The following is a 144179-nucleotide window of genomic DNA, read 5'->3' on the forward strand; positions in this document are numbered from 1 at the left end:
GGCGTAGTCGAACGGGTCCTCACAACGCGACGTTAACGGAACCAACCCGAAGAAGCAACACCGGAAAGAAGCACACAACATAGTAAACAACCACGACATGAACATGGCAGGATGCACAATCAAGTATGATGCATGTCCGGTTTAATGAAGCATGGCATGGCAAAGTGCACAAGCAACCCTACAAATTAAGTGGAGCTCAATATGCAACAAGTTGCATATTGAAGAAACACCACGACAAGTTATTTAGTTTGATCTCATTTATGTACGCAACAATATTAAATGTTGTTAAACATGGCAAGAGGGTGATGCAAAGAAAAACTACCTATCTAGTCAAGGTTAAATGAGGCCGGAAGCATCGAACAACAATTCCGGTAAATCCCCATTATGCATATATTAGGTTCGGTACTGTTCTGCCCTAAACAATATTTTAGAGTTGTTAAACATGCAAAGTAAAGCCACCATGTTAAACTAGGCATTTTTCTACCCCATTTACATATAAAGATTATTTAATTCGGAGCTACCGTTATTTAGTTATGAAATAAAGCATTTTAGCATGAAATAGGAGCAAATTTAATCAAACAACATTTTAAGCATTTTAAACATAGATGAAAGTTGGATATTATTAAACTAGACAAAATTTTAGACAAGTTTCATATATAAAGTTTTTACATGTGATGCTTAGTTTGTGAGTAATGAAATGCATGAAGACTAGGGTGTTTTCTGCAAAATAGGCACTCTCTGGAAAAATAGCTAAATTCGCAGTAGCAGGAAAAAAACAGAACGGGCTACATCTGAAACAGCCCACTTGGCGGCTTGCAGCTCACCTCGCTGGGCTCAGCCCAGGTCGGTGGAAGCGGCCCAGGGGGTGCTGGAGCAGGCCGCTGGAAAGAGGTGGTGCTGGGCCTAGCAGCTCTGGGCCACGGCGGGCCTACGAGTGGAGCGAGCAGCTCGTGCCCGTCATCCTCGTGCCCCCGCGCGAGCCAGGAGGAGGAATGACAGTCATGGCGGCGGATGACGGCGGGTCACCGACGGGGAGGCGCAGAGGAGGATCTGGGGCGCGGGTCCGGGCATGGAACAGCGGGAAAAGGATGGATCCACCTCGGATCCGATGAGGCAGGGCGTTCATGGCGTGGATGGGGCTCCTCCTGTGAAGATGATAGAGAGAGTTCATGAGGGAGAGAGGGCAAAGTGGAAAAATGAGAAGAGGAGAGGGAGCTGGATCAGCCTAGGACGTCCTCCGGTGGAGCTTGACGGCGACAGGATCTCCGGTGGCCGCCGGCGACGCTGACGGGGTGCGGCGCAGAAGCGAGGTGGCGCTCGGGGCGGAGGCCGTTGCCTCAATCCATATTGGATCGAGCGCTACGGGAGGAGCAGCGGAGCGCTTCGGGCGAAGATGGGCTTCCAGGGCCCCGATCCGGATCCTGGCGGGCCCGTGGGCTTCGCGGCGGCGCGGAGAGACCAAGGGCGACGTGGAGGCGCAGGAGCGGCCCTGAGCGGCGGCGCAGGTGGCGGCCGGCCCTGTGGGGCGGCGCCAAGTGGAGAGGAGGGGCTGGAGCGGCGTGGAAATTGATGGGGGAGGGGGCTAGAGGTAGGTGGAAGGCTAGGGATGTCCAAAATGGCAAGGGGACTATTTAAATAGGGTAGGGGTTAGGGTTTGGTGGATTTGAGGCCGTTTTCGGACCTTCGGATCGCGATCGTGCGGCTCCGGGCAGAGGGGGACTAGATGGACTGCAGGTGGGCTGGGCAGAGTTTGATGAGCTGAGAGGAGAGAAGAGAAAGCAGCCCGACAACTGTTTCCGGAGACCGAAAACGTCCGACGTAAAGACCGACTATAAAGTCGCTATAGTTATCCGGTTGGGCTATCAAACGAGCTCCGAATGCGATGAAACTTGGCAGGTGACCTACTAACAACATAACAACACCACATGCCAACTTTCATCCCATTCCAAGAACATTTTCCGGCCACTTATAAAATAATATTTCGGATATGCCGCGGGCGCGTGCAAGTGTGTCTGGGCTCAGAACGGACAATAGAGAGAACGAGGAGGCCGGGACGAATGCAAGTTTTGAAAAAATGATGATGCAATGCACATGATGACATGATAAGATGCAACACGCAAGCAAATGACATGGCAACGACGGCGAATAACTGGACGACAACTGGCACATCGGTCTTGGGGCGTTACAACATTCCACCACTATGAGAGGATCTCGTCCCGAGATCTAGAATGGCACCGGAGGGAAAATGGAAGAGAAAGAGAAGAGGTAAAACTAAGTTGCTCCTTTGACAAACGAGTGAGACCAAAGAACCTTGCGAGGTTGAACAATTTCAAGAAAAAAATACAACTGAGATGAACGAAGTTGAAAACACTCCGTTATCAAAGAGGAACAAGGAAGAACAACTTTGAGCAGCACTCCGAATGAAAAGAGATGCAAGAAAAGATAAGTAGAAAGAACTTTAAAAGGGGCACGACACTCCGGTTAAACGGATAAACCAAGAAAAGAACACGATCCTGACAAAACAAGAAGATGGGTTGAAGAGAGAAACATCGCAATGCCTCAGGAAGAAAGAAATAGAAGATAGATAATTGAAAGAAATAATGGAGAAGAAAATGCCAGTTTCTGCCACAAAAGAGCTTGAAAAAGCATCCTTAGGAGAAGGTTCAAACGGAGTTGTTAGGACACCAACAACGATAAGGAATAAGCTTGATATGGTCTTATGGAGTACATCTCAAATTATGAGGTGACAACCCACCACTCACGGGAAAAAGAATTGGATTGATAAGAACAAGGAGACGAGAAACTATTTCACCGGGAGGATAAATGAAAATCTTGGATCATATATTATCACCATTAATAGCATTACTCCTTAGGGAAAGCTTTAGGTGAAATATAACCCAAGATAACTCCAATGACGAGATTGATGGATTTAAAATATCTCATTCATGACAACATGTGAATCATGAAGCATGAATTCCAAATTATCAAGAATGACATAATACCACCTCCAATAATATGGTAGAAAGAATTTGCACTCCGGATTACAAGATGAAGAAACTTGAGCTCCTTTGAAAAGAATCTTGATGAACACTTCGAGAAGGAATTAATTCGTTGCTGAAGCATCATGTAGAGCCTCCATGAAGAACTCTGGTAAACAAAAAGGATGATCACACGAGAGGAAAGAGAAGTTGATAATATAAGGTGAAGCCTTGGAATGATTAAATGGAGCTTTGGGACGATCTAATGAGGAAACTTTGAACTCCGGAAAGAAAGATGAGCAAAAGAAACCAAGAATTTTTCAATGAACCTCCGGAATAAGGAATTGAATTTATTTGATGAAACAAAAATAAGAATTACATTATGCTTATCCTTCACCAATTAAATTGATGACAATCAACGGATTTGGCATATTACTTATTCTGGTAGAAAAGATTAAGAGAGATATGGCGCCAACTTGAGAAGGTCTTCAATGAACCACCGGTAGGATTTGGACAAAATGAATGAATTGATACAATAACAAAGGAAGAGAAATCTTGAACGAACCACCGTAGGAATTGGAAATTAATGAAATAAAGGGGTGAATCACCGAGTAAGAATTGGCGAATGAACGAAGATACATGAGAGAGTTTAGATGCAAGTGAACGAAGAGATCGCGAGCTGATTAGAGGATATTTGAATGATGCACTCGTAAGATTTACAGAACTAGAGCTGAAAGCTGAGAAATGAATAATTCTGAGAAGATGGGCTCCGGATAAACAAACTGAGAAGACTCTTGAACTGCTCCGGATAGGTGAAAAGAATTCTCACAATCCAAAAACAACTATGAGAGGATGGCAACAAGCTAGAATGACGAATCTTGAAGAGAATGGATCAAGAATGAGAGAAACTCTTCTTTGGTCTTCAAATGTTGAGAATGACGAGGAGAAACACCACCATGAATTATTGAGGCACACCGGAATGAAGAATGGAAAAGTTAAGCCAACGATGAAAAGAATTTGAAAGATCTTGGAGAAATACATATGACTGATGCTGAATCATTCTTACGTCAAACTTTGAAAAGAATTTGATTATAACTCTAGAAAAATAAGAAGAGTCAGGTAAGATCCTGGGAAAAGACCTGTGGGTTAGGGCCCACTCAAAAGAAACACTGTTGAAATGATTTAAAAGAGAGGTTGCACCGGTTGAATTAAATGACTTGAATGAGATAACAACCTGGAGAGATCTTGAACGAATGCAGAGTGGAAAACACGAATCTTCGAGATATCTTGAGCACTCCGGAACAAATGAATAGCGAGAAATGAATGGTTATGAGGTGCACCGGCACGAGAAAAGCATTTGAAACGATGAAAAAGGATATGATCAACACCAAAGCTTGATTTAAATCCACCGGAGAAGAAAAGAATGAAGAATGATGAACTTGAGGCCCGTTAGAATCTTCATGAGAATCACCGGGTAAGAACGTTAACGGAAAGGAATGGAGAGACTTCACATGAATAAAATGGATACTTGATAAAGAAATCTGATTCCTTGAAGAAAAACAAGGGAGGGAGGGCAGTAAAAACAAAAGCAACTTGGAGATGGATGAAACAAACACCGTTGAGAAGAACTGATAATTGATCTTGCGAATGTTGAAGTGATCGGATCCACTTGAAGAGAGACACACCGGTTGAAAAGGATTGACATGACAGACTCGATGATCGAGAAGGATTAGTATTCACATAGGAATATGAGAACACCACTTAGAAAAAGGTATGGAATCAACATTAGACTTCGAAGCAACTCGAATACCACAACTCAAAAACAAAAAAGGATTGGCTTGCAAAATAAGCCGGAACAAACATATGATAGAGATTTCGTCCGAAGTTTTCGTGGTGGGGCCTACACAGGCTCGATCGTACAGCACCATCATGTACAAGGCAGTGCACATGACATACGAAGCGTCCCCGAGTCGGCATAGCCAAGGACTCTTTAAGACACAACGAGACCACTATAAAACCAACCATGAATAGGCGGACCACTAGACGTCGAACCCCAATTTCACATCATACATCTGTCGGAAAGATATCCTAAGAGTACTTGAATTCCCACTTATAAACTCCCGAGATTTTCCGGTTATGCAATCAGGTGTTGGGGATACGGGGGAAGCATAATATCTCACCCAAAACTAGCAATTCATACATCCAACTGTATCCATCCTTCAACACATAACCAAGAAACCTTCGGAAATCGTCTACCTCAACCTTCGAAAAGCATCCATTATACGAGTTATGGCAATACTCCCGAACTCCCGCCCCAGTACTGGGTGGCATCGAGGTTATCTCACCAACAACTGCATAAAAGAGATTTTTGATGTCGGCGTACTAAACTCAGGTATTCCAGAACTGCAACGATAAAATTGTGACGACAACACCTCGGAGCTCAACTCCCCGGGACACTGCCACAACCCCTAAATGTCAGGAGGCACCAAGAACAATGTTCTCGTCACAAAACCATCAGAATGATTCCAAGATACCCGCGTGATCCTAAATTTTTTTTTGTAAAAATTTGAGAAGAGAAGAGTCAAAACTCTACGTCAGGATGCCTTACCAGAGCGATGAAGGGACTGGGGAGTAAAAAGAATTCCTAAACTCTCCGATATATAATTCCTAAAAGACTCAAAACATTTTTCTAGACTCAACAACGGCTGCTAATAAAGATCAAGCAATGGGGGCTCCTAAGGTCGAGGAAGGCTCTGATTACCAACTTGTAACGCCCTCGATGCGGCTATATCTCCTACGTGTCGAAGCACGACTTAGAGGCATAACCGCATTGAAAGCAATGTCGCAAGTAAGGTAATCTTCACACAACCCATGTAATACATAAGGGAAAGAGATACATAGTTAGCTTACAATCGCCACTTCACACAATTACAAGAATAAAGCATTACAACATGCAAATACAATCAAGGTCCGACTACGGAACCCAAAATAAAAGAAGACTACCCCAAATGCTACACAGATCCCCGATCGTACCCAACTAGGCTCCACTACTGATCAACTAGAACGAAACAACACAAAGGACAAGATCTTCATTGAGCTCCTCCTTGAGCTGGGTTGCGTCATCTGCACGGACTCATCAGCACCTGCAAGCTGGTTTTGGAAGTATCTGTGAGTCATGGGGACTCAGCAATCTCGCACCCTCGCGATCAAGACTATTTAAGCTTATGGGTAAGGTAAAGGCATGAGGTGGAGCTGCAGCAAGCGACTAGCATATATGGCGGCTAACATACGCAAATGAGAGCGAGAAGAGAAGGCAAAGCACGGTCGATAAAATTATGATCAAGAAGTGATCCTAGAACAACCTACGTCAAGCATAACTCCAACACCGTGTTCACTTCCCGGACTGCGCCGGAAAGAGATCATCACGGTTACACACGCGGTTGATGTATTTTAATTAAGGTCAACTTCAGGTTTTCTACAACCGGACATTAACAAATTCCCATCTGCCCATAACCGCGGCCACGGCTTTCGAAAGTTCAAATCCCTGCAGGGGTGTCCCAACTTAGCCCATCACAAGCTCTCACCGTCAACGAAGGATATTCCTTCTAGCGGGAAGACCCGATCAGACTCGGAATCCCGGTTACAAGACATTTCGACAATGGTAAAACAAGACCAGCAAAGCCGCCCGATGCGCCGACAAATCCCGATAGGAGCTGCACATATCTCGTTCTCAGGGCACACCGGATAGGTCAAGCTACAAGTAAAACCAACCCTCGAGTTGCCCTGAGGTGACCCCGCAGGCTGCCCGTTTCGGACCAACATTCAATGGAGCAATGGCCCGGGGGGTTAAAATAAAGATGACCCTTGAGTCTGCAGAACCCAAGGGAAGGTGGTAGGTTGTTAGTGCAAATGGTAAAACCAAGGTTGGGCATTGCTGGAGGAGTTTTATTCAAGGCGAACTGTCAAGGGGTTCCCATTACCCAACCGCGTAAGGAACGCAAAATCCGGGAACATAACACCGATATGACGGAAACTAGGGCGGCAAGAGTGGAACAAAACACCAGGCATAAGGCCGAGCCTTCCACCCTTTACCAAGTATATAGATGCATTAATTAAATAAGAGATATTGTGATATCCCAACAAGTAAACATGTTCCAACAAGGAACAACATCTCCATGTTCCAACAAGGAACAAACTTCAATCTTCACCTGCAACTAACAACGGTATAAGAGGGGCTGAGCAAAGCGGTAACATAGCCAAACAACGGTTTGCTAGGACAAGGTGGGTTAGAGGTTTGGCTCAACAATATGGGAGGCATGATAAGCAAGTGGTAGGTATCGCAGCATAGGTGGAGGTGCCACGGTGAACAAGCTCCCCAATGCTTTTTGGCCCAAAGGCTCTTTCACAAAAGTTTCCGACCTATGGCAGCAGGAGTGGTTTTACATCACCGAGCCTTGTGGTACAAAGTGGGCAGCCATAGCTGCGTTCCGACCTGGCCCTCCATTACAGCTCACATCATGGATTAATAAGGGGCTGGACTGGGGATCCATTGATGAAGTGCAGACGCTACAAAGCCGCATCCGGAGCCTCCTTGAAAAGGACACCGGTGTCATCAACGTAATCCAGGTAATGCTAGTCCGTCGGGTCCTGCCGTGCCAGCGACGACCCCTCCGCATGTGGGAGTTCAATCCAGAAGGACCACAGACCCTTCAGCACTTCTTCGGCATGACGCACAAAGGAATGTGGAAGTTATTCTTCGGGACACGAAGGTAGTGGCCGGATACCACCGAAGACATCGGCCTCGACTGCAATCATCCGGATACCTCGGTAAGCACTCGACTCCCAAACACAGCTTAGTTAAACATCCCGTAATACTAAGAAAACCATGTTTGCACAGGGCTGGGTAAAGAAGGCCGAATGAATTAGGTGTTCGGCCCCTCTTCCCGAAGACTCAGCCGATCCTATGTTAACAAGGATGCTGGATCCGGCGCCATATCAAGTGCCGGCAAAGGAGGACAAGGAGGAGAACAAGAAGGCCAAAGATGACCTCCATTCTAAAGGTACACTAGACATTATGTCCGGGGGGATTAGGGCTCCCTCTTCCGAAGACAAAAGAGAAGGGGAAGCCGACATCTCTTCCCCATATGCGAAGAAGTGGACCGCCTCTGAACGTTTGGAGGAAGGAGCTCCTAAGGGAGGGAAGATATCCTTGCCAAGCGGTTCGGGTTCGGAAGATGATGTCGACGTGCAGTTCCTCCGTAAGGACAAGCCTTTAGCCGAATCGTAAGTGAACACAGGTGTCCTAAACATATCATGTTCCTTTCCGCTTACAAGGGAAACATTTGAAAATATATGTTTGCAGTCCGGCGCGCGGTCTTCCTCAATAGTCCTCCTCGGGGGATCTTATTCCGGAGATGATGGAAAGCGAGACACCTCCCCAGACCCTCTCGCCCGATAGGGCGGACGACTTCGAGGTGTTGTCCCGGAGGATTTCTCCTGATCAACAAGTGGTGCGAGGGACAATGAAGACCGCGCCCGAAGGTGATACTTTGGTGGCCCAGGGTTCGGGGCACGCAGCCCCTTTGGGGACCAACAATAAAGGCCCCGAACTATCCAGTTTATAGCTGGAGACAATTCTAGAGTCGAGCAAACACATCCCTTCGAAGGGAGTCCGTACTCCCATCACCGCTTCAAGGAATTAGGAGGCGCTGGATACCTTGATGGATGTGTTGCAACATGCGTCCATCTTAGAGGAACATCGTACCTTGATGGGTATGGTAGCCGAGAGGATTCTGTCCGCGAGAAGCGGATTGAATGAAGCCTTCATGGGCCTGCTAAGAGGCTTCAAGGTATGCAATGTAATATCTTCAATTGTACTTTACATGCAAGGAGTGCACCCATGTATAGATAGTAGCCCCTGAGACTCTGGTTGTCATCCGATAGGAGGCAATCAGAGGATGAAAAAAGATATACCCAGGAAATAATCTAACTAAGTGGAACACAGGCTGTATCCATGGCGACTGCCCGTGCTATAGAGGTTGCCGATCTAAAGCGGAAACTTGATGTGGCAGATGACGACATCACGCTTATTAACAGGCGGCTTGACGAGGCGTAAGGTATGTTTTGGGGCAGTCAGTATATGTATGTATAATAATATGAGCACGAAGCCGGGAACTATATACTGAAATATGCATAACTGCGGATGGTGCTGCCGCGGTTGAGGCCCTGCGGGCTAAGCTCGTGCGGGCCAAGGAGCAAGTCAGGATGAGTAATGTGGTTGCCAAGAAGGCAGCTGAGGAGTTAAAGGCCGAACAGGCTACTCGGCGCCAGTGCGAAGAGAGAATATCTTGCATAGAGCAAGATCTAAAGGATTCCACTAGCAAAGGCTGAGCACTCGAGGAGGAGAACAAAGCCAAAGTAGCCGAAATCTAGAAGGCCTTACGAGAGGCGAGAGAGGCATGATCCGAGTCGAGAGCGGCTCGGGAGGAGATCCGGCAAGCCGGGGAGATAGCGGCCGGTAAGTCCTTTCTATTATAGATTAAATTCGGCTATCTGAAGTATGCCCTACTTAATAAAATATGGAGCTCTCCAGACGCATTCTTGGACTTGCCGAGGAGTACCTTCAATGCAGCGCAGTTTTACCAAGCGCAAGAAGAGTGTGTGATATGTCTCCAACGTATCTATATTTTTTGATTGTTCCGTGCGATTATATTATCTATTTTGGATGTTTAATGGGCTTTGTTATGCACTTTTCTATTATTTTTGGGACTAACCTACTAACCAAAGGCCCAGTGAAAATTGCATTTTTTTGCCTATTTTAGCGTTTTGCAGAAAAGGAATACCAAATGGAATGAAACCTCCGGGAGAGTTATTTTTGGAACAAACGCAATCCAGGAGACTTGGAGTGGACGTCAAGGAAGCAACGAGACGGCCATGAGGTAGGATGGCGCGCCAAGGGGGTAGGCGCGCCCCCCACCCTCGTGTGCCCCTCATGGCTCCATTGACCTACTTCTTTCACCTATATATACTCATATACTGAAAGTGCAACTATCCCTAGGTGGTTTTGGTAATTCATAACAACATATAGCTCATTGAGCTAATGCTATTCCAAGATGACTATTTCAGGAAAGCTCAATGATTGGCATGGCATGGATGTGAAAGTGGAACCCTCAAAATGATAAGGACAAAGGATTGGCTCAAGCTCAAAAGCTCAAGACTCTTCATTTTATATTTTAGTGATCCAAGATCACATTGAGTCTTTAGGAAAAGCCAACACTATCAAGGAGGGATGAGGTGTTGCTTAATGAGCCTCTTGCTTCATGTGCTTAATGATATGCTCCAAAATCCTCAGCTACTTTCCCACTTCCACATATGACCTAAACCCAAAGCCAAACTCGGTCCTACCGATTCTTTCTATCCGGCGCCACCGAGTTTCAGTTGTCATAAGCCACTGACAAACCCTAGCAATTCGGTTCTACCGATAGGGATCTCGGTCTCACCGAGATGGGATTGCAAACTCTCCGTTTCCCTTTCGTAACTTTTCGGTCTCACCGAGTTTGTGTAATCGGTCTCACCGAGATTACGTTATGCCCAAACCCTAACCATATCGGTCCTACCGAGTTGCATGTCAGTCCCACCGAAAATCTCTAACGGTCACTAGGTTTACCTTTTCGGTCCGACCGAGTTTGTTGATTCGGTCCCACCGAGATTGGAAAACTGTGTGTAACGGTTGGATTTTGTGTGGAGGTTATATATACCCCTCCACCTCCTCTTCATTCGTGGAGAGAGCCATCAGACTAAGCCTACACTTCCAGCATCCTATTTCTGAGAGAGAACTACCTACTCATGTGTTGAGGCCAAGATATTCCATTCCTACCATATGAATCTTGATCTCTAGCTTTCCCCAAGTTGCTTTCCACTCAAACCTTCTTTCCACCAGATCCAAATCCTATGAGAGAGAGTTGAGTGTTGGGGAGACTATCATTTGAAGCACAAGAGCAAGGAGTTCATTACCTACACACCATTTGTTACTTCTTGGAGAGTGGTGTCTCCTAGATTGGCTAGGTGTTACTTGGGAGCCTCCGACAAGATTTGTGGAGTTGAACCAAGGAGTTTGTAAGAACAAGGAGATCGCCTACTTTGTGAAGATCTACCGCTAGTGAGGCAAGTCCTTCGTGGGCGATGGCCATGGTGGGATAGACAAGGTTGCTTCTTTGTGGACCCTTCGTGGGTGGTTGCTTCTTCGTGGACCCTTCGTGGTGGAGCCCTCCGTGGACTCGCGCAACCATTACCCTTCGTGGGTGGAGCCCTCCGTGGACTCGCGCAACCGTTACCCTTTGTGGGTTGAAGTCTCCATCAACGTGGATGTAGGATAGCACCACCTTTCCGAACCACGGGAAAAACATCCGTGTCTCCAATTGCGTTTGAATTCTCCAAACCCTTCCCTTTACATTCTTGCAAGTTGCATGCTTTACTTTCCGCTGCCAATATACTCTTTGCATGCTTGCTTGAATTGTGTGATGATTGCTTGACTTGTCCTACAATAGCTAAAATCTTCCAAGAACTAAAATTGGTAAAAGGTTAAGTTTTTATTTGGTCAAGTAGTCTAATCACCCCCCCCTCTAGACATACTTTCGATCCTACATATACCCTGAAAACATCTGAGGGCACCACGAAACCCTATCTCCACCGTCGCAACCTTCTGCACCCGTGAGATCCCATCTTGGGGCCTTTTCCGGTGCGCCGCCGGAGGGGGAATCGATCACGGAGGGCTTCTACACCAACACCATAGCCTCTCCGATGATGTGTGAGTAGTTTATCACAGACCTTCGGGTCCATATTTATTAGCTAGATGGCTTCTTCTCTCTCTTCGGATCTCAATATAAAGTTCTCCTCGATTCTCTTGGAGATCTATTCGATGTAATTCTTTTTGCGGCGTGTTTGTCGAGATCCGATGAATTGTGGGTTTATGATCAAGATTATCTATGAACAATATTTGATTCTTCTCTGAATTCATTTATGCATGATTTAATATCTGTGCAAGTCTCTTCGAATTATCAGTTTGGTTTTCCCTACTAGATTGATCTTTCTTGCAATGGGAGAAGTACTTAGCTTTGGCTTCAATCTTGCGGTGTCCTTTCCTAGTGACAGCAGGAGCAGCAAGGCACGTATTGTATTGTTTCCATCGAGGATAAAAAGATGGGGTTTATATCATATTGCTTGAGGTTATCCCTCTACATCATGTCATCTGAAGGAAATATGCCCTAGAGGAAATAATAAAGTTATTATTTATTTCCTTATAATCATGATAAATGTTTATTATTCATGCTAGAATTGTATTTACCGGAAACATAATACATGTGTGAATACATAGACAAACAAAGTGTCACTAGTATGCCTCTACTTGACTAGCTCGTTAATCAAAGATGGTTATGTTTCCTAACCATGAACAATGAGTTGTTATTTGATTAACGAGGTCACATCATTAGTTGAATGATCTGATTGACATGACCCATTCCATTACCTTAGCACCCGATCGTTTAGTATGTTGCTATTGCTTTCTTCATGACTTATACATGTTCCTATGACTATGAGATTATGCAACTCCCATTTGCCAGAGGAACACTTTGGGTGCTACCAAACGTCACAACGTAACTGGGTGATTATAAAGGAGCATTACAGGTGTATCCGAAGGTAGATGTTGGGTTGGCGTATATCGAGATTAGGATTTGTCACTCCGATTGTCGGAGAGGTATCTCTGGGCCTTCTCGGTAATGCACATCACATAAAGCCTTGCAAGCATTACAACTAATATGTTAGTTGTGAGATGATGTATTACGGAACGAGTAAAGAGACTTGCCGGTAACGAGATTGAACTAGGTATTGGATACCGACGATCGAATCTCGGGCAAGTAACATACCGATGACAAAGGGAACAACGTATGTTGTTATGCGGTCTGACCGATAAAGATCTTCGTAGAATATGTAGGAGCCAATATGGGCATCCAGGTCCCGCTATTGGTTATTGACCAGAGTCATGTCTCGGTCATGTCTACATTGTTCTCGAACCCGTAGGGTCCGCACGCTTAAGGTTACGATGACAGTTATATTATGAGTTTATGCATTTTGATGTACCGAAGGTTGTTTGGAGTCCCGGATGTGATCACGGACATGACGAGGAGTCTCGAAATGGTCGAGACGTAAAGATTGATATATTGGAAGCCTATGTTTGGATATCGGATGTGTTCCGGGTGAAATCAGGATTTTACCGGAATACCGGGAGGGTTACCGGAACCCCCCGGGAGATATATGGGCCATAGTGGGCCTTGGTGGAAAAGAGAAGAGGCTGCCCTAGATGGGTTGTGCGCCTCCCCCTTCCCCTAGTCCTATTAGGACTAGGAGAGGTGGCCGGCCCCCTCCTCCTCTTTTCCCCCTCCGCGAATCCTATTCCGACTAGGATTGGGGGGGGGGGAATCCTACTCCTAGAGGGAGTAGGACTCTCTTGCGCCTCCCTCCTTGGCCGGCCAGCCTCCCCCCTCTACTCCTTTATATACGGAGGCAGGGGGCACCTCTAGACACACAAGTTGATCCACGTGATCTATTCCTTAGCCGTGTGCGGTGCCCCCTGCCACCATATACCTCAATAATACTGTAGCAGACTTTAGGCGAAGCCCTGCTGCTGTAGTACATCAAGATCGTCACCACGCCGTCGTGCTGACGGAACTCTTCCCCGACACTTTGCTGGATCGGAGTCCGGGGATCGTCATCGAGCTGAACGTGTGCTCGAACTCGGAGGTGCCGTAGTTTCGGTGCTTGATCGGTTGGATCGTGAAGACGTACGACTACTTCCTCTACATCGTGTCATCGCTTCCGCAGTCGGTCTGCGTTGGGTACGTAGACAAACACTCTCCCCCTCGTTGCTATGCATCAGATGATCTTGCGTGTGCGTAGGAAATTTTTTGAAATTACTACGAAACCCAACAGTGGCATCCGAGCCTAGGTTATTTATGTTGATGTTATATGCACGAGTAGAACACAAGTGAGTTGTGGACGATACAAGTGATACTGCCTACCAGCATGTCATACTTTGGTTTGGCGGTATTGTTGGACGAGACGACCCGGACCAACCTTACGCGTACGCTTACGCGAGACTGGTTCCCTCGACGTGCTTTGTACATAGATGGCTTGCGGGCGACTGTCTCTCCAACTTTAGTTGAACCGAGTGTGGCTACGCCCGGTCCTTGCGAAGGTTAAAACGGAGTCTATTTGACAAACTATCGTTGTGGTTTTGATGCGTAGGTGAGATTGGTTCTTACTTAAGCCCGTAGCAGCCACGTAAAACATGCAACAACAAAGTAGAGGACGTCTAACTTGTTTTTGCAGGGCATGTTGTGATGTGATATGGTCAAGGCATGATGCTGAATTTTATTGTATGAGATGATCATGTTTTGTAACCGAGTTATCGGCAACTGGCAGGAGCCATATGGTTGTCGCTTCATTGTATGCAATGCAATCGCGATGTAATGCTTTACCTTATTACTAAATGGTAGTGATAGTCGTGGAAGCATAAGATTGGCGAGACGACAACGATGCTACGATGGAGATCAAGGTGTCGCGCCGGTGACGATGGTGATCATGACGGTGCTTCGGAGATGGAGATCACAGGCACAAGATGATGATGGCCATATCATATCACTTATATTGATTGCATGTGATGTTTATCTTTTATGCATCTTATCTTGATTTGATTGACGGTAGCATTATAAGATGATCTCTCACTAAATTATCAAGAAGTGTTCTCCCTGAGTAAGCACCGTTGCGAAAGTTCTTCGTGCTGAGACACCACGTGATGATCGGGTGTGATAGGCTCTACGTTCAAATACAACGGGTGCAAAACAGTTGCGCACGCAGAATACTCAGGTTATACTTGACGAGCCAAGCATATACAGATATGGCCTCGGAACACGGAGACCGAAAGGTCGAGCGTGAATCATATAGTAGATATGATCAACATAATGATGTTCACCGATGAAACTACTCCATCTCACGTGATGATCGGACATGGTTTACTTGATTTGGATCACGTGATCACTTAGAGGATTAGAGGGATATCTATCTAAGTGGGAGTTCTTAAGTAATATGATTAATTGAACTTAAATTTATCATGAACTTAGTACCTGATAGTATCTTGCTTGTTTATGTTGATTGTAGATAGATGGCTCGTGCTGTTGTTCCGTTGAATTTTAATGCGTTCCTTGAGAAAGCAAAGTTGAAAGATGATGGTAGCAATTACACGGACTGGGTCCGTAACTTGAGGATTATCCTCATTGCTGCACAGAAGAATTACATCCTGGAAGCACCGCTACGTGCCAGGCCTGCTGTTGGAGCAACACCAGATGTTATGAACGTCTGGCAGAGCAAAGCTGATGACTAATCGATAGTTCAGTGTGCGATGCTTTACGGCTTAGAATCGGGACTTCAACGATGTTTTGAACATCATGGAGCATATGAGATGTTCCAGGAGTTGAAGTTGATATTTCAAGCAAATGCCCGGATTGAGAGATATGAAGTCTCTAATAAGTTCTATAGCTGCAAGATGGAGGAGAACAGTTCTGTCAGTGAGCATATACTCAAAATGTCTGGGTATAATAATCACTTAATTCAATTGGGAGTTAATCTTCCAGATGTTTGCGTCATTGACAGAATTCTCCAATCACTGCCACCAAGCTACAAGAGCTTCGTGATGAACTATAATATGCAAGGGATGAACAAGACTATTCCCGAGCTCTTCGCAATGCTGAAAGCTGCGGAGGTAGAAATCAAGAAAGAGCATCAAGTGTTGATGGTCAACAAGACCACTAGTTTCAAGAAAAAGGGCAAAGGAAAGAAGAAGGGGAACTTCAAGAAGAACAGCAAGCCAGTTGCTGCTCAAGAGAAGAAACCCAAGTCTGGACCTAAGCCTGAAACTGAGTGCTTCTACTGCAAGCAGACTGGCCACTGGAAGCGGAACTGCCCCAAGTATTTGGCGGATAAGAAGGATGGCAAAGTGAACAAAGGTATATGTGATATACATGTTATTGATGTGTACCTTACTAATGCTCCAAGTAGCACCTGGGTATTTGATACTGGTTCTGTTGCTAATATTTGCAACTCGAAACAGGGGCTACGGATTAAGCGAAGATTGGCTAAGGACGAGGTGACGATGCACGTGGGAAACGGTTCCAAAGTCGATGTGATCGCGGTCGGCACGCTACCTCTACATCTACCTTCGGGATTAATATTAGACCTAAATAATTGTTATTTGGTGCCAGCGTTGAGCATGAACATTATATCTGGATCTTGTTTAATGTGAGACGGTTATTCATTTAAATCAGAGAATAATGGTTGTTCTATTTATATGAGTAATATCTTTTATGGTCATGCACCCTTGAAGAGTGGTCTATTCTTATTGAATCTCGATAGTAGTAATACACATATTCATAATGTTGAAGCCAAAAGATGCAGAGTTGATAATGAAAGTGCAACTTATTTGTGGCACTGTCGTTTAGGTCATATCGGTATAAAGCGCATGAAGAAACTCCATACTGATGGACTTTTGGAACCACTTGATTATGAATCACTTGGTACTTGCGAACCGTGCCTCATGGGCAAGATGACTAAAACACCGTTCTCCGGCACTATGGAGAGAGCAACAAATTTGTTGGAAATCATACATACCGATGTATGTGGTCCGATGAATATTGAGGCTCGTGGCGGATATCGTTATTTTCTCACCTTCACAGATGATTTAAGCAGATATGGGTATATCTACTTAATGAAACATAAGTCTGAAACATTTGAAAAGTTCAAAGAATTTCAGAGTGAAGTTGAAAATCATCGTAACAAGAAAATAAAGTTTCTACGATCTGATCGTGGAGGAGAATATCTGAGTTACGAGTTTGGTGTACATTTGAAAAACTGTGGAATAGTTTCGCAACTCACGCCACCCGGAACACCACAGCGTAATGGTGTGTCCGAATGTCGTAATCGTACTTTACTGGATATGGTACGATCTATGATGTCTCTTACTGATTTACCGCTATCGTTTTGGGGTTATGCTCTAGAGACGGCCGCATTCACGTTAAATAGGGCACCATCAAAATCCGTTGAGACGACGCCTTATGAACTGTGGTTTGGCAAGAAACCAAAGTTGTCATTTCTTAAAGTTTGGGGCTGCGATGCTTATGTGAAGAAGCTTCAACCTGATAAGCTCGAACCCAAATCGGAGAAATGTGTCTTCATAGGATATCCAAAGGAAACTATTGGATACACCTTCTATCACAGATCCGAAGGCAAGACTTTTGTTGCTAAATTCGGAAACTTTCTTGAGAAGGAGTTTCTCTCGAAAGAAGTGAGTGGGAGGAAAGTAGAACTTGACGAGGTAACTGTACCTACTCCCTTGTTGGAAAGTAGTACATCACAGAAAATTGTTTCTGCGACACCTACACCAATAAGTGAGGAAGTTAATGATAATGATCATGAAACTTCAGAACAAGATACTACTGAACCTCGTAGATCAACCAGAGTAAGATCCGCACCAGAGTGGTACGGAAATCCAGTTCTGGAAGTCATGCTACTAGATCATGATGAACCTACGAACTATGAAGAAGCGATGGTGAGCCCAGATTCCGCAAAGTGGCTTGAAGCCAGGAAATCTGAGATGGGATCCATGTATGAGAACAAAGTATGGACTTTGGTTGACTTGCCCGATGATCGGCAAGCAATTGAGAATAAATGGATCTTCAAGAAGAAGACTGACGCTGATGGTAATGTTACTGTCTACAAAGCTCGACTTGTCGCGAAAGGTTTTCGACAAGTTCAAGGGATTGACTACGATGAGACCTTCTCACCCGTAGCGATGCTTAAGTCCGTCCGAATCATGTTAGTGATTGCCACATTTTATGATTATGAAATTTGGCAGATGGATGTCAAAACTGCATTCCTGAATGGATTTCTGGAAGAAGAGTTGTATATGATGCAACCGGAAGGTTTTGTCGATCCAAAGGGAACTAACAAAGTGTGCAAGCTCCAGCGATCCATTTATGGACTGGTGCAAGCCTCTCGGAGTTGGAATAAACGTTTTGATAGTGTGATCAAAGCATTTGGTTTTATACAGACTTTCGGAGAAGCCTGTATTTACAAGAAAGTGAGTGGGAGCTCTGTAGCATTTCTGATATTATATGTGGATGACATATTGCTAATTGGAAATGATATAGAATTTCTGGATAGCATAAAGGGATACTTGAATAAAAGTTTTTCAATGAAAGACCTCGGTGAAGCTGCTTACATATTAGGCATTAAGATCTATAGAGATAGATCAAGACGCATAATTGGACTTTCACAAAGCACATACCTTGACAAAATTTTGAAGAAGTTCAAAATGGATCAAGCAAAGAAAGGGTTCTTGCCTGTGTTACAAGGTGTGAAATTGAGTAAGACTCAATGCCCGACCACTGCAGAAGGTAGAGAGAATATGAAAGATGTTCCCTATGCATCAGCCATAGGATCTATCATGTATGCAATGCTGTGTACCAGACTTGATGTGTGCCTTGCTATAAGTTTAGCAGGGAGGTACCAAAGTAATCCAGGAATGGATCACTGGACAGCGGTCAAGAACATCCTGAAATACCTGAAAAGGACTAAGGATATGTTTCTCGTATATGGAGGTGACAAAGAGCTCACCGTAAAAGGTTACGTTGATGCAAGCTTTGACACTGATCCGGACGATTCAAAATCGCAAACCGGATACGTTTTTACATTAAACGGTGGAGCTGTCAGTTGGTGCAGTTCTAAACAAAGCGTCGTAGCGGGATCTACATGTGAAGCGGAGTACATAGCTGCTTCGGAAGCAGCGAACGAAGGAGTCTGGATGAAGGAGTTCATATCCGATCTAGGTGTCATACCTAATGCATCGAGTCCAATGAAAATCTTTTGTGACAATACTGGTGCAATTGCCTTGGCAAAGGAATCAAGATTTCACAAAAGGACCAAACACATCAAGAGATGCTTCAACTCCATCCGGGATCTAGTCCAGGTGGGAAACATAGAGATTTGCAAGATACATACGGATCTGAATGTTGCAGACCCGTTGACTAAGCCTCTTCCACGAGCAAAACATGATCAGCACCAAAGCTCCATGGGTGTTAGAATCATTACCGTGTAATCTAGATTATTGACTCTAGTGCAAGTGGGAGACTGAAGGAAATATGCCCTAGAGGCAATAATAAAGTTATTATTTATTTCCTTATAATCATGATAAATGTTTATTATTCATACTAGAATTGTATTAACCGGAAACATAATACATGTGTGAATACATAGACAAACAAAGTGTCACTAGTATGCCTCTACTTCACTAGCTCATTAATCAAAGATGGTTATGTTTCCTAACCATGAACAATGAGTTGTTATTTGATTAACGAGGTCACATCATTAGTTGAATGATCTGATTGACATGACCCATTCCATTAGCTTAGCACCCGATCGTTTAGTATGTTGCTATTGCTTTCTTCATGACTTATACATGTTCCTATGACTATGAGATTATGCAACTCCCTTTTGCCGGAGGAACACTTTGGGTGCTACCAAACGTCACAACGTAACTGGGTGATTATAAAGGAGCATTACAGGTGTATCCGAAGGTAGATGTTGGGTTGGCGTATATCGAGATTAGGATTTGTCACTCCGATTGTCGGAGAGGTATCTCTGGGCCCTCTCGGTAATGCACATCACATAAAGCCTTGCAAGCATTACAACTAATATGTTAGTTGTGAGATGATGTATTACGGAACGAGTAAAGAGACTTGCCGGTAGCGAGATTGAACTAGGTATTGGATACCGACGATCGAATCTCGGGCAAGTAACATACCGATGACAAAGGGAACAACGTATGTTGTTATGTGGTCTGACCGATAAAGATCTTCGTAGAATATGTAGGAGCCAATATGGGCATCCAGGTCCCGCTATTGGTTATTGACCAGAGTCATGTCTCGGTCATGTCTACATTGTTCTCGAACCCGTAGGGTCCGCACGCTTAAGGTTATGATGACAGTTAGATTATGAGTTTATGCATTTTGATGTACCGAAGGTTGTTCGGAGTCCCGGATGTGATCACGGACATGACGAGGAGTCTCGAAATGGTCGAGACGTAAAGATTGATATATTGGAAGCCTATGTTTGGATATCGGATGTGTTCCGGGTGAAATCAGGATTTTACCGGAATACCGGGAGGGTTACCGGAACCCCCCGGGAGATATATGGGCCATAGTGGGCCTTGGTGGAAAAGAGAAGAGGCTGCCCTAGATGGGTTGTGCGCCTCCCCCTTCCCCTAGTCCTATTAGGACTAGGAGAGGTGGCCGGCCCCCTCCTCCTCTTTTCCCCCTCCGCGAATCCTATTCCGACTAGGATTGGGGGGGGGGAATCCTACTCCTAGAGGGAGTAGGACTCTCCTGCGCCTCCCTCCTTGGCCGGCCAGCCTCCCCCCTCTACTCCTTTATATACGGAGGCAGGGGGCACCTCTAGACACACAAGTTGATCCACGTGATCTATTCCTTAGCCGTGTGCGGTGCCCCCTGCCACCATATACCTCAATAATACTGTAGCAGAGTTTAGGCGAAGCCCTGCTGCTGTAGTACATCAAGATCGTCACCACGCCGTCGTGCTGACGGAACTCTTCCCCGACACTTTGCTGGATCGGAGTCCGGGGATCGTCATTGAGCTGAACGTGTGCTCGAACTCGGAGGTGCCGTAGTTTCGGTGCTTGATCGGTTGGATCGTGAAGACGTACGACTACTTCCTCTACGTCGTGTCATCGCTTCCGCAGTCGGTCTGCGTTGGGTACGTAGACAAACACTCTCCCCCTCGTTGCTATGCATCACATGATCTTGCGTGTGCGTAGGAATTTTTTTGAAATTACTACGAAACCCAACATCATCTTGCCTAATGCGTTACTCTGTTCTTATGAACTTAATACTCTAGATGCATGCTGGATAGCGGTCGATGTGTAGAGTAATAGTAGTAGATGAAGAATCGTTTTGGTCTACTTGTCGCGAACGTGATGCCTATATACATGATCATGCCTAGATATTCTCATAACTATGCGCTTTTCTATCAATTGCTCGACAGTAATTTGTTCACCCACCGTAGAATTTGCTATATTGAGAGAAGCCACTAGTGAAACCTATGGCCCCGGGGTCTATCTTCCATCATATTATTTTACTATCTACTTGCTATGTTTCCGCCTTTTATTTTGCAATCTTTATTTTCCAATCTATACAACAAAAATACCAAAAATATTTATCTTATTATCTTTATCAGATCTCACTTTTGCAAGTGGCCGTGAAGGGATTGACAACCACTTTTATCATGTTGGTTGCAAGGTTCTTATTTGCTTGTGCAGGTACGAGGGACTTGCGTGTAGTATCCTACTGGATGGATACCTTGGTTCTCAAAAACTGAGGGAAATACTTACGGCACTTTGCTGCATCACCCTTTCCTCTTCAACGGAAAACCAACGCAAGCTCAAGAGGTAGCAGTGTGTAATGGAGAAACTTATCTGGTCACAATTCGGCACGCCAAAGCGCCCGCTGTTGCTGAATGAACAAATGGCCCAGTGGGCCGAGCTCCACAAGATATCTGGTTCTGACATGAAGGACGTCGTGGTCCGGCTGTGGCCGACTGAGCCAGTTCCGAATAGTTATTTTGGTTTGGTGCAGCGACTTGTGGATGTGGTGTCGCGTATCGACGCCATGAAGCGATCAGCGTGCATTGAAGGTGCACGGATGGCTTTGCCCGTGTCAAGACGTATTGGGCGAAGATGAAGGCCACCGATATTGCAGCGAAGAGTCCGCACGGGGCAAGGACAAACACATGCCGGAGCAGTATTCTGAAGATGTGCTAGAAGGCGCCCGCTTAATAGAGGGTCAGTGCTCAAAGGAAATGATCTTCGAGTGAATGTATCAAGATTGTAAAAAACAGTATTATGATATATTAAGGCTACGTTTTTATTATATTTTTTCCTAAAAGTTTTGCTTCCTCCTGTGCGGCCGTCCTTGTATAATTTGAAAGTTTTCCAGTCGTCGGCTTTGGCCCCCACGCATAAAATACGGGGGTGTTCGGAAAAGCACTTGATCACTCTTGACCCAACGTCTTGGCCTGTGAAGGAGGTGTCATGGCGGCGAACTAGGCAATCGTACTATAGGACTTTAACACTTTCACTTAGCCGTAGGAGTTTGACGGTGGGTCTACGATATAGCCCCTGGTATGTACGCGGTTATCCCAATACGATGCGCTACATAGGTGACCATAAAAACGGTCCTTCGTGTAATTCGGAAGGAATCGCAAAAGATTCTGATAAGTCATCGAGTGGTTGGCCAACTCTCGCCGCATCCTGATAGTCAGTTTTCGGCTTTCTCTACAGAGGTGCTTGACCAGATGAACCGGAAACACAATCGCAGTAGTTCTCCCTTTACTATCCTAGCCGATAGAGCGGAACGTAAGGTAGTAAGCACAGGAGCCGGGCAACCCAACTATTGACCAAAGACATGATTCGGTGCTGATGCATATTAGGACAAACTCATGACGCCGAAGTGTGTTGTAAAGCTATTCGGACTTGTCGGCGACTCACTGGTTCCCATATCGAGCCCCTGGCAATTATTGCTGAGGTGCGTGTGTGAAACAACCGAAGAAGAAAGATTCGGTTCTGTGGAAAAAACGAATAATGAATATAGATTATGTTCACTAGGACCTGATTGATACGTCAATCGCCATCTTACAGATAATAACGCCACAACCAAGGCTATTTGACATGCCGGGGGTCGAAGGCTGAGGAAAAAACGCACTTTACAGGCTCGAAATAGAGAGTGTGGTCTACAAAGAATTATTTGGACCTCCTGTCGCACGTCTGTGCCGCCTTACCTCGGTGAAAGGACTCCTTAACAGGAATAGCCTTTGAGTAAGTGTATGAAGCCGAACACCAAAAGAGTCCGAGAGATGACCAGCCTTTGAGCCACCTGTGGTAAAAGATAAAAAATGATTTAGAAAAGAGAAAGAGGCTATGGGAGTGCTTGTAGGCCTGTCTGTATTGTGCCTCCGTCGATGACCAGGGTATTTTAAATGCACAATTATGTATGTGCGGTATAGACTTCGCAGGCATATGAGGCGAACGATGAAGGCCGAACTGCTAATCCAGCCCTGAGATTGACCGGTCCTGTTTAATAGAGACCGGCGACTTAATGGCCGCTAAGATATGCGGCTTGATGAGGCCGCTTTGTACTTTGGCTTTATTAGTCGTAGTGTGACCCTCTGTACGGAGGGAGCGTTCCATATTTCCATTTATTGTTACGAAGCCGCATGGACCGGGCATCTTAAGTTTTGCATGGGCGTAGTGTGGGACTGCATTAAAACGAGCAAAAGAAGTACGCCCCAGAAGTGCATGGTAGCCAATGCAGAACGGGGCAATATCGAAGGTCAAGCCTCCGCTTCGAAAGTTGTTCGGCGAACCGAAAACTACTTCCAATGTGATGGAGCCCGTGCAGTGAGCTTCAACGCCAGGTACTGCTCCCTTGAGGGTAGTTGTGGTGGGCTTGGTTCTTGAAGTATCAATGCCCATTTTGCGGACGGTGTCTTGCCAGAGAATATTAAGGATGTTGCCATTGTCCATAAGGACTTTCGTGAGATGTAACCCATTGATGATTGGGTCGAGGACCAGAGCTACGTGACGGATACTGACTGGGTGGTCCTTGCGATAAAAAATGATCGGGTAGGCCTCCCATTGGTAAAAGTATGGGGGGACCAGCTCTATGGCGTAGGCGTCCCGTGGTGCGCACTTGCGCTCCCCTATAGGTGTGTGCATCTCGTATACCATGTTTACCGTGTTTACTTTGGGGGGAATTTTTTTTTGACCCCCGGTGTTTGGTGGGCTAGTCTCTTCGTCATCGCTGTCACTGGGCGGCCCCTTCCCTTTGTGTTCGGCATTAAGCTTGCCGGCTTTTTTGAAGACCCAACAGCTTCTATTGGTATGATTGGCGGGTTTATCGGGGGTGCCATGAATCTGGCAGGGCCGAACTAGTATCTTGTCTAAATTGGATGGTCTTTCTCTGTTTGACTTGAATGGATTTTTCTGTTGACCGGGTTTGGAGTCGCTGAATCTGGCGTTGACCGCCGTGTTGTGCATTCCTTCATTATTATTTCGACATTTATGTTTATTGCGTTGTGACATGTCATTGCCGTCTCGAACTTCGGAAGTGCCCGGGTCACTGGTGCTATTGCTTCTATGAGCGAGCCAGTTGTCCTCTCCTATGCAGAAGTGGGTCATCAGAGCGGGAAGGGCTGCCATGAATTTTTGTTTTTCTTGTCCGAGGTGGCGGGCGAGCCATTCGTCTCGGACACTATGTTTAAATGCCGCAAGGGCTTCGGCGTCCGGGCAATCGACAATTTGGTTCTTTTTAATGAAGAACCTAGTCCAGACCTTCCCTGGTGACTCCCCGGGCTGCTGGATAATGTGACTTAGGTCATCGGCATCCGGGGGTCAGACGTATGTACCTTGGAAGTTATCATGGAAGGCGTATTCCAAGTCTTCCTAGTTGCCAACACTACAAAAAAAAGACACATCCGTGACATTTTGGGCCGAACAAAAAAAATTATGTCATACATATGACACTTCTATGACCATAATTGTGACAAAACCCGGTATCATCATAGATGTGGTGGGCTCCTACTTCTATGACAAAAAAATCATGACAGAAAATGGGCTTTTCGTCCTGGGCGGGCCGAAGACGCAGCTGCATGACATTCTTTGGGCCGTCCATGACAGAAAAAACCGTGGTAGAAGCGAGGGCGAGGAAAATTTCGGGGAGTTCCTAGTTACGGTGGGAGGTCGGGGGCCGAGCGATGCGCGTTTCCCTCGTACACGTACGCGCCTGTGTGCGAGGCGTTGGCTCTAACTGAACCCGAGTGAGGCGTTGGGCTCTAACTGAACCCGAGCGACTGCACTGCAGGCTAAGCATTACTGAACCTGAGCGATCGATCGATGGCTGTTAACTGAACCTGATCGAGTGATTCCTTCGCTACTGCTGCTAACTGAAGCCGATCGATGCTACCTCTGGATGAACAGTGAGCGTTGCGGGGGGGGGGGGGGTGGATGAACAGTTCCTGGTGGGGGTGGATGAACAGGACCTCGTGGTGTTGCCTCTGGATGAACAAGACCCTGATCGATCAAGCCGGTTGGGGCTGGATGAACAGGACCCCGTGGAGGGCTGGATGAACAGGACCACCCTGTGGAGGGTAGGATGAATAGTAGATGGTGGATGGCAGGATGAACAGTAGCCCATGGAGGGGTGGTTGAACAGGAGCCCGTGGAGAGGGCTGGTTGAACAGTAGCCGGTGGAGTAGCGCGCGGTGGAGGCTGGATGAACAGGAGCCCGTGGATGAACAGTCGCAGGTGGAGACTGGAGGAGGTCGACGGTGGCTGAACAGTAGCTCGTGGAGGCCGGAGGGGGTCAACGGTGGAGATGAACAGTATCCCATGGAGTCCCGTTTTGCGGTACGCCACACCCCTCCCGATGAACAGGACCCCCGTTTTGACCGTAGCGCACCAACACAAGTCCATTTTGTCCGTTTTGCGGTACGCCACACCCTTCTCAATGAACCAGACCCCCGTTTCGACCATAGGAGGTCCGTTTCCTCCGTTTTGTGGTACGCCAGACCCCTCCCGATCAACAGGACCCCGTTCCGAACGTAGGAGGTCGGTTTCATCAGTTGTGCGGTACGCCAGGCCTCGTTTCCATCGCATGTTCCGTCCAAGCCCTCCCGATGAACATGACCACGCATTCCGTTCCGACCCAGCCAGTTGGCTCCCACGCGTTTTGTTGCCTCCCCATGAACACGACGCATTCCATTGCCTCCCCATGAACACGACGCATTCCGTTGCCTCCCCATGAACACGACGATGACGCTGTTTCTCCGTTCCGACCCAGCCATGTACACAAGCCCTGGCCGTACGTATGTGCGAGTAGGAGTTCGAAACCCCGCCCATATGTACACATACGTGGCCGTATTTTCTTTCTTGCACCCTGGCCGCTGTACGTACGTGTACATGCTACGCGCGCGCCTCTACTATGACACGTGTGCGCCTCTACTACGACATGTGCGCGCCTCTACATCGACCAGTATGTACGTACACGTTCGCAACCAAAATGACAATGCTACGTACGCTTCGACCAGGTGGGTCCCGACTGTCAGGCACTTCCTTGCCTGCGAAGATGTAGCTGGTGGGTCCCAGTAGTCAGGGGGTGAATCGTTTTTTTTGCCCGGACGCACTTCCTTGCATGCGAAGATGTAGCTGGTGGGTCCCAGCAGTCAGGGGGAAACGTTTTTTTTCGTGAAATACAGTGGCCCGTCCGGTGGGTCCCAGCTGTCAGGTGGAGGAATCATTATTTTTCGTCTAATAAGGAGGCACTTCCTTGCTGCGATAGTGGACCCAGCTGTCAGCCTCTCCACGTATAGTCCAGGTCCGTTGGAAGTCGTTCCTTGACCATGTTGACCACACCGCGCCGAGAGCACCAGGGCGGTGGACGATGACGAGGCCTAGGAAGGGGACGATACGGAGGCAGGGAAGACTCGGCAGTTGTTTCCCACGCGGAGGGGAGTACGACTGTACGAGGGTTTACTGGTTCGTCTGCCGTCGCCGGAGAATAACAACAGGTGTGGGTGAGTAGAGGGATGGCTAGGCCAGCGATAGGAGTACGGTCGGGCGGTGAGGCCTGCGCGGAAGTATAGCCGGCCGCGAGGAGGAGGGAGCAGGCAGTCCCACCGGCGCTTGTTTGAGCGACTAGAGAAGGAAGAGAAGAGATTGAAGAAGCACAACGGCCGTTGGATGGACATCCAACAGTCAGTGCTTGTGCGTAAACCTTTTTTTAGGAAAGCCTCAAATCTGTGGAAAACAGCATACATCCCATCGGCCATTATTTCTAATAATTTACAGCCCATTTGCTAATTCTTAAGGTTTTTTTGGAGCCCATATTCTTTTTGTTAGCATTACAGCCCATATTGCGGCAACGGTTAAAAAATTATACGAAATTTTGCATATTTCGGTGCGGTCCGAACTATTTTTAATCCCGAAATTTCGACTCACATTAAAACTGATTTTAAAAATAAATGTGTATCAATATAAAATCCAACAAATTCTCCACGCATAAAAATTAATGTAATTTAAAAGCTTGAAATGAAAAAAAAGATATTTGAAACTAATTTCCGGTTTGATGTGTTTTAAAAATGTACAACCCATTTCTCATTACTAATGGGCCATTTTCTCGGCCAGCCGAATGAAAGCTCTCCTCGTCTTGAAAGATTTGCAGCCCAACAGGCCTGACAAAGCGACTTACTTGGCAAATCACAAAAAAAACTGGGTTGTGGCCGTGGACCCAACTGTCAGCCTCTCCACGTATAGTACTCTTCCGATGGAAGTCGTTCCTTGACCATGTTGACCATGCCACGTGGAGAGCACCACGGCAGTGGACGACGGCGAGGCCTAGGAAGGGGACGACGCGGCAGTGGAAGCCCGCATGGAGAGGACTATGAGGGTTCATTGGTTCAGCTGCGGTGTGAGGCTGCCATCGCCGCAGGGCCTAGCCAGCGGTGGGAATAGTAGGGGGCGGTGAGGCCTCTGCGGCAGCACAGCCGGCCACGGGAGGCAGGAGCATGCGGCACGACCGGCACTACTTTGGGCGGCTGGAGGAAGAAGACCAGAGGTTGAAGAAGCACTACGGCCGTTGGATGGACATCATACGGTCACTGGAGCTAGAATCGTTCATATTGACTAAGTTGACAAAGCCCTTCGTCCTCGTCAACTTAGTAGGCCCACAAGTCAGCCTCCCAGAAAGGTGGGTCCCAGCTAGCCGGGGGAGTATTCATTTTTTTGTGCATAATAAGGAGGCACTTCCGGTGGGTCCGAGCTGACAACGGGGGGGGGGCGTTTTTTTCGCGAAATACGGTGGCCCGTCCGGTGGGTCCCAACAGTCAGGGGGAAACGATTTTTTTTCACAAAATACTGGTGGCCCGTCCGGTGGGTCCCTGCTGTTAGGTGGAGGAATCATTATTTTCCGCGTAATAAGGAGGCACTTTCTTGCTGCCGCCATGAACCCAGCTGTCATCCTCTCCACATACAGTCCACGTTCGATGGAAGTCGTTCCTTCCATGTTGACCACGCCGCGCCGAGAGCACCAGGGCGGTGGACGACGGCGAGGCCTAGGAAGGGTACGACGTGGAGCCAGTGATGATGCGGCAGTGGATGCCCACGCGGAGAGGAGTATGAGGGTTCACTCGTTCGGCTGCGGTGCGAGGCTGCCGTCGCCGCAGGGCCTGGCCAGCGGTGGGAATAGTAGGGGGCGGTGAGGCCTCCACGGCAGCACAGCCGGCCACGGGAGGCAGGAGCAGGCGACACGACCGGCGCTACTTTGGGCGGCTGGAGCAAGAAGACCAGAGGCTGAAGAAGCACTACGGCTGTTGGATGGACATCGTACGGTCACTGCAGCTAGAATCATTTATATTGACTAAGTTGACAAAGTCCTTGGTACGTCAACTTAGTAGGCCCACAGGTCAGCTTCTGAAACGGTGGGCCCCAGATGTCAGGGGGAGGAATCATTTTTTGGGCGGGTGAAGCTAGAATATCCGAGATTGAAGAAGAAGCACGGCATCCGTTGGATGGACATCCAACGGCCACTGCTGCTAGAACCGTGTGTTGACTATAAGTTGACAAAGCCTTGCATACGCGTCAACTCTGTTTTTTTAGGGGACGCATCAACTTAGTAAGGCCAGAAGTGTGTGGCAGAGAACTTATAGCCCATTTGCGATTTGTAAGAATGTGTAGCCCATTTTTGAATTCTAATGGAATTTACTACAGCCCATTTACAGTTTGTTAAAAGTACAGCCCATTTCAACCAACCGTTGAAAACAAAATTCAATAAAATTTCCCACATTTTGATGGGATCCAAAATATTTTTATCCCGAAATTTCTAGTCATATTAAATACAATTTCAATATAAATTTATATTACGTAAAAATCCAACGAAACATTGCGCTCGCAACAATTAATGAAATTAAAATTTTCAATATCCAAAAATAATATTTTATAAAGTAATCACGTGTTTGGTGCATTTTTTATAGTTACTGCCCAGTCTTTATAATTACATCACATTTATTATTTCTTAAAACCCATTTTCTTGTTAAGCCTAATGCATCCCTCCTAGGAAAGATTTGCAGCCCAGTTGGGCGGAGAATAACAACTTGACCTTGCCTGGGTTTTCCTAAAAAAAAGTATAGCTGGGCTAGCCATTTTCAGCTTGAAAAAAATTAATATCTTGGCTGGATATCTGGCCTGGGCTAGACGGGCCACAGCCCGCCCAGTTAATACCTGCATCGATGTTTTCGTTGTTGTTCAGAGGAGAAAAATTAATATCTGGGCTAAACATCGAAAAACTCTGCATTACTCACACCTCAAAAACACAAATACTGCTCGAGCTGGTTGGTCCCAGCTGTCGGCCGATTCTTGTGCAATTCTCTCATTTATTGACTAGTACTACATAGGTTGACAATGGTGTGGGACCGTGATGTCAGGAAACCAGGGGGAAGCAAAATAAATAACTCCAGCGAGCGCTTCCACCTCTGCCTCGTTATCTCCCGTGGAAACCCCTTTCCTCCCTTTTTTTCTCGGGCAAGGACCAATGCATGCAGCACGTCCATGCGGTTATTAGGCAAGAAATAAAAGCTCTTTGCATGCTATGAATTATGATGGCCTGCATGGGTAGCTAATATGGCATCCTCTTAACTGCTGTGATTAAATGTTGTGTTTAGAAGAGAGAAATATTCTTCTTTCCCACCAATCTACTTGCACCTAGGTCGTGATGCACCTTCTAATACGACTTATTCACCTAGACGGAGGGAGTATAGTTTTATACTGTCAGATTTCGGGTTCCGTCAGACCCTTAAGGTTTGAACACTGGGGTGCATGCGGAGATCTCTCCCCTACCGATCTACGTTCAATCTCCTCGCGTGATCTAAGCTGGGAACAACGAACAACACAAGGGACACAAGATTTATACTGGTTCGGGCCACCGTTGTGGTGTAATACCCTACTCCAGTGTGTGGTGTGGTGGATTGCCTCAGGGGCTGATGAGGAACAGTACAAGGGAAGAACAGCCTCGCGAGAGGTGTTCTTGAGCTAGTGCGATGAACTTCTAGGGTGAGTTCAGTCGCCTCTCTTTCTCTCTGCTAGGGTTCGACCAAATCTCTAGATGTCCGGGTGTGTTTATCTCTCCAGGGTCTGTCCTCTCTACTCTGTGGTGGCTAGCTCTATTTATAGAGGCCCTGGGCCTCTGTAACGCCCTCGATGCGGCTATATCTCCCACATGTCGAAGCACGACATAGAGGCATAACCGCATTGAAAGCAATGTTGCAAGTGAGGTAATCTTCACACAACCCATGTAATACATAAGGGAAAGAGATACATAGTTGGCTTACAATCGCCAATTCACACAATACATGAATAAAGCATTACATCATCCAGATACACTCAAGGTCCGACTACGGAACCAAAATAAAAGAAGACTACCCCAAATGCCACACAGATCCCCGGTTGTCCCAACTGGGCTCCACTACTGATCAACTGGAAACGGAAACAACATAACGAACACAATCTTCATCGAGCTCCTCCTAAGCTTGGTTGCGTCACCTGCACGATATCATCGGCACCTGCAAGCTGGTTTTGGAAGTATCTGTGAGTCACGGGGACTCAGCAATCTCACACCCTCACGATCAAGACTATTTAAGCTTATAGGAAGGGTAAAAGGTATGAGGTGGAGCTGCAACAAGCGACTAGCATATATGGTGGCTAACATATACGCAAAAGAGAGCGAGAAGAGAAAGCAAAGGCACGGTCGATAAACTATGATCAAGAACTGATCCTAGAACAACCTACGTCAAGCATTACTCCAACACCGTGTTCACTTCCTGGACTCCGCCGGAAAGAGACCATCACGGTTACACACGCGGTTGGTGCATTTTAATTAAGATGAACTTTAGGTTTTCTACAACCGGACATTAACAAATTCCCATCTGCCCATAACCGCGGGCACGGCTTTTGAAAGTTCAAAACCCTGCAAGGGTGTCCCAACTTAGCCCATCACAAGCTCTCACGGTCAACGAAGGATATTCCTTCTCCCAAGACAATCCGATCAGACTCGGCATCCCGGTTACAAGACATCCTCGACAATGGTAAAACTAGTCCAGCAAAGCCACCCAGATGTGCCGACAAATCCCGATAGGAGCTGCACATATCTCGTTCTCAGGGCACGCCGTATAGGTCAAGCTACTAGTAAAACCAGCCCTCGAGTTGCCCCGAGGTGGTCCCGCAGGCTGCCCATTTCGGACCAACACTTAGAGGAGCACTGGCCTGGGGGGGTTAAAATAAAGATGACCCTTGGGCAGGCCTACCCAAGAGAAAGAAAAGGCTAGGTGGCAAATGGTAAAACCAAATGTTGGGCCTTGTTGGAGGAGTTTTATTCAAGGCGAACTGTCAAGGGGTCCCACAATAACCCAACCGTGTAAGGAACGCAAAATCCGGGAACATAACACCGATATGACGGAAACTAGGGCGGCAAGAGTGGAACAAAACACACGGCATAAGGCCGAGCCTTCCACCCTTTACCAAGTATATAGATGCATTAATTAAATAAGAGATATTGTGATATCCCAACAAAATATCCATGTTCCAACAAGGAACAAACTCCAATCTTCACCTGCAACTAACAACGCTATAAGAGGGGCTGAGCAAAGCGGTAACATAGCCAAATAACGGTTTGCTAGGACAAGGTGGGTTAGAGGCTTGGCTTAACAATATGGGAGGCATGATAAGCAAGTGGTAGGTATCACATCATAGGCATATTAAAAGAGCGAGCAACTAGCAAGCAAAGATAGAAGTGATTTCGAGGCTATGGTCATCTTGCCTGAGATCCCGCAAGGAAGAATAAGAGTCCATGAAGAAGACAAACGGACGAAGTCGAACGAATCCTCACAAACGCGACGTTATCGGAACTAACCCGAAGAAGCAACACCGGAAAGAAGCAAACAACATAGTAAACAACCAACACATGAACATGGCATGATGCACAACCAAGTATGATGCATGTCCGGTTTAATGATACATGGCATGTCAAAGTGCACAAAGAAAACTACAACTTAAGTGGAGCTCAATACGCAACGGGTTGCATATTGATGAAACACCACAATCCATTATTTAATTCGATCTCGTTTATGTAGCCAACAATATTAAATGTTGTTAAGCATGTCAAGAGGTGAAACATAAAGGAATTATCTATCTAAACAATTTTAAATGGGGCCGGATATAACAAACAACAAATCCGGTAAATCCCCATATGCCTTAGTAATTTATTGCAACAACAATTTAAACATTTTAATTGTTGTTATCATGATGCGGATGACATGGACAAGTTTATCCAATTTTTATTAAAGTTGACAAGAGCAATATGAAGCATTTGTCACCGTGGTGGAAAGGAAAAGGGGTGCCATGAGAACGATAACGAATAGGTGCCACGCAACGTTCCGGTTCTGGCAACTCACTGAGACGTTGGTGCAAAAGAAAGTGTGGCAGGAGCGTGCAAAAGATGGTGGAGCGCTCCTGGATACCGGGTGTCCCAAGAGTCGACGACGGTGTCAAACGAGGGAACAACTAACGTTCACGGGCGGATTACAACAACCAACATGCATCTCATACAACTCATGCATACGGTCCACGAGTGGTCATCTCGAGGTTATACCTTCGAAGCGTGCCTTTTCGGAACGGATCAAGTTTGATGCGGTGTAGGGGAAGTAGACGTTCTCGGGACGTTCGTAGTGGAAGTAGTCGTTCTCGCATGCTCTAGGGTCGACGGTAGAGGTTCTCGCGATCTCGACGGCGGTAGTGATACATGTTTTCCTGTAGATGTTCAGGGTCACGGTGAGGAACTTGATGCATCGTTGAACTTGGTGTCCGAGGAATCCCGCGTAGTCGTACATGAGTCATAGTCGAACTTGACGGTTTCGTTACATGGTTCTTCGGAGACAGTAGTTGTTCTTGGTTCGTAGAAGAACTTGACGGATCCGAGGGCCATCGGGGTACTTGACGCAATGCCAAGTAGTCGTACGTTTTGAAGAGGAACTTGGTGTCCGAAGGTGTACTTGGCGAACAACGGTCGTCGTGGAAGTAGTGGTACTTAGGCGTTTCGGTCAGCACTCGTTCGGGCATCCTTGGTCTTGCCGGCGGTGTGGGTCTCCTTGGGTCAAACAAGATGTGCAAGGCTAGATTGGCGACGGGGACTTGAAGCATGGTTCCGGCAGCGCCGGTAACGGTGAAGACGAGCGGATCCAGGTCGGCCGGTGTCGGTGTCAAAACCGGCGGATCTCGGGTAGGGGGTCCTGAACTGTGCGTCTAGGCCGGATGGTAACATGAGGCAAGGGACACGAAGTTTTACCCAGGTTCGGGCCCTCTTGATGGAGGTAAAACCCTACGTCCTGCTTGATTAATATTGATGATATGGGTAGTACAACAGTAGATCTACCACGAGATCGGAGAGGCTAAACCCTAGAAGCTAGCCTATGGTATGATTGTTGTCTCCTACGGACTAAAACCCTCCGGTTTATATAGGCACCGGAGAGGGTTAGGGTTACATAGAGTCGGTTACAATGGTAGGAGATCTACATATCCGTATCGCCAAGGTAGCCTTCCACGCCAAGGAAAGTCCCTTCCAGACACGGGACGAAGTCTTCAATCTTGTATCTTCATAGTCCAGGAGTCCGGCTGAAGGTATAGTCCGGCTATCCAAACACCCCCTAATCCAGGACTCCCTCAGTAGCCCCCGAACCAGGCTTCAATGACGATGAGTCCGGCGCGTAGATTGTCTTCGGCATTGCAAGGCGGGTTCTCCTCCAAATTAGGCTTCAATGAGGCGGGAGAAGAACGATCTCCAAGATGCCAACACCAAGCTGGGCGTCAACCTGAAAGATGTTCGTGCCCAGCTGTCAAACTCCGTTAAGGAGAATCAGTGGCTTCGGTGCGGCATATTTAGTAAGTGCTTGAACGAACCTTTGAAAAAAAGTTCGGCGGGGAAGTCGACTAATAGAGTAATGTTTGTAGGTGTGCTAACAGGTCGTCCTGCAGAGGAGATGCCCAGTTCTACGGGTGACCTTCTTCCCGAGCTCTCGCAACTGCTCGAGCGAGTTCGACAGGCGATGCAAGGCGTCGCCCAGGCCTTGTGGCCATCCATCTCCATGCCCGAAGGTCTTGGAGAGCTTGCGGAGAAGCTAAAGGGAGCACAGCGGCGCTTCTGTTTGTGGAAGATATCGGCCTGCCGTCAAGGCTCTAGGGAGGCCTGGGCCATGGTGAAGACATGGTACACAAAGGCTGACCCCAACCACATGGCCGAGGTCGGTCCTGTGGGGCCCGATGGGAAGGAGATCCCTGTAAGCTTAGTATACGACCAAGTAGAATTGGCCGCAAAGTATTCCCAGCAGGACTGTAAATTAGATAGCCTGTTAGATGGTATTGAAGAGGAATACAATCAGTCAGAATGACTATGTAATTTAATTGACATTTATAATGCCTTCTAGCCGGATTGTAGATCGTTTGTCATGGCCGACCTTTTCGCTTCAGCCTCAGGACCTGACGGTCCGGAGTGTGTCCGAATTCCCATGCGGTTATATAAGAACCGGGGAATGCATGGAGACCAGGCGTAGGGGTCATTAGTGCGTGAACAGACAAGTGCCCGACTAGTTATGTTATATTACATGGTTAGTAAGAAACATCTTCCAGGGAGAATAGTTCCGTTAGGGGTTCCTTTCCCTGGGAGGCATGCCCATTCTGCGAAAAAGACGCGGGAAAAACATCTGGGGGCACATAAATAAATAAGTGAAAAGATCATATTTTAGGTCACCGACCGAATATTCCCTTAAGAACGCTAACTTTCGGCTTCACCCAGTCTGAGGTAGACATCTGGCTGATCCAGCAGTAACAATCACAGATGTGCTCCCTTTACCGCCTAGCCGAATAATCGGGAACGTAGGGGTAAGCACAGGAGCCAGGCAACCCAGCTTGGCCAAAACTTAAGTCATATCGATGCATGTAATGGTGAAATAAAAGGTACACGCGGAAGTGTAACACATGTGTCGGGCATGAAGCCCGTATAAATAAGCTTCTGTTAAAAGAAGCCCCCGGGTTTAATGAGTGTGAATAGCACGTCATTTGATGAGCCTTTAAAGGCTATAAGAGAAAGGAAGGGGAGAAGGAGATAAATGTAAGACAGACAGTATATAAAAATGGACAGAGGAAGGAGACGAACACAGAGTCCAGCGCTAGGCATAGAATCTTCGGAGACGGGCTGCGTTCAATGGGTTCGGCTCGAGTTAGTTATCCGATGCATCTCGCAGGCGGTACACTCCACTAGTCAGGACTTGGTCAATTATGAAGGGACCTTCCCACTTGGGCTTGAGTTTGTCCTTTTTCTTGTCCGGCAGGCGTAGAACTAATTCGCCAACGTTGTAATTTTGGCCCGTACTTCTCTGCTTTGGTATCTTCGAGCTTGCTGTTGATAGAATGTGGAACGGGCTTTTGCCACGTCATGCTCCTCCTCCAATGCGTCCAAACGGTCCTGCCGATCGAGCTCGGCTTCTCTTTCTTCGTACATGCACACTCGAGGTGAGTCATGAATTATGTCGCAAGGCAAAACTGCCTCTACGCCGTACACCATAAAGAATGGTGTGTATCTGGTGGTGCGATTCGGTGTGGTCCGCAGCCCCAGAGTACGGAGTCAATCTCCTCTACCCAGTGCGTGTTAGATTCCTTGAGGGACCGCACTAATCTGGGTTTGATGCCGCTCATGATAAGACCATTTGCACGTTCGACCTGGCCGTTAGTTTGTGGGTGATAGACGGAAGCATAATCGAGCTTGATGCCCATGTTTTTGCACTAGAGTTTTACATCGTCGGCCGTAAAGTTCGTGCCGTTATCAGTGATGATGCTGTGGGGGACGCCGTAATGGTGTACAACCCCGGATATAAAGTCTATCACCAGTCCGGATTCGGCCGTCTTAACAGGCTTGGCTTCTATCCATTTGGTGAACTTATCCACCATGACCAGTATGTATTTTTGCCCTTGGGTTCCGCCTTTAAGGGGTCCAACTATGTCAAGCCCCCAGACCGCGAAGGGCCAAGTGATGGGTATAGTTTGGAGGGCGGTGGGTGGCATATGGCTTTGGTTTGCAAAGAGCTGGCAACCGACGCATCGTTGGGCTAAGTCCTGGGCGTCTGCTCGGGCCGTCGGCCAATAAAAGCCTGCATGGAAGGGCTTGCTTACAAGGGACCGAGCTGCAGCATGATGACCGCCGAGTCCGGCAAGAATTTCAGCCAGGAGGTTCCGCCCTTCCTCTTCGGAGATGCACCTTTGAAGGACTCCGGTAGTGCTTTTCTTATAAAGCTCTCCCTCGTGGACTTTGTAGGCTTTGGATCGCCGCACTATGCAGCGTGCCTCATTTTGGTCCTCAGGGAGTTCCTGCCTAGTAAGGTAGGCGAGGAATGGTTCTGTCCACGGGGCGATGACGGCCATTATTACGTGGGCTGAAGGTGTTATTTCATTGGCACAGCCTCCGATTGTGTCAGAATGTTCGGTGTTGGGCAGTGCGGTTGGGTCCGAGCTGTTATTGTTCAGCTCCCCTTCCCATACTACAGATGGCTTGAATAGCCTTTCCAAGAAGATGTTGGGGGGGGGGGAGTACATCGCGTTTTGCACCGATGCATGCCAGGACATCTGCCGCCTGATTATTTTCCCGGGCTATATGGTGAAATTCAAGCCCTTCGAACCGAGCTGACATTTTTAGGACGGCATTGCGGTAAGCTGCCATTTTTGGATCCTTGGCATCGAAGTCTCCATTTATTTGGGATATTGCGAGGTTCGAGGCCCTGCGCACCTCTAGGCGTTGAATGCCCATGGATACTGTCGGGGATATACCCCATGGCGTAAACCGGCCGGGAGAATCCAAATTAAACTAGGGGCTAATGTCGGGGATATACCCCGTGGCGTAAACCGGCCGGGAGTATAAACCAGCCGGACTGGATGACTCACTGGTAACCCGCCCGGAGCTTGGCGGTTCACCGGCTACCCGCCCGGTCTTGGCGGTTCATTAGTAACCCGGCGGGCGGGTCAGATGGATGACGAGGCCCATGGCCCAGAAGGCCGGTTCATACTATGGTGGGCCGGTTTAAGAGGAAAGGCATGAGGAATATTTACCTTACAAGGAGTTAAGACCAGGACTTGTATCCGGTTTGTATTAGAGATAGACTAGTCCTAATCCTAATAGGACTCCACATGTAAACCGCCCCTTCAACATATATAAGGAGGGGCAGGGCTCCCCAAAGAGGGAGGGGCAAGAAGAAACAATCTTAGGGCTAGACACAAAGAGGAGAGCCGCTTTACGGCGACTCCCTCGTGATGATAATGAGACCTAGCCTCAAACAGCATGTAGGGCTATTACCGGGGCCCGAAGCTGTCTAAATCCTTGTCTTGCGTGTTGATCCGCCCTGCGTCTCTCGTCCCACTCAACCCCTCTCAAGCTACCACATAGATGCGTTGGCCTCGCGACTGAGTCCTGACACTAAGGACATCTACCGTGACAATTCCACGACAGTTGGCGCCCACCATGGGGCCTGCGCACGGTGGTGTTGAGTTCTTGAAGGGATTCTTCTTCAGAGTTTCGGGAAGTTCGCAATTGACTGGATGAAGAAAGTTCGGCAGGAAATAGTCTTTGGCAGAGCCGGGTTTGGAATTCTGCTGCGCGCCGCCAAGGCAAAGTGATCCATCGAATCCGATCTGGTATCTAGCAATAAAGTTTGGTTAAAAAATTCTTTGGAGGTAGGAGACCGAGCCGGACACCCAAATCGGGTCGGATCTGATAGAGAACCACGCATACAGCCGTTGAGCCCGCGTACAAGCAATATCGCCTGAGATATTGGCGTACTGGCCCAGACAGCAAAGCAAACAGCGACAGTGGCAGAAACGTCACATCAATCGTCAATCAGGATACAGCGGAAGCAGTGGATTTTTTTATCACAGTTTGATTTCCGATCTGACGTTGCCACTACTAATCAGAGTCAGTAGATGCTAAAATAAAATACGTCCAAGGAGTACTACTTCTCTTGAGCAATTCAAGTCCCAAAGGGAATCAACGTATGGAAAGCAAGAGCTGTCAAGGGAGCCGGATTTGCCACCTCAGCGGCCGTGTCGCCTCTGCCATTGCGGCCACGTTTTTTCTTGTATATACGAATGAAGCAAGCTCAGCAGCGGCTCGAGAGTACCATGCATATCCACCATTACTGTTCAGAGAGACACCACTGTCAAAGTCTGTCCGCTGCGTCAAATCGCCCTCGTCGTGAGCGGTCTCGCCTTCGCTGTAAGCCGGCCGGGGCCCTACTGTCGCCGTTGTTGTGCATTGAACCGGCGCGCGCTGGGTCGCCTCTACTTCCGTTGACCCCACTATCATTGACCCATGGGTGCCGCCGCGGTCCAGGAGCAGTGCGCTGCTGCAAAACGGATCAGTGATTCAGAGTCAGATGAATCAAATCATGGAGACTAACGGGAGCGCGGCGTACTGTGTGCCTCGTGGTACCAGCGACAAGCCAGCCTACCGGCACCGCATAATATTACGAGGTGCTATCCTTCCTACATATTTTATTTGCATAAATAATGTTTCTCCAAGAATAATTACTCTGGTCTTTGCTATTTTTGGGCAGAACCATTATTTGTTACAAAGGTGTCGCAAAGGGGCGCGCCAATATTATTGCACTAGGGTTGGTCCGTGCCATGCTGCTGGACGGCTACATGGGCAAGTCGTCGTCCCCCGCTTCATCAGCGTCGGGGCCAACTCGTCCGTCCGCACCAGCTTACCACGCCACGGACGACACGCCCGTCCGCTCTCGTGGCCGGGTCAGGCGTCTGCACCGGCTTACAACCGTCACCGAGGTGATCATCAACTTAGCGGCGGATAATTTCCGACCTCACATATCAGGTGAAATCTATCTAAGTCTATTTTTGACACATATTGTTTTTGTCAAAGAACAAATTACTCCGGCCTGCGATGTTTTTGATGCAGGACAATTGTTCACTACATCAACACGACGTGGTTAACTTGCTCGTCCGCGCCGGTTTACGACACCGGTGCCGATCTTCCCCGTCCGCACCGGTTTACAATGCCGCGGCCGGTTCATCTATCCGAGCTGCCTCTGATGTTGCGGTCGCTTTTGTCGTCCGTCTCTCGTGGCCTGGTCTACATCAACATACCGGGCCGCACCTGTCTGCATGAGTTGTTTATTGGGCGCACAAGTCGCTTCCACTACAGTTTTGATTAACTTCAAATCGCCAGTTGGAAGGAACCATTGGCCGAGTTGCTGACACGGCTCATATGGGATCATTTACAACCCGCTGCAGTCACCTCAACCTTCTATGGATTCACATCGTGCTATCAACGCCAATGATATACAAGTTATGCCGGTTTATATCATGGACAAATATGGAGAGCCTCAAGCCAACTCCTCAAGTCACCTTTGAGACTCGGGGGCTATGATGACATGATTCAGCGAATATTGCCATTTCAGCAAATTTAAAAACCCCAGGACGATGAAGGGAAGGATAACCCGGTCCCGGAGGCTACTGTTATATTGATGAAAGTTTAAAGGCCGTCAGAAAATTTTCGGTTTAGAAATTATATGACAGTTACAAAATTCCGGCTCAATGAAGAAGATCCGGGTCATCAGAAAGGATTCTGATTTAAAATCCGGCTCAAGGGAAGTCAGTCTGACTGAAGCTCTCAAATGTCCGGTTTACAGTCCGGTTCAAGGGAAATCTGTTCTCCCACAAAGCTCTGAAGCGCTCAAATCCAGTTTAACAATGTCCGGTTCTAAAAAGGAATTAACTTCTCGCAAGTTCGGGTTTAAAGGCCGTCAGAAAATTTTCCGGCTGAAAATGAAGATTCCGGTTTAAAATCCGATTCAAAGGAAAGATGTCTCCCACAAAGCTTTGAAGCTCTCAATATCCGGTTCAAGATCCCGGTTCAAAAAGAATTTATCTCTTGCAAAAAGTTAAAAAATTGCCAAAGAGGACCTGCTGCCATGATGCGCGGTTCAAACATGGGTATCCCGCCTTACTGGCCTGACATATTATTGATCACATGGGGGCTTCTGCTTCATAATGCGGGGTCTCTGTTCTTTTACATCATGTGAGGTTACACGGAGTTGCTCTAAAGCGGCCTCCGGTTTACCCCTTGAGTTCGCTTTGCTAAAAGCATCGTGTTATATCACTTGGAGGATTGGTCGTGTCCGAACCAATACCATGCCTCTTGATAGGCGAAACCTACCAGATCACTTGGGGACTTGGTCATGTCTGAACCAGTCACGCCTCTTGGTCGGCCTAAGGCCACAGAATCACTTGGGGGCTTGGTCGAACCCGAACCATGACCACGCCATTTGGTCGGCATAAATGCCACGGTTTCATCTGGGGACCTGGCTGACTAGAACCATAGTTACACCTAACGAGAGCTTGGTCGTGTTTGGCCATGGTAACGCCATTTGATCAGTTTAAATAAAACTTTTCTTTTGCTTCACACTTTTCTTTGAAGGGGGGTTTTTTCTTTTCATTGTGTTTTTTAAACCGACAAAAGTTTTTTAACCAATCAATTGACGGAACACAGTTCACGTCAATCCGGAGACTATTTGCCCGGTTTGATCCTTGTTGTTAACATCCTCTTATGGAGTAACACGGTGTTTATCACAACCCGGCACGGTTTTATCATAAACTGGCACAATATGGAAGGAGTTATCAGTACTCGAGATTTGGGTTATCACCCTTACTAAAAAAGAAGTTGGTAAACCAACGATGTGATTCAATGTCGCAGGTATGATATGTTTCGTATTCAATTATTCTAAATGCAGCCTTGGTTATAAACCCAGGTTATATGTTGGGCATTATGACCCGTCCGGCGGTAAACCGCCAGGACACTTTAAACTAGTTGTATGCAGAAATAGGTTTGTTAACCCGGCCTGGTTTTTGGACTATAAGTCGCCAGCATATATATATATATATATATATATATATATATATATATATATTTGGATTGCGCCATCGGAATTATGCGCTTATAAATCATTGGGTTATATTATTCAAGTAGCCAAACTTGGCTGGCTTTTCATTATGATATTGAATGAATAAGATTTTCATACCGGATTATATTATCTTGAATAGCCAACATGGCTGGATTTTTATGGTTATTAATAACCGGTATTATTGAGTTTTCAAAGTCGCTTTAGCGCAACAGTTATTATTTTATCAAAGGATATGATTTATTCTACAATGGAAGGAATAGTCCTGAGTCGCTGCAGGCTCACGACCCGGCACTTGGGGGCTATATTATTCAAATTGAGATTACATGCAAGTCTCATGTCGCTGCAAGCATGCACCATGACACTTGGGGGCTAATGCAAAGTCATTTTTACTAGTCTTATTGAAGACCCGACTCATCATATTATAATGAGCCGGCCCTTGGGGGCTACCAATTGCTCTTGTCAACAATTAAAGGTACACAAATTTTCGTCCATAATAGTGAAGGATTCATTGCTCAGTTGGTAAAGCACAAAACTCTTAACCTTGTGGACGTGGGTTCAAGCCCTACGATGGAAGCTACATTATAAGGTGTTATTTTCATTGAAGTATATATCAAGTCCCGGTTCAGTATTATTTTACTAAGCCGGCCCTTGGGGGCTACACATCACTGCTCAAGTCTACATGATTATATTTATAAAGTCCCTGCTAATTATTGCATAATGACCCGGCACTTGGGGGCTACACTGATTGAAGTTTTTAAGCAATTACAAGTCCCAGGTTGCTGCAAGCATGACAACCCGGCACTTGGGGGCTACATATATGGAGTATTCAGTTTATATGATTGAGATGAACAAACCGGATTTCTTCAAGGTTGAAACACTTATTGGAGCAAGTCTTAAGTTATCACTATGTTCTCCTATTAAGACTTGGGGGCTACAGGTATTATGCATATAAAGGAGGAACATCTTCTTTTTATCAGTTTTGAGCAAATCAGGAAGATCAATTACACGACCCGGTGTTGATAACAATTATGACCTGGTGCCATCAATATTTATAAACCGGCCATTTTTGGTAATATTAAACTGGCAAGTTTTACATCTTTAAACCGGCTGAATATTAGTTAAGTATTTTCAGACCCATATTTCTTAAATCGGCGCTTTGGGAGCTGAGTCAAAGGAGTTATTCTTCACAATATTTCTCGGTGACAAACCAATGTCGGCAAATTGATTATGAAGTTGGCTTATTGACCTGGATTTTCTAGAAGAAGGAAATGGCAAGGAATTAAGGATGCTCAGATGCCGGTTTACAAGAATTCTTAACCCGGAGCATAATCTATCAAATTTGTTCTTGTACTTGTTTTACAGGATCAGTTTAACATGGATAAATCCAAATTAAACTAGGGGGCTAATGTCGGGGATATACCCCGTGGCATAAACCAGCTAGGAGAATCCAAATTAAACTGGGGGCTAATGTCGGGGATATACCCCGTGGCGTAAACCGGCCGGGAGTATAAACCGGCCGGACTGGATGACTCACTGGTAACCCACCCGGAGCTTGGCGGTTCACCGGCTACCCGCCCGGTCTTGGCTGTTCATTCGTAACCCGGCGGGCGGGTCAGATGGATGACGAGGCCCATGGCCCAGAAGGCCAGTTCATACTATGGTGGACCGGTTTAAGAGGAAAGGCATGAGGAATATTTACCTTACAAGGAGTTAAGACCAGGACTTGTATCCGGTTTGTATTAGAGATAGACTAGTCCTAATCCTAATAGGACTCCACATGTAAACCGCCCCTTCAACATATATAAGGAGGGGTAGGGCTCCCCAAAGAGGGAGGGGCAAGAAGAAACAATCTTAGGGCTAGACACAAAGAGGAGAGCCAGTTTACGGTGACTCCCTCGTGATGATAATGAGACCTAGCCTCAAACAGCATGTAGGGCTATTACCGGATGATGTTTCCCGGGGCCCGAAGCTGTCTAAATCCTTGTCTTGCGTGTTGATCCGCCCTGCGTCTCTTGTCCCACTCAACCCCTCTCAAGCTACCACATAGATGCGTTGGCCTCGCGACTAAGTCCTGACACTAAGGACATCTGCCGTGACAATTCCACGACAGATACTACCATCCGGAGACCATGTAAAAGGGCCTCATATTCGGCTGCATTGTTGGAGTCTGTGTACATAATCTGGAGTACGTATTGAACTGTGTCTCCTGTGGGGGACGTCAAAACGACGCCAGCCCCTAGTCCGGCCAACATCTTGGATCCATCGAAATGCATGATCCAATTTGAATATGTGTCGTACTCTTTAGGGAGTTCGGCCTCTGTCCATTCTGCGACGAAGTCGGCCAAAACTTGCGACTTGATGGTTCGCCGTGGCTTATAAGTTATGTTGAATGGGAGGAGCTCAATGGCCCATTTTGCAATCCGGCCCGTTGCGTCACGGTTGTTTATAATATGTGGTACTTCCGAGGCTACTGTTATTGAACACTCTTGAAAGTTGTGTCGTAGCTTCCAGGATGCCATGAATACCGCGTATGCAATCTTTTGATAATGCGGGTACCGTGATTTGCACGGAGTGAGGACAGTGGACACATAATAGACCGGCTTTTGAAGGGGGAATTTATGTCCGTCCGTTTCTCGTTCGACGACGAGCACTGCGCTTACAACCTGATGTGTTGCTGCAATGTACAATAGCATTGGTTCGCCAATGTTTGGCGCGGCCAGGACTGGGTTTGTTGCCAATATGGCTTTTATTTCATCGAGTCCGGCCATGGCTGCATCCGTCCATTCGAAGTGTTTGGTGTGCCGAAGGAGACGGTAAAGGGGTAGGGCCTTTTCTCCCAAGCGGGAGATAAAGCGGCTTAGAGCCGCCACGCATCCAGTTAACTTTTGTATTTGTTTGAGGTCCTTTGGGATATCCAATTGTGACAGAGGTTGGATCTTGGCTGGATTTGCTTCAATTCCTCTACCGGATACAATGAAGCCCAAGAACTTTCCGGCTAGAATGCCGAAAACGCATTTTTCCGGGTTGAGCTTGATGTCGTATGTTCGGAGGTTATCAAATGTGAGCCTCAAGTCGTCTACTAGAGATTCGACATGTCTTCTTTTGACGACCACATCATCTGCATATGCCTCCACTGTTTTGCCGATCTGGTTTGCCAGACATGTCTGAATCATGCGCTGATATGTTGCGTCGGCGTTTTTGAGCCCGAAGGGCATTGTGTTGAAGCAGAATGGGCCGTATGGTGTGATAAATGCCGTTGCGGCTTGGGCTGATTCTACCATCTTGATTTGATGGTAGCCGGAATATGCGTCGAGGAAACACAACGAATCGTGTCCTGTGGTAGCATCGATAATTTGATCAATGCGGGGGAGGGGGTAGGGATCCTTTGGGCAAGCCTTGTTAAGGTCTTTAAAATCAACGCACTGGTGCCAGGATTTGTCCTTCTTTGGTACCATCACCAGGTTTGCTAGCTAGTCCGGATGTTTTATATCTCTGATGAATCCGGCCTCCAATAGCTTTGCTAGCTCCTCTCCCATGGCCTGTCTCTTAGGTTCGGAAAAACACCGAAGAGCTTGTTTGACAGGTTTGAATCCTTTTAGGATATTTAAGCTATGCTCGGCCAGCCTACGTGGGATTCCTGGCATGTCTGAAGGGTGCCAGGCGAAAATGTCCCAGTTCTCTCGTAGGAACTCTCGCAGTGCGGCGTCTACATCAGGGTTTAACTATGCCCCGATGGAAGCTGTTTTATTGGGGTCCATTGGATGGACCTAGAATTTGACTATTTCGTCCGCCGTTTTAAAGGAGGTGGACTTGGATCTTTTGTCGAGTACCACATCGTCCCTATTCACCATGGAGTGCAACGCAGTCAGTTCCTCAGCCGCTAGGGCTTCGGATAGTGCCTCGAGGGCCAGTGCGGCTATCTTGTTTTCGGCGCGGAGTGCTATGTTCGGATCACTAGCGAGAGTGATGATCCCGTTAGGCCCGGGCATCTTGAGCTTCATGTACCCGTAATGGGGTATTTCTTGGAAGATTGTAAACGCTTCCCGCCCTAGCAGAGCGTGATAACCGCTGCTGAATGGAGCCACATGGAACGTGACCTCTTTGGACCTGTAATTATTCGGCGTGTCGAACACCACATCTAGTGTGATTTTTCCTGTACAGCGCGCTTCCCAACTGGGGATTATTCCTCTAAAGGTTGTGCTGCTTCGATCAATGCGGTTCCAGTCTATTTCCATTTTTTGAAGGGTTTCCTCATAAATGATCAATCCGCTGCCGCCGTCCATGAGTACCTTGGTAAGACGAAAGCCGTCCACTATTGGACTGAGGACTAATGCGGCTGGTGCTCGGGTTGTTCAGAATTTAGGTTCATCACTGGCGTTAAAGGTAATAGCCGTGTCACTGCATGGGTTTATTGTTGCTACTTGGTAGACTTCGGCAAGGCTGTGGAGTGTCCTTTTTCGCATATTATTTGATGCGAAAGTCTCGAAGACTGTTAATACCATATTGGTGTCTCTGGGGTGGCTTTCTGTGGCCTCCGGAATTAGGAGATCTTCGCCAATTTTGGCCACCTGCCGGAGTATCCAACATGCTCTAAGGCTGTGAGTTGGTGTGGCATCCTCTGTACTGTGAATTTTACAGGGTCCATTAAGCCATCCTTCCAGTACGGTTCCATGCCCTATAGAGGGTTTTTGCTTTTTGGTGTTTGACCCGGGTGTCTGGCGATGATGCACCCTTTTATTTCGGAATGAGTTTGTATTCAGGGCCGGATCGTCCCAAAATTTTATTTCGGTTTTCCAGGCGCTTTCCATCGCACAGTACTTTCGTACAATGGACGCCAAGTCAGCGAAGCGTGTAATATCATGGCAACTTATGGCGTTGAGGATTCCCTTGTCCGTGCAATTATTGCAGAAGATTGAGATTGCGTCTTCCTCGCGGCAGTCCCTTATCCTGTTCCTAACCAGGAGGAATCTATCCCAGTAATGATGTACTGTTTCTTCGGGCTCTTGCCTGATTTGGGATAGATCGCTTATGTTCGGGTGGGTGGGTGGAATTAAATCCGAAGCCTCACCCAATCTGAGGCTCAGACGCCGAGGAATTTCCGAACTTGAAAATTTGGATTCCTGGATGTTGTCCAATGTATCCAGCCCGTCGCCTGACTCTAAGTTTAGGTCTTGAGTGATATCCTCCCCTCCGCGGGTATCCGGCTTGGAGGGATCGGGAATCTGGATGTGGCTAGTCCTTAAGATAGATGAAGGGTCGCCGCACTGTCCCTCTACCACGGCAACGTGATGGGTGACTTGCGGAGAGTTAATATCTCTCACATCAGGTTTAGGCCCAATCTGGTCGTAATCCGTAGCAACTCCCAGGGTGGCAATACGATCTAAGAGCTCGTTTATGGAGGAGAGATCCATTGGATCTAACTGCTCAGCGATTTCCAAGCTGACATGAAGATTGTTTTCGATGGCTCAAGAGGTCATCGTCGGCGCAGAAGCCGAACAGGCGGTCATAAGAAAACTACCTAGCCGGAGGGTTTGGCCGACAGCCAAAGCTCCCTTAGCAACGGTGCCGTCTTTAAAGACGGGGCGAGGCATCCTTCCTGATGGCGACGACACAGAGGAACTCTCAATGAAAGCACCAATGTCGGTGTCAAAACCGGCGGATCTCGGGTAGGGGGTCCCGAACTGTGCGTCTAGGCCGGATGGTAATAGGAGGCAAGGGACACGAAGTTTTACCCAGGTTCGGGCCCTCTTGATGGAGGTAAAACCCTACGTCCTACTTGATTAATATTGATGATATGGGTAGTACAAGAGTAGATCTACCATGAGATCGGAGAGGCTAAACCCTAGAAGCTAGCCTATGGTATGATTGTTGTCTCCTACGGACTAAAACCCTCTGGTTTATATAGACACCGAAGAGGGTTCGGGTTACATAGAGTCGGTTACAATGGTAGGAGATCTACATATCCGTATCGCCAAGTTTGCCTTCCATGCCAAGGAAAGTCCCTTCCGGACATGGGACGAAGTCTTCAATCTTGTATCTTCATAGTCCAGGAGTCCGGCTGAAGGTATAGTCCGGCTATCCGAACACCCCCTAATCTAGGACTCCCTCAGCCGGCGTAGGATCCGGGCAAACGGCGGCGCGAACGGAGCCCATGGGCCGAGGAGCTTGAGCGCGGGATGACGGCCTGGTGGTGTTGGCGCTCCTACAACAGTTCACATGAAGGAAGAGCGACGGGGAGGCATGGGAGAGGAGGTGGACGCCGGCAGCGGCAGCTCCATGGCAGGAGGCCAGGGCGAGCAGGCGGTGGCCATGGACAGCGAAGCAGCACGGCGGCACGCTCGCAGCAGGCTTCTGCAGCCACAGAAGAGGACGAGGCAGGGGTGTCGAGCTCCCAGAGGTGGGCGCTGGTCGTGTTCGCCGGCGATGGAGGCGGAGCAAAGGAGGCGGTCGAGGCCGGCGCTGGTCGGCGCTGCGGCGGCGTCCTGCTGGTGGCCGGCGACGTGGACATGGGGCGGCGGAGCCGCAGGTGAGGAAGCAGAGGCACAAGGAGGACCATGGCGACACGGGCGACGAAGCAGCAGCGGCGCTGGCACCGAGCCATGCGGCGGGGAGGCGAGGAGGTGAAGAGGGATGCGGGCGCCATGAGAGGAGCCCGGAGGGCTCGAGCGAGGGAGGGATCGAGAGGGAGAGGCTGCGGGAGGAAGATGGGATCGAGGGAGATGGTGGTTCGGGTGTGCAGTTCCCTGGCGGCGCGAGGGAACGAGGAGGACGGGCGCAGGGGATTGAGTGGGAGGCCTCCCCTGGCGCTAGGATTAGGATTAGATGGGCTTGGAGGCTGGCCCAGTGGGGAGGGCGCCGGCTGGGCCTTAGAAGGCTGCGGGCCTGCTGGTGTTTCTTTCCTTCTCTCTCTTTCTCTAAAATCTCTTTTTCCATTAAAAAATAAAAAAGAAAATGAGAAAGAAAAGAAAGGGAAGTTAGGGATGGAATCTGGGCATGTGGATAATTTTCCCGGACTCGTAAAAATATGCATGGTCCGAGAACATTAGAAGTGGCAAGATCGGAAGATATGAATTCAAACTCATTTGAATTTAATCAAATGGTTTGAACTAGGGCTACGGTTTTTAAGTGCCCAGAAATGTTGAGAATTTAGGTGGAGCTCGGGGAAGTGATGAAAGAAATTATAGTAAAAGTTTGGGGACCAAGCTTGAAGCGGAAAAGGGCATGTGATCAATTGCAAGTGTGTTATGGTTGATTCCGAAAATGGAATATATAATACAGCTCCCTAATATCGGGAGGATATGTTATAAAGAGAATCACCAAGTGAATTCCCTCGGTTTAAATGGATCAAAGATCCATGCCATTTATTTAGATGAGATGCAAAAGATTTATGACATGATGACATGATGCAATGCACATGATGCAATGAACCAAAACGAAACACCCGACAACACTCGGAAACATGGAAGGCATCTGAAGCTCTGGTCTTGGGGTGTTACAACACTCCACCACTACGAGAGGATCTCGTCCCGAGATCTAGAATGGCACCGGGGGAAACAGAAAAGGAAGAGAACAGGTAAAATTAAGTTGCTTCTTTGACAAACGAGTGAAACCAATGAATCTTGAGATGTTGAACAAATTGAAAGAAACAAACAACGAAGATGGACAAAGTTGAGAGCACTCCATTAAAAAAAAGAGGAATAAGAAAGAACCGATTCGGGTAGCATTCCTGTTGAAAAAAGATGAAAGACTTGATAAGATGAAAGAACTTGAGCAGCGGCACACACTCCGGTTAAATGGATAAACCAAGAAAAGAACGCGATCCTGACAAAACAAGAAGATGGGTTGAAGAGAGCAACATCACAATGCCTCCGGAACAAAAGTAAGAATGGAATGGAATGAACAAAGGGAAACAAGATCTTGAGAGTGCACGCTTACAACAAATGCTAGAACAAAGTTGTTGGAAAACCAACAACGAAAAGAGTAAGCTTGTTGTGGGCTTATGGAAAACATCTCGAAATTATGAGGTGCAATTCTGCCACTAACGAAAACAATGGATTTGGATTGATATGAACAAGGAGACGACAAACTTATTCACCGGGAGGATAAAAGAAGAACTTGGGTCCTTTATGATCACCCTCAATAGCAACAATCCTTAGGGAAGGCTTTAGGTGAATTGTAACCCAAGATAACTCCAACTAAGAGGTTGATGAATTTAAAATATCTCAATCTTGACAAACACGGGAATCATGAAACACAAACTCAAATTGTCAAGAGTGACATAACACCATCTCAAAAGATGAGGTAAAAAGAATTGCACTCTGGATTGCGAGATGAAGGATGCTTGAGCTCCTCTGAAAAGAATCTCGATGAACACTTCGAGAAGGAATTAAATCCTTGATGAACCAAAATGTAGAGCCTCCATGAAGAACTCCGGTAAAAAAAAGAATGATCAATCAAAATGAATGAGAAATTGAAAACACAAGGTGAAACCTTGCACTGATTTAGATGGTACTTTGCGACGAGATAAAATGTAAAACTTGGGGCTCCGGAAAAGAAAGATGAAGCAATTGAAAAGCGAGAACTTGATGAGCCTCCGGAAGACAGAATTGAGTTTACTCGATGAGACAAGAATAAGAATTACATTATGCGTATCCTTCACCAATTAAATTGATTACAACCAATGGATTTGGCACACTACTTATTCTCGTAGAAAGAATTAAGATAGATATAGCACAAACTTGAGAAGGTTTTCAACGAACCACCGGTAGGATTGAAACAACGAATAAATCAATATTATACCAAGAGAAAAGGAATATTGGATGAACCACCGTAAGAATTGAAAATGAATGAAGAAGAAAATAAAGAAAAAGCGGGAAGAATTAGCATATGAACGAAGATGCTTGCTAGGATTTAGATATATGAAAACAAAGAGATCACGAGCTGATTAGAGATCACTTGAACGATGCACCAGTAAGATCAGAGAATGATAACTGAAATCTGAGAATGAATAAACCTGAATTGATGGACTCTGGATAATCAAACTGAGAAGAGTCTTGAATTGCTCCAGATAGGTGAAAAGAATTCCCACAATCGAAAATAATAATGAGAGGATGGCAACAAGCTAGAATCACGAATCTCCGAGAGAACGGATAAGATATGGAGGTAAAACTCTTCTTCGGTCTTCAAACGCAGAGAATGATGATGAGAAACACCACCATGAATTGTTGAGGCACTCCGGAATTAAAATTGGAAAGGTTGAGCCAACGATGAAAAGAATTTGACAGATCTTGGAGAAACACATCTGACTGATGATAATTCATTCTTACGACAAACTTTAGAAGATTTGAGAATATCTCCGGGAGAATAAGAAGAGTCAGGTAAGATCCTGGAAAAAGACCTGTGGGTTAGGGCCCACTCAAAAGAAGCACCATAGAACGATTTTGAAGAGAGATTGGACCAGTTGATTTAAAAGGCTTGAATGAGATAACATCCTTGAAAGAGTTTGAACGAAAGCAGAGTGGAACACGAATCTTCGAGACATCTTGAGCACTCCGTAACAATTGAATAGTGAGAAATGAGGAACACCGGCATGAGAAGGTGTTTGAAATGAGCAAAATGGGTATGATCAACACCAAAACTTGATTTGGATCCAGCGGAGAAGAAAAAGAATGAAGAATGGTGAATTTGAGGCTCCGTTAGTATCTTCATGAAAATCACCGGATACGAACATTAACAGAAAGAATGGCGAAGCTTTACATGAATAAAATGGAAACTTGATTAGAAGTCTAAGTCCTTGAAGAAATAAGGGTGGGAGGGCGGGTAAACAAAGACAACTTGGAATGGATGAAGCAAACACCATTGAGAAGAACTCATAATTGATCTTGCGAATGTTGAAGTGATCGGAACCACTTGAAGAGAGACACACCACTTGAAAAGGATTGACATGACAATCTTGATTATCATGAAGGATTGGTATTCACATCGGAGTATGAGAACACCATTTAGAAAAAGTATGGAATCAACACTTGACATTGAAGCAACTCGAATACCACAACTCGAAACAAAACAAAGGATTGGCTTGCAGAATAAGCCGGAACAAACATATGATAGAGATTTCGTCTGAAGTTTTCGTGGTGGGGCCTACACGGGCTCGATCGTACAGCACCATCATGTACAAGGCAGTGCACATGACATACAAAGGGTCCCCGAGTCGGCATAGCCAAGGACTCTTTAAGACACAGCGAGACCACTGTAAAACCAATCGTGGATAGGGGGACCACTAGACGTCGAACCCCAATTTCAGATCATACATCTGTCGGAAAGATATCCTAAGAGCTACTTGAATTCCCACTTATAAACTCAGGAAATTTTCCGGTTATGCAATCAGGTGTTGGGGATACAAGGGAAGCATTATATCTCACCCAAAACTAACAAATCCTACATCCAGCTGTATCCATCCTTCAACACATAACCAAGAAACCTTCGAAAATCGTTTACCTCAACCTTCGAAAAAGCATCCGTTATACGAGTTATGGAAATACTCCCGAACTCCCGCCCCAGTACTGGGTGGCATCGAGGTTATCTCACCAACAACTGCATAAAAGAGATTTCCGATGTCGGCGAAACTCAGGTATTCCAGAACTGTAATGATAAAATTGTGACGACAACACCTCGGAGCTCAACTCCCCGGGACACTGCCACAACCCCTAAATGTCAGGAGGCACCAAGAACAATGTTCTCGTCACAAAACCATCGGAACGATTCCAAGATACCCGCGTGATCCTAAAACAAATTAGTGAAATTTGAGAAGAGAAGAGACAAAACTCTACGTCAGGAGGCCTCACCAGAGCGACGAAGGGACTGAGGAGTAAAAAGAAGTCCTACTCTACGATATATATAATTCCTAAATGACTCAAAACTTTTTTTCTAGACTCAACAACGCCAGCGATTCGATCAAGCAGGGGGCTCCTAAGGTCGGGGAAGGCTCTGATACCAACTTGTAACGCCCTCGATGCGGCTATATCTCCCACGTGTCGAAGCATGACTTAGAGGCATAACCGCATTGAAAGAAATGTCGCAAGTGAGGTAATCTTCACACAACCCATGTAATACATAAGGGAAAGAGATACATAGTTTGCTTACAATCGCCACTTCACACAATACATGAATAAAGCATTACATCATCCAGATACACTCAAGGTCCGGCTACGGAACCAAAATAAAAGAAGACTACCCCAAATGCTACACAGATCCCCGATCGTCCCAACTGGGCTCCACTACTGATCAACTGGAAATGGAAACAACATGACGAACACGATCTTCATCGAGCTCCTCCTGAGCTTGGTTGCGTCACCTGCACGATATCATCGGCACCTGCAAGCTGGTTTTGGAAGTATCTGTGAGTCATGGGGACTCAACAATCTCACACCCTCGTGATCAAGACTATTTAAGCTTATAGGAAGGGTAAAAGGTATGAGGTGGAGCTGCAGCAAGCGACTAGCATATATGGTGGCTAACATATACGCAAAAGGGAGCGAGAAGAGAAAGCAAAGGCATGGTCGATAAACTATGATCAAGAAGTGATCCTAGAACAACCTACGTCAAGCATTACTCCAACACCGTGTTCACTTCCCGGACTCCGCAGGAAAGAGACCATCACGGTTACACACGCGGTAGGTGCATTTTAATTAAGATGAACTTTAGGTTTTCTACAATCGGAAATTAACAAATTCCCATATGCCCATAACCGCGGGCACGGCTTTCGAAATTTCAAAACCCTGCAGGGGTGTCCCAACTTAGCCCATCACAAGCTCTCACGGTCAACGAAGGATATTCCTTTTCCCAAGACAATCCGATCAGACTCGGCATCCCGGTTACAAGACATCCTCGACAATGGTAAAACAAGTCCAGCAAAGCCACCTAGATGTGCCGACAAATCCCGATAGGAGCTGCACATATCTCGTTCTCAGGGAACACCGGATAGGTCAAGCTACGAGTAAAACCAGCCCTCGAGTCGCCCCGAGGTGGCCCTGCAGGCTACCCATTTCGGACCAACACTCAGAGGAGCACTGGCCCCGGGGGGGTTAAAATAAAGATGGCCCTTGGGCATGCCTACCCAAGAGAAAGAAAAGGCTAGGTGGGAAATGGTAAAATCAATGTTGGGCCTTGCTGGAGGAGTTTTATTCAAGGCAAACTGTCAAGGGGTTCCCATAATAACCCAACCATGTAAGGAATGTAAAATCTGGGAACATAACACCGATATGACGGAAACTAGGGCGGCAAGAGTGGAACAAAACACCAGGCATAAGGCCAAGCCTTCCACCCTTTACCAAGTATATAGATGCATTAATTAAATAAGAGATATTGTGATATCCCAACAAAATATCCATGTTTCAACAAGGAACAAACTCCAATCTTCACCTGCAACTAACAACACTATAAGAGGGGCTGAGCAAAGTGGTAATATAGCCAAACAACGGTTTGCTAGGACAAGGTGGGTTAGAGGCTTGGCTTAACAATATGGGAGGCAAGATAAGCAAGTGGTAGGTATCGCATCATAGGCATAGCAAAAGAGCGAGCAACTAGCAAGCAAAGATAGAAGTGATTTCGAGGGTATGGTCATCTTGCCTGAGATCCCGCAAGGAAGAAGAAGAGTCCATGAAGAAGACAAACGGGCGTAGTCGAACGAATCCCCACAAACGCGACGTTATCGGAACTAACCCGAAGAAGCAACACCGGAAAGAAGCAAACAACATAGTAAACAACCAACACATGAACATGGAATGATGCACAACCAAGTATGATGCATGTCCGGTTTAATGATACATGGCATGTCAAAGTGCACAAACAAAACTACAACTTAAGTGGAGCTCAATGTGCAACGGGTTGCATATTGACGAAACACCACAATCCATTATTTAGTTCGATCTTGTTTATGTACCCAACAATATTAAATGTTGTTAAGCATATCAAGAGGTGAAACATAAAGGAATTATCTATCTAAACAATTTTAAATGGGGCCGGATATAACAAACAACAAATCCGGTAAATCTCCATATGCCTTAGTAATTTATTGCAACAAAAATTTAAACATTTTAATTGTTGTTATCATGATGCGGATGACATGGACAAGTTTATGCAATTTTTATTAAAGTTGACAAGAGCAATATGAAGCATTTTTCACCGTGGTGGAAAGGAAAAGGGGTGCCACGGCAACGATAACGAAATGGTGACACGCAATGTTCCGGTTCTGGCAACTCATTGAGACGTAGGTGCAAAAGAAAGTGTGGCGGGAGCGTGCAAAAGATGGTGGAGCGCTCCCGGATACCGGGTGTCCCAAGAGTCGACGACGGTGTCAAACGAGGGAACAACTAACGTTCACGGGCGGATTTCAACAACCAACATGCATCTCATACAACTCATGCATACGGTCCACGAGTGGTCGTCTCGAGGTTATACCCTTGAAGCGTGCCTTTTCGAAACGGATCAAGTTCGATGCGGTGTACGGGAAGTAGACGTTCTCGGGACGTTCGTAGTGGAAGTAGTCGTTCTCGCATGCTCTAGGTTCGACGGTAGAGGTTCTCACGATCTTGACGGCGGTAGTGGTAGATGTTTTCATGTAGATGTTCAGGGTCACGGCGAGGAACTTGATGCATCATTGAACTTGGCGTCCGAGGAATCCCGCGTAGTCGTACACGAGTCATAGTCGAACTTGACGGTTCCGTTACACAATTCTTCGGAGACGGTAGTTGTTCTCGGTTCATAGACGAACTTGACGGATCCGAGGGCTCCGGCCATCGGGGTACTTGACGCAATGCCGAGTAGTCGTACGTTTTGAAGAGGAACTTGGCGTCCAAAGGTGTACTTGGCGAACAACGGTCGTGGTGGAAGTAGTGGTACTTAGGCGTTTCGGTCAGCACTCGTTCGAGCATCCTTGGTCTTGCCGGCGGTGTGGGTCTCCTTGGGTCAAACAAGATGTGCAAGGCCAGATTGGTGACGGGGACTTGAAGCATGGTTCCTGCAGTGCCGGTAATGGCGAAGATGAGCGGATCCTCGTCGGCCGGCGTCGGATCCGGGCAAACGGCGGCGCGAACGGAGCCCTGGGGCCAAGGAGCTTGAGCGCGGGACGGCGGCCTGGTGGCGTTGGCACTCCTGCAGCAGTTCACGGTAAGGAAGAGAGACAAGGAGGCATGGGCGAGGAGGCGGTAGCTCCGTGGCAGGAGGCCAGGGCGAACAGGCGGTGGCCATGGACGGCCAAGCAGCACGGCGGCACACTCACGGCAGGCTTCTGCAACCACATAAGAGGACGAGGCAGGGGCGTCGAGCTCCCAGATGTGGGCGCTGGTCATGGTCGCCGGCGATGGAGGCGGAGCAAAGGAGGCAGTCGAGGCCGGCTTTGGTCGGCACTGCAGTGGCGTCCTGCTGGTGGCCGACGACATGGACATGGGGCGGCGGAGCCGCAGGTGAGGAAACAGAGGCACAAGGAGGACCATGGCGACACGGGCGACGAAGTAGCAGCGGCGCTGGCACCGAGCCATGCGGCAGGGAGGCGAGGAGGTGAAGAGGGATGCGGGCGCCATGAGAGGAGCCCGGAGGGTTCGAGCGAGGGAGGGATCGAGAGGGAGAGGCTGCGGGAGGAAGATGGGATCGACGGAGATGGTGGTTCGGGCGTGCAGTTCCCTGGCGGCGCGAGGGAACGAGGAGGACGGGCGCAGGGGATCGAGTGGGAGGCCTCCCCTAGCGCTAGGGTTAGGATTAGATGGGCCTGGAGGCCGGCCCAGTGGGTAGGGCGTCGGCTGGGCCTTAGAAGGCTGGGGCCTGCTGGTTTTTCTCTCCCTCTCTCTCTTTCTCTAAAATCTCTTTTTCCATTAAAAAACAAAATAGAAAAAGAGAAAGAAAAAAAGAGAAGTTAGGGATGGAATCTGGGCATGGGGATAATTTTCCCGGTCTCGGCAAAATATGCATGTTCCGAGAAAACTAGAAGTGGCAAGATCGGAAGATATGAATTCAAACTCATTTGAATTTAATCAAATGGTTTGAACTATGGCTAGGGTTTTGAAGTGCCCAGAAATGATGAGAATTTAGGTGGAGCTCGGGGAAGTGATGAAAGAAATTACAGGAAAAGTTTTGGGACCAAGCTTGAAGCGGAAAAGGGCATGTGATAAATTGCAAGTGTGTTATAGGTGATTCCAAAAATGGAATATTTAATATAGCTCCCTAATATTGGGAGGATCTGTTATAAAGAGAATCACCAAGTGAATTCCCTCGGTTTAAATGGATCAAAGATCCATGCCATTTATTTAGATGAGATGCAAAATATTTATGACATGATGACATGATGCAATGCACATGATGCAACGAACCAAAATGAAACACCCGACAACACTCGGAAACATGGAAGGCATCTGAAGCTCTGGTCTTGGGGCATTACAGCCTCTCCCCAAAAAATGAGAGGGAAGGGCGCCAACAATTGGCCATTTTGAAGGGGAACATCTAGTACAAATTATCCTGACCAAAGGTGGTCTTTGGCTGCCAAAAGTACTGGTGATGACGTCGTCTTGGGCTCCACGGTGACCTCCGTCCTGCCACTCTGCTGGTCTTGGTCTCGTTGCACCGGAATAGAAACCTTTGCCCGATGCCTTGGCCTGTGCTTGCCCCCTTTGCACCAAAGAGGAAACAAGGACACTGCGCTGGCCGGTGCCCGCCTGGTGCCTGCCTAGTCTCGAACGTCATGGCTTGCGTCACAGGCTCCTCGCAAGGTACCCTCTGCCTTGATATCTCCGCCTCCTCGCGAGCCTGCCTGATGAGGCTGCCTCTGAGGAAGCTCTCTGCCGTCCGCCCCGCGAGGCTTGGCCCCTCGCGAGGGTCTTGAGCTTGAGTCGGTGAAGATGGGCCGCACTGGGCCCCCACTTGAGCCACGCCGCAGGCCGCAGGCAGGCATGTCTGGGGACCCCCGTTCCCAGAACACCGACAGTAGCCCCCGGGCCCAAGGCGCGCCCGGGCTTGGCCTAGCAGGAAAGCGAAGGGGCAAGCGTGAAGCGCCACGGGCCCTAACAGACTGCGGCCTTGGGGGCTGCATGGCGATTGATTGGACGTGGGCGTCTGAGCTTCCCCACGACGCCTCGGCAACTGTCCATCTGACAAAAGAGGTGCCCGAGCCAGACTTACTTGCTTTGTTCTCGTTTGCTTGGCTCCAGATCCCCTTTCTCGCTCTCCTCCTTCTTGCTTCCGAAATCCTCCAGATCTGTCTCAATCCTTCTCATCTAGCATGCCATGGCGCCTCGCAAGTCCTCGACCGAGGCTTGGTACTCTCCGGCTCTGGATTCCCCGAACCTGTCAGAGAAGAACCTTGCCCTCACGCGCCTAATGACGGTGGCGCAGGGCAGCAAGGGGGCGACTGTGCTCAAGGCCGGCTCCGACCAGCCTAAAAGCGGGGGGAGCACCTTCTATCCGCTCTTTGTGAGCGCCATCATCGCCGGTCTGGTGCCTCCTTTCTCTGAGTTCTTCTTTGCTGTTCTCCGCCAGTACAACTTGCAGGCTCTGCATCTCCACCCCAACTCTGTTCTTCTCCTGGCGATCTTTGCCTACTACTGTGAGGCTCATGTCGGGGTAAAGTCCTTGGTGGCCTTGCTGCGCCACTACTTTTCCCTCCGGGTTTCTGGTGGCCATGTCACCGCGTGTGCAAGCTTCATCGCATACTCCAATTGCAATGCCATCTCGATGCATGGGAAGAGAATCGAAGGCTTCCGGAGCAAGTGGGTCATGGTGGACGTCGGGCGCCTCCACCCCCATATGGTGTTGCCTACGGGGCAGCCCAAGGTTGTCGACGCGTGGTCCCGCGCGGAGCTCGTCGACCCCCGTGCGAGGGCGGTGCTGAAGAGGATGAACCCGGACCTGAGGCCGAGCAACTTGGGGTGGCGAAGCTGACTGGAGCCACGCTCCTGAGGGAGTTCTTGGAGCACCGGGTGGCTCCACTCCAGGAACTCCCGCTCCCGTTGTGGAGGCTTGGGATAGTGGACTCCGCCTTGTGGCTAAGCTCTAAGGCCCTGACTGATGAGAATCTGGTCGCGGCCCTCCATTCCTTGGTTGGGGGAGACGTGGCGAACCCGGAGGGCGCCCCTGTCCCCCTGTTCCTTCGCGACGACTGGGAGCAGGTGGTGAACGCCATGCCCACCTTTAATGGCGATGGGCTGGTCCCCGCGGAAGATCCTGAGGGGTCTTGCAGCGATGGTGAACGTGTCCTCCGGAGCTCCAGCGAGAGCGAAGAGGCATAGGAAGAAGAATCCGACTCTGAGGCGACTAGCGAGGAGTTGAGTGAGTCTTTCCCTCGGCGCAGGTCCCATGTCCTCCACTCCATGCCAGACGACGACGATACCAGCGCCAGGCGAGGAGGGGAGGACTCTCCCTTGGTCGCGAGGAAGGGCAGGTCGGGGCTGGTTCCCCCAGGGTCTGCTCTTGTCCCTGAGCGATTCGAGGCCAGCTCCAGCCCTCCTGACGTGCCTTCTGCTTCCGGGCCTCCCGAGGCTGACCCCAGCTGCAGGCTCTCGGGCTTCAAGTTCGGCCGGAGGTTGCTTGGGTCTGCAAGCGACGACCAGTAAGTGCTCGATTAGTGCTTTGCTTGGTTCCTGCCGCGGAGGCTTGACGTCCATATTCTTTTGTCAGGCTGGCGCCTGCGGCGAAGAGGTTGAAAGGGGCTTCTGCGGCCCCGCCCGGGGCGAGTCCACCTGCCGGGATGGCGCCTTCGTCCACTGAGGGGAAAGACGGCGCGGCTTGCGCCTCCCCTGCCCGGTCGTCCTCGCGAGGCCGACTGGGACGCCTTGGCGAGGGGTCATCCCCCGTGGCTCCGCTGACCCTGAAGTCGACTGCGCTCGATGCTGGAGCCGGGGCAGCCAAGGCCCAGGGTGTTCCTTCCTGTCAAGCCATGATCACGCTGCCGTCTTCTTCGCCTGCTCCGCCAGTTCCTGCTTCTTCTGTTTCCTCTGCCGCCGTCTTGGACCAGGTCGCCAGCGAACTGAGCCAGTTGCGGGAGGATCTTCTGAGCGCGGACCCTCGCCTATCGGCCGGGCGTCCGGAGTTAGCTTCTGGCTGGGCCCGTTCTGCTGCCTCCCTCCGAGCAGCGTTGAGCCAGGTCGTGGCGGCCTCCGAGGGGGAGAAGCAGACCACCAACCAAGCCAAGGCCGCTCGCGACGCTGCCCTGGGCGACGCTGAGGCTCCCGAGGTTCGCTGTGAGGCGCTGGAGACCGAGCTGCAAGGCGTGCACGATGAGCTCGCCAAGGAGGTCCACGGCCACCAGGAGAAGGAGAAGGAGATGAAGGCTCGGGAGGCTGCCGTCAAGGACCGGGGCATCAAGCTTGATGACCGCCATGGCCGGTTGGAGACGCTGGAGCGGTCACTGCAAGCGGAGAGGACCGAGCTGGACGCCAAGGCGAAGGTCCTGGCGAAGGATCGGGTGGCCTTCGCAAAGATGGAGAAGAGGGCTCGTGCCGCGCTGAAGACGCTTTACGAGAGCGGCTTGGAGGAGCCGCTGGCCGGTGCGGAGGATGACCCCGCCAAGCTACTTCCCTTCCTAGTCCGCGTGCTTGAAGATGTCGTAGACGGCCTTGGCCCCACGGCCGAGGCCGAGGCGCGTGCCCTGTCTTCTACGGTGCTGACGCATGTCCTCAGCCACGTCTACCTCCGCGACCCCGACGTCGACTTCAGCGTCTTGCCCGGGCGCGGTGCCGCCAGCCTCATGGCCCCGGGAGGCGGAGTCGTCCAGCGTGACTCCACCACAGGCGGCGGCGCCACTCAAGAGTGATCCCTTCACATCTTTTGTCCTGTTTTTACTCCTGCAACATGCACCATGCCTCGCCGAGGCATTTAAACTTGTGTTTGGCTTGTGAAACAATCTATGGCTTGTAATATTTGCTTTGAATTTCCTGGAATTTGCATTTTTCTCCCCTACTTGCTTGCGCTCTACGTCGGCAGGGCCCGACCTCACCCAGCGTTAGCCCCGACCGGAAACCAGGACGGGACTACGGAGTGAGGGGCTACGTGGCAAGTTAGGCTCCTGAGTCGTGATGCTCAGGAGTCCCCCTTGATGCACAAGCAACAAGTACGAAAGGGGGGAATGAGTGGATTGATCATTCTGCGTCGGCATGGCCCGGCCCCGCGCATACCTCACCCAGCGTTAGCCCCGACCAGAAACCAGGACGGGACTAAGGAGTGACAGGCTACGTGGCAAGTTAGGCTCCTGAGTCGCGATGCTCAGGAGTCCCCCTTGACGTTCAAACGGGTTTCCATACCTTGCCTCCGCTCGGGGAGGGGCGCGTGATGACCAGGTCCGAGGGACCTGGCTGGGTGGCGTGCACTCGGGCGAGACCCGGGCGTAGCCCCCGTGTCCAGCCCCCTCGCACGGCGCTCCTGAGGGGAGGCATTGCGATGGTGCCGGGCATAGAGATCTGGGCTCCCTGAGGTTGGTACGGCCGTAGGCCGCCCTCAGCTGTTTATCACCAGCGCGGAGCATAGCGCTTCTGTATGTGTACGGGCATAGCCGCTCCTCGGCAGTGTCATCAGCCAGCACGGAGCATGGTGCTTCCACTGGTACGTGGGAGGGGGCTCCCCTCCGGGAGGAGCCCCCGGGGAGTGTACAGCCCCGCCCTGACACGTTGCCGGCACGGTAGGGCTAGGAGAGGTGTATCTAGGCACTCGTGAGGCAGCGCGGGACTCACGAGGCCCTACCTCGAGGCGGGTTGCGCCTGGCTCTGGGCCTTTATCAATGGTGTGTTCCTGCAGGGTGGTTAGAATGCAAATGCTCTACGTCCTCAGGTCCCGGCCCTCGAGCTAGCTCAGCCGCCGCTGGTATGACAGGTCGCGATGTCGTGGGTCAAGGCCAGGGGTGAGGGCTGGAGAGCCAGTAGGAGCCCATGAGTCGCGATGCTCAGGTACCCCCCTTTTAACGTGCAAGCGCTTTGCATGAAAGCGGACAAGTCCGCGATAGGAAGCAGGTGACAATTAAGCGCGAAAGAGCGAATTCATTTTAAGTAGACGCGGGAAAAGCAAACACCGTTGGGCCAGGCCCGAGTAGCTCGGGGATGATGCAGCCCGAGGGGCGCCCCCAACAAGGTAAGTAAAGAGCATAAGCAAAACGGATACATGCCGCAGGGACGGACCCACGCGGCCTGGGAATGATGCGGCCCTATGGGCGCTCCCAGCTAAAAATGGAACTTAGAAAGATGTCACCTGGTGCTTTTGAAGATGAAGTGGTGTTGAAGAAGCGGGCGATGTGTGATGAAGGCGTCGACCCTCACGAGCCCCAGGCCCAGGAGCCTCGGGAGGCTCTGGGGGCACAGGTGGGTCTCCGAGAGCCATCTCCATCTCCGCCAGGACCGCACCATGCCTGACCTCCTGAGCCTCCAGAATGCTCCTCAGCAGACACTGATGAGCGGCGACCATGTTCGGCAGGCCGAAAGGCATGCGAACATAGCTGTGAGGTGGACCCTCACAACGCCCCACGCGCGAAGGCCAGTGGCGCTCCTGAGACGCGGCTCGGTTGAGCCCTGGTACGTCGATGCAGACGCGCAGCCCACCATCCTCGCCTGGATGTGGGGCCATGGCAGGCAAGCGGCGGCTGCCACGCATGACTCTCGACTCATGTAGCTCCTGAGTGTTGCTTGTGATGAACTCCTGAGGGTTTGGTCTTCCTTGCTTTGTACCTTTTGGAGGGAAACGTGCCTGGAAGCACCCCTCCAAGTGGTGCCCGAGCGCCTCCGTCTCGACCTTGGCAAAGTCGGTGGCTCTCCAAGAAAAAGCCCCCGAGCCCTGCCTGAGGAGGGCGCCGAGCGTGCCTTCCTGCAAGAGAGGGTGGCGCTTCCTGATTGGGCGCAGATCCTGACGCAACACCTCCGGAGGCGCCTGCCTCCTTTTGGCTTGGGCCAGGCGAAACCTTCTTCTTCTTAAGGGTCGCCTCGGGAAGTCTTCCGTTCCTGTGGTCCGGGTCTTCGATTGCTGTGGCTTGGAATGCGTGCTCAAGTGAACACACTGCGTCCCTTTCTTCACAGGGTACGGTGATGACTCCACCGCTTCCTGGCATCTTGAGGACATTGTATCCATGGTGAGTAACTGCCATGAACTTGGCCAGGGTTGGGTACCCGAGGATGGCGTTGTATGGCAGATGGATCTGGGCGACATCGAAGTCGATGAGCTCGGTGTGGTAGTTGTTGCGCTGCCCGAAGGTGACTGGAAGGCGAACCTGCCCTGTTGGAACAGTGGAACCATCAGTGACTCCTGAGAATGGCTTGTTTGGCTGAAGCTGATCATACGGCACTTGGAGATTGTCGAACGTCTCGACGGATAGGACGCTGAGTCCTGCTCCGCCATCAATGAGGGTCCTGGTGACCTGCACGTTGCTGATGACTGGGGAGCAAAGCATCGGGAGGGCTCCGGCCGTTGCCGCGCACTTGAGTTGATCCGCTGAGCTGAACGTGATAGCGCACGCAGACCACCTAAGAGGGCGCATGGCCTCAAGCTTGGGGAGGACTGCATTCACCTCGCGAGCAAACTGCTTGAAGATGCGTTGTGAGGCTGGGGCCTGCGCGCCACCCAAGATGCAAGCGATTGCGCACGGCTCCTGGAAGCCCCCAGCTCCCTCGTCTTGATGTTGGTCTTCGTTCCTCCTTGGCGGTGGCGGCAGAGGAGGAAGGCCTGCATTGCCGTGCGGGCGATCCTCATGAGGCTGATCTCTCGAGCCTCCCTCGCGAGGTTGGTCCTTCCAGTGATCCTCGCGAGGTCGGTCATGCCACCCTTGGCGAGGGACACGGTCTTCCCATCATCCGCCACCTCTTCCTCCTCCTCGGCCATAGCCCCTGTCGTTGCGCTCGGGGCGTCGGCCGACACGCCCATCTCTCACAGCCCTGAGCTCTTGACATTTGTTGGTGTTGTGGGTGTGGAGGTCGTGGTACACGCAGTACCGGCTGCCCTTGGATGACTCAGGCTGATCCCTACCTCGCTTGGTGTCTGGTTCCGCTGCAAGCACGGCAGCCCCCTTGCGCTTCACGTCCTTGGCCTTGGGCTTCTTCTCTTCTGGGTCGGCAGCCGGGAGTTCGAGGAGGGAAAGGCACCCTTCCTCAGCCCTGGCGCACTTGGTAGCCAAGTTGAACAGCTCCAGGGATGTGCACATGTCTTCATGGATTGCTAGCTCCTCCTTCATCTTGATGTCGCGTACACCGTCGGAGAAGGCCGAGTTGATGGCTTCTTCAGTCACCTTGGGGATCTTGAGGCGAGCGTTGTTGAAGCGCCGGATGTATTTCTGTAGGGTTTCCCCTTGCTGCTGCTTGATGCGGCACAGATCGCTCACGGCCGAGGGCCGGTCGCGAGTGCCCTGGAAGTTGGCGATGAAGCGAGCGCGCATCTCGTCCCAGGAGGAGATCGTGCCAGGAGCCAGGTTCAGGAGCCAGGTGCGGGCCCCGTCCTTGAGCGCCATGAGGAACCAGTTCACCATGACCCTTTCATCTCCATCGGCGGCTTCGATGCATAGCTCATAGAGCTATAGGAACTCTGCGGGGTCCGCCGTGCCATCATAGTGAGGGGGCAGGTCAGGCTTGAACTTGCCTGGCCATGCGACGCTGCGTAGCTCGGGGTGAGAGAACGGCAGCCTGCTGTGGCCACCGGTGCCTTTTGCTGGTATTGGGCTTGTTCCTACGGATTACCACGCGCCGCCGCTTGGAGCAGCATGGGGTTTTGGTGTGGAGGTGCAGGGACGCGATCTTGGCGCGCCGGTGCTGGGAGCGTGTGAGCACCTTCTTGAGGACGAGGGATCTCTTGGCAGCTCCTTTCTTACTGCGCAGGCGCCGGATGCGGAGGGTCTCGCCCTGGGGCAACGCACCTTGGAGCCAGGGCGCCTTCTTGGGGAGGACGTGGTGGAGGCACCTGCTGATCCTTGCCTCCCGCGCGGAAAGGAGGGCGAGGCAGCGAGAGGGACGACAAGGGGGAGCCCCCTGCAGCGCTGACGAGCTCGGTGATGCGGGTGAGCCAGTCTTCGTAGAGGTCGTCGACGGGGCGGTAGTGCAAGAGCTCTCTTACCAGGAGCAGCGCGGCGTGCGCGTCCGTGGGGGCGTGACGAGCATGGGACGATGAAGCGGCTGGAGTTGGCGATGGTGTGGTGGTGCGGCCTTCCCGCCGTAACGAAGGATGCTGGACGAGGCCTGCTGCTCGTTCCCCGCCGGGCCGGTGGCGGCGTTGGCGGCAGGCGACGGGGAATGACGTGGGCGTCCGCCGACGGGTGCCGTCTGGACGATGCGGGTGGCGAGAGCAGCCCAGCGCTCGGCGCGAGCCCGGCGAGCGTCAGCCATGGACACGACGGAAGATCGTACGCGGACAGCGGAAGGAAGATTCCAGCGCACCCCTACCTGGCGGGCCAAATGTCAGATTTCGGGTTCCGGCAGACCCTTGAGGTTCGAACACTGGGGTGCGCGCGGAGATCTCTCCCCTACCGATCTACGTTCAATCTCCTCGCGTGATCTAAGCTGGGAACAACGAACAACACAAGGGACACAAGATTTATACTGGTTCGGGCCACCGTTGTGGTGTAATACCCTACTCCAGTGTGTGCTGTGGTGGATTGCCTCAGGGGCTGATGAGGGACAGTACAAGGGAAGAACATCCTAGCAAGAGGTGTTCTTGAGCTGGTGCGATGAACTGCTAGGGTGAGTTCAGTCGCCTCTCTTTCTCTCTGCTAGGGTTCTACCAGATCTCTAGATGTCCGGGTATGTTTATCTCTCCGGGGTCTGTCCTCTCTACTCTATGGTGGCTAGTTCTATTTATAGAGGCCCTGGGCCTCTCCCCAAAAAATGAGCAGGAAGGACACCAACAATTGGCCATTTTGAAGGGGAACATCTAGAACAAGTTATCCTGACCAAAGGTGGTCTTCGGCTGCCAAAAGTACTGGTGATGACGCCGTCTTGGGCTCCGTGGTGACCTCCGTCCTGCCGCTCTACTGGTCTTGGTCTCGTTGCACCAGAATGGCAACCTTTGCCCGATGCCTTGGCCTGTGCTTACCCCCTTTGCACCAAAGAGGAAACAAGGACACTGCGCAGGCCGGCGCCCGCCTGGCGCCCGCCTGGTCTCGAACGTCATGGCTTGCGTCACAGGCTCCTCGCGAGGTACCCCCTGCCTTGATCTCTCCGCCTCCTCACGAGCTTACCTGATGAGGCTGCCTCTGAGGAAGCTCTCTGCCGTCCGCCCCACGAGGCTTGGCCCCTCGCGAGGTTCTTCAGCTTGAGCCGGTGAAGATGGGCCGCACTGGGCCCCCACTTGAGCCACGCCGCAGGCCGCAGGCAGGCAAGTCTGGGGACCCCCGTTCCCAGAACGCCGACATACACATATATATAAAATAAGGAGGCACTTGCGTACGTGAGGCTATGGACCTGGTGGGTCCCCATTGTCATCCTCTCCAAGTAAAGTCATCTCCTCGCCCGCACGCGCTTTCCGCCCGAAACAGTCAGCGCCGCCCGCCCCGCTTCCCGGTGCCGACGATTGCTCCGGCTTCAAACGACACAAGTGCCGTCCGTCCGTCCATCTGCCGCCCACATTAATGATACAGGGTTGCCGATGCGGCTACTCTGGCGCCACACGTCTGTCTCTCCGCCCGCCCACCATTGCTATATAAACTGCTGCAGTGGCCATAGCCGCAGTCATCCGCATCCGTTCCCTTTCTCCTGTCCACACCACAACTGCCCACCATGGCTTCCTCGCGCTCCAGCGCTCTTCGGGACGGGTGGACGACGGACCACAAGGAGATGGCAGCCATTGCTACCGACCGGCTGGCCGGCAGGCAGCCGGAGGACGACGACATCCCAATGGAGAACATAGTAGTCGATGATCCGGCGCCAACCCCCTCCTCCGCGCCATCCTTGTCGGTGCATTGCACCATGACCATCGGCGAGGACCGTGCCCAATATATGGATAGTGTGAGGCAGATGCGTCAGGAGCAGTTCCAGGAGGCGCAAGCCAACCCCGCCTACAACCACCATCTCCTAAAGGAGCACATGCAGGGGGAGGACTAGATCACCGCAGAGCGGGTGGAGCAGGAGGCGCTGCTCGACTCGTACCGCTCCGCCCGCAAGGGCCGCCTGGAGCGCTGGCGGGACCGCATGCGGGTGGCGGAGGCTGCGGCCGCCTACAAAGAGGCTAGCAAAGAGGGCGATGAAGCGGGCGAGGCGCTGTTTGGCGAGACCAAGGACGAGTCAGAGGACAATGCCGGCTCCGACGAGTCCCCCCTCCGCTGGCGTCGATGAGGCCCCGCGGTGCCAACAACGAGGCAGAGGACACCGCCGGCTCCGCCGAGGCTCCGCCCCACAAACAACAAGGCAGAGGACATCGCCGGCTCAGCCAAGGCCCCACCCTCCCGGCAACGTGGGGGAGGATTTCCACTGCTCCGCTGAGGCACCACCTGCCGGCAACGAGACAGAGGACATCGCTGGCTCCGCCGACGCCCCGCCCCGCTGCTAACGAGGCCGCGCCACACAGAAAACAAGGAAGAGTAGAACACGGTAGGTCGCCGCCACTCGGGTCCAAGTAAGGCCACCGCTGCTACCCTCCTGTTGAAGCCAAGATAGGCGGGTTGACCATTGACGGCCGGTTAGCTTCTTGGCGGCGACATGGAGTCGGGGAGTTCTGCTGGAGAATAATGCTGCTTCTACTTAACTGCTGGTGCAGTTGGCTGACTGACACGTGGGCCCAACAGGCCACATGTCAGTTACGCAACTGCACCTGCAGTTAAGTCACTGAAGCTTCTGTTTGGCTCAGTGGGACACAGGTGGGTAGCTTCGGTTTATTAATTATACCTCCAGTGCACCCCTTTTAGTTGAAGAATGTATGAAATGTAATGAAATCTGGCATGTTTATATGAAATCCGACTTTGTATGAATGAATTTATTTCAATTAGTTCTAATTCCTGTATCACTGGCATTGGATGAACATGCAAAACAATTCCTGTATCACTGGCATTTGATGAACATGCAAAACAATTCCTGTATCACTGGCATTGGATGAACATGCAAAACAATATCTAGGGTGATCACCTCGTTTGCAGCAGTTTCACATGTACTCCCTCCGGCCCTTTCTTGTCTGTATACAAGTTTTTTCTGCAGTCAAAGTATCTCTACTTTGACCAATCTTATACAAAAAGGTATGCACTTTCACAATGTGCGAAGCAAAAAGGAACAGAAGGAGTACAAAGAGTTTGAGCAGGTTTTTAGCGTTTCTGTACATTGTAATCAAACACACAGGCCTGGCAATTCATAGAGAACATTCAAAACAATCGATGATTATGCATCTCAGCGACTCACATGTCAGAGGAAATATTTACTTCACAACTAAAGAATAAAGAAAAAATTGATCGGCGCTGCTGACAGCAAGGGCGTCCCATTCGAAAATATCAAACACATGTCTTGCTAAAATCAATGAGAAAAATTTGACAAGGTTGTCCCATTCCAAAATATCAAATGCCTATGATTGTGGAATGGGCAGGGTTTGCCATCAGTTCGAACATTGACATGGCACCTCGTGCTAAATAAACCAGTTGTTCCTTTTGTGCAGTTCCACCAAAATCGACCAAATTCGCGCGTAGCTTGTATGATTTCGCCCTTATATGTTGCAACACCTTGAATTTATTGGCACCTCCTTTCTTGTGGTGGAAATGAATGATTCAATGTATTCATGAACATTTTGTGCAGTTCCCATTGAAATCAAGCTGAGCACCCCTGTTTGCACAAATACAAAAAAGTGATTAGTATTGAGCAAACTATACTATGAATTGACAGTTTCAACAGGCACATACATGGTCCATGTAGAGCACACTTTTAGAAAAATGGAACTCACCAGAAAGAATCCTAGAACAACATTGTACTCGCGCATCACAGCAAAAAAATGGTGATTTTGTCAGTCCTTCTGAGCTGAAGTTAGTTTGGTCTTGTGGGGAGTAATGTAACCATCCTTCAACTGCTCCTTCTGATGATAAGATAGACAGGGCTTCTTCATCCTGGCATAATCGGAACTAGTCACTTCACGTACTCCATATTCTTCTTCAGAGGAAGATGATCCTGTTGTGCAAAGACAAGAGGACTACTAAATGCTAGCATCACTGTTTGCTCGAAAAAAAGGAAAGGAAATATTTAAAATAGCACAGATGAAGCACTTCTCAAGGACAATACCACTTTTTCATGACAGTATCTAAACAGTATCACAACACCAATAGAGATGGCAAAGCTCAATCATATGGATGAAATCAGTGGGCGAGTACCAACCTTTGTCAGGAGGCTTATTGTGTAGAGCATACAGATGAAGCAATTCTCCGGAACCATCAGTTGCAATCTACGGTGGTGGCCATGCTTACTATATACTCCTCGATTAGTTTAATGTTTCCAACATCTTCTTGTGCAGTTCCACTAAAATATATGGTATCTTCATAGAAGATCCCTGTTTGCACAAGTAGAGATAATTACATATTACATTAAGAGTGGCATCAAATCAGTGGCAAAACAATTGCTCGTTCCAGCCATAGCAATAAATTAAGATGCAAAACTATATCATTACTTGTGTCATCACAGTTCCAGTGCTTCATTACAGCACCGGGAGTTGATTTTTTGTTTTTCTTCCACTTGTTCTTCCCCTTCATCACTTGGTTCAATAACAAACAAGCTTCGCCTTCAATGTAAGATTTGGCATGTCAATTAGGGAGCACAAGTATAGTACTAAACTAAATTTTCTGATGAAAGTGGCAAAATACAGGCCAGCAGTTGTGAAATATCCTTATCTTACCTCAGTGGGATATTACGGTGCACATATAGATTGGAAGTCTTGTCTCCATTTGTGTAGTTCACTAAAATCAAGCAACATTATCGTACAAGTAGCACAACATATGAATGCACACTACAGAATCATGTGAAAGAAGGCTAGTACTAACCTCTCATGATGCGGAATTCAAACAACTCACAAGAAGAAGATCTGAACCAAATTTGCCTTAACGGATAGGAAGTAAGATCTCCTCTTGTGCAGTTCCACTAAGATCAAGCAATCAAGCAACGTTGTCGGTGTGACATTTTGGTTGAACTGCACAAAACACTCTTAAAACAAAAGTGTTTTGTGTAGTGCAACAAAAGGTCACAATGGCAATGAGGTGAAGCAGATAACCCTGTTTACACAGGGGTGCAAAGGAAACAATTAGTGGTCAATAACGGTGGATGACACAGAAGCCAACAAAAAGAAGCATCTACCTTATCTAAGTGGGAAAGAAAGCAAGACAGTAGCATTTCTAAAACGGTGGCATTGATTAATATTAAAATAGAGATTATATTAACAACAAAATTTGTTAAACATGTAATTTGCTTTTAACTGTGGCTCTGCATCAATTTTCCAGCGGCATTATTAGAGGGTGTTTGTTTATAGGACATTTTGGTGTAGGGACTAAAAAAACTCCATGTCAGTCCCATCTAAACCAAAGAGGAGGGACTTTTAGGGACTAAAAGTGGGCATTTGGGACTAAAGAAAGAAGACCCCGAGGGAGTCTTTTTGGGAATTTTTTCCAACAATTGCCCCTGCCACGCATCGCACCTTGTCTCTATAAGTTCATTACTAGGGGTAACATGGTCTTTTAGCATGTCATTTAATAACCTCTAGCCCATGATTAGTCCCTGGAACCCAGCAGGTAGGGACTAGAGAGTTTTTAACCAAACCGGGCCTTAGATTAACAACAGCTAATGAGTTGCACGGGACAGTGGATGCACCAGCACCATGTGCATCTACCAATGTACTGTGGTCATGCACAGTCTGTTGCAACAAAGAACAAGCAACCAAGGAGCATATTTGTGTTGGTCCCAGTTTTGTTATCTTTAGACGCCTTTCCCTATGTGAGCGTAGCAAATCTAGTCCTGCTCAAACTCTACAGCCGTGTCCCTTCCTTTCCTTTTTGAACTAGTAATTTCGCCCCTTCCTTTCCTCTTTGAACCACGTCCTAGATTTATGCGATACAACTTTCCCCACTACTTTCCCCCATTCCTTTCCTCTTTGAACCACGTCCTAGATTAATGCTATATAACTTTCCCCCTTCATTTCCTCTTTGAACCACGTCCTAGATTCATGCTATATACAACTTTTCCCACTACTTTCCCCCACTCGTTTCCTCTTTGAACCACGTCCTAGATTCATGGTATACATGCAGCTAGAGCAATGCATGTGGAGTAAGTAAATTATACCTTAAGGTTCTTGGGGCGCAGTTTGGTGGGCGACGGGACAGCGGCGAAGAAGAAGGGGTCAGAGGCCCTCCCGCACCGCCGCTGGGTGGAAAGTGAACAGCTACGCCGGTAGTCCCTCGCCGACGGCGACAGCGTTAAGCCTCCTTCCCTTCCCAGCAGACGGATCATGCCGGCTCTTTGAGCAGCAGTGAGGGGAGAGAGAGGCCAACGAAGTCTTGTTTAGATCTGGAGAGGGCGAGAGAGTGTGAAGAGAGCAACTACAAGCGCTGAGGCTCCAGCGGGAGAGGCGAGAGAGTGAGCGAATAGGCTAACCAGCTACACAACCCTCCCGTTATGTTCAACGAGAGGGAAATAACCTTTTATACATTCCTTCGTGTGACAAGCATGTCATGTTTTTTTGTGTGTGTGGGAGTCATTGGGATTTCAATCATAATCGTGTCATGTGGCTTTGGTGGTAAGACTATCCACAGTGGTGCAGAAATAATGCAGCCTTAGTCACCTTACCTCTCTCCACGTAGTACATTGGGTCCCACCAGTCAGAGGGTGAAACAAACAAATTAATAAGAAAAATTAAAAGCGCCAGCAGTGTATCTTACCTCACACATCTCACTACTACTCGGGAACACTGTCCAATTGATCCCTCTATTTGCTCACATACTATTTTAAGTGAATCCTTATTATAACATGCACACAAATTTTGGGCACTTGTATTCGACTTAAGTCAGTGTGCCACTGTATCTCGTATACTTACTACTCCCTCTGTCTAGGTGTAATAAGTCACGTTAGAAGGTGCAACGGGACCAAGGTGTGTGCGTGTGTGTGTGTGTGTGTGTGTGTGTTTAACACCATGTGTGTGTTAGAGAGAGCGACAGATCGACCTACTCCTACAGAGAGATGTTGTGTAGTGTACGATTTTAGCCGTGAGAGTCGGTGCATCCTGTCGTTTCCGGGCGTGTCCGGTAGGGACATGCGGACAGCTGCCACGCCCGCTCCTGACCAGCCTGGCCCACCCAAAGCCCCTCCATCGCCCGTGTGTGCTTCCCGCCCGAAACGGTCAGCGCCGCTCCAAAGAATTGGTGCCGCATTCATGCCCGGGCAGAGCGGACGCGACCTCTCACTGGCGCAAGAGTGATGGTTGCTTCGTCCGTCCAACTTACTACTGGGTCTATGTGATTTGACGGCTCATTGGTCTTTATTACTGAGGTGGTAGGACTGCTGCATGTCCCACGCTTTCAGCGAAAGGAGGTATACTACTACAACTAGATTACAATTTTCTCCATTCTTACAGCGGAGGCGTGCAAGAGCAGTGAAAACACGTAGGCTCGGTGATTACATGGCCCACCTCACACTATCACCGTGCGACACCTAACTCTTTACATAGTACTCCCTCCGTTCCTAAATATTACTAGATGAGTCCCTGTGCGTTGGCGCGGAACAGCGGTATATCTCTCTGCGCAAAATTATCGATTTCATAGAACAAAAAAACTCTATAACCGCATGACAAATGTGGTAGCCAAACTAAATAAACTCCCATCATCATTTAGATCATCCCACGTAAGGAAAAAGATCATCCAACTCCTACTGCATAATGGGATTATATTTTTCTTTTTGACATGTTAATGGGACTTAAAAGCCCACTTACATGCATGCTACCGGTGCATGCTTGCATGCAGACATGTTGATGTGATTTAAAACCCACTCACATGCATGTGGCACGGTATTTCTTCATGCTTGCATGTGGCTTAGTGCGGAGCCTCTCAACGTCAAGATCAGACGGCTATTATGGACCGATTTACTTCATCTAACGGCTACATCAATTTTGATGACGTGGCTCAAGGAGAGGATAGAGAATTCCTAGTAGTAGGGGCTAGCTATTACTAGTAGATATAAGTCTTTGTAGAGATTCCACTACATACGGAACAAAATGAATGAATCTACACTTAAAATGCATCTATATACATCCGCATGTGGTTCATGGTGAAATCTCTACAAAGACTTATATTTAGGAACGGAGGAAGTACTAGTATAGTACGTACTGTAATTTATCAGCGAGATAAATTTGTACAATGCTATGAAGCTTCCAGCTTCTGTTACATGTATCTTGCCTCCAAGGTTGCCCGTTGCAACATTTCATCAAATACAGAGACTAACATGCATGCTATTGCATCTCAATGATTGACAGATCATAGCAAATATGTACTCCCTCCGTTCCAAAATAAGTTTCTCAACTTTGTGCAAACTTTAGTACAAAGTTGTACTACTACTAAAGTTGACACTTATTTTGGAACAAAGGCAGCTAAAGAAAAAAACGATCCATGCAGTCCCTGGCCCTTGAACCGTGAACCCTGACCAGGCTTCAATTTGCTGGCAACGTTTGAGCTTCCTAATAAATGAAGTTTGCAACCTTTTGACCATCGGATCATTTTGTGTAGTTTCACCAAAATCGAGATGAGCATCCCTGTGGCAAAGAAATTGAACAAGCGTGATTAGAATAAGATTACTGGGACTAGTTGACGAGACATAAACTCATCACAAATACAGTATGTAGAAGCCAGTAGAGGTATGTGCGGGGCAAAGAAGTAGAGAAATATCCACAGGGAGTGATGTGGGCAGCTGGAGCAGTGGTGCAAGCCGGCTGTAAAGGGAGTTGTACCTAAGGGACGTAGCTCAACCTTGAGGAGGGCGGCGGGAGGCGGCAACTACCCACATCGTGGCAGTGAGCAAGGGACGAAGGCAACCTCACTGGCTTTGTGAGAGAGAACGGCGGGGACCCCTGATCGGGACGTGCCGACAGTGGGTTTTCGCCGTCGGCGACGGCCACCGCATCTACACTAAGCATCCACCCCTTCCCCAAGAGGACGTGATCCGCCGGGATGTTAGAGATGTGGCCATAGTCGTTTTGTGCGAGAGAGTGTGAAGAGAGCAACCCCAGCAAGCAACCGTGTAGGCTGGCCCATCCTGACTATGTATATAGTGGAGCGGTTTCCTTTTCTCTCCATATGAACCTATCATATTGCGTACGTGCCACTGAAGAAAAAAAAACTTTATTTATAAATGATGCTGCACCTACTACTCGTTCTCCTATAACCTTGCGCTTGGCATCTCCAAAATATTGACCTTCGATTGGCTCTTCGCCTCTTCGGGAAGTCGAGCAATAATGGTAGTGCAGTATATATCGTTCTGGCTATATGAGACCAAATGAATTGCTGCACGTCCACCACGTGGGCGAGGGTCGAGGGGCGAGGGAGCGTGCTACATACGGAGCAAAATGAGTGAATCTACACTCTAAAATACGTCTATATACATTAGTGTTTGGAGTATGTACTAGTAGTTCATATTGAAATCTACTAAAGGACATATATATTCCAAACAATATGATATAATCTCTATAACCAAGGTAGTAGGGACGAGGAGTAAACGGAGGGAGTAGTAAATTTTTCTCCCCGTCCTGTGAGCCACCGCGCGCATGGGCGAGGGAGCGCGGGTAAGGCGTAGTAAGCAAGCTTCGCCTCATCCTGCGAGCCACCACGCCCCTGGGCGGGGGAGACAGCGTACTAAGAAAGATTCTCCTCGTTCTGCGAGTTGACGGGACACACCAAAATTACTCCAGTGTATAGAGCCTTACCTCTAAGGTAGGCCCCACATGGTTTGCCTAACATGTCAAGTCACAATTTGTTTGTTCACCCATGGTAGACGATCCCCCCTCCACCAAGTGGACAACCAGTACACGTGCCAAATTACCACGTGGGCTGCCTTTTTCGTAAAGAAATGAGCTCCACCGTGTACCCGCGCGGGTGTGGTTGGGAAAGAGACAGGAGTACTTGCACCGTGCATGCACCTCTTCTCTTCGTGCACGTCCCCCACCTACGTGGGTGTGTGTGAGAGATACAAACCATGTTCGTGAGTGTTTTTTGTTTTGGGGTGGGGGTGGGGTGGGGGTTGATTTCGTGAATTATTTGTGGGAATATGTGTCGATGACATCTCAAACAAAATTTTGCATGCAATGTGTGTGAAATGGAGGCCTATCCATATCATACATAGAGGGTCGGGCAATCCACGAGAAGACAGCAAGGGGTCATAGCTATCGATAGAGTCGAAGAGAGGATCAAGTGGGTGGGTGCGAGATCGATGAAGAGAGCCATCGAAATTGTGTGTGTGTACAAGTCAAAGATATAGGGCGACTGGCCTACCGGAACTTTAGAGGGCACACGTCAAGTTTGTGTGTGGCAGGGAGACATGACTAGAGCGCTCGATGTATCGGTGTGTGTGGGGGGAGGGGGTGGTGGGAGGGGTAGGCAGAGGCCTAACTATAGAGGTAGAACGACTCGTATATGTGTTGAGAAGGAGAGACCCAGCTATGTCTTGAGGGAGATCGGTCGACAACCATACATAACTGAAGGATGGGAAATACGATGGGAGATAGAGAGAGGAGAGAGAGGGAAGGAGAGGGAGGGAGAGGGGTAGAATGCTGGATGGGTGATGGAGTTGCTTCTCGAAGATGGTGGGAGAGGCCTACTAGACAAACTGAGGGTGGAACTGCAATGTTATCAATAAGAGTGGGGATGTGTTTCTGTGTGTGCCTATGCGTGATAGATCTGTCGGGACGCATCCATGGATGATGAAGGGGAACCATGTGTTTGGTAAGCAAACCTAACTAGACCGGTAGATCAATTGTTGTTTGTCGGAGGAAGGGAGAGACAAAACTAATGAGGTAGATCGATTGACGTGTGCGTAAAAATGAGTATTAAGGACCTAGCTAGCGATATGTATAGCGAGAGATCGGTCGGTGTACGTCCATTTGTTAGAGGCAAATAAGGCCCAGCGAGACGGATAGACAGAGAGAAGGGAGCTAGGAGGTGGTGCGAGAGGTCCAACCACTAGCTAGATAGGGGGAGGAGTGTCCGGTTGTGAGAGCAATGAAAAGAGGGGCGAGATTTTACATGTGTGTCTGACCGTATGAGAGACACGAGGCAAGGACACATAAAGGAGGAGATTGAAGGTGTGTTTGTATGTTGTAGGCAGGCATCGCTGGAGAGGTTTATCTATTGGTGTCTGTCGGAAAGGAGTTGTGGAGACTCTGGGAGAATGACCTAAAGAAAAAAATGAATGTGCCCGGTGGATAGAATGCCGAGGGAAGGGGAGGGTGAGGAGGGTGTGTGCATGCATGAGAGAAAGTTAGTGGTAGCTACAAAGGTTAGAGGATTGTGTGGGTGTAAGAGACTAACAAAGATCATAATTTGATATGAAAGCGGATTCATATATTTGAATAGGAGATCATAGTGTTTTAAACATTGCATGCATGAATATAGCGGCGATACACGTGTTGTGCACATGTTATACCATAATGTGATAGTGCATGGTGTTTGCAACTCACAACTAAATGCCGAACAATCTAAACCATACAATACATCAACCAATCTCACATTTTATTTGAATTTCTGATAATGTGTGGCATTTTCAGCTTACAACTAAATATCGAACAATCTAAACAATACTATATATCGAACATTCTCACATTTTATTTGAATTTGTGGTAATGTGTGGTGTTTGCAACTCACATCTAAATACTTGTAGGCGTAGGGGGCGGGGCACCATACATAATGTGATAAACACATTATACATATGAGACATGGTTTAGATTATTAAGATCTAGCTAGAGCTAGAAATGTAATGTGATTTGAAATCAAAATAAAGTGGATTCAAAAAATCTAGTTCGAGTTCATATAGTACACATAGTTCATATGTAACTCGAGAATAATCATGTGGTGTGCTGTGAAGATAATACACAAACGATGGTTTAACTTGACAATAATGATGATTGTAGATCTTATTAAAACAGAGAAACGAATTCAAATGCTTTGACATCACAACAATCATTACTGTAGATCTTATTTAAATAGAGAAACGAATTCAAATTTAGTTCATATTGAAGCGGTAGTATATACATTTGGAATGCACTAAAATGTTCATTTGAGTAGTAGGTTGCATGCATTATACACGTAGCAAAATATTTTAATTGAACATAACATGAATTAAAAGTTTTGAATGACATTTGTAGGGCGCATTGATTTGGTACAGTACACGTTAGGCTTGTCCGAAAATTTCAACCCGCGCCTTGTTAGCCCGAAATATTTAAGATATATCTTTGTCTCGTTGTGCTCCGACAACTCCCTCCATCTCAACCCGCGCCTTGCTATTCCGAAATTACAACGCGCGCGAAAACTCCCACCTCCTGTGAAATCCCGACACGCAAAATGCCCGTGGTACCCCTGAACCAAAAGAACCGCCTCAAATCAGTGGGGGTACTTTCGTAACTTACCCCACATTTCGGACAAGCGCATCTCTAAGCCATGGTTCCCCACTGCCATCCCATCCGCCCACCCATTCGTACACCGAGGCTGCGAAAACCCGCGACGAAACCCCACACCCTGCTCCGTCCACCACCCAGTCGGAGCCTCTTCCCCGACGACGTCGTCCACAGCAACACCTCGACGTCCCTCATCCACCATACCGAATGAGGATCCGTCGTCGATCTCATCATCCCACCGGTTCAGCCACCCCGTCCTCCACCTCCAAGGAGCTGCCCCGACGTTCCCCTCGTCTTTCGGGCCACCTCCATTCCCACACCGCCGTCTTCACCTACACCACCAGAAGAGCATCATCATCACCGTTTCCTCGTATGAAGCTGCGGCCTAATCGGCGCCACCAAAGAGGTTGTACACTAATCGCCGCATTTTCTTCTTGATTCGATCTCACGGTGCTGCCGGCGCTCGGTCCCGACCGACACGGCGCGGCTCCATCCACGGCGGCGTCGCCAGCCACTTCCTCCACGGCGTCGCTCCCTCGGCGGCGATGTCCACATCAGTAGGACCTGCTGCTGCTTTAGCTCTTGCTCGCGCTGCTACTCTGCTCTTGCTCTCGGTCCCCTGCCTGGTCTGCTCTTGCTATTGCTCTTGCTCACGCTGCTGCTCTTGCTCTTGCTCTTGCTTGCGATGCTGCTCCGATTTAGCTACACTTCACTCCGATGTCGCCGAGGTGAAGGAAGAACCAGCCGCAGCGGGGAGGGGGGCTCGCCGGAGAGGTACCCCACTATCTATCTTAGGGTTCAGGATGGGGGTGGTGGTCGCCGGCGGTGGCAGGGCGTTGGCGGGGCGGTGGCATGGGGATGGAGAAAAAGCTCGACACGGGGGGGGGGGGGGGCTAGAGGGATGGCCGGGGCGGCGGCGGACCGGCAGTGGGGAGTGTTTTCGGGGCGGGCGGGGCGGCGCACCGCCGGCCACGGGAGGCGGGGGGCTGCTGTTTGGCCGGCTCAAGGGGGTGGAGGTTGAAGATGAACCGCAGGCCCTTGATTTCGTATCCAACGGCTGCAAAATCGACTGACCAGAGATGAAAAAGTCAGTCGACCGACGTGTAGCCTCACCTTGCTAGTGCGTTCCGTTTCGACACCAAAATTCAGTTTCGACAGCAAAATTCAGTTACGACAGTTAAGTTCAGTTTCGACAGTTAAGTTCAGTTTCAACAGTTAAATTCAGTTTCGACAGTTAAGTTCAGAGATGAGCGGCTGATGTATTTTACATCTAGCACTTTGTGGTTATGTATTTTACGTCATGTATAGGAGATGCTATTAGAATTCCACTCAGGTTAATGTTGTTCGTTGTCTCTCTTGTCCTGCTTCAGCCTCGGCGTCGTACAACTCACCGGAGCTGCTCCAACGACAAAACCCTCCATCACAGCGGAGCAGTACCTCGGGCTCCATCTCCAGACGCCTAAGATCTTCTTCCCCTCCTCCGACAGCCAAGTCAGCCGGAGCATCCTCACCGGCCAACCCAATCACACTGAGATCGACATGGCTTCGCCAAAGAGGTTGTACACTTGTTGCATCTCTTTTTTACTCTACATGTTATATATATTGTCCACTGAGCACACATATTTGTTCCTTTAGTGTCTTCTTGAAATAAAAAACATAGGAATTTTAATTTTCACTTGTCCTCCTTTTCAAATTCCTATTCATGAAGCACATGACTAAGAGATAGTAGCATAATAGCATTATAACCTTACATTTTCTTGTGGTTTGACTTAATATCACCATGCTTCTTTGCATCATGTGATCTTCCAATTGTTGTGAATCAAACACCCAGATTGGCAGAAATCCTGTGTTTTTAAATTCTCTGTTTTGCACGTGCATTCCTATCCTATTCCTGTCTATTTCCTATCCCTGCATTGGTGGAATCCTCCAATTCAAACGAGCCCTTACAGAATTACTTCTCTTACAGATAGTTGTCAAAGAAAACCTTGGGTGGTTTGTCCCGCTCCTGCTGCGCCGTCGTCCACCCCAGCTCAGCTGCTCCAACGACAGAAGGGTCCAGCACAGTAGGGATCCGGCCTCCAAACGGTCTTTTGCCGCCTCGGATCTTCTTCCCCGCCGCTGGCAGCCATGAAAACTGCACTACCATCATCAACCGAGCAGATGACCTCGAGGACTACACGGGTCCGCAAGAGAGGTCGCATTCTTTCGTGTCTGCTTACGTTATGCATCACTTAATATTACATGCTACTTTATCATCCTGTTCACCAATTAGACTCTGAGTCAGCTGCAAACTAATGGTCAAACTTGAGTTTTTAAATGATTGTGGGGTACATATCGGGGCCGCTATCAATAGTATCTATCTACTATCTGGTTAATCTCCGGTGTCTACTATGAGTTTCGTGTTGGGTGGGAAACAAATAGTAAAGAAGCGATTATCTGTATTTTTTAACTGAAGCCATTATCTGCCTGCTATTATTAGTTTTGGGTCTATCCACAGGTTGCTACCATCACTCTGGATTTCTTCATGCACTCCTTACATAATCTCACTATGTTTTATTCCTATGCATGATAGTTATTGTAAACAATGGAACTGAACATGTAGAGCAAAAGAGACGAGCCTTGCGTGGCAATAAAATTTCATGCAGACGTCGCTCCATGGTAGGCACAAAGGCAGCCCCCTCCATGCATTTTGGATTGTAATCGAGAGGAAGATATCTGTTCTGAGGGGGATTCAGAAGGATAAGACAACCCCTATTTACCCCCTGAGGTCTTCGCTCTAACTTGGCATGCTGATGTTGGTTATATCATGCATATGGTGTCTTGCATTGCTTACTTTATACATCAGATATGTCATCTGCTTAGTTTAGACATCCTTTGTGCAAATGCCATCTGTTTAGTTTATTCATCGTTTATGTGAATTATGCAACGCCATGTTGTTTAGCCAGGCATCATATATGTGAATTTTGCAATGCCGTCCTGCTTAGCCAGTCATCTTATATGTAAATTATATCAGGCCATCCTTTTTTCGTTACATATTACATTTGTCAACAATGTTATTACATTCAACTGCTCTTCGTGTCCATCAGCCATTTGACATGGTGATGGCAAATTCTGGAGTGAAAACAAGGTCTTCAGAGCAGACTATGCTATCTGACGAAGCACATATCTCGCTGGTTACGGATAGCTTCTCAGAGGAGGATTCAGAGACAGATGACCAGTCCTATTCCCCCTCGAAGTGTATGCTCTAACTTGGCAGGGTTATGTTGCTCATATCGTGCGTATGGTGTCTCTCATTGCTATGTCATTTGATTAGTTTAGACATGCTTTGTGTGAATGCCACCTGTTCAGTGTCTAATTACCATATATGTGAATTATGCATTTCCATCTTGTTGCAAGACATTATATATGTGAATTATACAATGCTATCTTGTTGCAAAGGCATTATATATGTGAATTATGCAATGCCATGTTGTTTAGCCAATCATCATGTATGTGAATTATATCATGCTATCATTTTTTTGTATTACGTGTTCCATTTGGCGACAACGTTTGTATATTCAACTACTCTTCCTATGCATCAGCCATTTGAAGCAGTGATGGAAGTATTTGGAGTGAAAACAAGGTATTCAGAGCAGACAATGCTACCTGCTGAAGTAGACATCTTGCAGGTTACAGAGAGCTCCTCAGAGGAGGATTTAGATACTGATGACCAGTCCTATTTTCCCCCTGAGGTCTATGCTCAAACTTGGTAGGGTTATATTACCCATGTCATGCATGTTGTCTTGCATTGCTTAGTTTTTACATCATATATGGATTGCCATCTGCTTACTTTCTTACTATATAAATCATATATTTGAATTATATCATGCCATCATGTTTACATAGTACGTACACATCGTCTATCTAAATTATGGCATGGCAACCCATTTAATAAAGACATCATATAGTTATATCATCTCATCCTATTTAGTGTTTACAGTCATCATATTTTGAATTATGGCATTCTATCCGTGAATGTATGTGAATTATGGCATGCCAACCTATTTAATAAACACATTATATAGTTATGTCATGTCATCCTGTTTACATAGTCTCATATTTTCAACTATGTCTTTCCATCTTTTTTAGTTAGCCATCATAATGTGAAATTGTGTCATGCTATCCTGTTTAGTTAGCCATCATATATGTGAAATTGTGCCATGCTATCCTGTTTGGTTAGACAACATAAATATGAATTATTTCATGCCCTCTTTTATTCCCCACTATCCATTGCACCTGTCTATCATACAATGTCTATACTTTCAATTACTTTTCTTGTTTATCAGCCATTTGAATTGGAGAGCGTGATGGCAGTATCTAAGGGAGTAACAACACGGTCTTCAGAAAAGATAGTGCTACCAGTTGATGCAGATAGAACCACGGTTGTACTTGCCCAAGGACCAGATCCACCACACATAACCCAGACTCTCGCAGATTGTACCCCTACCCAGTTGGACAGAGAACCAGCTACACCCCTTCTAACCCCAACCCCGGCAGATAGTAACCCAGTTCCAGTTGACACAGCACCGTCTCCACCATAGAGCACCCAAACACGAGTAGTTAGTAAGGTAACTGCAGTGCCGAAAGCACGAGGACCACCACTCTGAATCCCAACTCAACGCTTAAAGGAGAAGAAGATTTGTTCTCAGGTCAGGTTCTGTAGCTATGGTTCATACTCCTTTGCTCTTGCATGACTGTATTTACTCATAACAACTATTTTCAAATTTGAAGGATGGAATTGAAACTCCAATGGCGCAACAGGTATGTTTTAAACCTGTTTCTTTAACTAGTTTGATATTGTAACCTGCTCTATGTTGATTTTAGTTTCAATTGAATAAACAGTTATGTTCTCATGTCATACGCCTTACAAGTGTTGTTATTTCTCTATAGTTACCCACACTTATATTCTGTCTATTCTGCTTTGTCTTGAACAAATATTATTTGAACTGTGTCTCTATCTTGATTTGGCAACAAAAACTAGAATGATATAGACCATAAAGTGACCATGGTACATAGATATATGTTTGTTTCATGCTGTTATCCTGTCCACTTTACTACTGAACTCATTTACCAAAATGAGTTTCATATACAACATGGTAAACATGTGATGTGTCTGCTTGTTTCTCTTTTAGAATGCGGACAAAATATTGGAGAACAGTACCGCGTTATCCAATGGTAAAGGAAGTAATGCAGATAAGGTTCAAGATAGTGAGATATCCTTCTTTGTCTCCAAGAAAGCTGATAAAAACTATCTTGACGATAGTGAGGGAAACCAAAAGTCCTGTCTTGATGTAGTGTTCGAGTTACTGGCCACTACTGCTGGCACAAGCTCTTCGAACTCGCTACCTGAATCAGTTCGACTTCTTGAGTCTCAACTTGAAGTTGAAAGACACCGATCAGATGTGCTGCGACAGGAAGCTGAAGGACTGAGGAAGTCCCTGCAGAATTCAGATGCTTTTTTTCTGGTGCAACAGCAAGCGCTAGAGGATTTAAGCGCCAAACAAGAGAAAGTTTATAAGGTTGCTAAGCATCTTTCCAGCATTATGGGTACCCAGGATATTGTTTCTTGAGATCTTCTGAAGTGGTTTCAGTTCTGGATTTGTTTTGCTGTGGCGTTTATTTGCGCTGGTCGCCAACTTTGACAACCAGTGTATATGATATGTTGCTTTGTTCCCTATATTTGCACTGGTGCCAAACTTTGATGCCCAGTGGATGTAATATGTGTAATAGCCGTGATAGCCTAGCGTTAGTTGCTTGCTTATTTATTTCCTTGTTGTCTTGTTTATTTGTTTGCTTGTAGTCATTGCAGTTCTTTTTCCGTGGTTAGCTAGTGGCTGCAATAACCTATTTTTTAAAACTAGGCCACAATAACCATGGGCTAATATTTACTGTAGTGACACTGGGCCTCCTACTGGCCGTAGAAACAGTGGGCCTTCTACGGGCCGTAGAAACAATGGGCCTTCTGTGGGCCGTATTATCAAAGGGCCTTATACGGGCCGTATAATCAATTGGCCAAACATGGGCCAAACAGACTGCATTATGGCCGTAAACGGGCTAGAGTTGGAATCGTCCGTTCATGGGCCGACCATAACGGGCCATCGTTAATAGGCCATATTTGATGACGCTATGAAATCGGCCCAATGTATTAATGGACCACAAACGGGCCGACTGTAACCACGGGCTGAATTTGGCCCACAAGCAGAAAATGACAGTAACGGGCCGTAAGTAAACGAATGTTGGGAATGAGCCCAAGAATAAATGGGCTCTGAGAAGGCCGAAAGATAACATGGGCTGGAAACGGCCCAACAGAATAATGGCCGTTAATGGGTATAAAGTGATACATTGTTCATTACGGGCCAGTTTCACCACGGGCCGTTAATGGGTGTAAACTGATACACTGTTCATTACGGGCCAGTTTCACCATGGGCCGTTAGTAGGCCAAGAGTTACATAGGGCCTCATATGGGCCGAAAGGCGTCATGGGCGATACATGGGCCAGAAGCGAAAACGGGCTGGAATCATATTGGATGGCCCAGATGACGCTAGTGGGCCTAATACGGATAGGGCGTAACGGGCCTTGGGTTAGCGGGCTGTAAATGGGCTATATTCGAACAGGCCGTTAACAGGCTTTCCATGGGCCGGCCTGCCAGCTTTTGACCAAGTCAAACGGGCCGGCCTTTTCACAGGAATGGGCCTCTGTTGGGCCGTGCCATGTGTTGACGTATCATAGGTGCCTTCCGTCCAATGAGTGGTTGACATCTGTCCCAACGATGAGCCAACACATGTTTCCTCCAGCCAATGATGATTTTACACGTGGAAAATCCCTATTGGTCGGGGCTATTAACGGGTTATCGGATCCAAAACCCGACCCGATAGCTTAACGGCGTTCCGTTACGGTGGATGCCACGTGTCGGTCACCCTTTACGAAAGCAATTCTGTGACGCGTGATTTATCGTCATGGAAGTGGACACTTTCGTGACGATAATTTTGGTAATGTCATGGAACACTTCTACGACAGCACATGTATGACAATCTTGATTCTGTCATAAATTTGTCATGGATGTACATGCATGACAAAAAAAGTGACCTACTGTGACAAACACGTATCATCACGGAAGTGTATTTTTTTGTAGTGCAATGGAATTCTCGGGCAGACTGTTCAGCTAGTGCCGAGCTGCCCCCTTGAGTTTGAGCAGGAAGTATTTGATGGCATGAAGGTCGTCGCCGCGGGCCTGATGAATATGGAGGATAAAGTCTTCAATCCATACCGCGGGATCTGTGGTTCCATCATATGATTCGATATTCACGGGTTTGAACCCTTCTGGGAATTCATGTTCCATTACTTCATCAGTGAAGCGGAGGGGGTATGCGGCGGCTCTATATCGGGCCAGGTCATGACGTAGTTCGGATGGAGTCCGTCTACGGCTTTCGGCTCGGACGTGATTGTGCTTGCCATGTCGGCTTGATAGCCATCGTCGCGCGTTGGGGCACGACCCCGTGATCCGTAGATCGATCTGGTCTGACCTGCTCCACTGACCAGGTCCTTCCGTAGGTCGTATGTATGTCCCTAAGCCATTTTCTTTTTGCATTTATGGTGAGGTAGTGCTAGCTAGTATTCGTCTTGAGTTGCCGCTTTATCTTGGCCATGTTGTGGTCGATCAACCACGTTACGTACTGACGGTACAGGCTCCACCACCTCGTCGTCCAATTGAGGTAGCAATTTGTGCTTCAGGTAACTTTTGAATGGACGCTCGAGGCCGTATTCCTCGGCTGCCAGGACATGACTCCATCTATCATTGAGTAGTTCTTTGTCAGCTTTAAGCTGCTGCTGCTTCTTTTTCAGGCTCCTTGTAGTGGCTATTAGCCGGCGCTTGAAGCGCTCCTGCTCGAGAGGTTCCTCAGGCATGATGAAATCCTTGTTGCCGACGCTCTCCTCATCCTCAAAGAGCAGAAGATAATTACTGTCCTCCGAGTCTTCATTTATGGCCTGTTCATCAGGCCTAAATTGCCTGTCTTCCTGTTCGTCCTGTTCTGAAGTTGGCCTAACGGGGTCTTCATTGTCTTCGGCATTGTTCGGAGTATTGTTTTCTCCTATGCATGTGTGGCTATCTTTTCCACGGCGTTACTTGGAGGGGCGTCGCTGACGTCGGTGCTTTGATTATATCTCAGGAGGTTTATCCTCGACTAGGTCTTCCTTGTCGTCGCTGCTATTCTCTTTAGGTGTATCCACCATGTATACGTCATATGAGGGGGTGGTGGTCCAGCACCCGGTAAATGGTGGGTTTTGGGCCTGCTCCTCTTCGGCATCGTCGTCCATACCGTCGATGTCCTCGAAGCCGTAATCAGGCATGTCGGTTAGGTCTTTGACAGTGGCTATTAAGTGGGAGGTGGGTGGGAAGCGAAATTCCCCGTCGTCAACCCCCAGTTCAAACCGGATATAATTCGGCTGTGAGTCCACTGCTAAGGAGAGGGTTTTTAATGATTTTATCACATTGCCTAAAAGGTGAGTGCCGGAAGATGTCTGCAGCACTGAATTCGACGATCGGCGGCTGATCAGGCTCAGCGGACACGGGTGCGCATAGTTCGGTGCTAGTGGCTAGAGACGAGTCTGGGGTTCCAGTGATGCGGATCCCGCACGAAATTGGGTCTGTGCACGGCTCCAACGCCGCTGATTCTGCGGCCTCCGTAGTGGGGCTGAGCTTCCCATCTTTGGATGGCGCAGTCTACTACGAATCTAGGGCCGGAGCACATACAGGCGCTATCTTCTGAGCATGGTTCGATGACAGATTTATGTCATGCTCATTGCGGTGGCAGGGACCGGCTGCCAGGGGCGTAGCTGTCGATCTACTCTAGATGGCCAAGCGAGTTGGCCCGCAGTGCGAAGCTGCCGAACATGAAGATCTGGCCGGGGAGAAAGACCTCCCTCAGGGCCGCATCGTTGTAGATGATGGATGGAGCCATCGAACCTTCTGACGGCGACACAGTGGACCTCTCAATGAAAGCACCAATGTCAGTGCCAAAACCGGTGAATCTCGGGTTGGGGGTCCTGCACTGTGCATCTGAGGTTCATGGTAACAGGAGACAAGGGACACAAAGTTTTACCCAGGTTTGGGCCCTCTCGATGGAGGTAATACCCTACGTCCTGCTTGATTAATATTAATGAGTATGGGGGTTAGAAGAGTTGATCTACCACGAGATCATAATGGCTAAAACCCTAAAAGTATAGCCTATATGATTATGATTGCCCCTACGGACTAAGCCCTCCAGTTTATATAGACACCAGAGGGGACTAGGGTTGTACAAAGTCAGTTACAGAGAAAGGTATCTTCATATCTGAACGCCAAGCTTGCCATCCACGCCATGGAGAGTCACATCCGGACATGGGTGAGAGAATCTTTAGTCTTGTATCTTCATGGCCCAACAGTCCGGCCCATGTCAACAGGCCGGACGCCCGAGGACCCCTTAGTCCAGGACTCCCTCAGTAATTCCCTTATTCGCTAACTCAAGTTTCTACATTAAATCTGCAACTTCCGTAGCATGGGCAGTCGCCGTTGACATACCTTCCTGTTTTCAAATTAATCATGTCATTTCCTGAGCATGCCTTTTTGATCCTCTGATCGCCTCCCTGTGGAGACCGACCAGAGTGTCAGGGGCTACTATCTATACACAGGCACATTCTGCATGTAAAGGGCGGTTAAGATATTACATTACATACCTCAAAGCCTCTTAGCAGGCCCGTGAAGGCTTCATTCAATCCGCTTCTTGCGGGCAGAATCCTCTCAACTACGATACCCATTAAGGTACGATGTTCCTCTGAGATGGACACCTTCTACAACATGCCCATTAATGTATCCGGCGCCTCCGGACTCTTGGAAGCGGTTGCAGGAGTATGAACTCCCTTCGAAGGGATATGTTCACTCGACCCTAGAGTCGTCTTCGGTTGTAAACCGGATAGTCCGGGGCCTTTATTGTTGGTCTCTGTAGGGGCTGCACACCCCGGACCCATGAGGACCGAAGTATCACCTTCGGGCGCTGCCTTCATTGCCCCCCGCGCCACTTGTTGATCGGGGGAGACCCTCCGGGATGACACCTCGAAGTCGTCCGCCCCGAGGGGCGAGGAAGCATGTGGAGGCATCTCACTTTCCATCATCTCCGAAAGCAGGTCACCCGAGGAGGATTGTTAAGGGAGACCGCGGGCCGGACTGCAAACATATATTTAAGAGGTTACCCTTGTGACCTGGAAAGAACGGGATATGTCAAGAATATCCTTGTTCACTTACGATTCGGCGAAAGGCTTGTCCTTATAGAGGAACTGTGCGGCAACGTCGTCTTCCGAACCCGAACCATCTGATAGGGACATTTTCTCTCTCTTGGAAGCCTCCGCCTTAAAATCTTTGGAGGCTGTCCTTTTCTTCCCATGGGGAGAAGGGATATCAGCTTCTTTTTCCCCTTCGTCTTCAGAAGAGGCAGTTCCAGTCTCCCCGAACATAGCGTTCGATGTACCTTTAGAGTGGGAGCCACCCCTGGCCTTTTTGCTCTCCTCTTTGTCCTCCTTTGCCGGCACTTGATACAGCGCCAGGGCCAGCATCCTTGTTAACACGGGATCGGCTAAGTCTTCGGGAAGTGGGGCCGAACACCTAATTCGTTTCTCTTTCTTTATCTATCTCTAGTCGAGGATAGGTTTCTCAGTATATTGATACGGGATAATCAACTAAGTTGTGTTCAGGAATCGAGTGCTTACCGAGGTATCCGGATGGTTGCAGTCGAGACCGATGTCCTCGGTTGTATCCGGCCACTGTTTTCGGGTCCTGAAGAATAACTTCCACATCCCTCTGTTCGTTGTGCCGAAGAAGTGCAGAAGGGTCCATGGTCCTTCTGTATTGAACTCCCACATGCGGAGAGGCCTTCGCTGGGACGGCAGGACCCGGCGGACTAGCATTACCTGGATCATGTTGATGAGGCCGGTGTCCTTTTCAAGGAGGCTCTGGATACGGCTTTGTAGCGTCTGCACTTCGTCAATCAATCCCCAGTCCAGCCCCTTATTAATCCATGATGCGAGTCATAATGGAGGGCCAGATCGGAACGCAGGTGTAGCTTCCCACTTGGTACCACGGGGTTCGATGATGTAAAACCACTCCTGCTACCATAGGTTGGAAGTTTCCGTGAAGAAGCCCTTTGGCCAAAGAGTATTGGCAAGCTTGCTCACCATAGCACCGCCACACTCCGCTTGCTCCTCGTCGACTACCTTTGGCTTCACATTAAAAGTCTTGAGTCATAAGCCGAAGTGTGGGGGAATCCGAGAAAGGCCTCGCACATGACAATGAACGCCGAGATGTGAAGAAAGGAGTCGAAGCCAGATCGTGAAAATCTAGCCCGTAATAGAACATGAGACCACGAACGAAGGGGTGGAGAGCAAACCCTAGTCCCCGGAGGAAGTGGGAGATGAATACAACCCTCTCGCCGAATCTAGGTGTAGGACTAACCTGCCCCTTAGCAGGGAGCCTGTGGAGGATTTCCGTGGTCAGGTACCTTGCCTCCCGAAGCTTTGCGATATCCTCCTCTATGAGAGAGGAGGCCACCCACCGGCCTGGAAGGCTAGGTCCGAACATGACTGGGAGGCTTGGAACGATTAAGTTGAAACCTGGGTGCTGGAGCTCGAGTTCGTAAAAGTCGAGGAAGAGGTGGGCGTAGAGGAGAAGGACGGGTCTATGCCCCTTTATAAAGGCGATGAATATCGAACGCCTCCTCATGAGCCTTAAAACTTGCCTATTCCCTAGGAATTGTACCAACGGGGCGGTTGGACTACCCATGCCCGTATTGATGAAAATTCCGTAATAAGGGGACACAATCTTTGCTTTGACAAGACATGCCAATAAAACCGCATCTTGAAACATGGAGCGGGAGGCTAAACAAATGGTTCGAAATAAGGATCGGGCAGGGACGTAATGTCACGCTGCAAAAGCTGTCAGTAGATTGGACTCATGAAATATTATGCTCTCTACGGTTGTGTATGGTATTTGCTTTGTAGAGCCGGACACATTTTCTATGTTCGAAGGCTTTTTTGGAGTATTCAGAGGAGGAACCCGCCTTGCAATGCCAAAGACAATCTGCGTGCCAGACACATCATCATTGAAGCCTGGTTCAGGGGCTATTGAGGGAGTCCTGGATTAAGGGGTCCTCAGGCGTCCGGGCTATGTAACATGGGCCAGACTAATGGGCTATAAAGATACACGACAGAAGACTTCTTCCCATGTCCGGATGGGACTCTCCTTTACGTGGATGGCAAGCTTGGCATTCGGATATGCAGGTTCCTTCCTTTGTAAACCGACTCTGTACAACCCTAGGCCCCTTCGGTGTCTATATAAACCGGAGGGTTTAGTCCATTGAGGCGATCACAATCATACAGGCTAGACGTCTAGGGTCTAGCTATAATGATCTCATGATAGATCAACTCTTGTAATCCTCATACTCATCAATATCAATCAAGCAGGACGTAGGGTATTACCTCCATCAAGAGGGCCCGAACCTGGGCAAAACATCATGTCCCCTGCCTCCTGTTACCATCGACCTTAGACGCACAGTTCGGGACTCCCTACCCGAGATCCGCCAGTTTTGACACCGACACCAGCTCCAATTCAAATGGCTGGTAAACAGGAAACATAGTTAAATGTACAGATATTGTATGAGAGACAGATGCAATAGATAGTGTGGAAAAAGAGGGCATGAAACAGTTGACATGTATATTGTTTAACTACAACGGATAGCATGACATAATTTCACATATATCATGTCTATCTAAACTGGATAGCATAGCATAACATAATTCAATGATATGATGAATAACTAAACATGATCGCATAACATAATTCACATACATGTTATCTAAGTAATCAGGATCGCATGATTTAATTCACATATGTGATTTATATGCTAAATAGAGGGGATTCGATATGATGTCTGAACTTAGAACATGGTGTTGAACATTGTGTGTATGATGTCTAAACTATGCAATGCAAGACACCATATGCATGAAATGAGCAGTATAGCCATGCCAAGTTAGAGCATACACCTCGGTGGGGGAATAGGACTGGTCATCTGTCTCTGAATCCATCTCTGAGGAGCTATCGGGACCCAACAAGAGATCTGCTTCAATAGGTAGCATTGTCTGCTCTGAAGGCCTTGTCTTCACTCCATATTTTGTCATCTCCCACCCAAATGGCTGATTCACGGGAAGTGTAGTTTAATGTACAAACATTATCGACAAATGGAAATGTTATGAAGAAAAGGATAGCAAGATATCATTCAAATATATGATGCCTTGTTAAACAGGATGGCATTGCACATTTCACATATATTATGGCTGGCTAAAAGACATGAGACTGCATAATTCCCATATATAATATAGAAACTAAACAGGTGGCATTACAGAACATGTCTAAACTAAGAAGATGACATATATGGTGTCAAAAGTAGGCACTACAAGGCAACATATGCATGATATGACTAACATCATGATGCCAAGGTAGAGCAAACACCTTAGGGGTTTAATAGGAGTGGTCAGCTACGTCTGAATCCACCTTAGAATAGACATCTTCCTGTGGATTATAATCTGGAGAGGGGGGAGGGTTTGCCATTGAACCCACCATGGAGCGATGTCCACATGACATTGTATTGCCGCACAAAACTCTTCTCTTTTTATCTACATGTTCAGCATGACTGTGTACAATATCTGACATGCATACGAAAAATAATATGGTGAGATTATGTAAGGAGAGCATGCAGAAATCTAGAGTGATGGTAACAACCAGTGGATGGATCCAAAAACAATGATAGCAGGCTGATGATTGATTTAATTAAATAAAAAGACAGATGATGAATGCTTTACTATTTGTTTCGCACCCAAGATGAACAACATAGGCATACCCTAAGTGAACCAGATATTAGACAGAGATACTATTCATTGCTGCCTCAATATGTGCCCCACAACTAATTTAGAACTCAAGTTTGAACATTAATTTGGACCTGAGTTGGATTCTAAGAGGTGAACATGATGATAAAGTAGCAGGTAAATTTACGCAATGCATAACATAAGCGTAAACAAAAGAGTGCAAGCTCTCTTGTGGACCCGTGTACTCCTTAGGTTCATCTGCTGAGTCGATGATGGTGATGCCATTGCGGTGGGTACCGGTGGCAGGGAAGGAGATCTGAGGCGGCGAAAGACAGTTAGGAGTCGTGATGTCTGGTTTGGTGGATGCTTCTGTCGATGGAGCAGCTCAGGTGAGGTGGACGATGTCGCGGCAGGAGCAGGACAAACCACACAAAGTTTGCTTCGACACCTACCTGTAACTGAAGTAATTCTGTAAGCGCTCATTTGGCTTGCATGATTCTAAAAACGCAGGGATAGGAAAAACACCAGAATAGGATAGGAATGCACATGGTAAACAGAGCATTTGTAAACACAGGATTTCTTTCAACATGGGTGTTTGGTTCACAGGAATTGGAAGAGCAGTGGAATGCAAAGAAACATGGCCAAAATAAAGTGAAACTATATGAAAGCGTGTATGGTTAGAATGTTATTCTGCCACTAATGCACTTGGTCTTGTTTTCATGCATAGGATTTTGAAAAGTAGGTCCAGGTGGATCTTTTGCTCCATTCCTTTCAACAAAATGCATGAATAATTGAATAGTAGAGTGCCATAGGAAAATTTCCTATTGCTATGTTTTTCCGTTGAACGAAAATAGCCCTAATGGATCGACATGAATTTCGAGTAATAAGTGATGCAACAAGTGTACAACCTCTTTGTCGTAGCCGTGTCGACCTCAGCATCATTGGGTTGGTCGCTGAAGAAGTTGAGGCAGAGGTGGCTGTTGGAGGTGTGGAGGAAGATTTGAGGAATCTGTAGACGGTGTCTAGGGAACTGCTCTGTTGTGATGGATCGTTCTATCGTTGGAGCAGCTTCGGTGAGCCGTAAGACGTCAAGGATGAAGCAGCACAAGACTGACATCGTTAATCTCAAGTGGGATTCTAATAGAACTCCAATAGATGATGTAAAATAGATGTAAAATTTACATCACCAAAAACCACCTGACTACAACAATTGAGGTAAAATCTGTTGACTCTGAACTTAACTGTCGAAACTAAAATTTACTGTGGAATCTCAATGTTACTGTCGAAACTGAACGCAATGGTAGCAGAGAGGCACTTGACATGTAGTTTAGGGAGGGCCTACAGTTCATCTTCAACCCGCACCCCCTGAGCCGCCAGCCACCATCGGCCAAACCGCCGGCCCCCACGCCGCCTCGCTGCCCCGAAACAACTCACCACCGCCGGACCGCCGCCGCCCCGGCCAGCCCTCTAGCCCCCCCCCCCCCACTGTCGAGCTTTTTCTCTGACGATCCCCATGCCACCGCCCTACCACCGCGCCCCCACCGCCGGCGACCACCGCCCCCCACCCTGAACCCTAAGATAGATAGTGGGGTACCTCTCCGGCGAGCCCCCCCCCCTCCCTGCTGCGGGTGGTTCTTCCTTAACTCCGGCGAGCCCCCACCCCCTGAAAATCGACTGACCCAAAAGTCGATTCAGTCGACTAAAGTGTAGCTAAATCGGAGCAGAGCAGCAGCATGAGCAATGGGGAGAGTAGCAGTAGTAGTGCGAGTGAGCGAGAGCCGGAGCAGCAGCGCGAGCGAGCGAGCGAGAGCTGGAGAAGAAGCAGTTGGGCAAGTGAGCGAGAGCCGGAGCAGCAGCAGCAGCGTGAGCGAGCGAGAGCCGAAGCAACAGCAGCAGATCCGGCTGGTATGGATGCCGCCACTGAAGGGGCCTCGCACTGGGGGAGAGCCGCCATGGAGATGTCACCCGCGGCGGCGGCTTCGAGGTAGCCGCTCCATGGGGGTGCGGGATGGAGCACCGTCGGCGCCAGGAGGTCAAGTTAAGGAGAAGGTGCGGTGGGATGAGTGTACAACCTCTTTGGTGGCACCAAGTAGGCCTCGGCTTCGTCCGAGGAGTCGGTGAGGATGGTACGGTTCTGGTGGAGTAGGTCAAGGCAGCGTTGTGGGGATGGAGTAGCCGCAATAGACGAGGCGATCGTCGGAGCAGCTCCTTGGAGGTGGAGGACGGGGCGGCTGAATCGGCGGGACCACGAGATGGACGACGGATCCTCATCTAGGGAGGTCGATGAGGGACGTCGAGCTGTAGCGGTGGACGACATCGTCGGGGAAGAGGCTCCGGCTGGGCAGCGGTGAGGTGGCGGACGGAGGAGGGTGGGGTTTCGCGGCTGGAGCGGAGAGGTTATGGCGGCCTGGGATTTCGAATGGCGAAAAGGAGGTGGTGGGAGGGGGGAACCATGACTTATGAAAGCGCTTGTCCAAAATGTAGGGTGTGTTACAAAAGTACCCCCACCTATTTGAACTAGCGGCCCTTTCGGCTCAGGGTTAGAAGGGGGATTTCATGTGTCGAGATTTGGCACCTAGAGGGAGTTTTCGTGGGCGGAAATTTTTTGGAATGCCAAGGCGTGGGTTGTGAAGGCGCCAGTTTTGGGCGCACGATATCTGAATTTTCGGGATATAACAAGGCGCGGGTTGAATTTTAGGGACAAGCCTAACATGTAATATTACACTTGTACGTACCGAATCAATTCGCACTTCCCTCGTCGAAAAAATGAAAAAAATAAAACTATTCACACCACACAAAGAGCGAGTCTTGTCCCGGTTTACTATACAAATGCTATTCAAAGCTACTAATACCAACATGTTATGTCCAATTAAATTTTTTTGTTGGCTGTATAATGCATGTAACCTACTCATACCAACATTTTAGTGCATTCCAAATGTCTATACTGCCGCTATAATTCACACTAAATTTGAATTCGTTTCTCTATTTCAATAAGAATCTACAATCATGATTGTTGCCAACTTCAACCATCATTCGTGTATTACCTTAACAACACACCACATCATTACTATAGAGATAGATATGAAATATGTGTACTATATGAACTCGAATTCAATTTTTTTAATACACTTGATGTTGATTCCAAATAATAGTACATTTGATGTACTAACTATATATTCATAATCTAAACCATGTTCCATACGTACACCGTATTTATCACACAAAGTATAGTGCCCCCCCCCCCACATCATGACAAGTATTTAGCCCTGAGCTATAAAAGCCACACATTAGCCCAAATTATAATCAATGTTCTACATTATGATATCTTCTTCAAGCATCTGTATCCACTTTTTTATAACGAATTATGATCTTTGTTCGTCTTTTACACCTTCACGATCCTCTTCTCTTTGTAGCTAGCTAGCGCTAACTTTCTATCGTGCAATCGTGCATGCACACGCCCGCCCCCCTCTCACCCTCCCTCAGCGTTCCCTCCATCGCGCACGTTCGTTATTTATCTTTAGGTCATTCACCCGCGGTGTGTGTAGGCCCCCCGGCTCCTTCTTTCCGGCACACACCAGTCGATATACCTCTCTAGCCAAGTGTGCCTACCACAAACACATACTTCCCCTCTTCTCCTCTCACCATCCATGCCCCAATATGTCCAATACGGTTCCACGCAGATGCACACTCCCGTCCCTCGTTTCATCGATCTCATACTCACACACTCCTCCCCCTCGACATGGTAGGCCTCTCGCACCACCTCCTAGCTGCACTCCTCCCCCCTATCTGTCTCTTCGGACCTTATTTGCGTCTAACACATGCATGCATGTATACGTACCGATCTCCCTACATATAGCCAGGTCAACTATAATTCGTTTCCCCCACGCACTGATAGACTTACCTCACTAGTTATGTCTCTCCCTTTTTCGGACACACACCGGTTGATCTTCCTATGCAGTTACGTATGCTTACCACAACCATATCGTCTCCCCTCATCATCCTTGCATACCTCCCGACCTGTCTCTCACACGCACGTGCATAGACAGTCAGACATCCCCCGCCCTCTCTTATCGATATTGCACTCGTACCCTCCGTGTGTCTAGCAGGCCTCTCCCACCATTTGTCAGACGCCACTCCACCATCAACCCTCCGATGATCTTCCTTTGTATGTCTCCCAACCTTATTCCTCTGCTACACATATCCATGATGCCGATCGATCTCCCTCAATACATAGATAGGTCCCTATCCTTCCCCACACATATACTAGTCGACTGGTCTCTGCCCCCCCCCCCCCACACACACCGATTGTCGAACGTTGTAGGTAGGTATCCATGCCACAGAGAAAACCTGCACCTCTGCCCTCTCCAATTCCAGTAGGCCAGCCGCCCAGTATCTTTGACGTGGGCAAACACAAATTCAATGGCACTCTTTATCAATCATGCAGCCACACACATCATCCTTGTTTTCGATTCTATCGATATCTCACGTCCATGACTCTGTTTCAGACACATTGCATATGTTATGTTTTTTATTTGAGATATCATTGACACATTGCCTCTGTTTCACACAAACCATCTCTCTCACACCCACCCACGTATAGATCTACACCTAAAGAAGAGGTGCACACAGGACGCACGTACTCACGTCTCATTCCCGGCCACACCCGCGTGGGTACACGATGGAGTTTGTTCCTGTACGAAAAGGAAGCCCACGTGATAATTTGACACGTGTAGCGCTTGTTTACTCGAAGGAGGGTCGGGTACCACCCCTAGACGGAACAAAGTTTGAATTGACGCGTTAGTATTAAATAAAGTTATATATTCCTTAATGGCACGTACAGAATATAAAAACAATTGTTGTGGGGAAAATGGAAAAAATCCTCTCCACTATATAGAACGGAGCCTGCCTGCCGGGGTGATGACCCACAAGTATAGGGGGTCTATTGTAGTCCTTTGGATAAGTAAGAGTGTCGAACCCAACAAGGAGCAGAAGGAAATGACAAGCGGGTTTCAGTAAGGTATTCTCTGCAAGCACTGAAATTATTGGTAATAGATAGTTTTGTAATAAGGTAATTTGTAACGGGTAACAAGTAACAAAAGTAAACAAGGTGCATCAAGGTGGCCCAATCCTTTTTGTAGCGAAGGACAAGCCTGGAAGAACTTTTATATAAAGGAAAACTCTCCCCAGGGCACATGGGAATTATCGTCAAGCTAGTTTTCATCACGCTCATATGATTTGTGTTCGTTACTTTGATAATTTGATATGTGGGAGGACCGGTGCTTGGGTACTGCCCTTCTTTGGACAAGCATCCCACTTATGATTAACCCCTCTTGCAAGCATCCGCAACTACAAAAGAAGTATTAAGGTAAACCTAACCATATCAAGAAACATATGGATCCAAATCAGCCCCTTACAAAGCAGCGCATAAACTAGGGTTTAAGCTTCTGTCACTCTAGCAACTCATCATCTACTTATTACTTCCCAATGCCGTCCTCTAGGCCGAAGTAATGGTAAAGTGTCATGTAGTTGACGTTCACATGACACCACTAGAGGAGAGACAACATACATCTCATCAAAATATCGAATGGATACCAAATTCACATGACAACTTATAGCGAGACTTCTCCCATGTCCTCAGGAACAAACGTAACTACTCACGAACCATATTCATGTTCATAATCAGAGGGGTATTAATATGAATAAAGGATCTGAACATATGATCTTCCACCAAATAAACCAACTAGCATCAATTACAAGGAGTAATCAACACTACTAGCAACCCACAGGTACCAATCTAAGGTTTTGAGACAAAGATTGGATATAGGAGATGAACTAGGGTTTGAGAGGATATGGTGCTAGTGAAGATGTTGAATGAGATTGACCCCCTCCCGATGAGATGATCAATGGTGATGACGATGAGCGTCATCTCGTCGATTTGTGTTGCAAACTTTCCTTTCAGACATGTTGAGTTTGAAGTATCCTATCACCAATCGGATCTGAATCTCAGGCAGATATGATGATTGGAACATTCCCAACAGTTGCATTTTGTTCCCAGCTTGCACCGCCATTGTGCCAATTTCCCATGGGCTGCCCTTCTCAGCAATTGATGTTCAGGATCATCTTCAGAAGTGGTCCTACCATGGGTTCCATCCATTTTCGACGATAAGAAAATCATCCATCGCGTTTTCTTCAACAAGGTAGTCCACATCATCCATTCTAGCCCGAGTATGTTGTTCTCCCGAACTCTGTCAAATGATCATTTGTGAATTGCCTTAGGTTGGTATAGAGAGTTTCAATGATCGATGTATCAAAAGTAATTCTTTTTGCCACTTAAGGGAATAATTCTACCAGTCATCTTCCCAAAGGTGCCCCGTTTGTTCCGAAGGGCAACCAACTCCTTACTACGTTGACACCGTTCACAACCCTCCTAAGTGTGAAATTGTTGCCTACCTAGTGAACCTTCGTCATCTGTTACAATCCATCCCTCTGGATGTATGTCTCGTGTCTCAGCTCAGGAGATGTTTCAATGTCTCACTCCATGAGTTGATCTTGAGTTGTTCGATCTTCGAGAAAATCAATCCTTCTGGAGTTTTCCATTTCCTCTCACTGTCATGTTAGTTGGAGTTCTCAGAGCAAGACATCGAGACAAAGATGGTGATCGTGTCAACGTTCTTATGAAGTGCAACCTGGATCGTGAAGACCGTGTTAGTTTGTGTCCCCTTCGTCCCCTTACCTCACGTCTTGAATCTCGGGACGAGATTCTTGTTTAGTGGGGGTGAGTTGTCACATCTCTAGCTAGTCACTGCTTGACCTTGCATCAATCATCTTGCATCATGTTTAAATTTATGAAAGTTGAATCGGGGAAAGTGGAAAGCCTCAGAAATCATTTCTAAAAATGTTCAACATTAAAAATTGCTTCAAATAAACCCAAGAAAATGTTCCAGTTCATTTCTGAAAATATTGGCAAGAGGTAAAATTCAAACAAATATTTTTTGAATCACAGAAATATTTATTTGGGTCTTTGAATTAATTCAATACTTATATGAATTGGAGATATAAATTTCTAGAAATACTTTTATAACTCCAATAATTCTGAAAACTTGTGAGTGGCTCTGAATATGTTGTATCAGGCCACATGATAATTTTCAGAAGCTACAAAAATGATTTGGTTTAGAAACTAAATCAAAACAGAGGAATAAAAATAGAAAATAGTAAGAGAAATAAAAAGACAGAGAGAGAGAGAGAGAGATAGTACCTGGGCCTTACCTAGAGCCCAAGTGACTGGTCCAGGCCACCTTCCCGGCTCCCTGTCGTCTTCCTCCCCGCGCCAATAGGCAGCGCGCGTGGCCGAGGCACGCCGGCACCCGCCCGGCCACCTCCTGCTTCCTGACGCTTCCCCCTCGTCGCCCTGGGCCTCCCTCGCGACGCCACGCAGCCCCGACCGCTCTCTCACTCTCTCCCGTGCTTTCTCCCCTCCTCTGTTGCTCTCGCGCGCAACCACCCGAACGCGCCGTCGCTGTCGCTCGTCGTTGCCGCGACCATCAGCCCTCCCTCACTTCCCCGACTGGTCCACGAGCTCCGCGACGTTGTCCTCGACCCCCTCACCAAGCAACACCCCGCCGGAAGCCCTACAGCGTCGCCCTCGAGCTCGTCTTCGACCTCCGGCCGCCGGCAACCTCACCTTCAATTCGCCGTCGTCTGTACTTCCCCGGCCTCCCTGAGCTTCTTTTTAGCACACCTGTGAGCTCCTGATCCTCCCCCTATGCTCTCCCCATCCGTTCCCATTCTCTATCTGCCATCCCCGTGCACCCGAGCTCCGCCGCCGCCATGACCAGCGAGCCTTGCGCTCGCGAGCTCCTCTGCTCAAACCCGCCGCACGGTTGTGCTCCTGGAGTTCCCAGGAGTCCAAAGAACCCCTTTGGCCAGCCGCTAGCACTCCGTAGCCTCGTCCCGCTCGACGTCCAAACACCGGCCGCCGCGCTTGTCATCGCCAGCGACGATCCCAGCCACCATAGGCCCGGCCTCCACCACCACTCGACGCGCGCCTGCAAGAGCTCTCCAACGAGCCCAAGAACGGCCTCGTCCGTGCCCTATGGGCGTATCCAGAGCCATGCCGCCATCTCGGGCCTTGCTAGCGTAGAGTCGCCGGTGGGTTTGACCCACTTTAACCCCGGCTGGGCCCCGCCCAGAGACTATGACATGTGGGGCCGGCCCTAACTGGATTAGTTAGGTGTTAGTTAGTGCTAATCACCGTTGTTAGGTGTTAATCCCCTCGCTAAACTAACCCTGAGCCACTGACATGTGGGCCCAGACCTGCTGACATTTTTGTTAGAATTAGTCTAACCCTAATTATCCCAGTTAACTAACTAAGTCACTGGCCTGTGGGCCCCACTGGTCAGGTTTGACCCTAGGCGACCCAGTTGACTTGCTGATCTCACACCAACGTCATGCTTACGTAGTAAATGTTTTCTGGGATTTTAAATAAATCAGAAATGATTTATTTATTTCAGAAAATACCCAAAACTTCTAAAATTCATAGAAAATCAACCGTAGCTCCAAATCAAATAATTTATATATGAAAAATGATCAGAAAAATCCAAAGAATCTGATTATGGCATTATCATGCATGTTTGAACAACTTATGCCTGCTGATCGGGTCAAATCAAATAAGTGGCATTTAAATAATCATATATGGAGTTGGAATTTGAATCATGTATTCAAACCAACTTCATTTAAATCATGGCTATATGCATTAGCTCAAATCACAGCATATTGCCATGTCATGATCATGCATCATATTGTGGCATTGCATTGATTGTGTTCTTTCTCAGTTGTCGGTGATTGTTCCCTCTCGATAGACGTGTTTCCGATGATGAGTTTGATGAAACCGATGAAGAACTATACTATCTTCAGAAGTGCCAAGCAAGCAAAACCCCCTTGTTCATTCCGATACAATCCCACTCTCTCGCTCTTGCTCTCTTTTACTGCATTAGGACAACAGCGATTCAACTGTTACATGCTACGGTAGTTGAACCCATTTCCTCTGCATGACCTGTCATTGCCATAGTAAATAGATGAAACCCACTAGCATCAGTAGGAGTTGTTTGAGCCCTGATGTGCCTACTCATTCATGCTTGTTTGTCATGCCTGCTACTGCTTAGAGTTGAGTCAGGTCTGATTCATCGGGAATGAATTGGAATGGTGATGAACATGTCCTACTGTGTGTGAGCTAAGTGTGTGAACACGATTTGGTAAAGGTAGCTGTGAGAGGCCATGTAGGAGTACATGGTGGGTTGTCTCATTGAAACCGTCCTCAGGAACCGAGTTCTGTGTTTGTGATCCATGAACAGCTACTACCACGCATTGGGCCCGAAACCAATGGATCCTCTCGACTTATTAACTGCCTTGCCCTCTGTCCAGGAGTTGCAACTAGTTTCTGGTGTTTGTAGGATATGTGTTGGCGGCCGTGCGTAGCACTGACCCTAGGGGTGGGCTATGATGCGGTAGATACACCATGGCACGGTATACCAAGCACCCGTTTGGTGTCTCGGGAATGCTGCACACATCGTTTGGGGCTGTGAGCGAAACTCCGGCCGGATCTGCTCGCAGATGGAACCTGAATAGGCGATAAACCTGGACTAGAGACTTGTGTGGTTAGTCATGTCGTGGCCGACTCCCTTGCCAGGCTTCCGCTTGAAGGTTGCTGAGATACACGACGTGTACATGGTGGTAAGTGGCGAGAGCATGTGTGAAGAAGTACACCCCTACAGGGTTATAAATGATCTATTCGAATAGCCGTGTCCGCGGTAAAGGACTTCTGGGTTGCCTGTACAGTTCATAGACAACTTGAAGTGGATACTCTAAAATGCGCAAGATAAGTGTGAGTGTTATGGATGGCCTTCTCGTAGGGAGACGGGAGCGGATCCATAGTGGTGTATTGAATGGTGAATATGTGGACTCGTGTGCGCCACCTCAAAAGAGTTGCTTGCGGTCGTAGTTTAGGTTAGCCACTGAGTCAAAGCTGGCTTGCTGCAGTTAAACTCCACCACCCCACTTGTTGATACCGATGCATATGTAGTTAGTTCTGATGTAAGTCTTGCTGAGTACATTTGTACTCACATTTGCTTAATTTATGTTTTGCAGAGAGACGTCAGTCTCGCTAGTAGTTTCGTGTGGACTTCGACATTTAGCTTGCTACCTCAGCAACGATCTTGTGCCCTCGGCAGGGTCTTGTAGATAGTCAGGCTTCTTGGCCTTCTTCATTTGTAGTTGTCTGTACTCAGACAGGTTAAGCTTCCGCATGTGCTTGTTGCTTGTATGCTCCGAGACCATGCTTGTAATACTTGGCTCCTCGGAGCCTAATGAATAAATACTCTGAGTCGTAGAGTCTTGTTGTGATGCCGTGTTGTATTTGCACATATCGAGCATATTGTGTGTATGATTGAAATGCTTGGTATGTGTGGGATCCGACAACCTAGTTGTTTATCCTTGGTAGCCTCTCTTATGGGGAAATGTAGTCTTGTGCTTCCATGAGCCATAGTAGTCCGCTACAGCCCGGTTCACCGGAGTCCTGCTAGCCCAGCACTACTGCTCCGGAACACTTGACTGGCCGGCATGTGATTCACTTCGTTCCTGTGTCTGTCCCTTCGGGGAAATTTCACGCAGTGACATCTGGAGTCCTGCCTAGCCTGCTACAGCCCAGGTTCTCGGAGTCCTGTTAGCCCAGTGCTACAGCCCGGATTCGCACGCTCCTGACCGACATGCTCGATGTTGATTCATGTATGCTTGTCCCCATAAGTTAGTGCCACTTTGGGTTCACGACTAGTCATGTCGGCCCGGGTTCTTTGTCATATGGATGCTAGCGACACTATCATATACATGAGCCAAAAGGCGCAAACGGTCCCGGGCCATGGTAAGGCGGCACCCGTGGGTATACCGTGCGTGAGGCCGCAAAGTGATATGAAGTGTTACATGCTAGATCGGTGTGACTTAGGATCGGGGTCCTGACACAACTATCACCCAAGAAGATCCTGAAGGCTTTACTTGGCGCATATACTAATTAAAACATAAAAAACAAAATCATAACAGTGGCATAATTGTGCTAACTCAAGAACAGGAAGCAAAAAGCAAAAAATAAAATTTATTCATTGGGTTACCTCCCAACTGTTGGGGATCGTTGTAGAAATTAAAAAATTTCTATGCATCACCAAGATCAATCTATGTAGTAACTAGCAACGAGAGGGGAGTGCATCTTCATACCCTTGAAGATCGCGAGTCAAAAGCGTTGCAAGAACGCGGTTGGAGGAGTCGTACACGTAGCGATTCAGATCGCGGCCGAATCTGATGTAAGCACAGAACAACGGTGCCTCTGCGTTCAACACACATGCAGCCTGGTGACGTCTCCCGCACCTTGATCCAGCAAGGAGGAGGGAGAGGTTGAGGAAGAAGGCTCCAACAGCAGCACGACGGCGTGGTGGTGATGGAGTGGCAGTTCTCCGGCAGGGCTTCGCCAAGCTCACGCAGAGGAGGAGAGGTGTTGGGGAGGGGAGGGGCTGCGCCTTGGATGTGGTCGTGCAGCCCTCCCCTCGCCCCTCTATTTATAGGGAGAAGGGGGAAGGGGGCCGGCCCCTCTAGATGAGATCTAGAGGGGGGCGGCGGCCAAGGGGGGGGCTTGCCCCCCAAGCAAGGGGGCGCCCCCTTTAGGGTTCCCCCCAAACCCTAGGCGCATGGGCCCTAGGGGGGAATGGCGCCCAGCCCACTAGGGGCTGGTTCCCTTCCACCTACAGCCCATAAGGCCCTCCGGGGCAGGTGGACCCTCCCGGTGGACCCCCGGAACCCCTCCGGTGGTCCCGGTACAATACCGGTATACCCCCGAATATTTCCGGTGACCGTATGATGACTTCCCATATATAAATCTTCACCTCCGGACTATTCTGGAACTCCTCGTGATGTCCGGGATCTCATCCGAGACTCCGAACAACATTCGGTAATCACATACAGATCTTCCTAATAACCATAGCATCATCGAACCTTAAGTGTGTAGACCCTACGGGTTCGGGAACCATGCAGACATGACCGTGACAACTCTCTGGCCAATAACCAACAGCAGGATCTGGATACCCATGTTGGCTCCCACATGTTCCACGATGATCTCATCGAATGAACCACGATGTCGAGGATTCAAGCAATCCCGTATACAATTCCCTTTGTCAATCGGTACGTTACTTGCCCGAGATTTGATCATCGGTATCCCAATACCTCATTTAATCTCGTTACCGGCAAGTCACTTTACTCGTTCCATAACACATCATCCCATGACCAACCCTTTAGTCACATTGAGCTCATTACGATGATGTCTTACCGAGTGGGCCCAGAGATACCTCTCTGTCATACGGAGTGACAAATCCTAGTCTCGATTCGTGCCAACCCAACAGACACTTTCGGAGATACCCGTAGTGCACCTTTATAGCCACCCAGTTATGTTGTGATGTTTGGCACACCCAAAGTATTCCTACAGTATCCGGGAGTTGCACAATCTCATGGTCTAAGGAAAAGATACTTGACATTAGAAAAGCTCTAGCAGACGAACTACATGATCTTGTGCTATGCTTAGAATTGGGTCTTGTCCATCACATCTTTCCCTTAATGATGTGATCCCGTTATCAATGACATCCAATGTCCATAGTCAGGAAACCATGGCCATCTGTTGATCAACAAGCTAGTCAACTAGAGGCTCGCTAGGGACATGTTGTGGTCTATGTATTCACACATGTATCATGATTTCCAAATAATACAATTATAGCATGAACAATAGACAATTATCTTGAACAAGGAAATATAATAATAACCATTTTATAATTGCCTCTAGGAAATATTTCCAAAAGTCTCCCACTTGCACTCGAGTCAATAATCTAGTTACATTGTGATGAATCGAACACCCATAGAGTTCTGGTGTTGATCATGTTTTGCTCGAGGAAGAGGTTTAGTCAACGGATCTGCGACATTCAGGTCCATATGCACTTTACAAATATCTATGTCTCCATTTTGAACATTTTCACGAATGGAGTTGAAGCGACGCTTGATATGCCTGGTCTTCCTGTGAAACCTGGGCTCCTTGGCAAGGGCAATAGCTCCAGTGTTGTCACAGAAGAGAGTCATCAGGCTCGATGCATTGGGAATAACTCCTAGGTCGGTAATGAACTCCTTCATCCGAATTGCTTCTTGTGCTGCCTCCGAGGCTGCCATGTACTCCGCTTCACATGTAGATCCCGCCACGACGCTTTGCTTGCAACTACACCAGCTGACTGCCCCACCATTTAAAATATACACGTATCCGGTTTGTGACTTGGAGTCATCCAGATCTGTGTCGAAGCTAGCATCGACGTAACCCTTTACGACGAGCTCTTCGTCACCTCCATAAACGAGAAACATATCCTTAGTCCTTTTCAGGTACTTCAGGATATTCTTGACCGATGTCCAGTGTTCCATACTGGGATTACTTTGGTACCTTCCTACCAAACTTACGCAAGGTTTACATCAGGTCTGGTACACAGCATGGCATACATAATATGCCCTATGGCCGAGGCATAGGGGACGACACTCATCTTTTCCCTATCTTCTGTCGTGGTCGGGCATTGAGCCGTGCTCAATCTCATACCTTGCAATACAGGCAAGAACCCCTTCTTGGACTGATCCATATTGAACTTATTCAATATCTTGTCAAGGTACGTACTTTGTGAAAGACCAATGAGGCGTCTCGATCTATCTCTATATTTCTTGATGCCTAATATATAAGCAGCTTCTCCAAGATCCTTCATTGAAAAACACTTGTTCAAGTAGGACTTTATGCTTTCCAAGAATTCTATATCATTTCCCATCAATAGTATGTCATCCACATATAATATGAGAAATGCTATAGAGCTCCCACTCACTTTCTTGTAAACAAAGGCTTCTCCATAAGTCTGTGTAAACCCAAACGCTTTGATCATCTCATCAAATCGAATGTTCCAACTCCGAGATGCTTGCACCATCCCATAGATTGAGCGTTGGAGCTTGCACACCTTGTCAGCATTCTTAGGATCGACAAAACCTTCTGGCTGCATCATATACAATTCTTCCTTAAGGAAACCATTAAGGAATGCCGTTTTGACGTCCATTTGCCATATCTCATAATCATAGAATGCGGCAATTGCTAACATGATTCGGACGGACTTCAGCTTCGCTACGGGTGAGAAAGTCTCATCGTAGTCAACCCCTTGAACTTGTCGATAACCTTTAGCGACAAGCCGAGCCTTATAGATGGTCACAGTACCATCTGCGTCTGTCTTCTTCTTAAAGATCCATTTATTTTCTATGGCTCGCCGATCATCGGGCAAGTCAGTCAAAGTCCATACTTCGTTTTCATACATGGATCCTATCTCGGATTTCATGGCTTCCAGCCATTTGTCGGAATCTGGGCCCGCCATCGCTTCTTCATAGTTCGAAGGTTCACCATTGTCTGACAACATGATTTCCAGGACAGGGTTACCGTACCACTCTGGTGCGGAACGTGTCCTTGTGGACCTACGAAGTTCGGTAGCAACTTGATCTGAAGTTTCATGATCATCATCATTAACTTCCTCTCTAGTCGGTGCAGGCACCTCAGAAACATTTTCTTGAGCTGCGCCACTCTCCAGTTCAAGAGGCAATACTTCATCAAGTTCTACTTTCCTCCCACTTACTTCTTTCGAGAGAAACTATTTCTCTAGAAAGGATCCATTCTTGGCAACAAAGATCTTGCCTTTAGATCTGAGGTAGAAGGTATACCCAATAGTTTCTTTAGGGTATCCTATGAAGACGGATTTTTCCGATTTGGGTTCGAGCTTTTCAGGTTGAAGTTTCTTGACATAAGCATCGCATCCCCAAACTTTCAGAAACGACAGCTTAGGTTTCTTACCAAACCACAATTCATACGGTGTCGTCTCAACGGATTTCAACGGAGCCCTATTTAAAGTGAATGCATCAGTCTCTATAGCAAAACCCCAAAATGACAGCGGTAGATCGGTAAGAGACATCATAGATCGTACCATATCCAATAGAGTGCGATTACGACGTTTGGACACACCATTACGCTGAGGTGTTCCAGGCAGCGTGAGTTGTGAAACAATTCCGCATTTCCTTAAGTGTGTGCCAAATTCGTGACTCAAATATTCTCCCCCACGATCTGATCGTACGAACTTGATTTTCCTGTCACGTTGATTCTCAACCTCACTTTGAAATTCCTTGAACTTTTCAAAGGTCTCAGACTTGTGTTTCATTAAGTAGACATACCCATATATACTCAAGTCATCAGTGAGGGTGAGAACATAACGATAGCCTCCGCGAGCCTCAACACTCATTGGACCGCACACCTCAGTATGTATGATTTCCAATAAGTTGGTTGCTCACTCCATTGTTCCAGAGAACGGAGTCTTGGTCATTTTTCCCATGAGGCATGGTTCGCACATGTCAAATGATCCATAATCAAGAGACTCCAGAAGTCCATCTGCATGGAGTTTCTTCATGCGTTTGACACCAATGTGACCAAGGCGGCAGTGCCACAAGTATGTGGGACTATCTGTAACACCCCAGATGTAATTTACCTTATCTGTATCCCAACTCTTGCCGTTTCCGGCGCTAAGTTAATTTTTTTCCTTGGTTTCGGGTTTTGTCTCCGTGTGTTTTTGCTTTTGTCATGCATCTCATATCATGTCATCATGTGCATTGCATTTGCATACGAGTTCGTCTCATGCATCCGAGCATTTTCCCCGTTGTCCGTTTTGCATTCCGGCGCTCCTATCTCCTCCGGTGCCAAGCGGCCTTGGTTTACTACCGGTAGACCGCCTCTCAAGTTTCGTGCCATTTGGACTTCGTTTGATACTCCAACGGTCAACCGAGGGACCGAAAAGGCCTCGTGAGTGTTGCAGCCCAACACCCTTCCAATTTGGCCCAAAACCCACCTAAACCCTCTCCATCATCTAGAGCGTTCGATCACGATCTTGTGGCCGCAAACCGCACCCCATTTGGAGCTCCCTAGCTCCCTCTACCTCTATATAAAGAGCCCCCATTCGAAATCACGGGCGAAACCCTAAATTTCCGCTCCCCGCACCGCCGGACACGTCCGGAGTGGACCGGACGCGTCCGCCACCGCCTCCGCGCCTCTCACCATCTGCCACGTGGCCCGCCGACCTCCACCGCCGCCGCGGCACGTCCCGGCCCGTGACGGGCTCTCCCCGTCGCCTCCTGGGCCGCGCCCCCGCGTTCGATGCCGCCGCCTCTTTCCCGTCGCCCGGCGACGCCGCGCCGCCGCCCGGACTCGACGCTGGCCACCACCCGACCCGACCAACGTCGCCGCCCGCCACCTGCTCCGGCCGGCGAGCTCCTCGCCGCCCGCGAGCGCCGCCACCTACTCCGGCGACCGCGCCCGCGCCGCTTGCGGTCACCTCGTCATCGGCGCCGCCCCCTCACCGCCTCCTCGTCGCCGGCGCACCCCGGCGATCTCTCCCACCGAGTCCGGCCACCGTCGCCCCATTTCCGGTGAAGAACAGCTCCGGCGACTCCCTCCTGCTACAGCGCCGCGCCAGATCTCAGAACCAAAAAACCTTAGGGTTGACTTTCCCCTCTCCCATTATTTTTTTGCAATCTTCACCATGTCATATCTCTGCATCCGTAGCTCCGATTTGCGCGTGTAGCATATCAAAATGTTCTTGACGAGTACATCATTTCATCTTATTTGCATCATTTTCATTTGAGCTCATCTTGATGCCCGAAATGCTGTTGGAAGAGGGCTATGTGGTGAATTTGTCAGATCTGTTTCATCAAATAGCTATTTGTCATTTTTGCCATGTTTAATGTGTGCATGCTATGCTCCTGAGCTCTACATGAGTTTTGTTATATGCCATGCCATCTTTACAATGGTGCTTGCCATGTATTTTTGTGACATTTGTGGTGACTAGCACAAGCTTGCAAAGTAGCATAATCGGTAATGCTGATTTCAGGGACTTAGAATTTCACGAAGTCCTTGTCCTGATTTTGTCGTTATGCCATATGTTCATGTTGTTTCCTAGTGATCCGTGCCTCTTTTGAGGATGATCAGTAAGGATGTTTAGTTAAAATTGTGGTGATATATCCATCCATGTCTTTGTTTGCATTTATGGAACACCCTAGCTTGAGTCAATCTAGCTCCACTTTTGCTATATCGTGAATCCTGGCAGATTGTTCACATGATTAGCGATTTTGCCGAGGATGTTGCTATTGATCCGTGCATGCTATGTTGTTGTTCTTGCCATGTCTAGCTTCTATGCTATGTATTCTTGATGGGTGTATGCTTAGTTTGTCATGCCATGCTCTGTAGTGAGTGCATCGAGCTCGTAAACATGCCTACTCGTTAACTGATTTGCATGCTCCAGTTTTTCACTAAGTGTGAGATCTGTTTATGTTTTTGGCATGTTCACATGCTTGCAATTGTATTTTCTGATCCCTTCTGGCTCAAGGTCACTAAGGGACTCTTGTTAAGTGATTTGAGTAGCTTCATGCCATGCCTTGCCTTGCCATGTTAAGTTCCTGTAGCATGTAGTTTTCATGCTCTAAAGTGTGCTTCCTAATGGTAAATTCTAGACTTGTGTTAATTTCACTAAGTCTGAAACCTGTTATCAATTGCACTTTCTCCATGCTTGTTTGAATTAATGGATGAATTAGCCATAGCTCACTGTTCATCTTTTTTCAAGCATCATGAGTGGATCCCTGCCATGTATTTTTTTGCCATGTTTAAGTGCTGTAGCATATTTATCTTGTTGCATTTAGATGGCTACTTGCTGATTATCACACACCGGTGCCATATTTGTTTTGCTTGCCATTTTCAAACCGTGCATCCGATTCCGGTGATCTTTATATCGATTTCAACCGAAATCACCTCACCTTTCCAGTGGCACTTTTGGATTTCCAATTTGAGTCCAGGTTCAATCGTTCCTTGCCAAATCTTGCATATGCATCACATATCGCATCCCGCATAGCATACCATGTTTGCATCATGTTGCTTGAGCATTGCACGTGGTTGATTGTGTCCTGTTTGCTTGTTGTTCTTGTTTGGGTAGAGCCAGGAGACGAGTTCGTGAACGATGATCCCGTTGAGTTCGCTTACGAGGATCAAGTGAACTCTGACAACTTTGCAGGCAAGATGATCATACCCTCGAAATCACTTCTATCTTTGCTTGCTAGATGCTCGCTCTTTTGCTATGCCTATGCTATGATGCCTACCACTTGCTTATCATGCCTCCGAAAATTTCCATGTGAAACCTCTAACCCTCCATGTCCTAGCAAACCGTTGATTGGCTATGTTACCGCTTTGCTCAGCCCCTCTTATAGCGTTGCTAGTTGCAGGTGAAGATTGGAGATCGTTCCTTGTTGAGACATTGTTTATTGTTGGGATATCACCATATTATCTTGTTATCTTAATGCACCTATATACTTGGTAAAGGGTGGAAGGCTCGGCCTTTTTCCTAGTGTTTTGTTCCACTCTTGCCGCCCTTGTTTCCGTCATATCAGTGTTATGTTCCTGGATTTTGCGTTCCTTACGCGGTTGGGTTATAATGGGAACCCCTTGATAGTTCGCCTTGAATAAAACTCCTCCAGCAATGCCCAACCTTGGTTTTACCATTTGCCACCTAGCCTCTTTTTCCCTTGGGTTTCCGGAGCCCAAGGGTCATCTTTATTTAAACCCCCCCCCCCCGGGCCAGTGCTCCTCTGAGTGTTGGTCCACCTCGTCAGCCGCCGGTGGCCACCAGGGGCAACTCTGGGCTGGCCTACCAGAAGTTTGGACAATCTGAGTGTGCCCTGAGAACGAGATATGTGCAGCTCCTATCGGGATTTGTCGGCACATTCGGGCCGTGTTGCTGGACTTGTTTTACCATTGTCGAGGATGTCTTGTAACCGGGATGCCGAGTCTGATCGGAATGTCTCAGGAGAAGGAATATCCTTCGTTGACTGTGAGAGCTTGTGATGGGCTAAGTTGGGACTCTCCTGCAGGGATTTGAACTTTCGAAAGCCGTGCCCGCGGTTATGGGCAGATGGGAATTTGTTAATGTCCGGTTGTAGATAACATGAAACTTAACTTAATTAAAATGAATCAACCGCGTGTGTAACCGTGATTGCCTCTTCTCGGTGGAGTCCGGGAAGTGAACACGGTGTTGGAGTAATGCTTGACGTAGGTTGTTCTAGGATCACTTCTTGATCATAGTTGCTCGACCGTGCTTTTGCCTTCTCTTCTCGCTCTCTTTTGCGAACAGGTTAGCCACCATATATGCTAGTCGCTTGCTGCAGCTCCACATCATACCTTGCTTTTCCTATAAGCTTAAATAGTCTTGATCGCGAGGGTGTGAGATTGCTGAGTCCCTGTGACTCACAGTTTACTTCCAAAACCAGATGCTGGATCGATGATACCGTTCCAGACGATGCACTTGAGCTCAAGTGGGAGTTCGTTGAAGACTCTCGCCATTACTATGTGTCTTTCCCAGATGATCAGTAGTGGTGCCCAATTGGGGCGATCGGGGACCGTGTCGCATGTGGGGGTTGATCTTTATTTTGGTACCGTGGTCGGACCATGATTGTATTGGATGATTGTAATGTTATTCATGTATTTGTGTGACATGGCGAGTGTAAGCCAACTATGTATCCTTTCCCCTTTTATATATTTACATGGGTTGTTGTGAAGATTACCTTACTTGCGACATAGCTTTCAATGCGGTTATGCCTCTAAGTTGTGCTTCGACACGTAGGAGATATAGCCGCATCGAGGGTGTTACAAGTTGGTAATCAGAGCCTTCCCCGACCTTAGGAGCCCCCTGCTTGATCGAATCGTTGGCGTTGTTGAGTCTAGAAAAATGTTTGGAGTCATTTAGGATTATATATATCGAGAGTTTAGGAATTCTTTTTACTCCCCAGTCCTTTCATCGCTCTGGTGAGCCATCCTGACGTAGAGTTTTGACTCTTCTCTTCTCAAATTTCACTAAAAAAATTAGGATCACGCGGGTATCTTGGAATCGTTCCGATCAATTTGTGATGAGAACATTGTTCTTGGTGCATCCTGTCATTTAGGGGTTGTGGCAGTGTCCCGGGGAGTTGAGCTCTGAGGTGTTGTCGTCACAATTTTATCATTGAGATTCTGGAATACCTGAGTTTCGCCGACATCGAAAATCTCTTTTATGCAGTTGTTGGTGAGATAACCTCGACGCCACCCAGTACTGGGGCGGGAGTTTGGGAGTATTGCCATAACTCGTATAACGGATGCTTTTCGAAGGTTGAGGTAAATGATTTCCGAAGGTTTCTCGGTTATGTGTTGAAGGATGGATACAGCTGGATGTAGGATTTGCTAGATTTGGGTGAGATATTATTCTTCCCCTGTATCCCCAACACCTGATTGCATAATCGGAAAGGTTCGGTAGTTTCATAGGTGGGAATTCTTGTAGCTCTAGTTCTTCTTCCGCGGATATTTGGTTTGAGATTGGGTGATCCTTACCGAGTATTCGTTCTTGTTCCGTATCTTGTTGTTTTTCTTCTACCTCAATTCTAAGTGGCTTCTCAATTTATGGATATGTGACCATTTCAATTGGAATGCATTCGTTCATTTGGTTCGGATGTGAAGAATATATGTTGCAATTTCAATCCGTTTGATTCAGCTTCAATATTTGTCTGTCAATGTGCTAACGGATGTCAACCTCTTCAGGATGGCTCCTCCAACGCGCACGACTCCGAATCCTGATCCGCCACCACCAGCTCCACCTCCGGAGGCATGGCAAGCTGTGATGGCCGTTAGCAATGCAAACACGCAGCTGATCATGCAACTTCTTCAAGAGCGCAACCAAGGGAACCAGGGCCATGGCAACAATCAGAATCAGTTTGCTACACTCAACCAGTTCCTTGCTAACCAGCCAAAGACCTTCAGCAATTGTGTTGAAGCAACAGACGCTGATGATTGGCTTGTGGACATATGCAAGCATTTCGAGTGTAGTAACGTCAGGCCTGAGGACTTTGTCAAGTTTGCCTCCTTCCAACTCAAAGACCAAGCTGCAGAATGGTTTCAGCAGTACAAAGACTCCAGAGGAGGCCGTGTGATTACCTAGGATGAATTCCGTCAAGACTTCAAAGCTCATCATATTCCTCAGAGCATGGTTGAAAGCAAGCGTGAGGAATTCCGCAACCTGAAGCAAGGCACTATGTATGTTTACGAGTACAACAAATTGTTTCAGAAGCTTGCCCGTTTTGCTAAGCAAGACGTCCCTGACGAGAAGAGCATGATATACCAGTTCAGGGGTGGTCTCAGAGAAGAAATCCAGCTAGCTCTCGTCCTCTTTGAGCCCAAGAGGTACGATGAGTTTTACAACATGGCAATGAAGCAAGAGACTGCTCAACTGAAGTGCGATGCTTCCAAGAAGCGAGTCAGAGATGCAACTCCTACTTCCTCAACTCGAGTGGCTAAGCACAAAAAGTATTGGTTTCCTCCTCCTCCGTTCCGTCAGCCTTATCTGCAGAAGAGCAAAGGTGGCAGTGGATCTTCCCACCCACCCAAACCTGGCTTTCAGAACAAGACTTTGTCTCAAGCTCCAAGATCAAGTGCTACGTATCACCGTCCGCTATCAGAGGTCACGTGCAACAAGTGCCAACAGAAGGGTCACTATGCCAACAAATTCTTCAATCAGAGGTGTCACCCTCCTCCTCCTCCTGTGAGATCGGCAAGTACAGTTGTGGTCAAGCATAACCCCAAGCACGCCAAGGTCAACTTGATGAATGCAGATCAGGCAGAGGACTCGTCAGATGTCATCATGGGTAACCTTCGTGTTAACGATGTTCCTGCAAAAGTACTTTTTGACATTGGTGCATCGCATTGTTTCATCTCGAGACCTTTTGCATCTAAGCATGAGTTGTCTTCTCAAGTTTTGCATAAATCGTTAGCAGTTGTCTCATCGGGTAAATGTTTGCTCGCAAACTACAAGATTCCAAATATTTCTATCATCATGGGTGATTTCAAGTTTCTGGCTTCTCCAATGGTCTTGGTAACTCGGATATTGATCTTATTCTTGGAATGGACTGGCTTTCTAAGCACAAGGCTCATCTTGATTGTGCAGCCAAGCAGATTCAATTGACTCATTCGTGTGAGGATGTAATTGTCTTTGCCGCTCGGGATAATACCATCCATTTGTTTTGTCTCAATGAGAAGGATGAACTGGATGCCATCTCTCAAATTCCGGTCGTTTGCGAATATCAAGACGTCTTTCCAGAAGAGCTTCCAGGAATGCCTCCGCACCGGCAAGTTGAATTTGTCATCGATCTTGAGCCTGGCACAGAACCTGTTTGCAAACGTCCTTACAAGTTGCGACCCAAAGAGTTGAAGGAGCTGAAGAAGCAACTCGATGAACAAGAGAGAATGGGTCTCATCCGACCTAGTTCTTCTCCGTGGGGTTGTGGAGTTCTTTTTGTGAAGAAGAAGGATGGAATGGACCGACTTTATGTTGACTACCGTCCATTGAACGAGAAGACTATAAAGAACAAGTACCCACTTCCCAACATCAATGAGCTGTTTGAACAACTCAAAGGTGCTCAAGTATTCTCCAAGCTTGATCTCCGTATGGGCTATCACCAGATTCAAATTCGTGAGCAAGATATCCCCAAGACGGCTTTCAGAATAAGCTATGGTTCATATGAATACACTATCATGTCTTTTGGCCTCGTCAACGCTCCGCCGACTTTCTCTCGCATGATGAACTTCATCTTCAACCCCTACACAAATGACTTCGTCTTGGTCTACCTCGATGACATTTTGGTCTTTTCCAAGAACAAGGAAGATCATGCCAAGCACTTGCGTTTGGTGCTGGATAAGCTCAGAGAACATTAGTTCTATGCCAAGTTTTCAAAGTGTGAGTTTTGGCTCGATGAGGTTCTCTATCTTGGACATATCATCTCTGCCAAGGGCATAGCGGTGAATCCTAAGAAGGTGTCTGCAATTGTGAATTGGGAACCACCTCAGAACGTGAAGCAACTCCGCAGCTTCCTTGGTCTCGCAAGCTACTGTCGAAGGTTCGTTGATAACTTTTCAAAGATCGCGAACCCTCTTTCAAACCTTCTCCAGAAGCACGTGAAGTACGTTTGGTCTCCTGAATGTGACATCGCTTTCAACACCCTGAAAGAGAAATTAGTCACTGCTCTAGTTCTGACTCCTCCTGATGAATCCAAACCGTTTGAGGTCCTCTGCGATGCCTCTCTTCAAGGTCTTGGTGCAGTGTTGATGCAAGAGAAGAAAGTTGTGGCTTATACCTCTCGCCAGTTGAAGCCCAACGAGAAGAACTACCCCACTCATGACCTCGAGTTGGCGGCAGTTGTGCATGCTCTTTTGACTTGAAGACATCTCTTATTGGGAAGAAAAGTGGACATCTTCACTGACCACAAGAGTCTCAAGTACATCTTCACTCAGCCTAATCTCAACCTCAGGCAGACTCGTTGGGTCGAAATGATTCAAGAGTATAATCCGAGCATCGAATATACTCCAGGCAAGGCCAATGTAATTGCTGACGCATTGAGCAGGAAGGCTTACTGCAACAGTCTGATTCTCAAGCCTTACCAACCCGAGCTTTGTGAAGCTTTCCATAAACTCAATCTGCAAGTTGTTCCTCAAGGTTTCCTCGCCAACCTTCAAGTCTCTCCTACTTTGGAAGATCAGATTCGCAAGGCTCAACTTCTTGATGCTATGGTGAAGAAGGTGAATATTGGGATTGCCAGGAGTCAATCCAAGTACAAGTGCTATCGCCTTGATGACAAGGATACTCTCTTCTTCGAGGATCGCATTGTTGTGCCTAAAGGTGACCTTCGTAAAGTCATTATGAACGAGGCTCACAATTCACTCCTCTCTATCCACCCTGGGAGTACAAAGATGTACCAGGACCTCAAGCAGGCATATTGGTGGACTCGAATGAAGCGCGAGATTGCTCAGTTCATGAATGAATGTGATGTCTGCAGAAGAGTGAGGGCAGAACACCAACGACCAACTGGTCTCCTCTAACCTCTTTCCATTCCAGAATGGAAGTTTGACCACATTGAGATGGACTTCATGACGAGATTTCCAAAGTCTAAACGTGGCAATGATGCTATATTCGTTCTCATCGACAAACTCACTAAAGTGGCTCATTGTCTGCCTATCAAAGAGTCTATGACAGCAGCTCAATTGGCGGAGCTTTATACCTCTCGGATTGTCTCTCTGCACGGTATTCCACAGTTGATTTCTTCAGATCATGGCAGCATCTTCACCTCGAAGTTTTGGGATTCTTTTCAGAAGGCCCTGGGCACCAACATCCGTTTCAGCACAGCTTTTCATCCTCAAACTAGTGGCCAAGTCGAGCGTGTCAATCAGATTCTGGAAGATATGCTCAGGGCTTGCGTTATCTCTTTCGGTATGAAGTGGGAAGAGTGTCTCCCATATGCCGAGTTCTCCTACAACAACAGCTTTCAAGCGAGTTCGGGCAAGGCCCCATTTGAAATTCTCTATGGCAGGAAGTGTCGTACTCCTCTTAACTGGTCAGAGACCGGTGAACGTCAACTTCTTGGAAATGACTTGATCACAGAGGCAGAAGAGATGTGCAAAGTCATTCGTGATAACCTCAAAGCAGCACAATCGCGCCAGAAGAGGTACTATGATAGCAAGCATCGTGATTTGGCTTTCGAGATCGGAGACCATGTTTACCTCTGCGTTTCTCCAATGAAAGGTACTCGTCACTTCAGTATCAAAGGGAAGCTTGCCCCTAGATGCGTGGGTACTTTCAAGATCGTCAGCAAGAGAGGCGATCTCGCCTATCAACTCGAGCTTCCTTCAAACTTTGCAAACATGCACGACGAGTTCCACGTCTCTCAGCTCCGCAAGTGCTTCAAGACCCCTGACCGCACTATCAACTTCGAATAAATTGATCTCCAATAAGACCTTTCTTATCGTGAGCACCCAGTTGCTATTCTTGAAGAAACTGTGCGCAAGACTCGCAATAAGTCAATCAAATTCCTCAAAGTCAAGTGGTCACACCATTCCGACCGTGAAGCCACCTGGGAATGCGAGGATCACCTCCGTTCTGAGTACCCGGCGTTTTTCCAGTCCTAGATCTCGGGACGAGATCCTTTCGTAGTGGTGGAGTGTTGTAACACCCCGGATGTAATTTACCTTATCTGTATCCCAACTCTTGTCGTTTCCGGCGCTAAGTTATTTTTTTCCTCGGTTTCGGGTTTTGTCTCCGTGTGTTTTTGCCTTTGTCATCCATCTCATATCATGTCATCATGTGCATTGCATTTGCATACGTGTTCGTCTCATGCATCCGAGCATTTTCCCCATTGTCCGTCTTGCATTCCGGCGCTCCTATCTCCTCCGGTGCCCCTTTCCACCTCTTTTCATGTGTGGGGGTTAAACATTTCCGGATTGGACCGAGACTTGCCAAGAGGCCTTGGTTTACTACTGGTAGACCGCCTGTCAAGTTTCGTGCCATTTGGACTTCGTTTGATACTCCAACGGTTAACCGAGGGACCGAAAAGGCCTCGTGAGTGTTACAGCCCAACACCCTTCCAATGTGGCCCAAAACCCACCTAAACCCTCTCCATCTTCTAGAGCGTTCCATCACGATCACGTGGCCGCAAACCACACCCCATTTGGAGCTCCCTAGCTCCCTCTACCTCTATATGAAGAGGCCCCATTCGAAATCACGGACGAAACCCTAAATTTCCGCTCCACGCGCCGCCACCGCCTCCGCGCCTATCACCGCCTGCCACGTGGCCCGCCGACCTCCACCGCCGCCGCGGCCCGTCCCGGCCCGCCACCGGCCCTTCCCGTTGCCTCCTGGGCCGCGCCCCCGTGCCCGACGCCGCCGTCTCCTTCCCATCGCCCGGCGACGCCGCGCCGCCGCCCGGACTCGACGCCGGCCACCGCCCGACCCGACCAACGTCACCGCCCGCCACCTGGTCCGGCCGGCGAGCTCCTCGCCACCCGCGAGCGCCGCCACCTACTCCGGCGACCGCGCCCGTGTTGCTCGCGGCCACCTCGTCGCCGTCGCCGCCCCCTCGCCGCCTCCTCATCGCCGGCGCACCCCGGCGATCTCTCCCTCCGAGTCCGGCCACCGTCGCCCCATTTCCGGCGAAGAACAGCTCCGGCGACTCCCTCCTGCTACGGTGCCGCGCCAGATCTCAGATCCAAAAAACCCTAGGGTTGACTTTCCCCTCTCCTCTTATTTTTTGCAATCTTCATCATGTCGTATCTCTGCATCCGTAGCTCCGATTTGCGCATTTAGCATATCAAAATGTTCTTCTCGACGAGTACATCATTTCATCTCATTGCATCATTTTAATTTGAGCTCAGATTGATGCCCGAAATTCTGTTGGAAGAGGGCTATGTGCTGAATTTGTCAGATCTGTTTCATCAAATAGCTATTTGTCATTTTTGCCATGTTTAATGCGTGCATGCTATGCTCCTGAGCTCTACATGAGTTTTGTCATATGCCATGCCATCTTTACAATGCTGCTTGCCATGTATTTTTGTGACATTTGTGTTGACTAGCACAAGCTTGCAAAGTAGCGTAATCGGTAATGCTGATTTCAGGGACTTAGAATTTCACCAAGTCCTTGTCCTGATTTTGTCGTTATGCCATATGTTCATGTTGTTTCCTAGTGATATGTTCCTCTTTTGAGGATGATCAGTAAGGATGCTTTGTTAACATTGTGGTGCTCTATCCATCCATGTCTTTGTTTGAATTTATGGAACAATCTAGCTTGAGTCAATCAAGCTCTACTTTTGCTATATCGTGAATCCTGACAGATTGTTGACATGATTAGCGATTTTGCCGCGGGTGTTGCTATTGATCCGTGCATGCTATGTTGTTGTTCTTGCCATGTCTAGATTCTATGCTATGTATTCTTGATGGGTGTATGCTTAGTTTGTCATGCCATGCTCTGTAGTGAGTGCATCGAGCTCGTAAACATGCCTACTCGTTAACTGATTTGCATGCTCCAGTTTTTCACAAAGTCTGAGATCTGTTTATGTTTTTGCCATGTTCACATGCTTGCAATTGTATTTTCTGATCCCTTTTGGCTCAAGGTCACTAAGGGACTTTTGTTAAGTGCTTTGAGTAGCTTCATTCCATGCCTTGCCTTGCCATGTTAAGTTCCTGTAGCATCTAGTTTTCATGCTCTAAAGTGTGCTTCCTGATGATAAATTCCAGACTTGTGTCAATTTCACTAAGTCTGAAACCTGTTATCAATTGCACTTTTGCCATGCTTGTTTGAATTAATGGATGAATTAGCCGTAGCTCAGTGTTCATCTTTTTTCAAGCATCATGAGTGGATCACTGCCATGTATTTTGTTGTCATGTTTGAGTGTTGTAGCATATTTATCTTGTTGCATTTAGATGGCTACTTGCTGATTATCGCAAACCGGTGCCATATTTGTTTTGCTTGCCATTTCCAAACTGTGCATCCGATTCTGGTGATCTTTATATCGGTTTCAACCGAAATCACGTCACCTTTCCAGTGGCACTCTTGGATTTCCAAGTTGAGGCCAGGTTCAATCATTCCTTGCCAAATCTTGCATATGCATCACATATCGCATCCCGCATAGCATACCATGTTTGCATCATGTTGCTTGAGCATTGCACGTGGTTGGTTGTGTCCCATTTGCTTGTTGTTCTTGTTTGGATAGAGCCGGGAGACGATTTCGCGAACGAGGAGCCCATTGAGTTCGCCTACGAGGATCAAGTCAACTCTGACAACTTTGCAGGAGAGATGATCATTCCCTCGAAATCACTTTTATCTTTGCTTGCTAGATGCTCGCTCTTTTGCTATGCCTATGCTACGATGCCTACCACTTGCTTATCATGCCTCCCAAAATTTCCATGTCAAACCTCTAACCCTCCATGTCCTATTAAACCGTTGATTGGCTATGTTACTGCTTTGCTCAACCCCTCTTATAGCGTTGCTAGTTGCAGGTGAAGATTGGAGATCGTTCCTTGTTGGGACATTGTTTATTGTTGGGATATCACCATATTATCTTGTTATCTTAATGCACCTATATACTTGGTAAAGGGTGGAAGGCTCGGCCTTTTTCCTAGTGTTTTGTTCCACTCTTGCCGCCCTAGTTTCCGTCAAATCGGTGTTATGTTCCCGGATTTTGCATTCCTTACGCGGTTGGGTTATAATGGGAACCCCTTGATAGTTCGCCTTGAATAAAACTCCTCCAGCAATGCCCAAGCTTGGTTTTACCATTTTCCACCTAGCCTCTTTTTCCCTTGGGTTTCCGGAGCCCAAGGGTCATCTTTATTTAAACCCCCCCGGGCCAGTGTTCCTCTGAGTGTTGGTCCACCTCGTCAGCCACTGGTGGCCACCAGGGGCAACTCTGGGCTGGCCTACCGGAAGTTTGGACAATCTGAGTGTGCCCTGAGAACGAGATATGTGCAGCTCCTATCGGGATTTGTTGGCACATTCGGGCGGTGTTGTTGGACTTGTTTTACCATTGTAGAGGATGTCTTGTAACCGGGATGCCGAGTCTGATCGGAATGTCTCGGGAGAAGGAATATCCTTCGTTGACCATGAGAGCTTGTGATGGGCTAAGTTGGGACTCCCTTGCAGGGATTTGAACTTTCGAAAGTCGTGCCCGCAGTTATGGGCAGATGGGAATTTGTTAATGTCCGGTTGTAGATAACATGAAGCTTAACTTAATTAAAATGAATCAACCGCGCGTGTAACCGTGATTGCCTCTTCTCGGCGGAGTCCGGGAAGTGAACACGGTGTTGGAGTAATTCTTGACGTAGGTTGTTCTAGGATCACTTCTTGATCATAGTTGCTCGACCGTGCTTTTGCCTTCTCTTCTCGCTCTCTTTTGCGAACAGGTTAGCCACCATATATGCTAGTCGCTTGCTGCAGCTCCACATCATACCTTGCTTTTCCTATAAGCTTAAATAGTCTTGATCGCGAGGGTGTGAGATTGCTGAGTCCCTGTGACTCACAGTTTACTTCCAAAACCAGATGCTGGATCGATGATACCGTTCCAGACGATGCACTTGAGCTCAAGTGGGAGTTCGTTGAAGACTCTCGCCATTACTATGTGTCTTTCCCAGATGATCAGTAGTGGTGCCCAGTTGGGGCGATCGGGGACCGTGTCGCATGTGGGGGTTGATCTTTATTTTGGTACCGTGGTCGGACCATGATTGTATTGGATGATTGTAATGTTATTCATGTATTTGTGTGACATGGCGAGTGTAAGCCAACTATGTATCCTTTCCCCTTTTATATATTTACATGGGTTGTTGTGAAGATTACCTTACTTGCGACATTGCTTTCAATGTGGTTATGCCTCTAAGTCGTGCTTCGACACGTAGGAGATATAGCCGCATCGAGGGCGTTACACTATCATTATCAACCTTACATCTTTTGGCATTCACACTATGAATATGTGTAACATCACGTTCGAGATTAAATAAGAATAAACCATTGACCAGCGGGGCATGACCATAAAACATGTCTCTCATATAAATAGAACAACCATTATTCTCAGATTTAAATGAGTAGCCATCTCGCATTAAACGAGATCCAGATACAATGTTCATGCTCAAAGTTGGTACTAAATAACAATTATTGAGGTTTAAAACTAATCCCATAGGTAGATGTAGAGGTAGCGTGCCGACGGCGATCACATCGACCTTGGAACCATTCCCGACGCGCATCGTCACCTCGTCCTTCGCCAGTCTCTGTTTATTCCGCGGTTCCTGTTTTGAGTTACAAATATGAGCAACTGCACCGGTATCAAATACCCATGAGCTAGTACAAGCGCTGGTTAGGTACACATCAATAACATGTATATCACATATACCTTTGGAATTGCCGGCCTTCTTATCCGCTAAGTACTTGGGGCAGTTCCGCTTCCACTGACCGTTTCCCTTGCAATAAAAGCACTCAGTCTCAGGCTTGGGTCCATTCTTTGGCTTCTTCCCGGCATCTTGCTTACCGGGCGCGGCAACTCCCTTGCCGTCCTTCTTGAAGTTCTTTTTACCCTTGCCTTTCTTGAACTTAGTGGTTTTATTCACCATCAACACTTGATGTTCCTTTTTGATTTCCACCTCCACTGATTTTAGCATTGAATATAGCTCAGGAATGGTCTTTTCCATCCCCTGCATATTGAAGTTCATCACAAAGCTCTTGTAGCTAGGTGGGAGCGACTGAAGGATTCTTTCAACGACCGCATCATCCGGGAGATTAACTCCCAGCTGAGACAAGCGGTTGTGCAACCCAGACATTTTGAGTATGTGCTCGCTGACGGAACTATTCTCCTCCATCTTACAACTGTAGAACTTGTCGGAGACTTCATATCTCTCGACCTGGGCATGAGCTTGGAAAACCATTTTCAGCTCTTGGAACATCTCATATGCTCCGTGTTGCTCAAAACGCTTTTGGAGCCCCGGTTCTAAGCTGTAAAGCATGCCGCACTGAACCTGGGAGTAATCATCACTACGCGTTTGCCAAGCGTTCATAACGTCTTGTTCTGCTGGGAAAATAGGTGCTTCACCTAGCGGTGCATCAAGGACATATGCTTTCCTGGCAGCTATGAGGATAATCTTCAGGTTACGAACCCAGTCCATGTAGTTGCTGCCATTGTCTTTCAGCTTGGTTTTCTCTAGGAGCACGTTGAAGTTGAGGGCAACATTAGCGTGGGCCATTTGATCTACAAGACATATTGCAAAGAATTTTAGACTATGTTCATGATAATTAAGTTCATCTAATCAAATTATTTAATGAACTCCCACTCAGATAGACATCCCTCTAGTCATGTAAGTGATACATGATCCGATTCAACTAGGCCGTGTCTAATCATCACGTGAGACGGACTAGTCATCATCGGTGAACATCTTCATGTTGATCGTATCTTCTATACGACTCATGTTCGACCTTGCGGTCATCCGTGTTTCGAGGCCATGTCTGTACATGCTAGGCTCGTCAAGTCAACCTAAGTGTATTGCGTGTGTAAATCTGGCTTACACCTGTTGTATGCGAACGTTAGAACCTATCACACCCGGTCATCACGTGGTGCTTCGGAACAACGAACCTTAGCAACGGTGCACAGTTAGGGGGAACACTTTCTTGAAATTATTGGAAGGGATCATCTTATTTATGCTACCGTCGTTCTAAGCAAATCAGATGTAAAACATAATAAACATCACATGCAATCAAATAGTGACATGATATGGCCAATATCATTTTGCTCCTTTTGATCTCCATCTTCGGGGCGCCATGATCATCATTGTCACCGGCATGAAACCATGACCTCCATCATCATGATCTCCATCATCGTGTCTTCATGAAGTTGTCTCGCCAACTATTACTTCTACTACTATGGCTAACGGTTAGCAATAAAGTAATTACATGACGTTTATGTTGACACGCAGGTCATAAATAAATTAAGACAACTCCTATGGCTCCTGCCGGTTGTCATACTCATCGACATGCAAGTTATGATTCCTATTACAAGAACATGATCAATCTCATACATCACATATATCATTCATCACATCCTTTTGGCCATATCACATCACACGGCATATGCTGCAAAAACAAGTTAGACGTCCTCTAATTGTTGTTGCAAGTTTTTACGTGGCTGCTATAGGTTTCTAGCAAGAATGTTTCTTACCTACGCCAAAATCACAACGTGGTATGCCAATTTCTATTTACCCTTCATAAGGACCCTTTTCATCGAATCCGATCCGACTAAAGTGGGAGAGACAGACACCCGCTAGCCACCTTATGCAGCTAGTGCATGTCAGTCGGTGGAACCAGTCTCACGTAAGCGTACGTGTAAGGTCGGTCCGGGCCGCTTCATCCCACGATGCCGCCGAATCAAGATAAGACTAGTAATGGCAAGTAAATTGACAAGATCGACGCCCACAACAACTTGTGTTCTAGTTGTGCATAGAAACTACGCATAGACCTAGCTCATGATGCCACTGTTGGGGATCGTTGCAGAAATTAAAAAATTTCTATGCATCACCAAGATCAATCTATGGAGTAACTAGCAATGAGAGGGGAGTGCATCTTCATACCTTGAAGATCGCGAGTCGAAAGCGTTGCAAGAACGTGGTTGGAGGAGTCGTACACGTAGTGATTCAGATCGCGGCCGAATCCGATTTAAGCACCGGGCAACGGTGCCTCCACATTCAACACACGTGCAGCCCGGTGGCATCTCCCGTGCCTTGATCCATCAAGGAGGAGGGAGAGGTTGAGGAAGAAGGCTCCAACAGCAGCACGACGGTGTGGTGGTGATGGAGTGGCAGTTCTCCGGCAGGGCTTCGCCAAGCTCACGCGGAGGAGGAGAGGTGTTGGGGAGGGGAGGGGCTGCGCCTTGGATGTGGTCGTGCAGCCCTCCCCTCGCCCCTCTATTTATAGGGAGAAGGGGGAAGGGGGTCGGCCCCTCTAGATGAGATCTAGAGGGAGGGGGCGGCGGCCAAGGGGGAGGGGGAGGGGGCTTTCCCCCCCAAGCAAGGGGACGCCCCGTTTAGGGTTCCCCCCAAACCCTAGGCGCATGGGCCCTAGGGGGGAATGGCGCCCAGCCCACTAGGGGCTGGTTCCCTTCCACCTACAGCCCATAAGGCCCTCCGGGGCAGGTGGACCCTCCCAGTGGACCCCGGAACCCCTCCGGTGGTCCCGGTACAATACCGGTATACCCCCGAATATTTCCGGTGATCATATGATGACTTCCCATATATAAATCTTCACCTCCGGACTATTCCGGAACTCCTCGTGACGTCCGGGATCTCATCCGGGACTCCAAACAACATTCGGTAATCACATACAAATCTTCCTAATAACCCTAGCGTCATCGAACCTTAAGTGTGTAGACCCTACAGGTTCGGGAACCATGCAAACATGACCGAGACAACTCTCCGGCCAATAACCAACAGCGGGATATGGATACCCATGTTGGCTCCCACATGTTCCACAATGATCTCATCGGATGAACCACAATGTCGAGGATTCAAGCCATCCCGTATACAATTCCCTTTGCCAATCGGTACGTTATTTCCCCGAGATTCGATCGTGGGTATCCCAATACCTCGTTCAATCTCGTTACCGGCAAGTTACTTTACTCGTTCTGTAACACATCATCCCGTGACCAACCCTTTAGTCATATTGAGCTCATTACAATGATGTCTTACCGAGTGGTCCCAGAGATACCTCTTCGTCATACGGAGTGACAAATCCCAGTCTCGATTCGTGCCAACCCAATAGACACTTTCGGAGATAACCGTAGTGCACCCTTTATAGCCACCCAGTTACGTTGTGACGTTTGGCACACCCAAAGTATTCCTGCAGTATCCGGTAGTTACACAATCTCATGGTCTAAGGAAAAGATACTTGACATTAGAAAAGCTCTAGCAGACAAACTACAAGATCTTGTGCTATGCTTAGGATTGGGTCTTGTCCATCACATCTTTCCCTTAATGATGTGATCCTGTTATCAATGACATCCAATATCCATAGTCAGGAAACCATGACCATCTGTTGATCAACGAGCTAGTCAACTAGAGGCTCACTAGGGACATGTTGTGGTCTATGTATTCACACATGTATCACGATTTCCGGATAATACAATTATAGCATGAACAATAGACAATTATCATGAACAAGGAAATATAATAATAACCATTTTATTAATGCCTCTAGTGCATATTTCTAACACCAACAAGCGCCATGGTTTTACGCCCTTGGCTAGGCATAAAGCAAGGATCTAAGTTTTCTCATCCTTCTTCTTAATTCCCTTAGAGGTGTTTTCATCATGAGGTTTTGTATAAACAACATAAAACATATTATCCATAGAAACCTTAGCATTATTAAGTTGCCCATTATCATAATCACGTTGATTTCCGGCAACAATCCAAGAATAATGTTGATTAACATTATTTAAAACTTTTTGAATTACATCTAGGATTGGGACTTACTTTTTACAATTCTCATCAAAGATCTTATTGTCCCCAAGCAAATTTCTTAACACATAATTACTATTGTAAAGAATTTCATCTATCATGGGCTTTTCACGATTCATACCATAAAAATCAAAGATTTCCCTAGCTTCCCGTATGATATAGTCAAACTCATTCATAAGAACGAGATTGGCCCAATTTTTAGCCATATGATTCTTTATAACGGGGAGCTCAAAAAACAATCTCTGCAAAGTAGGATGAGTATGGATAAATTTAATTTCAAGTTTCAGAACTAGTGCTGAAATAGCATCCGTAGAAGTTCTAGTAATTTTAAGTATAGGAGCATCATCAAGACATAAATTTCCAACACAATAAAAAAATTCTTGGATACGTTCCTTTCCCATAACATTCCCTTGCCCCAAGATAAAAGTTTTAGCATCCAAATTGCCCATACATTCAATCTTAGGAGTTAGGCCATCATCTGTTTGTGCCATACCAAAGTCACTCATGATTGCAAGCGAAGGATAGATCTGACAAGAAAACGGCGAATGGAAAAGAGGAGCGAATAAAACGGAAAATTTTTGTGAAGTGGGGAAGAGGAAAACGAGAGGCAAACGGCAAATAAAGTAAATTGTGAGGAGATGAGATTTTTTATTAGGAACCTAGTATATGTTGAAGATCCTCCCCGACATGGCGCCAGAAATTCCTTTTCATGCGCCTTGAAGCTACATCGGTATTTCCCCAAAGAGGAAGGGATGATGCAGCACATCAGCGGTAGGTATTTCCCTCAGATGTGAAACCAAGGTTATCGAACCAGTAGGAGAACCAAGCAACACAACGTAAACAACACCTGCACACAGATAACAAATCCTCACAACCGGACATGTTAAAGGGGTTGTCAATCTCTTCTGGGTACGGCGCCTCAAACTTAGCAAATGGACCTGAGATAAATTGTAGTAGATTGGTAGATCGAACGCCAAATAAAATAAAGAAGAATAAATTGCAGAAAGGTATTTTTGTGTTTTTATTTTAATAGATCTGAAAATAAAAGAAAAGGAAAATAGATCGCAAAGGCAAATAATATGAGAAAGAGACCCGGGGGCCGTAGGTTTCACTAGTGGCTTCTCTTGAGAAAAATAGCAAATGGTGGGTAAACAAATTACGATTGGGCAATTGGTAGAACTTCAAATAATCATGACAATATCCGGGCAATGATCATTACATAGGCATCGCGTCCAAGATTAGTAGACCGACTCCTGCTTCCATCTACTACTATTACTCCACACATCGACCGTTAACCAGCATGCATCTAGTGTATTAAGTTCATGGAGAAACAAAGTAATGCAATAAGAACGATGACATCACTACTAGAAAAAACGCTATAGCTAATATGGACATTAATGGCGCACTAGAGATAGACCCCATCGTTTTATCCTTAGTAGCAACGATACATACGTGTCGGTTCCACTTCTGTCACTGGGATCAAGCACCATAAGATCGAATCCACTAAAAAGCACCTCTTCCCATTGCAAGATAAATATATCAAGTTGGGCAAATGAAACCCAAATATCAGAGAAGAAATACGAGGCTATAAGCAATCGTGCATATAAGAGATCAAAGAAACTCAATTAACTTTCATGGATATAAAAAGATAGATCTGCTGATCATAACCTCAAAGTTCATCGGATCCCAACAAACACACCGCAAAAAGAGTTACATCATACGGATCTCCAAGAGACCATTGTACTGAGAATCAAACGAGAGAGAGGAAGCTATCTAGATACTAACTACGGACCCGAAGGTCTAGAAAGAACTACTCACGCATCATCGGAGAGGCACCAATGGAAGTAGTGAACCCCTCTGTGATGGTTTCTAGATTGGATCTGGTGGTTCTGGACTCTGCGGGGGCTGGAATTGATTTTCGTCCACTCCCCTAGGGTTTTGGGAATATTGGGGTATTTATAGAGCAAAGAGGCGGTCCAGGGGGCACCTGAGGTGGGCACAACCCACCAGGGCGCGCCTGGGCCTCTTAGCGTGCCCTGGTGGGTTGTGCTCTCGTGGGAGCACCCCAGGCACAGCCAGGGCCCATTACGTGTCTTCTGGTCCATAAAAAATCTTCATAAAGTTCCGTGGCATTTGGACTCCGTTTGGTATTGATTTTCTGTGATGTAATAAACATGAAAAAAACAGCAACTCGCACTTGGCACTATGTCAATAGGTTAGTATGAAAAAATGATATAAAATGATTATAAAATATCCAAGATTGATAATATAACAGCATGGAACAATCAAAAATTATATATACGTTGGAGATGTATCAGCAACCCAATGAATAAAATTTATTTTTGTCTTTTCTTTCTGTTCTTGAGTGTTTGCACAATTATGCTACTATTACGGTGTGATTTTTATGTTTTAATTAGTGTTTGTGCCAAGCAAAGCCTTTGGGATCATGTTGGATGATAGTTGATTTGATATTTTTTAAAACAGAAACTTTCATGTCCAGAAAAACTACTTTCATTTTTAACAGAAACGCGATAAAATCATGATTTTCATGCACAAGATTGATATAACAATTGCCCATGTTTTCCTAATTGTTCAGAATTTTTGGAGTTATAGAAGTATTTGCAGGTTTTAGATTACTACAGACTATTTTGACACATTGTGTTTTCTTTGCGTTGTATTCTTATTTCGATGAATCTCTAGTTTGTATTGGATGGTATAAGCTATAGCAAAGTTGGAATACATCGGATGTAATGCAAAAATAAAATATGAATGGGTTTGCAACAGTACTTAGAGTAGTGATTTTCTTTGTTATACTAACGGATCTCACGAAGGTTTTGTTGAGTTTTGTGTGATTGAAGTTCTCAAGTTTTGGGTGAGATCACGATGGATGAAGGAATAAGGAGTAAGAAGAGCCTAAGCTTGGGGATGCCCCATGGCATCCCAAGCTATTATCTAAAAGTGAAGCAAGCAACTAATCTGGGGGATGCCCGAGTGGCATCCCCTCTTTCTTCTAATGACCTCGGTATTTTACTTGGAACTATATTTTCATTCGTCACATGGGTTTTGCTTGGAGTGTCTTGTATGATATGAGTATTTGATTGTTTCTATTTTTTATTTTAAGTCATCTATCCTTGCTGGACGCACCTATTTGAGAGAGCCAAAATTATGCTATGATTTCTTAGAATTGCTCTCTATGCTTCACTTATCTTTTTGAGCTATGGAATTGCCCTAGTGCTTCACTTATATTTTTTTAGCACTGTGTTCTTTAGTATTTTTGAAGAAATGCTCTCATGCTTCACTTAGATTTATTTGAGAGTTAGTAATTTTTTGATGAAATTCTCTCATGCTTCACTTAAATTATGTTGGGAGAAGAAAATTTTATGCTCATGTTCTTCAGTTAGATTTGTTTGAGCTATCAAAAGCAACATATGAAACTAGTTCCAAAGTGATAGATATTCAAGAGGGATATAATAAAAACTTTCATGAAGATCATTGGACAAAATAAACTTGATTCCTTGTAATAGTTTTGCGATATGATGATATAATATGTGAGTCATGTTGATGAGTAATTATGCTTTAGTAAGAATATTGATGTTAAGGTTTGTGATTCCCTATGCAAGAATGAGAGTCAATTGTTATGCAATGAAATTATATCCTACTTGTGGTGCATTATTCGGTGTTAATTATGCTTAATGCCCGCTTATCAGATTTTTCCTTTCTTGGTTGGATGCTTCTCAATCTTTTGCTAACCTTCACTTGCACTAAGTATGATCACTACTTGTGCATCCAAAATCCTTAAAACAGTTTTGCCATATGAGTCCACTATACCTACCCATATGTGGTATTCTTTTGTCATTCTAAGAAAATTTGTATGTGCCATCTCTAATTTTGAAAATAAATTTCATTTTTGTGTGCTCGTACCGCTCATGAAATGGTTGGGGGTGGCTGATATGTTTTCATGCTAGATGTGTTATTCTCGAGATGAGTGTTTATTCACTTGTCATTGCACAAGAGTACGACAAAGGTATTGGTGATGCCCAGTCACGAAATAAAAAATGAATTTACTTTATGTTGTCAAATAATAAATTCCTTGGAAAGTGTTGGTATGGACGACACCCGTGGATTCGGTTAGCCGTGGAATGTGAAAGTATGGTGGAAAAGGAGTAAACTTTATTTTTTGTTAGGGAACCGCCTATGATATATCTAGCATGGAAAGCATTGGGATCGTTTTCATTGACAAAAAAAGCACGCCACCCAAAATGTTTTTATCTCTATCTTTTTCGCTTTGAGCTCTGGCACACGAAGGGCCTTTCTTTTACTTTATGCAATTTTTATTTTTATTTGACTATCCATCTTCTCTTATAAAGCAACAACTAAGGGGCACTATGATCGTAATTGAGAATTGGGTGTAGCTAATATGTTAGTGTGTTTCATGAATGGATGAATGAATGAGCATAATGAGCTAGGGATAACTTGCTTTAGTGTTGATATTTTGAAAGACATGGTTGCTTGTTGATATGCTTGAGTATTGAAATCTTCATGTCAAAACTATACTATTGCTTTGAATCATATAAAAGTCCAAATGTCCATTCTACAAATAAAAGAATATGTGATGAACATGTTAGGTAGCATTCCACATCAAAAATTCTGTTTTTAACATTTACCTACTCGAGGACAAGCAGGAATTAAGCTTGGGGATGCTAATACGCCTCCAACTCATCTATAATTTTTTATTGTTCCATGCTGTTATATCATCATTCTTAGATGTTTTACAATTCATTTTATAGCAATTTTATATCATTTTTTGGCACTAACCTATTGACATAGTGCCTAGTGCTAGTTGCTATTTTTTGCTTGTTTTTTACTTCGCAGAAAATCAATACCAAACGGAGTCCAAATGCAGCGAAACTTTTTGGACAATTTTTCTGGGCCAGAAGACATAGGAAGGGCCAAAGAAGTACCAGAGGGGTGCCCCGGGGGGCACAACCCACCTGGGCACGCCTGGGGGCCTAGGCGCACCCAAGTGGGTTGTACCCACCTCGGTGGCCTCCCGCACCACCTCTTTGCTCTATAAATACCCCAATATTCCAAAAACCCTAAGGGAGTTGACGAAACACAATTCCAGCCGCCGCAAGTTCCAGAAACCAGAGATCCTATCTAGACATCATCATGGAGGGGTTCATCATCCTCATTGGTGCCTCTCTGATGATGCATGCTAGTTCATTGTAGACATACGGGTCCGTATTTAGTAGCTAGAGGGATTCCTCTCTCTCTTTTGATTCTCAATACAATGGTCTCTTGGAGATCTATTTGATGTAACTCTTTTTGTGGAGTGTTTGTTGGGATCCGATGAACTTTGAGTTTATGATCACATTTATGTTTTTATCCATGAAAGTTATTTGAGTCCTTTAATCTCTTATATGCATGATTACTTATAGCCTCGTATTTCTTCTTCGAATCTTTGGTTTAGTTATGCCGACTAGATCAATTTTTCTTGCCACGAGAAGAGATTCTTTGTGATGGGTTCGATCTTACGGTGCTCAATCCCAGTGACAGAAGGGGAAATGACATGTATGTATCATCTACTCCCTCCGTTCCAAATTACTTGTCTTAGATTTGTCTAGATACGGAGGTATTAGCACTAAAATGAGTCTAAATACATCAGTATCTAGACAAATCCAAGACAAGTAATTCGGAACGGAGGGAGTACTATCTACTATCTATCTACTATCTACTATCTATCTACTACCCCTATAAAAGCAAGAGAGGGCGAAGAACTAGATCATCCTATCCATCGAAACCTGCAATCTGATGGTCTACATCCCTCCAGCATACTAAACGCGTTTTATGCTTTAATTACCCACCATGCCATTGTCTTAATTAATTACCAGTCATGCCATTGGGTTAACATCGTTCCCGAACACGTCGCTGCCCTCTCGCTACCACGCCGTCGGGACAGTTTGGCCACCGCCCCCACCTCGCCCCACCTCTTTCCTACAACCTCCGCGCCAGCCACCGCCTCGACTGCCGCCGGACAACCTCCACCTGTGCCTCTCCACAAGCGCTGCTGGACAACCGCGCCGTCCACGCGCCGCCGCGCCGTCCACACCCGCGACGCCCGAACCGCCATGCCGTCCGCACCCGCGTCGCGCGGACCGCCGCGCCGTCCACGCGCCGACCGGGCCGCCACGTCCACTCGCCGCCAGGACACAGCCCGCGCCAACCAGGCCACCAGGACGCAGCCCACGCGGGACCTCCATGCTGCAGGTGCTTTGCCCTCACATTCTTCCTTCTTGCAGTGACAACTTTTGGTAATTGTACGTGGTTTGGCCTCACGTTCGATCAATTGGCCGTGGAAGAGAGAGAGAGCGAGACAGCAATGGTGCATCTAGACGAGGGGTTGCCATCCCTTTCATTGCATCCACCAGAAGAGAGAGATCAAACGGAAGAAACTTGACTATGGTGCCCCGGCCCGGCGCCTCTCCGCACCCGCTCCTTGGTAGTGCGCCTCCGCACCGGGAAGCCCTTGCTCCTTCGCCAGCGCACCTCCATGCCTGGCCGTCGCTGCTCCTCCGCCAGAGCCCTGTCGCAGCCTCACGCGTCTCTGCGCTGGCCCTCCATGCCTCCCAGCGCACGGCGCTGACGGCCCTCCACACCTCCCACGACACACCCGGGGAGCTCACTGGCACCGATGACACCCATATCTTTTATGGTAAATCATGTTCCGGTATTCATGTTCAGTTATAGGCTTGTACTGATTTCTTCACTTCCACAAGTATTTATGTTCAGTTGTATGCTTCTACTGATTTCTTAACTTCCCCATGGTTTTACCTTCATCCACATGCATCTTGACGGTCATAAAAACAAACACTACTGTTTTATCATCTGTTCAGATGCATTTTGGGGATTTTCTGATTTTCACAATAAAAAAGAACTTCTGTTGAAGATAAATATCATGACAAATGCCACCAAACCAGAAGTGAAATCACCTATCAAATATAATGCAGTCAGATGCAATCCTGAATCTCTCATCAATGGAGAGATGAGTGGACGTTCCAAAAGCTTTGTCTCCGTTCCTGCTGGTTCGAGATCCGCACAAGTTTGCTCCCTTCCGTCATCGGCCTCATCTGAAGGTATTCTTCCCCAGCCTGGTCGTTCTGCAGGAGACGCTTGAATATTTCGACATGGATCTCAACAGACGAAGTTCTGCACTCATATGGTGCATTCTTTTTCTGTTCCACCTCCATTTAGTTTCGACTGTAGTTGCCTGATAAACCGTGGAGGACAAGCTCCCTAGCAAACCATAGAAATTTATTGTCAGAACTGCTTTTTATGCTTGTTTGATTCTGATGCTTCCAGTTGGCATTTGCATATCATCTTTTCATAGTTGCTGAGGCGCTTCTTTTCTTAAAAGTTGTACGCATACAAGCTGCAACCATGAGTGGGCACAATTGTCCTATGGCACATAAGTTAGAGTTTAACTTTTTAATACTTAACAAGTGCTATTTTTCTTGAAATTGTCCAAATACATGCTTCTGCTCTGAGTCAGCACAACTGTCAAAATTCAGAGTTTTGCTACACATTCAGATTACTGATAATGCCATAATTGCAAATACTTTAGAAGCATGCCATGTAATTGCAACAATTATGAATAATAAGGTCATATATTTTTTGTAATTTTCATCCTTTGATCGATCTATTCTGCGTTGAAGGTCCCGTTCGTCTCTGGCAAATTCCGCTGCAGCCTCAATTGTATGTGCGCTTCAATCTATTTTCATGTTGTTTTCTTGGGCCTTAGTTTTTTTTTCTTAGGTGTTTGATGAACGCTTCACAAATTAAGCTTCTTGGGCCTTAGTTTTTTTTTCTTAGGTGTTTGAAGAAGAAGAATGATTTTATTTTATGATGTTGAAGTTAGTATTTATGGCATGAATACTCGCTAGCATATTATTTCCTCAAATTACTAAAGGGAAATCTCACCACCTCAACAAAAGAGGTTATTGCAACAACCTATTTACTCTTTATTCCTTCAACCAAACACCTAGATGGCTATCTCTAACCATTTGGCATCTCACCCAACCAAACAGAAAAAATAGCTATCCCTAGCCAGGTGGTTAGGGATATCTATAGCCACTCAAAGCTATCCCGCGAACCAAACACATTCTAAGGGGACTTATAACATGGCTACAGAAAATGCTAATAAGTGATCATTGTGTAGTAGCTCCATATGTTACATATAAATGGGTTATTTTCATCTTATTTTCACCTTCTTCATTGTTCATGTCATTTAGTTTTGCCTCCACTTGAAACACATTATTTTTGGAGATATGTTATGTATGGATGAGAAACTATGTAAATATCAACCCATATTTTGGTAATTATTTGATGACAAGTGAGACGTGAGTTGCACGTGCAAGCTTACTAGTTGCTATTAAGGATAACAAGATGGGATCTATTCCTATATAAGTAGATCTGTCTACATCATGTCATCGTTCTTATTGCATTACTCCGTTTCTCCATGAACTTAATACACTTGATTCATGCTGGATAGCAGTCGATGTGCAGAATAATAGTAGTAGAAGCAGGCAGGAATTGGTCTACTAATCTTGGACGTGATGCATATATAATGATCATTGCTTGGATATCATCATGATTATTTGAAATTCTATCAATCGCCTAACAGTAGTTTGTTTACCCACCATATTCTATTTTTCTCGAGAGAAGCCACTAGTGAAATCTATGGCCCACAGGTCTCTTCTTTATCATATTTGCCTTCAAGATCTATTTTTATTTGCTTTTATTTTTAGATCTATTAATCCAAAAACCAAAAAATACCTTGCTGCAATTTATAATTATTTATTTTATCTCGCGTTGCCGCGAGATCTATTTATCCAATCTACTCTAATTTTATCTATCTTTTTATCCGGGAGGGATTGACAACCCCTCTTTTATGTCAAGTTGCAAGTATGTGTTCTTTGTGTTCAGGTGTCGTTCATGTAGTGTTGTGTGGTTCTCCTACTGGTTCGATAACTTTTGTCTCATCATTGAGGGAAATACCTACCGTAGTTGTGCTGCATCATCCCTTCATCTTTGAGGAAATACCGACGTAGTTCAAGCCGCATCAAAAAGGGATTTCTGGTGCCGTTGCCGGGGAGGATCAAGTCAAGATAGTCTCCCGTCAACTTGCCAATTTCTGGCGCCGTTGCTGGGATACATCATCAACATCTACCAGGTTCTGAATCACAAATCTCTGCAACTTTTTTGATGTCATCTCTTGAAAGTCAATCAGTGTGAAGCATCTCTAAAGGCTACAGGAAGAGATCGTTGTGATATTAAATGAGCTTCAGATGTACTTCCCTCCCATATTCTTTAACGTCATGGCGCATCTGTGTGTCCATATTGTGGATGACATAATAGACCTGGGGGCATCATTCCTGCACAACATGATGTCGTTCGAGAGGATGAATGGGGTCATCAAAGGATTTGTTCGTAACATGTCCCGTCTGGATGGAAGCATCGTCCAGGGCTATTTGACACAAGAGTGTATCTCTTTCTGCGAGAATTATCTATATGGTGGAGACTGGCCTAGTGTTCGTTTGCTCGTTAAGAAGCACCTTGGGAGGCTCGAAGGAGAAGGTCACTCTAACGGTTGCAGGGAACTGCATGTGGCCTACTTGAATCGACGCGATGACTTTGACAGAGCAAACTTAGCAGTGCTACAACACCTAGATAAGGTAGATCATTTCGTGACAATACACAAAGAAAGTATCGCAAAGAAGTATCATGACTGGGGGGCTATGCAAGACGGACGCTGAAGTTACTAGAGAGAACAACTCCACTTTCCTGCATTGGTTCAAAGAGCATATTCATGCTAATCCCCCGAAAGAGGGCTTAAGGATGGATTGCTCATATACGCCTTAGCACATGGCCCCTCGGCCAACCTCGCGACCTATCAGGCATACAGTATCAACAGATACACATTCTACACGGAGGCCAAAGATATGAACAGTGATTTTTCAGAACTCAGGGGTGACGATGGAATGCATGACCGACATCGACAACGGCGCAACTAAGAGATTCTACGGAAGGGTCGAGGAGATCTGGAAGCTTGACTACTCTGGACTACATAGCGCAACGATGTTCCGTGGCAGATGGGCTAAGAATGCTGAAAAAGAAAACTGATATTTTACTACCATGTCTATACCCGACGCCAAGAGCGCTGTCGTGAACGCCATCGCAAAAACGAGCCATTGGTACACGCTAAGCACGTGACACAATGCTTCTTCATAACCGACCCGAGCATTCCCAGTCGTGTTGTCGTGAGGAGAGGCAAAAGGAACATCATTGGAATGGATGCAATCGCCAACGAGAAAGACTACGACCAGTATGGCAACCCAATGAGGGAAGATGACGATGATGATGAAGTATACGTAAAAAGAAGAATCAATATTACATTACCTAAGAAAGATCGTACTCCATGGAAAAGGAAAAGCCGCAATGAGGGGCTCAATTATTCATCAACGAATAAGAAGGGAAAGAAGGTCACTCAAAAACGGAAACATCTGAGAAACCATTATGGATCAAATGATGTAATATATATATATAAAAGATGGCACTATTCTAATCCTAGAATTAAAATAGTTATTTGGATCACGATCTCCCTATATAGGCCCGATTCGGTGTCCCCGAACTACCGAACCCGCTGGAACAGAAAAAAACAACAATTGACCGTCCCTCACCTTCGTGATCCCCACCTCCCGCACGTCCTCGATCCCCACCTCCCACTCACCGACCCGTCAGCACCAGCCCCCGGAACCGCCGCCAGCTCCGACGCTTGTGACCCCACGCGCCACTCTGCCAGATCCCGCCGTCGTGCGACCTCCTAGCGCCGCCTCCCCCGCCTCCTCCTGGCACTAGCACCACCGACCTGTCTACGCCCGGCGCGCACCGCCCCCAAGCCTCCTCCGGGCGCGCGGCCGTCGGTGCCCCTGCCTGCTTCCGGCGGCGCGAGGACGCCGTCACCGCCCCTCCCCACCCCACTTCCTCCTGGCCCGCCGGTGACCCTGCCTCTTCCTGTGTGAGCCGGCACGCCGGGCCCCTGCCTACTTCTGGTGCGAGGCCCCAACCTTCTTCCTGCGCGCCACCGGGATCCAGTCGCTGCACTTCCGCCATGTCCATGCTTGGCTTTGAGCCCAACCGCCACAGCCGCGTGCAGTCCAGGGCCACCTTCCATCGTAGTCCCCAGCTTGCTGCTGACACAGATGCAGTCAATCCACCTCCTCGGCGTCGAGGTATTCCACCAAGGCAAGCTTGTCGTGCTCGAACCTGCGTGAGGATGTAGCGGGCCAGACTATGAAGAAGCAGCAGGTCAGACCGTGAAGAAAAAGCAGGTAGATATATTTGTCCTCCGGCGGGGATGTAGGCCACCGCCTAGTCAAGCAAGGGCCTCCCTGGCCTGCAGAGCCACCTCTACACCATAGCATCGTTCAACTCGATGCCCTGCCTCACCTGCTGAAGTGGAAGTTTAGTTTTGCTTGCAAGATCCGGTCACCTGAGAGACAGGGGCAACTTTAACCGCGCCTCGGGTTCCTCGGCAAGTGCATGAAATTTCTTGGGTGAGCTGCCGTCGCTGAATAGCTGCAGGGCGATGCAGCAGGGGTGCGACAGGATAGAAGCAGACAGTTGAGAAGCTTCGGGGCTGGGGATGGATCTGGGCTCAAGATGTCGCGAGGTCAGCGGGGGAAGAGCGAGGTTGAGCCATTTCCCGAAGCATTCGTTCCCGCAGCGCTCCTGAACCTGAACTTTTGTAGCAATGGTTGTTGCATCCATTTTGCTAGCTATCGTATTATTGAGTAGAGAAAGTGGCAGGGAGTTGAGAGAACAAGGAATAAATGTGTGGTGGTGGTTACTTCTAGTAGATAAGAAGGAGAGATAAGGACTAAAAGGTGTGGTGAAAAAGCAAACACGACTTTGTGTATAAAAATTACTATTTGTTTGGAGAAGAGCATACATTAGTACTTCTAGTGCTACTTGCATTTTATGGACGATGCACTAGTTAAAGCTTTCTTTGATTGACGAGTGTTGATCTCACGGGAGATAAATCCAAAACCATAGCCACACAAAAAAGAGTTGTTTCTCAAAAAATATATTAGAGGTGAAAATTGTCATTTTGCCAAAGATATATTAGCAGGTCAAAGTTTACAAAAATTTCAAAAAAAATTGTATCTAAAGAAAAGCAAGAAGTTCAAATTAACATAACACATGACTTTGATATTTATTTTTCATAAAAAGAACATTGTTTTACCATTTCAAAAAATGGAAAAAAAGTATTTCCAATAAACCAAGAAGTCCAAATTATAAAAATAGAGAAGTTCGATATTTATAAAAAAACACAGGTTTTCTTCGTTACTAAAGAATAAAATTAAAGAAGTTCAAATTAAAATAAAAGGAGTACTTTGATGTTTACGGAAAACTCAAATTCTTTCCATTTTCTAGGAAAAATAAAAGTAAGAAGTTCACGTGCACCTTCGTGCATGGTTTAGAATTTATATAAAACCAAGAAGTTCAATTTAAAAACATGGAGAAGTTTGATAAGTTTAAAGAAATTGTTTTTTTATTTTAAAATAATTCTTTCAATCCGCAAAGAAGTTCAGTTATTATTTGGGAGCAATTTTATTTCAAAAATAAAATAAAAAATTCAAATAATAAAGATTAAGAAATAAACCAGGAATACCATATTAAAAAGATGAAGAAGGTCGATGATTATAGAAAACTCAGATTTTTCTCGTTATTAAAAAGTGGAAACAAGAAGTTCAAAAATAAAATAACAAGAAGTTCAACTTTTAAAAATAGAGCTCTTCAAAATTTCATAAAGAAAATTAAGAAATAAAATTAGGAAGTCCATATTAAAAAGATGGAGAAGTTCGATCATTATAGAAAACTCAGATTTTTTCCTCGTTATTGAAGAATGGAAACAAGAAGTTCAAAAATAAAATAACAAGAAGTTCAACTTTATAAAAAACAGAGCGCTTCAAAATTCATAAAAATATTAAGAAATAAAACCAAGAAGTCCATATTGAAAAGATGGAGAAGTTCGATGATTATAGAAAACTCAGATTTTCTTCGTTATTAAAGAATGAAAACTAGAAATTCAAAAATAAAATAACAAGAAGTTCAACTTTTTTAAAAAATAGCGCTTCAAAATTTCATAAAAAATATTAAGAAAATCAGATTAAAAATTCATAAAAAAACTCAGATATTTTCACGTAACCGAGAGAAGTTCAGATTGATAACTGCCAGAAGTTCACGTTCTACACGGTGTGCATTTTATATTAAAAAAGAATAAAAAAGCAAAGTCTAAAAGTTTTGTTGTTATAACTTCAAGTCCTCCGTCGGAGAAAGTTGAAAAAATTATTGTGAGAGAGGTTTGTACAAAAAGAATATCGTTTGTGTAACACGGACGAATGAAGGAGAAAATTACAAATGAAAAATACGTGACCGAAGTTCAACGCGAAAACAGTAGGAAGTTCGACTACTATAGTGAATGAATTTCAGATGAAAAACTTTTAAAATCGTCGCGAGTATGAAAAAACGATCAACACGGGAAAGTTGTGTGTTTACATCAGCTTTCCACCGGTATATTACTTGCTCAATTCCGGTGAGTGTTCCGGTGAGTGGATGGAGAGCTACGGGTAAAAAATCACGTGAAAAATAGAGTGAAGTTCAGGTACACACGACGAGAAGTTCAGGTTCTTCACGCGGTGCATTTTGAAGAATCTATTTCGCGATAAAGACAGAATGAATGATCTCGCTATTTTCGAAATTACATGAAAACGACTAGGAATCAGAGAAAATCATCAACATGAAAAAGTTTCGCATTTTCTGTAGCTTTTCAACGGTATATTATTATCCTCATTCTTTGTAGAAAATACGGCGAAAATATGTTTTTCGCCATTTTCTAAACTGACTTAAAACCGTAAAGAATTGGGAGAAATAATACATAACTAAAAGTTTCGCATTTGTTCAAGCTTTCCAACGCCATATCATTTGCTGCATTCGGACGCACGGTTAAAAAAATAGCTCGAAAATACAAACTCGATAGGACTTGGACCATTTTCTAAATTACTCTTAAACAATTCAAAATTAGAAAAAAAACTTTCAAGATGAAAAAGTAGCGCATTTTCATAAGTTTTCCAACGCCATATCATATGCCTCAATTGGATTAGTCGTTTAGAAATGACATCGAAAATATGGACTCAGCTGTTCGGTTTACGAAATTTTACGTTTTTCAAATTACTCTTTAACCATAGGGAATTAGAGAAAACTTTCAACATGTGGAAGGAGCGGTTTTGTAGCAGCTTTCCAACGCCATATTATATGCCTCATTCCGATAAACGGTTCAGAAATGCGATCGAAAATACGATTCACGTTTTTGTGTGAAGAAAAAACGGTTTTCAAAACTGCTCTTAAACCGCTTATATTTTGCCAAAAATTTAAGTTGGGTCATGATATTGGTGTCCATAGCTTTCCAACGGTATATCTCAAGCCCCATTTGGGCAATGTTAGCGGGAGGTCATGAAGGAAATATGCCCTAGAGGCAATAATAAAGTTATTATTTATTTCCTTATATCATGATAAATGTTTATTATTCATGCTAGCATTGTATTAACCGGAAACATAATACATGTGTGAATACATAGACAAACAGAGTGTCACTAGTATGCCTCTACTTGACTAGCTCGTTGATCAAAGATGGTTATGTTTCCTAGCCATAGACAAAGAGTTGTCATTTGATTAACGGGATCACATCATTAGGAGAATGATGTGATTGACTTGACCCATTCTGTTAGCTTATCACACGATCGTTTAGTATGTTGTTATTGCTTTCTTCATGACTTATACAGGTTCCTATGACTATGAGATTATGCAACTCCCGTTTACCGGAGGAACACTTTGTGTGCTACCAAACGTCACAACGTAACTGGGTGATTATAAAGGTGCTCTACAGGTGTCTCCAAAGGTACTTGTTGGGTTGCCGTATTTCGAGATTAGGATTTGTCACTCCGATTGTCGGAGATGTATCTCTAGGCCCACTCGGTAATGCACATCACTATAAGCGTTGCAACTAATGAGTTAGTTGTGGGATGATGTATTACGGAACGAGTAAAGAGACTTGCCGGTAACGAGATTGAATTAGGTATTGAGATATCGACGATCGAATCTCGGGCAAGTAACATACCGATGACAAAGGGAACAACGTATGTTGTTATGCGGTTTGACCGATAAAGATCTTCGTAGAGTATGTAGGAGCCAATATGAGCATCCAGGTTCCGCTATTGGTTATTAACCGGAGACGTGTCTCGGTCATGTCTACATAGTTCTTGAACCTGTAGGGTCCGCACGCTTAACGTTACGATGACGGTTATATGTTTTGATGTACCGAATGTTGTTCGGAGTCCCGGATGTGATCAAGGACATGACAAGGAGTCTCGAAATGGTCGAGACATGAAGATTGATATATTGGAAGCCTATGTTTGGATGTCGGAAGTGTTCCGGGTGAAATCAGGATTTTACCGGAGTACCGGGAGGTTACCAGAACCCCCAGGGAGCTTAATGGGCCTATATGGGCCTTAGTGGAAATAGAGGGAAGCAAGGGGAGTGTGAGGCGCGCCCCCAAGGCCCAAACCGAATTGGTTTAGGGCAATGGGGCCGGCCCCCTGTTTCCTTCTTCTCCTCTCTCTTTCCATCTCCCGAATCCTATTCCAACTAGGAAAGGGGGGAGTCCTACTCCCGATGGGAGTAGGACTCCTCCTGGCGCACCCTCTCCCTGGCCGGCCGCACCCCCCGTGCTCCTTTATATACTGGGGCAGGGGGCGCCCCAGAGACACAACAATTGATCTGTTTGATCTTTTAGCCATGTGCGGTGCCCCCTCCACCATAGTCCACCTCGATAATACTGTAGCGGTGCTTAGGCGAAGCCCTGTGTCGGTAGAACATCAACATCGTCACCATGCCGTTGTGCTAATGGAACTCTCCCTCAACACTCGATTGGATCGGAGTTCGAGGGACGTCATCGGGCTGAACGTGTGCTGAACTCGGAGGTGACGTACGTTCCGTACTTGATCGGTCGGATCGTGAAGACGTACGACTACATCAACCGCGTTGTGCTAATGCTTCCGCTTTTGGTCTACGAGGGTACGTGGACAACACTGTCCCCTCTCGTTTCTATGCATCACCATGATCTTGCGTGTGCGTAGGAAATTTTTGAAATTACTACGTTCCCCAACAGTGGCATCCGAGCCAGGTTTTATGCGTTGATGTAATATGCACGAGTAGAACACAAGTGAGTTGTGGGCAATATAAGTCATACTGCTTACCAGCATGTCACACTTTGGTTCAGCAGTATTGTTGGATGAAGCGGCCCGGACCGACGTTACGTGTACGCTTACGCGAGACTGGTTTTACCGTCATGCTATGCACACAGGTGAATAGCGGGTGTCAGTTTCTCCAACTTTAGTTGAACCGAGTGTGGCTACGCCCGGTCCTTGCGAAGGTTAAAACAGCACCAACTTGAAACAACAAAGTAGAGGACATCTAACTTGTTTTTACAGGGCATGTTGTGATGTGATATGGTCAAGACGTGATGAGATATAAGTCGTTGTATAAGATGATCATGTTTTGTTGAAGTTATCGGCAACTGGTAGAAGCCTTATGGTTGTCTCTTTATTGCATAAGATGCAAGCGCCAAATAATTGCTTTACTTTATCGCTATGCGATAGCAATAGTTGCAAGAGCAATAGTTGTTGAGACGACCATGTGATGACACATTGATATAGATCAAGATGATGGAGATCATGGTGTCATGCCGGTGACGATGGAAATCATGACGATGCTTTGGAGATGGAGATCAAAGTCACAAGATGATGATGGCCATATCATGTCACACATTTTTATTGCATGTGATGTTTATCTTTTATGCATCTTATCTTGCTTTGATTGACGGTAGCATTATAAGATGATCTCTCACTAAATTTCAAGATAAAAAGTGTTCTCCCTGAGTATGCACCGTTGCCAAAGTTCATCGTGCCCAGACACCACGTGATGATCGGGTGTGATAAGCTCTACGTCCATCTACAATGGGTGCAAGCCAGTTTTGCACACGCGGAATACTCAGGTTAAACTTGACGAGCCTAGCATACGCAGATATGGCCTTGGAACACTGAGAAAGGTAGATCGGTTATGGTTTAGTTGATTTGGATCACGTGATCACTTAGAAGATTAGAGGGATGTCTTTCTAAGTGGGAGTTCTTAAGTAACATGATTAATTGAACTTAAATTTATCATGAACTTAGTCCTGGTAGTATTAGCATATCTATGTTGTAGATCAATAGCTCGCGTTTAGCTCCCATGTTTTATTTTTGATATGTTCCTAGAGAAAACTAAGTTGAAAGATGTTAGTTGCAATGATGCGGATTGGATCCGTGATCTGGGGTTTATCCTCATTGCTGCACAGAAGAATTATGTCCTTGATGCACTGCTACATGACAAACCTATTGCAGGAGCAGATGCAGATGTTATGAACGTTTGGCTAGCTCAATATGATGACTACTTGATAGTTTAGTGCACCATGCTTAAACGGCTTAGAATCGGGACTTCAAAGACGTTTTGAATGTCATGGACCATATGAGATGTTCCAGGAGTTGAAGTTAATATTTCAAGTAAATACCCGAGTTGAGAGATATGAAGTCTCTAACAAGTTCTATAGCTAAAAGATGGAGGAGAATAGCTCAAGAGTGAGCATGTGCTCAGATTGTCTGGGTACTACAATCTCTTGAATCAAGTGGGAGTTAATCTTCCAGATAAAATAGTGATTGACAGAATTCTCTAGTCACCATCACCAAGTTAGTAGAACTTCGTGATGAACTATAATATGCAAGGGATAACGGAAACGATTCCCAAGCTCTTCGTGATGCTGAAATCGACGAAGGTAGAAAACAAGAAAAGCATCAAGTGTTGATGGTAAACAAAAGCACTAGTTTCAAGTAAAGGGACAAAGGGAAGAAAGGAGAACTTCAAGAAGAACGGCAAACAAGTTGCTGCTCAAGTGAAAAAACCCAAGTCTGCACCTAAGCCTGAAACTGAGTGCTTCTATTGCAAAGGGACTGGTCATTGGAAGCGGAACTACCCCAAGTAATTGGCGGATAAGAAGGATGGCAAAGTGAACATACGTATATTTGATATACATGTTATTGATGTGTACTTTAATAATGTTTATAGCAACCCCTTAGTATTTGATACTAGTTCAGTTGCTAAGAATAGTAACTCGTAACGGGAGTTGCAGAATGAACAGAGACTAGTTAAGGGTGAAGTGACGATGTGTATTGGAAATGGTTCCAAGATTGATATGATCATCATCGCACACTCCCTATACTTTCCGGATTAGTGTTAAACCTAAAATAAATGTTATTTAGTGTTTGCGTTGAGCATGAATATGGTTGGATCATGTTTATTGCAATACGGTTATTCATGTAAGTTAGAGAATAATTGTTGTTCTGTTTACATGAATAAAACCTTCTATGGTCATACACCCAATCAAAATGGTTTATTGGATCTCGATCGTGGTGATACACATTTTTATAATATTGAAGCCAAAAGATGCAAAGTTAATATTGATAGTGCAACTTATTTGTGGCACTGCCGTTTAGGTCATATTGGTGTAAAGCACATGAACAAAATCCATGCCGATGGGCTTTTGGAATCACTTGATTATGAATCAGTTGATGCTTGCGAACCATGCCTCATGGGCAAGATGACTAAGACTCCGTTCTCTGGAACAATGGAGCGAGCAACAGATTTGTTGGAAATCATACATACTGATGTATGTGTTCCGATGAATATTGAGGCTCGCAGCAGGTATCATTATTTTCTGATCTTCACAGATGATTTGAGCAGATATGAGTATATCTACTTGATGAAACACAAGTATGAAACATTTGAAAAGTTCAAAGAATTTCAGAGTAAAGTGGTGAATCATCATAACAAAAATAAAAGTTTCTATGATATGATCGCAGAAGTAAAATATTTGAGTTACGAGTTTGGCCTTTAGTTAAAACAATGTGAAATAGTTTCACTACTCACGCCACCTGGAACACCACAGTGTAATGGTGTGTCTGAACGTCGTAACCATACTTTATTAGATATGGTGCGATCTATGATGCCTCTTACCGATTTACCACTATCGTTTTGGGGTTATGCATTAGAGGCAGCTACATTCACATTAAATAGGGCACCATCTAAATCCGTTGAGACGACACCGTATGAACTATGGTTTGGCAAGAAACCTAAGCTGCCGTTTCTTAAAGTTTGAGGTTGCAATGCTTATGTGAAAAAGTTTCAACCTAATAAGCTCAAACCCAAATCGGAGAAGTGCATCTTCATAGGATACCCAAAAGAAAATGTTGGGTACACCTTCTATCACAGATCCGAAGGCAAGATATTCATTGCTAAGAATGGATCCTTTCTA

The sequence above is a fragment of the Triticum urartu genome, chromosome 2A, assembly GCF_056163025.1.
Source record: "Triticum urartu cultivar PI428250 chromosome 2A, HENAU_Tu73, whole genome shotgun sequence".
Taxonomy (NCBI): Eukaryota; Viridiplantae; Streptophyta; class Magnoliopsida; order Poales; family Poaceae; genus Triticum; species Triticum urartu.